At 42.9% G+C, this 122620-nt stretch overlaps 7 protein-coding genes across 16 annotated transcripts; 4 read left to right on the top strand and 3 right to left on the bottom strand.

Annotated features, from left to right (window-relative positions):
• The first annotated feature begins 11939 nt into the window (after nucleotides 1-11939).
• Nucleotides 11940-16360, top strand: VHL (von Hippel-Lindau tumor suppressor). The gene is made up of 3 exons (XM_081903401.1): nucleotides 11940-12344; nucleotides 13648-13770; nucleotides 14396-16360. Exons 1-3 carry the CDS (start codon nucleotides 12131-12133, stop codon nucleotides 14602-14604), a joined length of 546 nt encoding a protein of 181 aa, XP_081759527.1. The 5' UTR covers nucleotides 11940-12130; the 3' UTR covers nucleotides 14605-16360.
• Nucleotides 16361-20152: 3792 nt separating this feature from the next.
• On the top strand, nucleotides 20153-53673 carry IRAK2 (interleukin 1 receptor associated kinase 2). 8 transcript variants are annotated; one of them, XM_081901885.1, is made up of 14 exons: nucleotides 20227-20568; nucleotides 24288-24467; nucleotides 35609-35716; nucleotides 38366-38475; nucleotides 39015-39209; nucleotides 40752-40801; nucleotides 42250-42364; nucleotides 44473-44582; nucleotides 46209-46404; nucleotides 48063-48125; nucleotides 50311-50511; nucleotides 51879-52380; nucleotides 52487-52546; nucleotides 53505-53673. In XM_081901885.1, exons 1-13 carry the CDS (start codon nucleotides 20349-20351, stop codon nucleotides 52516-52518), a joined length of 2082 nt encoding a protein of 693 aa, XP_081758011.1. In that variant the 5' UTR covers nucleotides 20227-20348; the 3' UTR covers nucleotides 52519-52546; nucleotides 53505-53673. The 8 variants fall into 8 exon arrangements, with proteins under 8 accessions (XP_081758015.1, XP_081758011.1, XP_081758010.1 ...); XM_081901884.1 differs by having other exon boundaries at nucleotides 51879-52388; XM_081901883.1 differs by lacking the exon at nucleotides 52487-52546.
• A 2335-nt stretch (nucleotides 53674-56008) lies between these two features.
• TATDN2 (TatD DNase domain containing 2) lies at nucleotides 56009-66449 on the top strand. 3 transcript variants are annotated; one of them, XM_081901486.1, is made up of 7 exons: nucleotides 56009-56114; nucleotides 56841-57217; nucleotides 58347-59717; nucleotides 60663-61544; nucleotides 62701-62828; nucleotides 63755-63938; nucleotides 64800-66449. In XM_081901486.1, the coding sequence occupies exons 2-7, from the start codon at nucleotides 56855-56857 to the stop codon at nucleotides 64938-64940; spliced, it is 3069 nt and encodes a 1022-aa protein (XP_081757612.1). In that variant the 5' UTR covers nucleotides 56009-56114; nucleotides 56841-56854; the 3' UTR covers nucleotides 64941-66449. The 3 variants fall into 3 exon arrangements, with proteins under 3 accessions (XP_081757612.1, XP_081757614.1, XP_081757613.1); XM_081901487.1 differs by lacking the exon at nucleotides 56009-56114 and adding an exon at nucleotides 56216-56598; XM_081901488.1 differs by lacking the exons at nucleotides 58347-59717; nucleotides 60663-61544.
• Nucleotides 66450-67563: 1114 nt separating this feature from the next.
• Nucleotides 67564-73483, bottom strand: GHRL (ghrelin and obestatin prepropeptide; the record flags this gene model as incomplete). Its single annotated transcript, XM_081899305.1, has 5 exons — nucleotides 73389-73483; nucleotides 73029-73177; nucleotides 72805-72918; nucleotides 70803-70911; nucleotides 67564-67583 (listed from the first exon to the last, which is right to left on the bottom strand). Exons 2-5 carry the CDS (start codon nucleotides 73134-73136, stop codon nucleotides 67564-67566), a joined length of 351 nt encoding a protein of 116 aa, XP_081755431.1. The 5' UTR covers nucleotides 73137-73177; nucleotides 73389-73483.
• A 6824-nt stretch (nucleotides 73484-80307) lies between these two features.
• On the bottom strand, nucleotides 80308-91186 carry SEC13 (SEC13 homolog, nuclear pore and COPII coat complex component). Its single transcript, XM_081903172.1, has 9 exons — nucleotides 91041-91186; nucleotides 89376-89420; nucleotides 88151-88266; nucleotides 86798-86949; nucleotides 85758-85891; nucleotides 84933-85066; nucleotides 83740-83860; nucleotides 81712-81858; nucleotides 80308-81076 (listed from the first exon to the last, which is right to left on the bottom strand). Exons 1-9 carry the CDS (start codon nucleotides 91041-91043, stop codon nucleotides 80966-80968), a joined length of 963 nt encoding a protein of 320 aa, XP_081759298.1. The 5' UTR covers nucleotides 91044-91186; the 3' UTR covers nucleotides 80308-80965.
• Nucleotides 91187-93946: 2760 nt separating this feature from the next.
• Nucleotides 93947-115826, top strand: LOC309362700 (cullin-associated NEDD8-dissociated protein 1-like). Its single transcript, XM_081898420.1, has 15 exons — nucleotides 93947-94261; nucleotides 98325-98468; nucleotides 98970-99124; nucleotides 99699-99822; nucleotides 100176-100432; nucleotides 101199-101304; nucleotides 102506-102654; nucleotides 103493-103785; nucleotides 105324-105465; nucleotides 106121-107626; nucleotides 109769-109864; nucleotides 111965-112134; nucleotides 113005-113169; nucleotides 113764-113871; nucleotides 114697-115826. Exons 1-15 carry the CDS (start codon nucleotides 94194-94196, stop codon nucleotides 114922-114924), a joined length of 3711 nt encoding a protein of 1236 aa, XP_081754546.1. The 5' UTR covers nucleotides 93947-94193; the 3' UTR covers nucleotides 114925-115826.
• A 958-nt stretch (nucleotides 115827-116784) lies between these two features.
• On the bottom strand, nucleotides 116785-120840 carry RPL32 (ribosomal protein L32). Its single transcript, XM_081898419.1, has 4 exons — nucleotides 120699-120840; nucleotides 119095-119195; nucleotides 118756-118937; nucleotides 116785-116964 (listed from the first exon to the last, which is right to left on the bottom strand). Exons 2-4 carry the CDS (start codon nucleotides 119188-119190, stop codon nucleotides 116835-116837), a joined length of 408 nt encoding a protein of 135 aa, XP_081754545.1. The 5' UTR covers nucleotides 119191-119195; nucleotides 120699-120840; the 3' UTR covers nucleotides 116785-116834.
• Between the last annotated feature and the right edge of the window lie 1780 nt (nucleotides 120841-122620).

Raw genomic sequence — 122620 nt, 5'->3', positions numbered from 1 at the left:
CCCCCCCCGCCCCCCGCCTCGTCCCTCCAGTGGCAATGGGTAGACAATTGCCAATTTTTGATACTGGGTAGTAGATTGCAGCCTGGTTTATTGCTTTCATTTTATGGATCAATGGTCTCATTAGATAGTAAAATTCATGTTAAATTGCTGTTTTAGGGGTTGTTTTTAATTGGAACAGATTAATCCATTTTGCATTGCTTTCTATAGGAAAGCACACCTTGGTTTTGGAATGCTTTGGTTTTGGAACAGACTTCCAGAACAGATTAAGTTTGAGAACCAAGGTACCAGTGTGTGTATGTGTGTGTGTGTGTGTGTGTGTGAGAGAGAGAGAGAGAGAGAGAGAGAGAGAGAGAGAGAGAGAGAGACACCCCAGCAATTGCTCTGGAATGTCTCAGGGCAGCAGTATTTCCACACACAAATGACTTTAGCCATTGAGGTGCCCAGTCCAGGCACGTTTTCCTGGGGAGGAAATCCCATGGAACTGTTGGGATTTATTTCCAAGTGGAAGACAGCCTCCAGATCAGGATTAGAAACAACCATTTCCCCCGCAAATGGTGCCCAAATTGCTTCCTTTGTTTCTCATAGATTGCAGTGTATTTTATTGTTGTACACATTGAATTCCATAAAACGATGTTCATCTTAAGGCTGCACAATACCTCCTGCAGTCCTGCATCAATTTTGAGCTTTTCCATCATGCCCACTTTTCCTCCCCACTGCACTCCACCCTGTTACTGTGCTTTCCCTCCAGTTTACTCCAAGTAACATTTCTGGGTATTCCCAAATCTTTTCCTCCACACAGTGACATTGTAGGTGGTGCTGATAAAGATAAAGATATACCTGAATGGCAGCTTTATGATAAAGATATACTGGAATGGCAGCTTTATTTCTTTCCCACAAATGGACCAGGGCTCCTGCCCACCAATTACTGCATCCACACAGTTGCAAGGACGTCCAGGAATCAGCATCCCAGAAGCTGCCTGCTTCTTCTTGCAATGCTTCCCAATCAGCGTCCCTCTCTTTACACACAAGGTGTCTGCTGCAGTGGGCAAGGGCAGCCCTTCCCTGGGCATGCAGCAGCGAGCCATCTTAGCTGCGCTGCCAGGTGGGGAGAAGCTTTTCCCAGCCAGTAGGGGGAAAGCAGGGGAAAGTTGGACAAATTTGTTTTTAAGGTGCTGGAACGGAGGTTCAGAGAATTCTGGCTGAAGAAAAGACCCTGTAATCCTGTTAGAAGAAGCACTTCAGCTTCCAGTTCCTTGGAAATGTTCATGAGCAAGCTGCAGGTTCCTCATTCCTGTTCTAAAAAGCAGATGTCTTCCCCCGATGATCCTGGGAACTGCAGTTTGTTAGGGGCTCTGGGAATAGCTCCCATTAGCAGAGATCGAGTCCTAGGAACTAAGTCATGAGGAGGAACCAGGAAGGTTGGAGGAGCTCAGATTCCAGGTTCTTGAATTGGGGAGGGACCCCCTGCATTGGAAATGGAAAACAGTTGGGTGTTGAGTGTCCCAGGATTAGGGCTGGGAGAACACCCTACAAGTTGAGTGTCAACAGAGAACAGGAGAAGAACCTTCCTGCATGAGAGCAGAAAGGAGATGCTCTCGTCTTGAAGTGGGTGGGCCAAGCTTTCTTTGGGAGCAATGTCAGGGCAGGGGCATTGGGCATCCATTCCGCACGTCTGCTAGGAGGATACCAAGTCCTTCCTTCACAGGGCCATGCTTCAAGAGAATGTTCTCCGTCGCCAGCACCCAAGCTGTTGGACAAGAGCGAGACTCCATCATCCGTGGCATTCCAGTCTTCCCTTTCTGGATTGTAAAGCCCTTCCAAGTCGCTGAAGGAATCCATGCTGCTCAGTGCCTTGCATGTCTTCTGGGATGTCACACATGCTGTCTGAATGTGCCAGTCCCTGACGAGGAGAAGGGCATCACTGTCATATAAATAAAGAAATTGGAGAACTGGTTGCTTTTGATATGCCAAAGATTAAATAATATATTGTGATCAAGATTGTTAAAAAGAAAAATTAACAAGCAGTTTTCTTACCTTTTCTGCCTGATGCTGGGAGCTCTGCTTAAGAAGTCACTCCCCCTTCTCCCCCTTGAGGCTGCTGTTCAGCAGGTGAAGCTGATTCCTGCCCCATGACACTACCCCAAGGTGCACCTCCACCTGCCGGATGGGTGCCGCCTTTCAGGGAGCACGACGGTGGAAGTGTTGGACCAACCAACATGCAAGGCATCTTCCCATGAGGATTTTCCATTAAGTCCATGTCCATTAAAAAGGCCATAGCCCCCCAATTTCTATCATCATCTTTGGCAATCACACGTAGCCGAGTAAGATTGTCTTCCATGAACACGATCTTAGCAGTGAGTCCATAATGGACTGTGGAGGCCAATTCTGGTACCACACATCCTTCCACAGTGGGACATAGGTTTCCTGGCGGGAGTCGATCACAGTGAGGGTTTGCAGAACGTGCCTTCATCTTAGCATGTTTCTCCCTTTCATCCTGATTTTGAGCATCTTCAAAGTCCATGACACCTTTGGTAAAGGCTGTTCTCCAATTGGAGTGCTCACAGGCTAGCCTTTCCCGACTGTTTATACTACATTTCTTTTAGATTTGCCTTGAGAGAGTCTTTAAACCTATTTCGTTGACCACCAGCATTACATTTTTAAGTTGCTTGGGAATACAATAATCAGGTATAGCCCAGGTCTGTAAACCAGCTTTCCAAGTAATTGGAGGGGGTGGTGTGAGGCATCTGGGCCTCAGCAGTACAAGCCAAGCCCTAGCTCCATAGCCCTAGCTCCATAGCTCTCTTAAATTGAGGGTATTCTGTTCCCAAGCAGCTGTTCTCTTGTCAGGGAACAGCCACATGCCCTGGGCAATGACGACTGGACTACAGTGGTACCTCAGGTTACAGACGCTTCAGGTTATAGACACTTCAGGTTACAGACTCTGCTAACCCAGAAATAGTACTTCAGGTTAAGAACTTTGCTTCAGGATGAGAGCAGAAATCGTGCAGTGGCGGCAGCAGCAGCGGGAGGTCCCATTACCTAAAGTGGTGCTTCAGGTTAAGAACAGTTTCAGGTTAAGAATGGACCTCCAGAACGAATTAAGTTCTTAACCCGAGGTACCACTGTATTGATCCTAAGCTGAAGAGCTGACCTGCTCAGCTTCAGGTCCTCCACCAAGTACCTCCCTTCTAGAACCCACCGCTCTCAACTGCCCCCCCCCGCAACATTCAAACTCCTTTTCCAAGCCTCCCCCAATCTTCTCTCTCCACCAGAATTCCACTCTCTCCCCCCTCCCTCCCTGCTTGACTTTCCCTTTGGAATTCTAATATCACCTCAATTATCCTATTGCACAGTTTTTTAAAAATAGATTTAGGGGGTATCCCACTAAACCCTGGAAATTGAGAAATGGCACAGTTTGGGATTATTTGGGTTTTCAAGGGAGAAATACAAGCTGCAAGGGCCATTAAGAAACAATTGAAGGCCCCTGAGAGACTAGCTGGAAATGCAAGAGAAGGACTTCCGGGTCGGCGCCATCGCCGAATGGCGGGCTCCCTCCGAGCTCCGGAGGGAGCCTGCTCGGCAGGGGCTGGGTCCTACCGCACCGGCGATGCGGGGACCCTCAAAAACCACGGCCAGAGTGAGGCCGTGGACATGGAGACTCGGCTGGCACCGTTAGCGCCCTCCCGGCTCGTGAAGGAGCCTTTTTAAAGGCTACGGATCGGGCGCCGGGGAGAAGCGTGGTGCTTTGAGTTCTCTGCTATCCCTGCCGAGCGCAGCCGCATGCCATCCGGCGGAGAGCGCTGACTTCTTCTATTGAAAATCTGGACCTAAAAGAAGAACCCGTGAGTAATTGGATTATGGATTAAAAAAGAGGGATAAATTTTTTAAATCTGGAGCGAACGGGGGAGGTGGAAAAAAGGAAGTCAGCCTACCCCTTAATTGTAGAAGAGCCAAAACAAAGGACTTAACGACTAAGATCGAGCGTATCTTTATCTTCATGAATTAGCAACTTTGCAAGGGAAAATTATAAGACTGTGCTGGAGGAGAAAAGTGGAATTTGTATTAAACCCCCCCCCCCCCCGGAATCCCTGGAGTGATCCGCGAAACTACCTGGGGAAGAGCATCGGGAGTTTTGACAGCTGCCAAAGGCTGTCAAAACGGAAGAATAAAGCAGGGACTTTGCTTTGAGGACTTTGCCGGTTACATTTGTTTTAAATTGTATATAAATTGTTTCAAATAAGGATTTACAAACTATTTGGATTAATGGATTTGATCTGGAAGGGAACTTAGTTACTGCGATCCACCTAGAGGAGCTGAGTGACATTGCATGTGTTTTTCTCAGGAAACCTGAACAGTTGTAACTCTTAATCTCTTGGGAACTGCAGAAATGGAACATTGTTTTGTCTACAGAGGGCTACAAACTACAGGAAGCAATGGATTCTTTAGTTGGAAAACGAAAGGGACATGACATAATGTTTTGCTTCTGAACAACAAGCCTCTGCAGAAAATAAGAAGGTCATGGAAAAAGAACATTTTTGCGGGAAAACAGGGAAACAGAAGGAGGAGAGAGAATGACAAGAATATGGAAACATCATGAACTGGACAGAATTGGGAACATTTGGGACATCCAGATTTGACAAGCTTATGGAAATTAAATGGGAGTTTTTTACTCCTGGATATAAAAATCTGGATAGAAAAAATGGGCCCCTTTTTGAGACAGACTCCTTCCAAGATTGGACATTTGTAATTAAATATGACTGGCAAACTATTAGAGGGATATGGATTAAGCGGGTAGGAACTTCAGGAAGACATTAGGATGAAGGGATAGAAGGAACACAACAGAGAAAGGGGGGAGGGAAATTTGGAATCCAAAGGTTGTAAAATTATTTTTTATCTTCATATCTTTTTTTCTTTTTTTATAAAATTTTGAAAGGGGGAACTCGTGGAAGGGAAAAAATCGATCTTAGGGGATGGGAATTTGGAAAAATTGGGTTATTGATGTTAAGTGAGTCATGGGATAAAAACTTGTTGAATTTAATTGCTTATTCGGAAGATTTGGAACGCAATTGGGGGCGGGAAGGGGAAGTCCTGGCTTTGGTTTTGGAAGAAAGTGTATGAATTGGATCTAATTTGTTTTTAATTTGGAAAATCTTAATAAAAATTATATTAAAAAAAAAAAAGAAATGCAAGAGAAGTCCTTCTGCCTTGCCCTGCAGTGTGAACAGAGGCAAGGGATCTGGAAGGGGGCCAGGATAACTGGGTGTGAGGTGGCAGTAAAAGAGAGGCTGAGCAAGGGGTGCTGAGGAGGAGGAGGAGAGTCTGTTATCCAACTTGGGAAGGCTGGCTGCCCTGCTGTGGCGAACAAGTCCCTCTTGAAATGACCCTGCTGTACTCTTTCCTAAAGCTACAACAATCTCCGCCATGTCTCAGTTCTCCAAAGGTGAGAGCCTGGAACCCTTTGGGCTCTTGCTACCACTCAGCAGAGAAAGGGGAGGCACCCAACTTTTGGAGCGATACTTTCTACATCCTGCTCTGTCAAGTCATCCTATTAGATGCACATAAGCTTCCCGTTCCTGCTTCCTAGGAAATTGGGGGAAGTGAGCTGCAGGTTCTCCTCCCTGTTCTAAAAAGCAAGTGTCTTCCCCCAAATGATCTTGGGAATTGTAGTTTGTGAGGGGTTCTGGGAATCCTAGACGGCTCTGGTTGCCCTAACAGATGATCTTCGTAGACAGCTGGATTGAGGCGGGTCGGGGCTGCTGATTCTTCTAGATCTGTCAGCAGCTTTCAACATGGTTGATCACGAACTCCTGGACCACCGCCTTGCCGACGTGGGGATTCAGGGCACAGTCCTTCAATGGCTGCGCTCATTTCTCTCTGGTCGGGGACAGAGGGTGGCGCTTGGGGGGGAATTGTCATCGCGCCACTCCTTGGTGTGTGGAGTACCTCAGGGTGCGATACTCTCCCCAATGCTTTTCAACATCTTTATGCGCCCCCTCGCCCAGCTTGTCCGGAGTTTTGGGCTGGGTTGCCATCAGGTGGCCATCCTGACTCGGCCCCAGACACACTGACCAGATGTTTGGAAGCTGTGGCTGGATGGTTACGTGGGAGCCGGTTGAAGCTAAATCCTTCGAAGACAGAGGTCCTGTGGCTGGGATGGGACTATATGGGATCGGGGGGGCAACTACCATCTCTTGCGGGGGTGCAATTAGTGCCAGCACCATCCGTTAAGAGTTTGGGTGTAATGTTCGACACCTCCCTTTCCATGGAGGCGCAGATTGCAGCTATAACAAAGGCAGCATTTTTTCATCTCCGCCAAGCTAAGCAGTTGGCTCCTTACCTCTCTTGCCCTGACCTAGCCACTGTGATCCATGCGACGGTCACCTCCAGACTGGATTATTGTAACTCGCTCTACGTGGGGCTGCCCTTGAGACTGACCCAGAAACTCCAGCGGGTGCAGAATGCTGCAGCGAGACTCCTTACGGGGTCTTCGCTGCGAGACCACATTCACCCGGTGCTATACCAGCTGCACTGGCTCCCGGTGGAGTACAGGATCAGGTTTAAGGTGCTGGTTTTAACCTTTAAAGCCCTATACGGCCTAGGACCCTCGTACCTATGGGACCGCCTCTCCTGGTATGCCCCACAGAGAAACTTACGGTCTTCAAATAAAAACATCTTGAAGGTCCCAGGCCACAGAGAAGTTAGGCTGGCCTCAACTAGAGCCAGGGCTTTTTCGGCTGTGGCTCCGATCTGGTGGAACGCTCTGTCACTAGAGACTAGGGCCCTGCGGGACTTGACATCTTTCCGCAGGGCCTGCAAGACAGAGCTGTTCCGCCAGGCCTTTGGCCAGGGCACAGCCTGCCTCCCTCCCCTCGGCAATCTTCGTGGAGCTCTGGCACAATGGTTGAAAGTAACAGAAATGAAGTTCCTCAAACATTTCTACCTTTCCTGAACTATTTTTCAAGCAAGCAACTTCCTAAAGCTAATATATGCTCTGACAAATGGCATTTGCTGCAATGGCACTTTGGAGAGTGGTGAATTTTGGTAGTGAAGTAAGCAGGGGTATTCTGATTAACAACAGACAAATAGAGTTCAAGGAAAATCACCTTTATTTCATAAGTTATGGTCCCCAGTCCAGGCGGACTGAGGCAAAGTAAGCAGCTGAGTCCAGATTTTTATAGCCTGTAGTCACTCTCCCTCCTCGCTAACAGAGTAATCGTAGAAAACTCTTGTTGGTCAAAAGACAAGCCGTATATAATGTGGGAAGCCCCAATTGGTCAAAAATAAGCTGTCTGTGACATAAGAGCAATTAAAACAACCGTTCTGATATGATTTATGACACAAGAGGCACATGCTGCAAGTACACAGTGCCAGTTTTCTCACATGGCTTCCATCATTCCTTTTTAGATCCTTTGCCAAGATTCTCGCTTGTTCAAGTGGTCAGGTGGGCTTAGTTCACTCACAGTTCATTCCTCACATGTTTCTAGCCTGGGTCTGCATAACCTTTGCATGAACTTTTTACCTTAAAGTTTTACATCCCTTTTTTATAGGCTTTTTTTATAGATTTGCACTCAAATTGGTGGTTGAAAATAAATTCTGATCAACACCACCTACAGTAGGAAAATAGATCAGGGAAAGAGTCTACCAGTAATCTTTCCCCATATATTAAAATCTCAATCCAGATTACAATGATTTCTGCTGTTGTTATTTTTAAAGGAAAAACAAACCCAGGACAGATTATCATATGGTAAATGTTTCATATGTTCTGGATCTTTGTAAACCAGTCTTCTGTGTCATCCAACTCCCACCAAGTAGTGAATTTTTTTTCTGTTCAGGTTTTTGACTTGTGGCAAAATTCTTCTAATTTATCAGGGGCAATACTTACTGTTACGCCTATGTCATGGGATCAATTACCATTTGGTACCTAGTCATTTGTACTTGCCCCAAGTCCATGACTAAGTTAGGATAGATGGTCATCCTATGTTTTGACATTTAAAGTACAACCCTGTGCATATATAAGGTAAAGGTAAAGGGACCCCTGACCATTAGGTCCAGTCGTGGCTGACTCTGGGGTTGCGGTGCTCATCTCACTTTATTGGCCAAGGGAGCCGGCATTTGTCCGCAGACAGCTTCCGAGTCATGTGGCCAGCAAGACTAAGTTGCTTCTGGCGAACCAGAACAGTGCACGGAAACACTGTTTACCTTCCCTGCCAGAATGGTACCTATTTATCTACTTGCACTTTGATGTGCTTTCGAACTGCTAGGTTGGCAGGAGCAGGGACCGAGCAATGGGAGCTCACCCCATCATGGAGATTCAAACCGCCAACCTTCTGATTGGCAAGTCCTAGGCTCTGTGGTTTAACCCACAGCACCACCTGCGTACTCAGATGTAAATTCCTTTACCTCCCACATAAGCATACACAGAATTCCAGCCTGAATTCAGGGGATTTCCTTTGTTATGAATTCAGATCTCAGCACACTGTTTGCTTATGCAAGTTCCATTAATTTCAATAAATCTTGAAACTAAAGTCCTTTACGAATCAAACTCTGTTTTGAAGCCAAAACAAGTAAATAAAAACATGTTTTAGCAAAAAAAAACCCACTAACACAGTATGATGCTCTGTAAAACAAGCAAAGAATGACTGCATTTGGATGTCTTTTAAAATCTATGCAGAAGATTTGACTGAAATGAGAAAACGAATAGCATGCCACTTACAATTGGATATATATTAATTTCCAAAAGCACTGTGTACACAGATGCGGCAAACTGATTAATTTATACCAATTATACATATGAATCACCAACCAAACTTCAGTACTAAAAGCAGGTTTTAAAGTTGGCACCTCCCACCCACATACCTCATTGCTAATAGCATCCAGATAAATTCATTCTATTTCCATACAAACAGGATCCCTTCGTTTCTTCATTGCCAAGCTTACTGCTGTTAAAACAGACTTTGGAAGCTACTTCCTCATTTACTGCAGAACTGCCAGGCTATGTTCGCTTTTTACCCTGTAAAATTGTGCAGGCATCCGCATGACGTAGCCATCATAATGTCCTGGTCCAACATCTTCCCTAATCAGACTCAGGAAATACGTTTAATTTTTAATTTTTTAAAAAACACCCACAGCAACCCACAATAGCTGGTTTCTACAGGTGTAGATGACCCATCACATTTCTGAAATTCTGACTATACAGGCTGCTAGTTGCTAGTATGCTCTAGTCATTTCCTTCTGTGTATCTCCTTGCTCCCTCTAGGAATCAACTCTGTGCAATTAGCATTACTTTTCCAAATAACATTGCTTATAAAGATTTTTAGAACATGCGAATAGCCCTGCTGGATTAGGCCAGTGGCCCATCCACTCCAGCATCCTGTTCTCACAGTGGCCAACAAGATGCCAATGGAAAGTCTGTAAAGCACGGTCTGTAAGCAGGACCTGAGCACATCAGCACTCTCCCTATCTTGAAATTAGGGATGGGGGCATGATTGGGAATGGATAAAGGGGCAGCATGGTCCCAATGAAAATTCAACCCACCTCAGCATTTGAGCCTGTGGGAAATGGGGCAGATCACATGGATTTGGAAGAACAGCTGCTAGTCCACTTCTAGTTTAAAGAAGAACAATGACTGGGTGCTACTAAATCATCCACCTCTGGAAACACCGAGAGAGACCTCTGTAGCAGAACAAGGAAGTGCTATGTTACAACAGCAGGAAATTCTGCTAAATTTAGGCCTGAAGCTATGAAAATGTCATGTAAATTGAAGATTAACATCTTGGAATTACCCTACCTTTTGAGATATATTTGCCCCACTATCAATAAGGGAAGCTTTTAATGTTTAATAGGTTATTGTATTTCAGTGTTCTGTTGGAAGCCGCCCAGAGTGGCTGGGGAAACCCAGCCAGATGGGCGGGTATAAATAATAAATTATTATTATTATATTATTATAAAGAATTGCAGCCATATTTCACAGAGAATAATGCACACACACAAAAGACCTGCAGCAAGATTCTAAACTGTCTGGTCTTGGTGACATATAGGGTACTAAGACCCCATGATGCATAGGATTGCACTGTAAAAGAAATACTTTAACCCAACCCTCCTCCAAACAGCCTGCTTATACATTCTGATTTGTTTGCACAACAGATATATTCTGTTAATTGCACATCCATGCTGATCTGCTTGTGCAGAGATTATAGATCCTATGACTGTTACTTCCCACTTTATAGTGCATTTCTTACTGCAAAAAGCCCATTTTTTATTTCCAAAAAGCTTTATCAGAAAAGGGGACAATAAGCAAATGTCTGAAATAAATAGAACATCAATGTGTGGATGTACAAGGAAGAATAAACCTTTACTGTAGTGGATACAATAAAGGTTTCTGCAGTCCATCACCAGGCCAACAAGGACAACTAAGTCTCAGCTTCAGCTGATCTAGGAATCCTAAAAGGGGATTTACCGGTAGTCAAATTCAAGAAGGATAAGGTTATTAATGGCTGCTAATCATGACGACTGGGGACGTCGGTGGCACTGTGGGTTAAACCACAGAGCCTAGGACTTGCTGATCAGAAGGTCGGTGGTTCAAATCCCCACGACGGGGTGAGCTCCCATTGCTCGGTCCCTGCTCCTGCCTACCTAGCAGTTCGAAAGCACATCAAAGTGCAAGTAGATACCGTAAATAGGTACCGCTCTGGCGGGAAGGGAAACAGTGTTTCTGTGTGCTGCTCTAGTTCGCCAGAAGCGGCTTAGTCATGCTGGCCACATGACCTGGAAGCTGTTCGCCAGCTCCCTCGGCCAATAAAGCGAGATGAGCGCCGCAACCCCAGAGTCGGCCACGACTGGACTTAAATGGTCAGGGGTGCCTTTACCTTTACCTAATCATGACAACTATATGCCACTTCCAGGATTGGAGGCAGCATCCTGGTTGGGGCATGTTGTTGACTGCTGTGGTAAGTGGGATACTGGGCTATACTCACTGACCTGGGAGTAAGCACGATTTAATGGAGATTTATAGGGCAGCACTGTAAGGAAGCTGCCAATATCGTCATACAAATCTCCTTAGCTAAAAGGGAAACCATCACTATGTGCTCGAAAGCAATGGATTGTTGTACTTCTCGAAAAGAGGTCATACAATGCGTCTGCAGCCGTATTTGCATATCCACGTTCTGCTTTTGACACGCACACATATTCTATAGAGCTGAAGGAAAGCCTTGCTTCTGCACATGACTGTGGCCTGATGGGAAGTCTTGCTTCTAAGCTTCGCTTCTGCATATGATGCTGCGCAAACCGTTCTAAGCTGAAACATTCCTAGAATGTTCAGTTCACATTGAGTTCGTACCCTGACCTGTTCTTAATGCATAGTTGACCACATCTACGGATGAATGCTATATCAATCACTAGTAAAAGTTTAATAAGGAGGTTTTCACGCCCGTCCAATTCTGTGTTCCCTTTCCCACCCTTTAATCTATTGGTGATTAATGCCTATATGCAACCTTTGCTTTGTACTTGTGTTAACCAATTAGAAATAAGCACATACAATGCTGTAATATTCAATAAAAGAGACTCCTCGAGACTTGTTCGGGAGATGCCTCCCATATGACACCTGCTACTTGTCTGTCGTTATTTCAACCCAACATCTGGTGACCCCGACTCATTGAGGAAACTCTAATTTCCCCAGCCTACTCTCTGTTTCCTGAAGTTAACATCCCACTCCAATCCCTTCCCCTCCCTCATCGGTTTTAATGGAACTTTTACCCCACCCCAGCCCCCGCAAAAAAAGAAAGAAAAACCTCAATTTACCATTTCCAAAATGGCTAATTATGAAATGAACATATCATAAACTGGCTAGGCATGAAGCTAAGGGCGCAACAGAGACCCTTCCCCTAAACAAACGAAACGCCGAACTGCGCAGGCGCCCAGAGGAAGTGAGCGGCGGCGGCGCCTGTCTCTCTGGCTCCCCCACAAAACAATGGCCGCTGAGGGTGCGCATGCGTAGTGTTGCTCTGGTTCCCCCCTCCCTCAGCCTCTACAAAGCAATGGCTGCCTGCGCGCGTCTAGGCCCGGCGTGGTAGGCCTCCGCTTCACTTGGGCTGCGCGGCGGAGGTGCCGTTTCGTGTGGTTCCGAGTCGTCAGGATGCCGCAGAAACCCGGGGAGGAGGACGAGGAGAGAGGGGCAGGAGAGGCCTTGGGGCGCCTGCGCTCGGTGAACACTCGGGAACCTTGCCAGGTCATTTTCTGTAACCGGAGCCCCCGCCTGGTCAGCCCCTTCTGGCTGGACTTCGAGGGGAAGCCGCGCTCCTATCCGAGCCTGAAGCCCGGCACGGGCCGACGGATGCACAGCTACCTGGGTGGGTATTATGACGGGGAGAAGAAGGGCGACGGGGGCAGCTCAGGAAAGCATCGCCGCTGCTTCGGTGCCTGAAGGTTAGGCAGGCAGATATTCAACAGGTGGAGCTTCCTGGCGCGAACCTTCCAGCGAAACCTGCGCCTGCAGCCGGGCTTCTGCTCCCTCTTCCCTCAGACGTTAGAAGGGCCTCGGCCGTGCGAGGAGCCGGGAGCGGAAGGGCCCCGAGTAGGGTTAGAAAGTGGGGTGGCAGATGGAGGAATTGGGGGGGGGGGATACCAGAGTGGGGTGGTTTGGCCACGTTGCCTCTGTGGAGAAGGAGGAGGGCTGGACTGCCTCGAAGGCAGTGGTTTGGATGGCCGCTCCTGTGTGCAGAGGAGCGCAGCTGGGTGGATCTCTGAAGACCTCCTTTCGGTGGGAGCAGCTGTGATGTGAAGGGGATTCGGAAGCTTCCAACTGATCCAGAATTCGGCTGCCAGATTGGGGACTGCGAGCCTGCATTGGCTCCCAGTACTGTACATTTCCGAGCACAATTCAAAGTGTTGGTGTTGTTGACCTTTAAAGCCCTGAACAGCCTCGCCCCTGGATACCTAAAGGAGGGTCTTCAACCCCATATCCATCCCAGATGCCAAGGTCCAGCTCCAAGGGCCTTCTGGAGAAGTGAAGTTACAGAGAACCATGCAAAAGGCCTTTTCGGTAGTCACGGCTGCCCTGTGGAACCGATTCCCTGCATATGTCAAAGAGATAAACAATTATATGACTTTCCTTAGACATCTGAAGCTAGTCCTGTATGGGGAAGTTTTTAATGCTTGGTGTTTAGTTGTGCTTTTATATTAGGTTGGAAGCTGACCACAGTGACTTGGACAACCCAGTCATATGGGATATAAATAATAATAATATCATCATTATTAATAATAATAATAATTGGTAGGAATCCTGTATCCCTGTGCAGCTGCTCATTTGTTTTTCTGTAAACCCAGTACTGTATAGCCTTTTCTGCATTCTTTTTGCAACTTTCATTTACTGACATAAGTTTCAGTGAACCACATTTGACTCATCGGTAGTTGCATACCATTTGGAATCAGTCTGTAAACATTGCTGAGCTGTTGAGCTTAGATCCTGCTTATTTGTTTGTTTTTAAAATTTGTTTATTAAATTTCTATACTGCCCTTCATTTCTGGCTTCTCGTGGGCATCTGGTTGGCCACTGTGAGAACAGAATGCTGGACTGGATGGGCCTTTGGCCTGATCCAGCAGGGCTCTTTTTATGCTCTTATGCCCTAACTTTATTTGTGATTTGTTTTCTAGAACATCTTTGGCTGTTCAGAGATGCTGGGACAGATGATAGTCTTCTTGTCAACCAAGCAGAGCTGTTTGTGGCTACCCGCAATATGAATGGGCAGCCTGTATTTGCAAATATTACACTACCAGGTAAAAATCCAATTATAATACTAATGTCTTTACATTGTGAATAATGTTGTGCAATTATAGTCAGAGTACCATTTGACTAAATAATAATCAAGTAAAATGTCTGATTATGTTTATTTGTAGCAGTGTGACGCCCTCAAAACAGTCCTTCCCACCTACCCAAGGTTCATTTAAGATGCTCCCAATTCTGTCCGGTTACAAATCATTTAAAATCATTTTATCTTGACCATAAGAAAAGCCAGTAATGGGGCATTTCAGAAGTGATGTTTCTCAAACAGTGTATTCCAGTTGCTGCTTTTAAAGGTTACTTGTATAGTTTCTCATTCTGTGCCTTCATAATGCTTCATGTTTGTATGGTACAGGAGTAGGCCTTCCAGATGTTATTGGAGTACAGTTACCATTAGCCCCAGCTGGCATGGCCAGTGATCAGTGAGGATGGGAGTTGTAGTCCAATGACATCTGTAGGGCCACAGTTTCCCCATCTCTGGTCTATCAGATTAAGAAAAACATGAATTGTATTTCATTTTCTTACTGATTAGCAAAACATTATGGTATTCAGGTATTCGTGATCCATGCCTCAATATCTTCAGCATGGCATTTAAAATCTCACTTTACTATCTCTCTGCAGTGTACACTCTGAAGGAAAGATGTCTCCAAGTTGTCCGTGCTTTAGTAAAACCAGTGGACTACAGGAAATTAGACATTGTTCGGTCACTATATGAAGATTTAGAAGATCATCCAGATATTAGGAAGGATCTTCAGCGGCTTTCTCTGGAAACGAATGATAGGCTAAGGAATAGAGTTGGAGGGTCATCAGTGGAAAACTACTCTTACTAATAAATTGTTGGGTATAAGACCAACTGCTGTACGAACTGAAAAGACATTTACATTCCATAGTGTTTTAGGAAGCAGACATTGCTTTGGTTTAGAACTTGTAGCTTCATAACTTAGAGACAAAGCAATGGGACAATGAGGCAGAGTGGGAGAATGCTGCAGCTGAAAATACTCAACGAAATCCTGTCCTGGGGAAACCTATACAAATTGTATTTTACATTAGACCAAATACAAACACATGTCAGTTGATAGAAGATTAGATTGGCAAAAGCCGTTTCATGTTTTTCCACTTATTTAAAATATCATTTTATTATATATGTGTTTAGAAAACATCCTGTATGTGTGGTCTTTGGAATTTGGGCAACTTTAATTATCATACCAAATGATAAATTATCCTTAAACTGCAATTTGGTCTCCCGCCCCTCACCCAATAATTCAGATTGAATACTGTAAATTAGAACTCTCTGGATTTACTTTTTCTTGTGCCAGTGGTTTCCTACAGGTCATTATTTCCTATGGTGGACCAACATACTTCCAATGTGCAGGAACTGCACTGTGTCACACATTTGCCCTATGTTTGTCTATGCTGTTATGGGAATTTTGGTGTGATGGGAGCTACTACCATCCTACTTCAGCTGGAGAAAGAGCCTGGCAGCTCTGTGGTGCAGGCAAAGTTTTTTCTCAGATCACAATTTCACCCTTAGTCAAAGCTTGCTATCGCATTGAAGGTGAATTTTGTGAGTATAAAAAGAATATGCTGTCTCTTAGAGGTTCCAATAAATAATCCATCAAACTCATTCTTTGCTACTCTTCTTTTTTAGAACACTCCCCAAGCTATATATTGCCTTCTTAAAAATTATCTGCAAAATTTTGAGGCAACAGTTATGAAGCTGACTACTTTAGAACGTATTTTTGTTTTGAGCTACACAGATGATCAGTGGAACACTATTTTCCTATTTTCCAATATCCTGTGTTTGCAACTATTAAAATTTTTTGGTTTTGGGTGTCAACCCAACATTTTTACCAGTTGATCTTGTACAGTTATTTCCAAGTATCTTAATAGGACTACTGTGAAATGAATTTGTTGAAGACATTACAGTGTACTGAATGTGTTGTAAATTGTTACCTTTTGTAAAGTCACTGGTTTGTGATGTAGGTGTGTACTAATTTTTTTGTATACTTTGTACATTTCTTTCTAAAAAGTTAAAGCTTGAGAGATTTCTGTATATATGATAAATCTGTACTTTTGATGTTGCCAGACAAATATGTGCACACAACCAGAAATTTCCCTTAAGAGTTCTGCAAGAGGAGGGAAGAGACAAGGTTTACCCTTCACAAAGCTACAGTTCCCAGTATCCTTAACAGACCTACGGTTCCTGGGATTCTTTGGGGGATTCTGTATGTTCTTCCAGGTCTAAAGGAAGAATCAAAAATAGCAAAATGAAGAAGAAAGTCTGTGAATATGAATTCCATGCAAGATAGATTGCAGTAGCTAAGCTGTCAGTTTTGTATCTGAATTTTTGAACCTGCTGGGGCACATTTCGAACATTGTTAGATTTATATGGTTCTTTGTTTCTGATAAATACTTAGTGAGAAGATCAGCTGCCCAGACCAGATTATTAGAATTGCAATTTTGATATTTAAACATTGCTTTTAATATGTATTCAGCTATTGCTCAGCATTCCATACAATGCCATTTCATGTATTATTATTTTTTAACCTATGAGGCATTAAAGCATTCCCCCCCCCCTTAATTGCAGCACTATTATTTCCCCCATTCTTTACTTTGTCTTGTACTTTATTATATGTAAGCAATGGTGGCAGCCATTATGTTTCCTAATAAAATATACTAGGATGCATGCCCGTTCTTTTCTTAAAGTTCATGTATGACTCAGGTTCATTTCATATACAGTGGTACCTCTGGTTAAGAACTTAATTCGTTCTGGAGGTCTGTTCTTAACCTGAAGTACCACTTTAGCTAATGGGGCCGCCACTGCACGATTTCTGTTCTTATCCTGAAGCAAAGTTCTTAACCCAAGGTACTATTTCTGGGTTAGCAGAGTCTGTAACCTGAAGCATCTGTAACCCGAGGTACCACTGTATTTTGTTTCGTTGGTGGTAATGTGTTACTCCCTTTTCAATGTATTATTTAGCAATGATTTTTTCCCCTTAGAATCATAAAACTGTAGAGTTGGAAGGGACCATGAGGGTTATCTAGTGCAGTCCCCCTGAAGTGTAGGAATCTTTTGTCCAACATGGGGCCTGAGATTAAGCGTTTCATGGTCTGCCAACTGCCAGAAATGACCAAGAGGAAGAGCAGCTTCCAGTGTGGTGTAGTGGTTAAGAGCAGTGGACTCATAATCTGGTGAACCGGGTTCAATTCCCCGCTCCTCCACATGCAGCTGCTGGGTGACCTTGGGCCAGTCACACTTCTCTGAAGTCTCTCAGTCTCACTCACCTCACAGAGTGTTCTGGGGGAGGAAGGGAAAGGAGAATGTTAGCCGCTTTGAGACTTCTTCGGGTAGTGATAAAGCGGGATATCAAATCCAAACTCTTCTTCTTTTTCTTAACCAATGTTTCAATGTGGATTGCCTGTGGAACAGATGGAGGGATATTCAGATGCATTTTTAATGTAGGAGTCATTTCCCCCCATTTCTTTGCTATTTTCTTTTCTTAAAACAGCTCAGGCTTGAGAGTCTTAGACTTCAGGCTGGTGTGCTTGTTATCTTAAACATTACATGGGTATCTAAAATGGAATGGCTGCAAGGGCATCCTGATCAAATTTGCAGATGACACCAAACTGGGAGGGGTGGCTAACACCCCAGAGGACAGGATCACACTTCAAAACGACCTTGAGAGATTAGAGAACTGGGCCAAAACAAACAAGATGAATTTTAACAAGGAGAAATGTAAAGTATTGCACTTGGGCAAAAAAAATGAGAGGCACAAATACAAGATGGGTGACACCTGGCTTGAGAGCAGTACATGTGAAAAGGATCTAGGAGTCTTGGTTGACCACAAACTTGACATGAGCCAACAGTGTGACGCGGCAGCTAAAAAAGTCAATGCAATTCTGGGCTGCATCAATAGGAGTATAGCATCTAGAACAAGGGAAGTAACAGTGCCACTGTATTCTGCTCTGGTCAGACCTCACCTGGAGTACTGTGCCCAGTTCTGGGCACCACAGTTCAAGAAGGACACTGACAAACTGGAACGTGTCCAGAGGAGGGCAACCAAAATGGTCAAAAGCCTGGAAACGATGCCCTATGAGGAACAGCTAAGGGAGCTGGGCATGTTTAGCCTGGAGAAGAGAAGGTTAAGGGGTGATATGATAGCAATGTTCAAATATATAAAAGGATCTCACATAGAGGAGGGAGAAAGGTTGTTTTCTGCTGCTCCAGAGAAGCGGACACGGAGCAATGGATCCAAACTACAAGAAAGAAGATTCCACCTAAACATTAGGAAGAACTTCCTGACAGTAAGAGCTGTTCGACAGTGGAATTTGCTGCCAAGGAGTGTGGTGGAGTCTCCTTCTTTGGAGGTCTTTAAGCAGAGGCTTGACAACCATATGTCAGGAGTGCTCTGATGGTGTTTCCTGCTTGGCAGGGGGTTGGACTCAATGGCGCTTGTGGTCTCTTCCAACTCTATGATTCTATTCTATGATTCAATCCTTATCCCCAGAAGTAAGCCACATTGAATTCAATAGCACTTACTTCAGAGAAGGCATGGTTAGGATTGTGCTATCTTTGACCTCAATAAAGATTGATGGATGGATTGCTGTTAGTCTGGAATCGGTCTCCTTTTTAAAAAAGAAATCTCGGACGAAGATCCTGGTGTATAAGCAAGAATTAGGTTAAAATCAGCAATATTCACATTTACTGTTCACAGCCGAGCACTCCCAACATGTGGTTCTTGACGCCGGAGAAGGGAAAAATATGTAAGTGATTCAGTATTAGATTATGTACAATATTAGAATATTCTATTTGGAATATTTTTCATAGAATATTTTAATGGCACACAATTTATGTGTATACCTGAAGGAGCGTCTCCACCCCCATCATTCTGCCCGGACGCTGAGGTCCAGCGCCGAGGGCCTTCTGGTGATTCCCTCATTGCGAGAAGCAAAGCTACAGGGAACCAGGCAGAGGGCCTTCTCGGTGGTGGCGCCCGCCCTGTGGAACACCCTCCCATCAGATGTCAAAGAGCTAAACAACTACCTGACATTCAGAAGACATCTTAAGGCAGCCCTGTTCAGGGAAGTTTTTAATGTGTGACATCTTAGTGTATTTTTGGTCTTTGTGGAAGCCACCCAGCCACTGGGGAAACCCAGCCAGATGGGTGGGGTACAAATTATTATTATTATTATTATTATTATTATTATTATTATTATTATTATTATGTTTCTGTATTTTTGTAATCAGAAGTGTGAAAGTTTTACATGCAGAAGCAAATGGTGTATTATGATGGATTTACTAAATCAGGGCCAGTCCTACCATTAGACAGTGGGGTAGCTGCCTCAGGCAGCAGAAGCAGAGGAATGGCATGGAGGTGTTGGAGGGTAGAGCTATATGTACCACATGCATCCTAACCAAGCTAACCTGCTGTCCTCAGCTGTAGTGGAGGATAGTGGCCTGTCACTTGCGGTGAAGATTAAATTGCAAATCAGGTTGACTGGTACATCGAAAGGTTGTCATCTTGCCCTTCAGCCGAGTAAATACAATGTATTGGGACTAGTCCTGAATACACCAGAATGGATAGGTGAACAGCTTAGAACAAGACTATGCTTCATTCTAATACCATACCTTTTAATTTTTGTTCCTCTGTTTATATGCTTGTTTTGACCATTGCATCTAATGATGGGCTTCATATTGTTAAAAAAAAAAAAACAGGCTTGCTACAATAACAGTGCAATCCTATGCATGCCTACTCAGAAGTAAACCCCATTGGGTTGAATGAGGCCTGCTCTAGCAATGTAGAAAGGGCTGCAGTCTAAATTCCCCGTTTTATGTTTAAAAAAGAATAGATTGCACACTTCAGTTTAGTCGATGTCGATAATAATAATAATAATAATAATAATAATAATAATAATAATAATAATAATAATAATAATATAAGATACCCCACCCGTCTGGCTGGGTTTCCCCAGTCAAGTTAAAGATTCACCAATACTAGCTCCCGAGGCAGGACTCCTTCAACTCACAACCAGTTGATTGTTTCCGAGAGCTAAGTTTCTCCCCAGAATACTGTAATTTGCTCGTCTATTCACAATCGTGCACCTCCTTCTTTCCCCTATGTATTTTATTTATGAACTTTTCCTTTTTAAAAAGCACACATGCCCCGAAGTCAGGGAAGTCGAGGCTCCAGCGAGATCAGCCCGTCCCTTTGTTTTTTTACTGCTGCGCACCGATCGGCTGGGAAAAATCAGGTGCGAGCCGGTTCATAAGTAGTCCAGCCGCGGGAGCGAAAAGTGGGAGCAAGCGCGCAGCCCTCGAAGAAGGGAAGCGAGCCAGTCTCGCCCTGACGTCAGTGAGAGAACTCCCCGGCGTCGGGAAACGGGGCAGGACGGGGCAGGCGGAGTCTGAGAGTCAAAACTAAAGCCGCTGACAAGTTTTGAGAAGCGAGGAGTGGCTCCTTCAGACGGGGAGGAGGAGGAGGCGGGCGAGAAGACCAGGTTTCCTGGCTGGAGTCAGGGAGAAAAAAGAAACCCATTTCCTTCCTCCTTCAGGCCTTTGGGTGGACAGCCGTCCATGGCCAAAGGAGAAGAGAGGGGAATTCCCGCGGCTGTGACACAGCAGGAGAAAGACATGGCCCTGCAGCAGCGGCAGCCGCCGCAATATCCCTCGACGCCGCTTTCCTTGGGCAGTTCTGCTGCGCAGTCTCCTTACATCCACAGCATGCCCGCCTGGGTGCTGGAGGATTTTTGCCAGAAGATGGACTGCCTCAACGACTACGACTGGATGCGCTTTGGTGAGCCCAGGATCTCGTCGCCTGGCGGGTGGGGGAGCAGCAGCGCCGGGTTTGGGGGTCCCTGGGCAACTTTTTTGGCCCGTCGGATGTTGTGGGACTTCAGCTCCCATCGGCGGGAGCAAGTTCAGGGATGTGGCCCGGCAATGGGGAGGTCACACCCGGAGCCCCCGGTGGTGGAAGGAGTGCTGGTTTTAAGGAGATAGATAGATAGAAATATGACAAGCACAGGTGTCCCTATGTTTTAGCTGAACCCTGAATCAACTCTATCCCGGGGACCCTTCTCCTCCCAAAAGCACCGGTAGAGTTCACAAGCTGCTGGGTCTGATTCAAGGCTTGTGGACTCTACCGGTGCTATGAAACATGTTGCTTCTTGGATAAAAAAGGGTCCCAGGGATAGTTGATTCAGGGTTCAGCTAAAACATAGGGACACCTACACCAATAGGGAAACTTGTGGCAGCCCTGCATACTTCACTGAAGCACTTCTGCTGGCACTTAAGAACTACACACATCATACAGGCCCCAGATTTATAGATTAAACTATGCGCTGTCACATTAAACTCTGTAATCGAACGTTAGAATAGACATTGGTTGATTTAGCTTTCCAAAGTATCAGAGCAGATTACAAGGTGACTGATAAAACAATTTTTTTTCAAATAATAAAAGATAAAGGGACCCCTGACCATTAGGTCCAGTTGTGACCGACTCTGGGGTTGCAGCGCTCATCTCGCTTTAATGGCTGAGGGAGCCAGCATTTGTCCGCAGACAGCTTCTGGGTCATGTGGCCAGCAGGACTAAGCCGCTTCTGGCGAACCAGAGCAGTGCACGGAAACACCGTTTACCTTCCTGCTGGAGCGGTACCTATTTATCTACTTGCAATTTGACGTGCTTTCAAACTGCTAGGTTAAAATGTAACTTGAAAGCACTGTTAAAACATCTTCTGGCAATATAATTCATCTGAAGCATTTTTAAAGCTATAGTGCATTTATCCAGCTTGTCAAGTCCTTCCATGCTTTGTTCCTGCCTTCTATATGCAATTCTTACTGCTCTTGCCCTGCGCCTGAACATTACTGCTAAACAGCACCTATTGGTGGTCAGTGTCCTGTGTTTTAGTACTTCCCAATCCCTGGCATCTCCAGGTAGAGGTAGAGCTGGGAAAGGTTCTGTCTTGCCTGAAATCCTGGAGAGCTGTCAATCAGTATATACTGACAGGTGTGACAGATAGACGGCACTGGGCTAGATGGAGTGATGGGCTGACTTGGTGTGAAGCCACTTTTTCTTCCTGGTGGTGGAGGGATATTGGTGTGGAAAAGATGGATACAGAGACAGCTTCATAGAACTGTAGTGTTGGAAGGGACCATGAGGGTCATCTAGTCCAGCCCCCTGCAATGAAGGAATCTTTTGCCCAATGTGAGGCTTAAACCCACAACCCTGAGATTAAGAGTCTCATGCTCTATTGACTGAGCCACAGTTTCCTCATCCCACTCTCCTAAGACTAGGAACTCAGGGTCATCCAATGGAAATTATAGGCAGTAGATTCAGGACAGATGAGAGAAAATGCTACTTCTTTCCACAACACATATGTAAATATATGGATCTTCTGCCCCAAGACTATTACACCTTTAAAATATTAGACACACTGGTGTCCAGTACAGGTAGAATAAAATCTCTGTACGCCAGCTGCTGGGAAGTAACAATGTGAGAGCTGTGACCGTAAGTCCTTTTTATGGGCTTCTGGGAAGTGTCTGGCTGACCGTCAAAGGAAGTGTGATGCAGAACTCGAGAGACCCTTGACACTTGTGCAATATTGCGAAGGAGCACTGATGTAATCTAATGCTGACATTCTGCTCTGGCTAAACTATATTATTTATCACATGCCTAGCACCCTAAGGTCCTGGGGCGGGTTACAGTGATTAAAACACAGTGTTAAAACCCATTCAAAAAACTTATAATAACATAAATAAGTTGGGTCCTAAAAATATTGTTATTTGCCGCCCCAATCTCTGAGCAGTGTGAGATTCCAGGGGCACCAGGCACACTGGCTAGGGTCTGTGCTTTCTTTTTGGAAATTAGGCACAGCGGAGACTGTGGTGTCCTTATGATACATGGTTTATTTGCACCTATATACAACCTGAGTCTAGATGGAAGGAGCGCAGAGCATTCCCATTCCAAGAGGTTTGGGCTTCTTCCATAGCCACAGCAGCTTTAGTCACCAACCATTCCTCTGCCTTTGTCCCCCCCCCATCCCATTGGTCACTAACTCCATTGCATAACTCGGGTTTACTGTCTAAACCCTTTGCTAACCTAAGCTCTAGTTTTTTGTAATACAGGGAGAGGCCCCAACACCTTTGATGTGCTAGATGGCTCATTACCCCCAGGCTATTATCTCAAAGGAAATTAGCTTTTACACATGTTGTTTGCCTAGGATTAAATAGTTAAAAGATACACAGTTTAAGCAGTTTGCCTAAATTGCATTAGAAGGATTAGAAGTGTCTAGACTCTAGCACATATTTATTAATAAACACTAATGCACGCAGGTCCTATTTAGATTCTGGCACTTGGTAGTCTGACACACAGTTTTACATGGAAGCCTTAATTAAAATCTAGCACACCTTAATTAAATTCCAACACTAACTTGATCTGGAATTTAGGGTATCTTGAACCCACAGCTTCATAACATTATACATCCCAAATGTGAAAAGCCAGGGAGGTTAGATCTCATGTGGGTTTTTACATCAGTGCAGTATATTTTGTGGAAGAGGTTTAATACCTTTTTTTTGTAATCTTTCTCTTCCCCGCAGCTACTGTTAGCCATTTGGGAAGAAAAATGCAGATTCCTGTAAAAGCATACCTGGCAGTGTCATGGAGTACTTTCCTAATACACTGAATGATTAGCCCTTGCAAGCTACACTGCACAGAAAATCTTGTATTGTGATCCCATGCCAGGGGGAATCTAGCCTGGGACAACAAAACGGTGGCTGAATGTGATTGGTTGGTTGGTTGCCTAATTGCCTACCCTGCACCCTAAGGTCACTAAGTCTGGGTTACACCAATTAAAAATTCAATAGTCACTTAAAAAGTACCTCTGCAAAAACCTGCAATTCTACAACTGCTTGTCCCATACTGTTTATTCTGAAGCTTCAGGAGTAGTAAGTCATCCAAAGATTGCAGCCTTGAGGCATTGTCATAGAAACACTTAGGCTTGCTACTGTTTATAGTGCAGGACTCTTGCGTTAATTCTTTCTATCTCTGTCACCAGGTTTGCTGCCCTTTACAAAAATTTAAGGTAGTGGACTCCGGATTAGAATTAACCTAAGAATCCTTTAGCTGCCAACATTTTTGCCTGGGTTATCACATTTCTGTTCTTCCTTGGAAAGAATAAAGCAGGATGTGTTTGAGACTTTCCTTTTCATTCACTGTGCAATATGAGTCAAGAGGTGGGAGTTGCTGGACTACATTCCTTGAGGGATTAATGATGCGGAAGATAAATGCTTGGTTGGCACGTGTACAAATATCTCTCAAATTTAGGGTTGCCATATTTCAAACAGTGAAAATCCAGACAGAAAAATTGTTGGACATATGGCAACCCTGCCCTGATTACAGAAGAAAAGAAAAAAATGGGTGCCAAATTCATACAAAAAGGAATGTGTGTTTCTCCTTAAACTACGCTTGTGATGCCTTAGATTTTACTTCTGAACCAAATCTGCCTTGTTTTCTTTTAGCATCCCATGTGATAACTGACCAGACCGAGCTGAGGAAAATCAAGTGCATGGAGAAGGCAGGAATCAGTATAACGAGAGAGCTGATGTGGTGGTGGGGAGTGAGACTCGCAACCGTCCAGCAGTTGTTTGAACTTCTGCAGGAACTTCAGCTCTATCGGGCAGCACAAGTAATTGCAAACTGTGAGTAGCTGGACTTCTTTCTCCGGAACTACCTAGCAGTAGTTGCTTTTAACAATTTAGTGAAAAGCTTGTTCGTCAACTCCCGTTGCCATTGTCGTTCCTTCTAGAGCTGAACTCCGTTCCAGCAGGGGCTGCTGGTTTTGCAGCCAGAATTGGGTCACTAAGCAAAAAGGGAGCCTGCTTAGGTGAACCGTGAAAGCAAAGAACTAGGGGACTACAAACAGAAAACAGGAAATGTACATCTTGAGGCCATGCAAAGGAAAGGGGAGGGGGAAGGAGCAGGAAATGAGTGAAGCTGAATGTTGGAAGAATCGGGACAGATGAAAGTCAGTACTTATTCACGCAGCGTACAGTGGTACCTCGGGTTACATACGCTTCAGGTTACATACTCCGCTAATCCAGAAATATTACCTCAGGTTAAGAACTTTGCTTCAGGATGAGAACAGAAATCATGCTCCAGCGGCATGGCGGCGGCAGGAGGCCCCATTAGCTAAAGTGGTAAAAAATTTCAAATCGGGGAAATCTCCTGGGCCAGACGGTCTACCAATAGAATTATTTAAGACCTATATAGATTGGTGGGCAGAACCCTTAGCCCAACTGTTTACGCTTATAGATAAATATGGGATCATACCTGAGATATGGCTAAGATCAATAATTATTCCAATCTTTAAAAATGGCGACCCAAAAGAACCAAGGAATTATAGACCGATAAGCCTTCTATCAGTGATAGGGAAAATCTACGCTAAGCACCTCTTATCTAAACTCCTTACCTGGATGAAAAATCTAAATTTACCAGGGAAAGAACAAATAGGTTTCTCCAAAGGTTGCTCTACACTAGACCACTGTCTTATTCTTATGCATCTGGTTGAAAAATACAGATCCCAAAGGCAATCTAAGATATACGCTGCTTTTGTAGACTTTCGTGGTGCATTCGACTCAATTGACCGCCCAAAGTTGTGGAGGAAACTCGCAGAATTAAAAATTGATCAGCGCCTATTGATCCTAATCCAAAATCTACACTCTTCCAATACCTGTCAAGTCAAACTTAACATCAAAGGTCACCTTTCATCAGACATCCCAATCTCGAAAGGGGTAAAACAAGGGTGCATTCTTGCCCCCTTTCTATTTAATCTATTTTTATCAGACTTGCCAGATTACCTTCAGAAAATAGAATCACATGCCCCTAAACTTAATCAGAAACCAGTTCCTCTCTTACTATACGCAGACGATGCTGTCCTACTATCCTTAACGAGCTTGGGTCTAAAACGTCTTATATCTTCACTGATCCTCTATTGCGAATGTAACAAACTCTCTATAAACTATGAGAAGACAAAAATTTTGGTCTTCTCGAATGGTTGGAAATTAGAGAAATGGAAAATAAGAGGGCAAGAAATCCAACAAGTGAAAATCTATAGGTATCTGGGAATCTTATTCCAGAGCAATTTAGGGTGGGCAACCCATCGCACAAATGCCATAAAACAGGCAAAGTGCATCTCATCAGCAGTTGCCCGTTTTCATTATCAGAAAGGTAATCAATTTATTCCTGCGGCAAATCAGATATTTCAAACAAAAGTGCAATCCCAGATATTCTATGGAATCCCGCTATGGGTCCAAGCATATAACAATGATTTAAAAAAGATTCACTCTAGCTTTCTGAGACGTATTCTTGGACTCCCAGCTATGATCAAATATGAAACAATGTGTGCAGAAATAGGCATACACACAATGGAATATTGGGCATGGTCCACCTCAATAAAGTATTGGTTACGCTGCCACTTCCGCTGCCCTCCATCAAGTCTGCTCGCTGATTTGCTCAAAGACTCCTATAAATCAAGATGGTATCAGCACCTCGAAAAAAAGATTGAATCTTTAGGCGTCGAGCTGGAGTCCCTGTACAATTCTAATGAGCAATATATTTCCCATAATATCCTAACTAGACTAAAGGATGTCGAGAGACAAAATATTATGGCAGCTGTAAACAAAATTTGCTCCCCCATATTCTATGAATTAAATGTCTTAGATAGCAGAGCCAATTACGTCACTAAACTAATAATCCCAGCCCAATGTAGGGCTTTTATGCTGGCCCGCTTGAATGTTTTTCCCTCAGCATTTGTCAGGGGAAGATATCAAAACATTCCTAGAAACAAGAGACTCTGCAGATGCTCTATGAATGTCCCGGACACTGTAGAGCATATTCTCCTTCATTGCCCATTGTACAGTACGCTCCGTCAACGTGTGCTGTCCCCTCTTTTGGGTGGTCTGGAACCGCAGCAAGGTGAATGTGTGGGATTCTACCTATCCGACGTTGACCAAAGGGTAACGGCGGGGGTAGCCGAGTTTTTGGCAGCAGTCCTCCAAGGAGCAGGTTAACAAGGAAAACCACTGACTCTATATGTATATATATATATGTACTTAGCAAACTGCTGCCTTTTTTATATATATTTCAAGGCTTTTATATGTTATTTTCTCTTTTAAGGTTTTATTTCCATAATGCCTAATAAAGGTTTGATAAAGTAAGTAAGTAGCTAAAGTGGTGCTTCAGGTTAAGAACAGTTTCAGGTTAAGAACGGACCTCCGGAATAAATCAAGTACTTAACCCGAGGTACCACTGTATAGTTAAACTTTTGAACTTGTTCCCCTATGGCGCAGTGATGGCCACCCACCTAGATGGCTTTAGAAGATTAGAAAAATGAATGGAGGAGATGGCTGTCAAAGGCTACTAGCCTTGATGGTTGGAGACAGTAATGCTTCTGAATGCCAGTTGCTAGAAATAAAAATCCAAGCAATATTTTGTTAGGGGTTTCACTGCTTCTCTCTAATAGCAAACTTGGGAGGTTATGTGTCGAAGGTTTGAAGCTAAAACCAGGTGACTGAGAAACAAGTGGAAGATGTTTGTATGCTTATGTAAAGCTCATGATATGCCAAAGTATGAAACATTTTAAAAAAAACAACCCAAAACGGGGCATGCACTCCAAAAAAAACAAACCCCAGCCCTGTGAAGACTGAGTATGCTCAGTGGTCTGTGGAATGTTACGTTTTTGTTGGAAAAGCAAGATGGAAGGCTTGGAAGCGGAAAATGAGTTGGGCTGATTGTAGTTTGTATGGTATTCTTGAAGAATATGTAGCTGCCTCGAATCCTGAACAGTAACAGTTCTGTTGGGGGATTGAGGATACGCTGCAATGTTTTTTGCTGTATTGCATTTTGTTTATTATTTATACCTTCCTGGCATGGCCTTTTATAGCCCCTCTTACCTGATGACAAATATTGTTTTCTTTAGGCCGACCTTTGGTTTGTCAGGTTGATTGCTTTCCCCTGTTGTTGGTTGGCAGTTTTAGTTAAGTTGGTTGCTGTTCTTTATCTGTTCTTTTTTTCTGTTTGTTGATACATTTGTTTTCATTATATTGTGATTTGTTGTTTTACTGTTGGCTCCCCTGGGCTCTTTATAGTATGGAAAAGCAGGAAAAAATACCCAGGGTACAAGAACCATTGTTTCTAAATATGTCTGTATAGACACCAGGGTTGGGTTCAGATGTAACAGGAACTGTGGTTTTCCATTATGAGCATGAACCGCAAAAAGCTTCAGGCTGCCTCCCTCCCCACTCCTCTTTTCTACACCAGAGGAGAGTGTACACTTCCAAATGTGATTTTAAACTAACCACAGTTCCTGTGAAGCTAAGCCAGAGTCAGACTATGAGCCCTCTCTGTGGAAACCTGCTGAATACATTTTTTTTTGTACATAGAAATATGGTTTACTGATATACATCCCCCCTTCACTGCTTTCACACCTGCACATTGGTTAAGAAGGGGAAGTAGCCCTTCTTTGAAAGGGGAAAGAAGAGGGCTGCATTGCCATGCTAACCACAGAAAATAAAATAATATTTTAGACCAGCTTTTGCTTTAACTCATTTTCCGTTAACACCATTTTCATTTGGGCTCATCATAGGCTATATGAATTCCTCCGCACTGTCCTTTTTTGAATGAAAAATACAGTAATGTGAATGTGGCCATTGAAAGTGATGCAAATTGGGTACATCTGATTTGAATTTCCTGTAAACTTTTACACACACACACACACACACACACACACACACACACACAGTACTAGGAGAATATTGCGTTCATGTAGAAATGCCCATAGTGATAAATTTCAAAAATTAGACAGGAAACATGCTGGGATGTTTTCAGTCTTTTCATTAAAAAAATCTGTCATCTACTGGGTTCAAAATTGTTGCATAACATGATTAGACAATATGGCAGTGTGCCTTCAATGCTAGTGTGAGACACTAGCAGCTAGAGGAAGAATAGATGGTGGTGACTCATAACTTGCCTATTATGCTGCTGTTCTTCGTTGCAAAATCTAGAACCCCCCTATTAGTTTACTTGCAGCATGCCAGCAGAGCCTTGCTTTCTGGTGGTGAAAGAAGGAAAAAAGAGTGTCATCAGGCTGACAGAAAAATCTTATAGGGGGGAGGGCAGTTTCAGATTTCAGTGGCACCCTGTGTGATGCTGAAATCTGGCTCTCCCCCCCCCCCGCCTCTTACCTTCCATTGGACTTCACAGTTGCGGTGCCCCAGAAGCTCAGCACCCAGTGCGACCGAACCAGTCACACTCCCATAGATCCACCTTTGAGGGCAGGGAGATACATTGCTATTATACCAGTGGAATGGCTGCCCTACCTGTACTTGCTGAGACCAAGTGCAGAAAGGAAAAAAACCCAACAAGAAAATGCAAAATGGCTTAACAATGCTGGGTATGCCCTCCTCATCTCTAGATACACCGCCAAATTCCATCAGTCAGGGACAGGGTCGTCTATGACACCCACATGATGCCCACCCACAGTGGGAGCCAGTTAGCACAACAGACATGCACCCAGCACATACCCATTGAACAAAAACACACACACAGTATGCAATATGCTATTATGCCCCAGGACGTATTTGCTGTTTTGTTGTATGTGGTATTTTCTAGAACATTTGACCACACTGTTGGGATTGGATTCTGGGTTACATCCAGAATAACACTATAGACCTGTAAGCATTTCCCTGGGAGTGAGTTCAGTTGAACTTAGTTGGGCTTACCTCTGAGCAGGCACAAATAGGATTTGGGCTAGTTGTACTTAGTGTTCCATTGAGCCGGTTCTGGAATCCCCCACCCTTGGCTGCCTGTTTTGGTGGGTGAGTGGGGCTCATCTACCTATCAGCCACCTAATGTCATTAGGGTGTCAGGTGACCCACTCTAGCAAGCCATGCTAGGAAGGAGAATCCAAGTCCAGTCAAGTGGTGCTTGAAGTTACCACCGATCAGTTAATAGGCACTGACTTCAAGCTCCCCTTGCAGCTCTGCTGTTTTCTGGGATAGGCTGCATTTTGGAATTCCCCAAGGGGAATTCTGTAGCACAGCCTGTGCCAGGTGACAGCAAGTATCCCTTGGCAAAGCAGTCCGGAACTCATTGGATGTTGGGTGTGGAACAAGTATTGTGGTTTGATGAAAATGGCTTAGTGGGCCATACTGGGTTTCCCACTGCCAGTCTTGATCCACTGTTTTTGCGGAATCCACCTAGGAGTACAAAATAAGAAGCTTCATTAACAATAGCTTCATTGTTCATGCTAACTCTGAGGTGCCAGGGTGCAAATGAGACTGCATATTTAAATTGCAACTATTTTTAGTTTTAAACTGACGTTTTAAAAAATGGAAACTCGTTATTGCCCAGGCCTTAAACAGGCCAACCAGTATGACCATTGCAGTGATGTGACAGCCCACGCTGAAAATTTAATTGTTCCAGTTACTTTTCCAAATCAAATTGCTCTCTGTGCGCACTCGTCCCTGATGCACAGAAAAGAATTCCATTATGTGTTGCAATTCACGCTGATTCACTCCTAGAAAATGTGAACAGTGTTTCTGAGTAATCCTAGCATATAAAGCATGCCAGTTTACCTCTTTGAGAAAAATAACCTGCTTTTCCTGCTTTTTACGTGCATCTATATTTCTAAACATTTTTGGCATATAGTGGAGAGGATCTATTCAACGAGGTTTCATATTCCTTTAGCAGCATGGGACTTCTTTCTTCTCCAGATTTTTTAAAGTTCACTACAAGGAATGCAGCACTTCATTAAAGATGTCAATAGCTGCACAAGTGTTGTTGTGTTTGCTTGGGGCACACAAAGAAGGCCTTAGCAGAGGGACTAGCTGGCCTCTGCAAAAATATCGGAGACACTGGCCAAAGAATTATATTTGCTGTTCCTCTTTGCTTTCCTCAAGGGAAATTTATTTGGATCCAGCTGAAAGGACTGAATCAACTCAGTTCAGCTGAGTCCTTGTGCTCCTGATGTTTACCTTAATTAGGAAAATGTTGAAAGCAAACACAGGGTTGTACTGATCCTCATTATCTTTTATGATTGCAAGTGCCTCAGTAGTCTTAACCTCTGGCTTCAAGAGAGATACTGTTAAAGTCCAGTTTATTAAAATATTGTCCAGTTTTTTTAAAAAAGCATCAACAATAACGGCAAAGAGTGATGTACGCATTCTTGCTTATGTTGTAAAGTACATTGTCCATGGCAATTGAAGTGTAGGTGGTTTCATGCATGACCCAAGAGGTCTGCAATGTCATGCATACAATCTGGCTTTGGCCTACAATGCCTGGTGTCAGGAATGAGCCAGCTACTAGTGGAACTTTACAGCCGGCTGCAGAACAGAGAGGGTTAGAATTGATGCAGGCTGAACAGTGGTTAGCGCAGACTCTCGTGGACCTTGGAATGCCAGTTGCCAAGGCAACGACTGAGAGCAGGCTAGAACATAGCCAAGGCACTCAGGAAGCTCAAACGGGCGCAAACAGAGATGAATGCAGTCTGTCAGAACTGGAAGAGGTTGGAGCTGATCCAATCTCTCCTAAAAGTCGTTGAATGGGAGGGCTGCTCAACAGTGAGCAAAACAAGAGACGTAAGGGGCGACGGTTCAATATATTCTGTAGGAACCGGAAGGAGCCTTCAGAAGGGTCATCTTGAGTGAAAATGTCAGCGGTTTCGTCCAGAGCTATCCAGAGCTATCTGCTTGTTTTTGCAATAAATATTCATTTTTAATTACCTATGTTTACTGTGTTATCAAGCAAGGAACTGGACTCCTCACACCTACATATATAACAGCAATCATTATTTTTCATTATATGATGAGGAACGCCCTGTGTAATGCACTCCCATCAGATGCCAAGGCAATAAGCAACTATCTTACTTTTAAAAGACATCTGAAGGCAGCCCTGTTTAGGGAAGTTTTTAATGTTTAATGTTGCATTGTGTTTTTAATTTTAGGTTGGGAGCTGCCCAGAGTGGCTGGGGAAACCCAGCCAGATGGGTAGGGTATAAATAATAAATTATTATAAATTATTATTATATTAAAAATATTTTTAAATTGACTATAACAGGGCAGAATGGGGGCAAGTTGGGCTTATGCATTCTCCACTGATGCACGCAGGGGCCAGTAATGGAATTCCCATACAAAATCGTTCCTGGCTGTATGTAAAAGTATGTAAACTGGTTAAACATTCATTTTGATACCTTACAGCTAATTCATTATGCTCTGAACAAATAAGCGGTTCATGATACTCCCCTCAACTCCAAACCTCACAATTTGAGAGATTGCCATTCGTTCCTGGCGCTGAAATTTGGCAGCAGCAGGACCTAGTATAAAAAAAATTTAAGATGAATTTGTGAAGGTTCCCTAAACATAGCAGACACACATTGTGTTAACATAATAAAAAGGAGAAAAGCAGATAATCTTTCCTAACTATAAAACTGAGGCAAAACTCAAACCCTCCCTACCAGTGATAAACACGTATCAATATCACTCATAATAAAACCACAATCCTGCAAACAAAAGCTCGGCAGTGTTTATCCGAAATAACAAATTCTATATTAAAAGTAAATTCTAATGAGAATTGCAGTTTATGATCTTCATTTCACATTTCTCTTTCTTGATTGTTTTCCTGTCTTTTTGAGTCTTCAGTCAAAAAATCAATTGTGTAAGCAACCTTGGCCAAGTAAGGCTTTGCCAATGCCCTTGGTCTGTGTTTGATCCTGCCCCATTCCTATCTCTGTGAGACTTACAGTGCAACTCAACAGAGGCATAGCTGGGGGCGCACGCCCCTGTCCCGGGGGCCCAAGTGGCTAGCTACACCACTGACTCAACATAGGCACCTCCGCTATGGACCTCTGCAAACTTCTAGGGAGGAAAAGCAGAGCTCATGCGTGATTTTTTTGAAAGCGGCAAAACCAGCATACTATACTGTTACATGCCACCCCCAATCTCCATAGCAGTGTGGGATTCCAGGGAGTTTCAGGCGCTCTTTACCTACCAAGGTCTGAGTTTCCTTTTGGACAATGAGGCACAGCAGAGACTTACACATACAGTGGTACCTCGGGTTACATACGCTTCAGGTTACATATGCTTCAGGTTACAGACTCTGCTAACCCAGAAATAGTACCTCGGGTTAAGAACTTGGCTTCAGGATAAGAACAGAAATCGGGCTCCGGCGGCAGCAGGAGGCCCCATTAGCTAAAGTGGTGCTTCAAGTTAAGAACAGTTTCAGGTTAAGAACGGACCTCCGGAACGAATTAAGTACTTAACCTGAGGTACCACTGTATTTACAACCTGAGCCTACAATGGAGGGGTTCAAAGCATTGCATTCCAAGCAGGTTTGGTTTCTCCCATAGCTGCAGCCTTGGATTCAAACTGTCAACCTACATTGAGCTCTGAATCCTCCTTTCTCCAGCCTGCCACCGCTTGCAAACTGCAACTCCCCCCCCCCTTCAGTTTACATCATCCCCAAATGCAATCCTGAAACTCCCTCCTAGAAACTGGCATTGTGTTCTGCTCCACCTGTTTGCTGGCTGGCACATAGTCTTTGCTTTGCTAATGTGTTTCTTAATGGCTCATCACCCTTCTCTTTGTTAACGGCCATCTCGCTAGGCAATTACTTCATCAGTAAGGCAGCCTGGCTTATATTTGAACGTTTGCTGGGGAGTCAGGGGTTAAAAGGTCTGTCGCCCACATACTCATAACAATGCCTTCTTCCTCCTGTTAGCAGTTCTGTTGGAAAATCTTTATGACTAGGCCAACCAGTGTGATACTGATGGGAAGAAAGGCTGAATGAGTGAGATCTTCACTGCTTGGGCGGGGGGGGGGGGGGAGAGAGAGAGATTGCATAAACATTGCACAAGCAATACCTGTGTGTGTGTTCACCTTTATATCAGCCTCTCCAACCTGGTGTCCTCCAGATGTGCCAGCCAGCATGATTAGTGGTCAAGGATTATGGGAGTTATAGTCCAAAACATTTGGAGGGAACTAGGTTGTACAAGGCTATACAGTGATACCTTGGGTTAAGAACTTATTTCGTTCCGGAACACCACTTTAGCTAATGGGGCCTCCTGCTGCCGCCGCGCCGCCGGAGCACAATTTCTGTTCTCATCCTGAAGCAAAGTTCTTAACCCGAGGTACAATTTTTGGGTTAGCAGAGTCTGTAACATGAAGCGTCTGTAACCTGAAGCATATGTAACCCGAGGTACTGCTGTATGTGTGTGTAAGAATAAATAGTTATGCCCTTTCTCCTATTAGTGGTAATAAAATTACCAGTGTGGACCCTCAACATCAAAACGACCCCAACACCTATGTTAATTTGATCAAATATACATACATAAGCTTCTTACCTCAGGCCCTGACCACTACTGGAATGTAGCCCCTGCCAGGTTGTCCAGAAGGGAAAGCAGCCCTCAGCTTGGGAAAGGTTTCCTACCTCTGATGTATAGGATTACACTTAGTCATCCAAAGCAAACATTAACTAATTGGTACAGGCGTAAGATTTCAAGGTGCATTGGATCGTTGTCATATCATAGATAATTATGCTTGACTCTTTTTATTGCTTCCTTGCCTTGAGGATAGTGTCAGAAATCTCTACTGGATTTAAGTGAATTCAATATATGGTGATTTCCCCTCATTCCCTCTCTTTCTCTCATTCTCATTCTGTTGCTCATTCTCTCTCTTACTCTCTCCCTCTCTCCTGACATGCAGTATTTTTTTAAGTTGTTGATTTTATGATGTAATTCTGGATGAATGAATCTTCAAGCGAATGAATCTTCAAGCTGTTTCTCCCCTCAAAAAAAAAAAATCGATGTAAATTACTTCTTCTCTGCTTTTCTAAGAAACTTGCATTAAAAATAAAGCCCAGACAAATTGGAGAAACAATAACCTACAATACAAAGATAATTTAAAAGTTGGCAAAGAACAATAAAAGCATTAGACACAGCCATAAAACACCTTATGAGATGGTTTGTTGTGCAGTAAATGTGCTGCTGCTGCTGTTCATTGCAGGGAATCCAAATGTCTTTCCCAAAATAGCAGTTGTGCTTAAAAAGAATCTGCATTTAAATTACAGCATTTTGTTGCTGGAAAGATTACCCCCCCCCATCAAGGATGTACAGTGGTACCTTGGGTCAAGAACTTAATTTGTTCTGGAGGTCTGTTCTTAACCTGAAACTTAACCTGAAGCACCACTTTAGCTAATGGGGCCTCCCGCTGCCGCTGTGCTGCCAGAGCACGATTTCTGTTCTCATCCTGAAGCAAAGTTCTTAACCCGAGGTACTATTTCTGGGTTGAGTGGAGAACCCCACCTGAGGGTATGTTCACATTACCGCTTTAAACCTCAAGTTCTGTGTGTTCCCCTGCCGCCCCATGTGTAGGAACCACTTAGCAGGCTTCCTCAACCTCAGCCCTCCAGATGTTTTGGCCTACAATTCCCATGATCCCTAGCTAGCAGGACCAGTGGTCAGGGATGGTGGGAATTGTAGTCCCAAAACATCTGGAGGGCCGAGCTTGAGGAAGCCTGACTTAAGGACTCCAAGCTGGTTTGAGAAAAAACTCATTATACAGTAGTATTTTATAAAATAAAATGGAAGTACAGGATGCATATGCATTTTGGATGACTTTTGAACACGGATTAGAGACAGCACTGGAAATGTGCAAGTGCACAGGAACTGAAAACACAAACACAGCCTGAGTCACATTTCCATTTCTCTATGTAAGTCTGATCCATATCCTGCTACTTTAACTCTGTGTGGTATATTCACTCCGCGTGTGTTTTGATGCTGCTTTCACAGGGAACTCACTTTCGTCACCTACTGATTCTGCAAGGACTCCTTTAGAGACCCCTCAACAGGAAAATGCATCACTGCATCCACCTGGGAACAAAAATAAGGCCACAGCAGGTGAGACAGAAATGCCAGCACTGCCAAATTCAGGTACAATACAGGCAGGGGTGAAAACAAAACAAAAAAATGTTTTCAGACTTTGGTGAAGTTGTACAAGGAAGTGGTTCTCAACTGGTGTTAACCACATGCGTGCAATGACTTCATTCCCAAATGTGTCATGCCCTCAAGTTTCAAGAAAGTTCTGAGTATTCTCGGCAGCTGACTATTTACTTAACCTTTGATTCTGCTGGAAGAAGTGAGAAAGTTGTCTGTGCTGCAATAATTCTACAGATGCAGTACTGAGCCTGGTCATTTAATAGTTGTGTAAAAGAGAATTTCAGCAGATGGTGCAGAGTTGAGAAAGGCTCAAAAGTTCTTTTTTCTATGTGACTGTTGAAGGTACAAGATCCCTGAATATAATAGCACCTAACCTCTCCCTCCATCAAAAGAGGATCATTGCATCTTACACATAGTAAAAAGGTAAAGGTAAAGGTACCCCTGCCCGTACGGGCCAGTCTTGCCAGACTCTGGGGTTGTGCGCCCATCTCACTTAAGAGGCCAGGGGCCAGCGCTGTCCGAAGACACTTCCGGGTCACGTGGCCAGCGTGACATCGCTGCTCTGGCGAGCCAGAGCTGCACACGGAAACGCCGTTTACCTTCCCGCTAGAAAGCGGTCCCTATTTATCTACTTGCACCCGAGGGTGCTTTCGAACTGCTAGGTTGGCAGGCGCTGGGACCGAACAATGGGAGCGCACCCCGCCGCGGGGATTCGAACCGCCGACCTTTCGATCGGCAAGCCCTAGGCGCTGAGGCTTTAACCCACAGCGCCACCCGCGTCCACGTACTTACACATAGTACCTGAGTTTAAATGGCAAAATTATTGTATGATTCATCAAATAAATGACACGTGCATATTTAAAATTCCTGAAATAAATATTTGGGTGCTCGTTGGGAAAATAATAGGCCCTTACCTTTTCGTGAGTTATGGAGAGACTTAGCCATTTAAACCAGCGGTGGGGAGCAGGTGGCCCTCCAGATGTTATTGGACTCCATCTCTCATCAGCAGCATCAATGATTTGGGCTGACAGGACTTGTAGTCCGACAACATGTAGAGCATCACAAGTTTTCCCATCCCTGTGTTTAATTTACTTTTGCCTGGACAATGCTCTAAACAGTTTTGTGCCATTCGTAATTGACTATATCTTTTTTTGTAAACCGCTTTGTGGTTTTTTATAGCCAATCAGTATATAAATTTTATGAAATAATAATTAATAATTAATTGATTTATACCCCACTCATCTGGCCCGGTTTCCCCAGCCACTCTGGGTGGCTTCCAACTGAATATTAAAAACACAATACAGCATTAAACATTAAAAACTTCCCTAAACAAGGCTGCCTTCGGATGTCTTTTAAAAATACCGTATTTTTTGCACCATAACACTCACTTTTTTCCTCCTAAACAGTAAGGGGAAATGTCTGTGCGTGTTATGGAGGGAATGCCTACGGGTGGCATACCTACAGATTTTCCTCCTCTAAAAACTACGTGCGTGTTATGGTCGGGTCCGTGTTATAGAGCGAAAAATACGGTAAGTTGCTTATTTCCTTGACATCTGATGGGAGGGCGTTCCACAGGGCAGGCACCTCTATTGAGAAGCCCCTCTGCCTGGTTCCCTGTAACTTCCCTCATTTCTTACAAATGTCATACAATGGTGATCAGTGAGGGAACCTCCAGAAGGCCCTCGGCCCTGGACCTCAGTGTCTAGACTGAATGATGGGGGTGGAGATGCTCCTTCAGGTAAATAGGACCGAGGCTGTTTAGGGCTTTAAAGGTCAGCACCACACTTTGAATTGTGCTCAGAAATGTACTGGGAGCCAATGCAAGTCTCTCAGGAACAGTGTTATATGGCCTCGGTGGCCACTCCCAGTCATCAGTCTAGCTGCTGCATTCTGGATTAATTGTAGAAATAATAGTAATACAGTTGTCCTTTGGAAGTCAAAGAGCTTAGTTCCCAAATGTTTGGCCTCCCAAACGTTGCAAAGTGACTGTTACAAAGTTGCAAAGTGACTGTGAACTATTTTTGGAAGCCAAATTTCCAATGGGGCTTCTGTGGCTTCCGATTGGCTGCAGGAACTTCCTGCAGCCAATCAGAAGCCACACTTTGGTTTTCGAACGTTTTGGAAGTCAAACGGACTTCTGGAATGGATTTCTTTCGACTTCCAAGGTATGACTGTAGTGATCTTTGCCATCTTAATCTGAACACATTTTTTTAAAAAATAAAGTAAAAATAAACGCTACAGCTAAGCAACCATGAAGTGGTTTGTAATACTGTACTTCAAATTAGTGCCTTAAGGTTTCCCCGCTAACCAATATGTCTGAAAAGCTACAAAATGGTCAGATGATATGTAACCACATTGATAGCGGAGAATGTTCCATTTCACTCTGTGGACATTACTTCCAAGCAAACATGTAGAGGATCAGAGTGGCAGAGAACATGATAACGTGTTCTTTTGTTGGAACAACTGGTGTGAAATGCTGGAGGACTTCTAACCCTGTGATTTTTTTTCAGCAGACACAGATGTTCAGAACAAAATAAATCTATTTCTTGTGGGGCCCTCGGGGTTGCACAAATAGCCTGTTCTTAAAGTACCTATTTTTGTCACTTTCAGATCCTGTTCTAAAACCAGAGGCACATTTGTTTCCTCTATCCCCACCTCCAACTTCTATGGACCTTCCACATTCTTTGCGTTCAAATCCACCAGTATTGCCAAGTGTCAAGGTAAACGTTAGATTCATAGATTTAGAAATATCATCCAGCTGACCCCGCTGAAAGTTCTGCTATCAAAACAGCTTGCACCCAAGTTCTTCCTAATTTTCAGTCAAAAATCCTTGTTCTTGTTTGATTTTGAACTTGTTGGTTTGGGTGCAGATTTATACATATAAATAAATTGTTTTTTAAAAGATTGTGTCCAATATTTTACATGTTTTTGTAACTTGTCAGGAATAAGCAAGGACCAAACTACATGTTATATTATTCACTCCTTTTTAAAAGCATGACTAAACTAGCCACTGTTGCTTAAAAGAAAAGAATCCACATGGCCCCTTGATTCAATGTCCTCTTGAAGTGGATCAGAGCAGAGCAGTGATTTTCCATTGAAATTCACCCTCCCTCCCCAGGTGCTATTTGCCCATAAAAATGCTGTTTCATATACCTTCAGGGTCAGGTAGCAATGGATCTGTTGTTGGACGGGTGTGACATCCCCTTCGTGGTATTCAGTGGAGTAACCCTGCTATGTCTTCTCTCTCTGAAATCTCTAGCCTGGCAGTTCTCCCATCCCTCAAAAGGAAGCTATTCCTAATCTCCTCACTGCAAGCCTTTTGTGGGCTCCAGAAGAAGTGGAAGCTGTCACCAGTGGCTTCAGTGAGGAAAATCGAATTAGTGAAGGCATGTTTGCCATTGCCTACAAAGGTTGCCGGGACAACAATTTATACGTGGTTAAAAGACTAAAAGAGGTAGGTGACTTTCTTCATTTAAGCCATAAATTCAACAAAAATTAGAAAAGCTGGTTATAAGTAGGTTTGCCACTGAATTCTTAGAGTGGATTCTTGAAACTCCCCCTCTTAAGACCTCTGTTGATTTGGTGGAAGCCCCACAAGCACAGAATTGGAAAATCCTATGGAAAGAAAAGTAAGTACAGTGTAATTAAACCCAATGATAACCATACAGAGAGGATGGCTTAGTGTCCAGGCCTTAACCAGTCTGACAGGTTAGAAGTGCAAGCAAGTACATGTGAGGCTAAATGCATAGCTAAGTACATGCTAAGGTGACAATCCAGCAAGCGACACGCTCCCCTCCGCACACTATATTTTCGATACGTGGGGTGGGCACAACTGTTAGCAAGCAGCTGGAGTCCTGAGATATTGGGGCAGGGAACAGGACACACACCTGATTGGCAGAAGGAGGTGGCAAAGGCTCAGCAGAAGGCAGTGAACTGGGTGTATCTGGAGGGATGGGATGCTCCTTTGCTAACTGTCTGATCCTTCCCTGGGGTCTTCCTCTCCGTGCCCGAGGCCACTGGGTCCCCCTTTCCTCTGGATCAGACACCTATTGAGGTTTGGAAATAATGACCTGGGGCACATTGGGACATTCCCCGAGACTCTCCAGCACCAGCAAGTGTGGTGTAGTGGTTAAGAGCGACAGACTCGTAATCTGGGGAACCGGGTCCGCGTCTCCGCTCCTCCACATGCAGCTGCTGGGTGACCTTGGGCTAGTCACACTTCTCTGAAGTCTCTCAGCCCCACTCACCTCACAGAGTGTTTGTTGTGGGGGAGGAAGGGAAAGGAGATTGTTAGCCGCTTTGAGACTCCTTCGGGTAGTGATAAAGCGGGATATCAAATCCAAACTCTTCTTCTTCTTCTTCGAGTTCCTCCCACTCATCCTCCGGCTCTGATCACCCCCTCTATGACACCTTCATAGGGCTCATAGCACTTAGTTGGATATCCCCTGTATGGATTGTATGACATTTACAGGGCATGGGGGAAGCTACAGGGACCCAGGCAGAGGACCTTCTCGGTAGTGGTGCCTGCCCTGTGGAATATCCTCCCATCAGATGTCAAGGAAATAAGCAACTATCTGACTTTTAGAAGACATCTGAAGGCAGCCCTGTTTAGGGAAGTTTATAATGTTTGATGTTTTATCACTTTATTATTATTAATATTCTGTTGGGAGCTGCCCAGAGTGGCTGGGAGAACGCAGCCAGATGGGCGGGGTATAAATAAATTATTATTATTATGCACAAAGGAGGCGATTTCTAAGGGGTTGGTATACTGATTAAATTAAAAGATATCAAAGTTAAAATACCAACTGCATCACCTCCATTCTCAACTCAACATTTTAATATTAGACTCAGATTAGTGCTACTGAATCTTAATTATCTGCTTAAGATAGTGGACAGTGGATATATGGTTTATTAGAATATATACATATATTCATCATTTAAACTGAGTAGACTATTGGGGCAAGAAATAAATGTATTCTCTTTTTATGCTTCACAGCAAAATCAGACACAAAAACTATTCCGTACAGAGGTACAGATCTGCTTCCGGTATGTAGCTACACAAAACTTGATGGTGTCTGCTCTAATGGCTTCAATTTACTTTGTTTTTAAATTATGCAAATGAGCCTTCTTCTTTTTTTAAGAAGCTCTAGGAGGCATTGGATCTTTTAGCCCCTGCAGGATGTGTGTGTATGTGTGTGTGTGTGTGTGTGTGTGTGTGTGGAAAATTTACCATTACATGACAGAGAATGGTAAATAAGTGGAGGCTGTTTTGGTGTTTCTCTCCTTTGTAACTCAAAATGCACACATTCCAGGCTGTTACGCAGTCTTTGAATATTCATTGATGTGCCTTTGCTAGTTGTAAAATCTTTGAAAATAATTAATTGCGATTAAAAGCTAGACTTGTCTGTCAGAATCAAAGATTTCCCCCTTGATGTCCACTGCACTCAAGCTCTGGGCACTTTCCCAGTCTGCTTGGAAGGGGAACAGATGTGCATTTTTTGAACAGCCAATAGCTCAAGGAATCCCTGATCTAGCAAGATGCAGCTCGAAAGCATGAGACCCTTCTCCGACTCATCCAGATTGTCCCTATAATTCAGGGTACACGAACTGATGCACACCCCTAACAAATACACTGAGATGCAACTGTTTATTTGATTCCATTTATGAATTACTTCCCATGAAATACCTCCAAGTGATCTCACAGTAAAATGTTAACAATAAAGACAGTTTTTTTACTCCCATATCTGTCTGTCTGCCTCCTCATGCACACTTCATATGTAAAATAATTTCAGATTCAATACAGATACCAGCTCTTAGTAACTATAAGAAATAATTTTGTGGTTCTTCTGTAGCATGCAGTAGAAAAATGTTAAGTAGGTATGTGTGTTTGTATGCATAGTTTGATGGAGCTTCACTATGGCCTGTATGTAAAAATAAGTCCCTGTGCTGCCTAAAACACTTCAGTTCAGTTTTGACATAGCAGTGAAGTTGTAATGCAAATATAAGCATGTCAGAAGGGTTGTTGACATACACATATTTTTAGACTTCGAAAGTCATTTCAGTATTTGGAGCAGAAACCCTTGACCGGCTAGTTTACTTCACGTGCAGGAAGCAGTAGTGATGAATTGAGGTGGGGGGGTGCATAAGCCTGAGGCATATTTCCGTTCTAATCTCACATGGCAGCGTGTAGAGCGAGAGAAACATCTGAAACATCCAAGACTTAGTACTCTCTACTGACCGAAAGGATTGCATACCGAACTGTGAAGATCAGGGCTGGCACAACCCATTTTGCCGCCTGAGGCAGAACAGGAAATCTACCCCCATCACTTACCTCCACTGTTGCAGTATGCCTCTGAATGACAGTTGCTGAGCATCGCAGGTTCAGAGAGTGCTGTTTTGCTCAGGTCCAGCAGGGCTCTTCTTATGTTCTTAAGTAGGCATCTTAAATTCTGGTACATTACGTTTTCTCACATATCTGTTCAAATACCCTTTAGGAGTTGCCATCCTAACATTCTGCGGTTGTTAGGCTTTACTGTAGAAAGTGGATTTCACTGCCTGATATACCCTTACATGCCTAATGGATCGTTGATGGACAGACTACAGTGTCAGGTAAACAATCAGTTTGCATGCTGTGTCACAGTTCTACAAAAATACTGTGTTAAAAGCTGACATACTCTAATGTACTATACCAGGAATAGGCAACATGGTGCCCGCCAGATGTTGCTGGACAACAACTCCCATGATCCCCGGCAGCTGGTCTTGCCAACTGGGGCTGATAGGAGTTGCGGATTTCAGCAACTGGAGGGCACCATATGGCTATCCTGTATGATGCTAATGTTGCCCTGGCTGCACAGATGAGAGGAAAGGCACTTTGGCCACAGTCACTGGCCATTTATTCTGACTCTCACCATTTTACAAACAGCTGCTTCCCTGTTCCTTTTAGAAAGAAGACAGCTGCAGTGGCCAGTCAGTTTCCAATCACTGTAGCTATAGAGATGAAGGCAAGAACAAGAACACCATAGCCCCAGCTGCTAGCCCAAGGAGGCTGGATTGTCTCCTTTTCAGCAATAAAATAATTTATTTATTTATTATTTAGGTGTATACCCCGCCCATCTGGCTACATTTTCACAGCCACTCTAGGCAGCTCCCAACAGAATATTAAAAACACAATAAAACATCAAAAATTAAAAACTTCCCTAAAGAGGGCTGCCTTCAGATGTCTTCTAAAAGTCAGTTGTTTATTTCCTTGACATCTGATAGGAGGGCGTTCCACAGGGTGGGTGCCACTACCGAGAAGGCCCTCTACCTGGTTCCCTGTGACCTCACTTTTTGCAGGGAGGCCAGAAGGCCCTTGGCGCTAGACCTCAGTGTCTGGGCTGAACGATGGGGGTGGAGACGCTCCTTCAGGTATACTGGGCCGAGGCCGTTTAGGGCTTTAAAGGTCAGCACCAACACTTTGAATTGTGCTCAGAAACGTACTGGGAGCCAATGTAGGTCTTTATTTTTAGGACTTTAAATTAAGTTTCCTTTAAATGTAATTATATGCGTATATATATATATATATTGCTCAGAACTTTTGAGATGGAGTGGGACTATTGAATCAATGAATGATATTAAACTAAGTAGACATGCTGACCCACATTCTTTTTGGAACACATACATACCATACATTTAAAGCACATTTTTTCTCCCCCCCCCCACCAAAGCATCCTGGGAACTGTAGTTTGTTAAGGGTTCGAGGAATTATAATTTGGTGAGGGAGTAAACTGCAGTTCCCAGGATTCTTTTGTGTGTGTAGCTGTGTGCTTTCAGTGTCTGATTTGTAGGCATCTCTTGGCATTGGTCCATCTAGCTCAGTGTTGTCCACACGGACTGGCAGCAGCTGTCCAGGGTTTCAGGCAGGGGACATTCCCAGCCCCACCTAGAGATGTTGGGGATTGAACTTGGGGATTGAACTTGGGACCTTCGGCGTGTAAAGCAGACGCTCTGCTGCTAGACTATGGGCCTTTCCCAAAGGTCACTGAGTAATTGGTAGTGTAGGGGCAGAAACAAGTTCAAACATTTGCCTGCGTCAGGTATTGAAAAGGTTGCACATACTTTTCACGTAGGGAAAATTTTTACTGCCACAAGGTGAGTCAGGGCAGGATTTGTCTGTCAGCTTCTGCTTGTGGTTTAAGAAACTAAAGAAGTGTATGACTAGTTCTCTGGACTTGTGATTTGTGAAGAGTAGCAGCTCCCACCTGAGCCAACATTTTTTGAAAACTGGGGGTGGGTGAGGTTAAAAAAGCAGGAAGTAGCATGAAATCTACTGATTAAAGAGGGGGAAATACCATAAGGACTGGCCAATCCTAGGATGTGCTCAGCATAGTTCTCTTGATGCCCAGTTACGGAATCTGTGCAGTTTTGGAGTTTGAAATCTGTTCTGCTCAGATAATAAATCCAAAAGTAGCAGTAGTGTAATGACTTTTATTAGGTATTGTACTGCTGTTACCTTTAGACTTATTCCCCTAATGAACCAACAACCAGACAAGTCCATGTCTGTATTTTAAAAGAGAGAAACCATTCCCTCCAGTCCTGTGAATTGTTTGATTCCTGCGTTAAACTAGCATGAGATTTAATTGTCTACCTATCAGAAAATTTGGGCCAGCAGACAGCTTGGTTACTCCTACAGAGAAAGGTGCGTTGATGGTCACAAAATCTCTACCCTTCTGTTGCAGGGTGCTTCTGAACCATTAACATGGGAGAAACGCATCAAAATTTCTTTGGGACTTGTTCAAGCTGTTCGGCACTTGCATCACTTAGGAATTATTCATGGAAATGTGAAAAGGTGGGGAGCTGACTTTAAAACACTGTTCTCTTCTTTACGCCATCAAAACATATATTTCAATAAGCTGGTGAACATTTTCAGTTGGTTAAAGATTTTGTTGCAAGGCAAGAATAGAAATTGGTTCCATTTCAGTTCATTATTGGTTTCAGATAGATAAGCATATATAATTGCAGACTATTTGTGCAATGATGGACATGCCTACAGCGTCTCTTGCTTTGTACTACAATTTTAATTCAGCTGTATTGAAGAGCAATAAGCTTGAAATGTGTTTGTGATAGGATTAGATATATTTGTTCACTTACTGGAACTTTCTGTTTTCTAATTCTTTGAAATACTTCTTTCTTTTGCTAGGACTGGAAATCAGAATTAGAACAGATTTATCACCAAGTAGTATACTTATTGTAAATGAAAAGTACATGTTTCCCTCATTTGGCTGGCTGAGGGCGCGTTTTGCAAGGCAGAATCAGCAGGCAGCGAGGAAGTGGGAGGATTCCTTTGCCACTGGCTGATTAAACCCTTGCTGGTTTTAGCCCATTTCCATCCCAGTCAAAAGAAAGCCCCGCTCAGGGGGCAAGGACTATAGGACACTTATACAGGGAAGAATTAATGGTTGCCAGAAGAGTAACATTCATTTCTTCTGCCCACCAATTATTGCTACAAATGTTCAACTAGATTCACATTTTCTTAGGATCCAGGTTTTGCAAAAATCTTCTGTTTGGAGTGATATATTATTTGCCCTAGCGACGCGGGTGGCACTGTAGTCTAAACCACTGAGCCTCTTAGGCTTGCCGATCAGAAGGTTGGGGTGAGCTCCCGTTGTTTGGTCTCAGCTCCTGCCAACCTAGCAGTTCAAAAGCATACTAGTGCAAATAAATAAATAGGTACCGCTCCAGCAGGAAGGTAAATGACGTTTCCGTGTGCTGCTCTGGTTTTGGCGTTCCATTGCACCAGAAGCGGCTTAGTCATGCTGGCCACATGACCTGGAAAAACTGTCTGCGGACAAACGCCAGCTCCCTCGGCCTATAGAGCGAGATGAGTCGTCTGCGACTGGACTTAACTGTCAGGGGTCCTTTACCTTTACCTTTTTATTATTTGCCCTACAATTAATAGGAAAATAGGTGCAGTATTAGCACTTTGTCAGGACACTCTTATTAATTAAAAGGATACTTAAATTAGTTTGCATTATCCCAGGCTACGTTATCATGTTCAGATGTGGATGACTACTATTTCTTGTAGCTCAGTAGTCTTCAGAACTGAGACCCATGTTTGCTTGTTTATTAAGTTTCATTTATATGCTTTACTCAAGGCAAATATTGCAATACACTTCGATTTTATTTTATTTTATAAACTTTATTAAAACTTAAAAAAATAATTTCCAAACACAGTCTTCCAAGGCAAATATATGTATAGATGTTAAGTCTTGTGGATGCCATACCGGTGACCGCATGCAAGATGGAGACCCAAATTTAGTCCAAGCATTCTAGTGAGTGGGGGGCATTTCTTTATTGTCTTACTAGATATTTGTAGCGCTGTTTCTGTATCCCAACATAAGTATTGCTGTGGCACTAGTTGAAAACCAATGTTGTAACTGACGTTTTACTTGCACTTCTTATCTTGCTCGCACAGTTCCAATGTCTTATTGGATGAAAACTTTGCACCACAACTTGGACATTCTGGTCTCAGGTTGCAGCCTGCAGAGAAAAAATCTGAGCGCTCTGTGATGAAAACCAAAGTCTTGCAAGCTTCTCTCGCTTACTTCCCGGAGGATTTTGTCAGGCACGGGCAGCTAACGGAAAAAGTGGACATATTTGGTTGTGGAATAGTAAGTTGCCCACCTGTTGTGTGCAATGCTATATATGATCCTCACCTCAAGAGTTTGGCAAGTTTTCATGGAAGTGAATTTCTTATATTGCTTTCTCCAAATGAGTTAGCATAGTGTCAATTTATTTTAAAATCAGACTCTGGGTCTGGAAAATTATAGGTCATAGATCAGTGATAGGACACTCTTTGCAGGCAAAAAGCCAGATTCTATTCTAGACATCGCTAGTGAAAAATTTTTTGGCTGATGGCTCTCGCCCTGACCTAGACACTGTGATCCACGCGACTGTCACCTCCAGACTGGATTATTGTAACTCACTCTATGTGGGGCTGCCCTTGAGACTGACCCAGAAACTCCAGCGGGTGCAGAATGCCACGGTGAGACTCCTTACGGGGTCCTCGCTGCGAGGTGCTATGCCAGTTGCACTGGCTCCCGGTGGAGTACAGGATCAGGTTTAAGGTGCTGGTTTTAACCTTTAAAGCCCTATACAGGCCTAGGACCCTCGTACCTATGGGACCGCCTCTCCTGATATGCCCCACAGAGGAACTTACGGTCTTCAAACAAAAACATCTTGGAGGTCCCAGGCCACAGAGAGGTTAGGCTGGCCTCAACCAGAGCCAGTGTTTTTTTGGCTGTGGCTCCAAACTGGTGGAACACTCTGTCACAAGAGACTAGGACCCTGTGGGACTTGACATCTTTCCGCAGGGCCTGCAAGACAGAGCTGTTCCACCAGGCCTTTGGCCAGGGCACAGCCTGACTCCCTCCTTTGGCAATCTTCACAGAATTCTAGCCCAATGGTTGCCATTAATTTGATTTGAATTAATTTTATAATGAAATGATTTTAGAATGTTGTATTATTTTATTGTTGTTAGCTGCCCTGAGCCCGGCTTCGGCTGGGGAGTGCGGGATATAAATAAAAATTTATTATTAGTAAAGAGCTCTGCCTCAGAGGTAGGATGGAAGCTGTGAGTCAGAGTAGATAATGCTGAGCCAGACTAATTGGAATACTTACACTGAGTGGTGTAACCAACACCAGTGGTTTGCAACCTTTTTGGTATGGCAACCCACAAGTCCAAATTTAATTGATATAGTGACCCCTTGATTCATTATTGCATGAATTCTAGACCTTAGGTCTCAGCAGCCATCAGTCGCATGCATTTTAAATGCAAATTAACCAATTTTATAACTTAAGACATCCAATAGGAAAGTGTTCTTAGCTATGAGCACAAGCATTTTGGGCCTGAGTCATATGAACACCTTCAATTGGTGTGAAAACAGACTAAAAGTGCTGGAGGCAATGCTTGGTGAGGTCAGGAAAAGGGCTAAGTAAGACTTGCCAATGTTTCAGAGGTAGGATTTCAGTGTTCTTAGTGGCTCCGACTGTCAGAAGAATACATTAGGCAATATTAAACATCCACCTGAAAATTGGCATCCTTTATCCACAGATTTCAATTTCTCTGAACACTGAATTTATTTGTTTACTTCAGTTCAGAAGTTGTGCAATATACACATCCCTGAATATAGTAATTGCTTGTAATGACTGTTTGGTTAATGGACATCTCGTTTGAGCACAGAGAATGAATACTGATATTCCTTTGATCTTAAGGAATAATCCATTCTAAAAAGGGAAAGTATGTAATTATAAAAACAATGTTTTCAAGGTTTTAGGAGAGATACTGACTGGCATGAAGGCCATGGATGAAGGAAGGCATCCTTTTTACCTGGTAAGTTAAGTAAGTGTGTGTGTGTGTGTGCGTGTTGGTGCTTGAGGCAGGATCATTCCCGATAGAAGATCTTCAACCTGGTCCAAAGAATACAATCCTTATGCCGAAATATGTTTTCCCATGCAGATCAGTTCTGCAGTATATGCCATATCTTCTCTTTTTAAAATTATTTATTATTTATTTAACTTATATACCATCCTATACCCAGAGGTCTCAGGGCGGTTTCACAGAACAAAATCAAAATAGATAATCGAAATAAAAACAACAACCCAATACCCCACCACCACACACCTACTGCTAGCGATGGGACCACCACATCCAAAATCCTAGTACTGCCTTTACAACCCATAGACAGCTGAATGCCGAACTGGATCTGATTGAATATGTTTTTTCAAGTATACATATACTTAGCAAAGTAAACAAAAAAAAAATATTATTATTACATGCTGCATAAATACAGGGCCGTCTTAAGCATATCCACCGCTGTGTTGCAAAGATCCCTCCGCGCCCCCCCCCCCGTTTCCCAGAGTTGTCAACTTTTTTTAAGGGGGGACCCCAAAGTTGTAGGAAAGGTTCCCCAGAGTTGTTGACCTTTTTTTAAGGGAGGTGAAACCATGCCTACACATTATCTCTAACAAGCCCTTAGAACAAAATGAAATGAAAAAGCAGAAGAAAATCTAATGAAGTCCTCAATTCCAAAGCAAGACTCATTCAAAACTCAGCAGTTCTTCTAATTCATCCTCATGATTCAAATCACCACATATCAAAAAGTTAAAGCAATCACCAGTTTGTTGTTCTTTAAATAAATTGATAAAGACACAGAGAATGAAATTCCTGGCCAATTTGGGCTTAAGTACAAAGCTGATGTTTTCAGATATTGTGGGGGGTGGGTGTAAAACTGTGACATCCTGAACCTAAAAAGGACCCAAAACTTGGGTCACAAAGGCTGCAGCCCTAACTGCACTTACCTGAGACTAAGCCCTGCTGAATCTAAAGGACTTTTTGTTGGCGTTTGTTTGTTTCTAACCACTAACTGCATGGAGAGCATGCTCTTGAGTTCATCCTTACCTCTGAACTGAGTCCTAATGGTCGTGCGCCCCCCCCCAGCTTTCCCCTCCCACACCCTAAATCTGAATGAATCCCTCCTCCACCTTTTTCCTCAACGGAAGAGATGATGTTCTCGGTGCCCTTCTGCCTCCCTGTCCTCCTCGCCCCCTGCGCTAGGCAGCTCAAGGCTCGCTTGCCGGGCAGCCTTCTTCACCAGTACCGCTACTGTTGGGGGCAGACAGGAGGGAGACGGGCGCTATGTAGCTTTGTGTGCTGCCTCCGCTGCCTCCTCTCCCAGGCAGGAAGCGAGAGAGCATGGCTAGCCGTAGGAAGAGCCGACGTTACCCAGCAGTGGCGTAGCGTGGGGGTGCAGGGGGGGCCAGCCGCATCGGGCACAACATCTGGGGGGGGGGCGCTCGCACTCGCAGCTCTCTGCCCCTACCTGAAATCCACGGGTTAGGGGGCGCAAATTACTTGCCTTGCCCCGGGTGCTGACAACCCACGCTACGCCACTGCTACCCAGCATTCCCTCGCAGCCGTTCCCGGTCAGTCCCGGACTCCCGCTGCTGGGCGCCCCGATGGGCGGGCACCATGGTGCAGGGCGCCACTAACCCTAATGGGTAAGATGGCCTTGCATAAATATTTTAAGAGTTTGTTTCCCGCAATAACCAAAAGTACTTGAACTGGGGGGGAAATCAGTTTGGAACCCTCCCCCCAGTAAAACACACATAGGACTCATCCAAACTTCTGCTTGTTCTGCCACTTTCCCTGGGAAAACCTGATATTTACTTCTGAATCATAGCACACATTAATCAGCTTTTCTGCAGATTGATGTTTGCTCTGATTCAGTGCTAAAGAGTGGGTTTTCCCCAGGCAAGCAATGGGGCAAACAGAAAACTTCTTGGACCCATGCTTTCTAGGCACAGGACAAGCGAAAGTGTGGACAAACCCTTAGAGAGCAATCCTATGTCTCTGGAACTAATCTGTAGTAGTTTTTAAGTTCTGAAATATGAACGCTGTCCTCTGCTTCATAGTGTAATTTTGAGGCAGTCGTCTGAATGAGCCAGCCAGCTTAATATTGTTCTCATACAAAAGGAGCTAAGCACACTGCATTTCTCCTTCTCATTTTCTTCCATAGAAAGACGTCTTCCTTGATGAAATCCAGGTGGCAAAGGAACTATCCAGTTCTAAGGAGAAAACCTTTGAAAGACGTGCTGCCACAGAAATATGTCACAAATATCAAGACAAGCATGCATGTCACTTACCAGAAATGACTGCTGTTTGGTTGGCCACTGCTTCCTGTGTTTGCCTGCGGAAAAAAAATGCTAACATGGCAGAAGTAAGCGTACTTCTCTTTCCGCTTCCTGCTACAAGAGCAAAGCTTTGCCCTGCATTCTTATAGCTTTGCAGCCGAGTAGTGCAGGTCTGTGTCTCTGCTATTGTCCGGCATCTGGCTATTATTTGGGGTAGGGGAGCTAGTTTGTGCAAAATCAGCACAGAGAACAGATTCTTGATTTATTGGACGCCACGAGTACACACACTGGTCTTAGCTGCAAAGAGTGACAGGAAGATATCTATCCCCAGACTTGAGGGACATTTGTTTGTTTATACCCTGCTCCTTAATAAAAAGATTCATGGGATGGCTTATAGAATAATGAAAATATCTGTTGCGATAAAGCCAAGAAACACGGCAACAGATAAAACACTAAAGATTTATTTGATCAGAAGGGAAACCAGAGTCTGCAAACACAGACCTTTTCTTCACTTTTTATGCATTTACCACAGTAAGCACCATGGTGCTACGCAAACAGTGGCTTAGATCATTCTAGAAAAGGTGGATGTAAGATTGTCCCTGTTTTTTTTTTCCATATGGTGGGCAGACCTTACATTTATAAAGGATTGAGGCCAACAGATGTAGGGCAGTGGGCCACCACCCTCACAGCAGTAGATACAGGCTGCCTTGCTGGTGATGAGGTGACAGCATAACACTCCAAACTTGATGCTAGAATGCCAGTCCTCATAATATGTCTATACAGTGGTACCTCGGGTTAAGTACTTAATTCGTTCCGGAGGTCTGTTCTTAACCTGAAACTGTTCTAAACCTGAGGTACCACTTTAGCTAATGGGGCCTCCCGCTGCCGCCGCACGATTTCTGTTCTCATCTTGAAGCAAAGTTCTTAACCCAAGATACTATTTCTGGGTTAGTGGAGCGTATGTAACCTGAAGCGTATGTAACCTGAAGCGTATGTAACCTGAGGTACCACTGTAAACCATATCCCTCTTCATGAATGGGTGGGGGTGGGGATGAGGGATCACACATGGAGCGGGTTGAGATTTCAACCCCTTGGCCTCACTTCTGACCTTCTGCTCCTACGCCTCTGATCTTTGTGTTTGTCTGGACATCTGCAAAGGGTCACCTACACACATGCAATTGGAGGCATTTCACACAAATGGGGCTCCTGTGTGTTGGTGGGCATCCCTTACTATACGGTGGATGTACGCTGGCAATGAGGCCAGCAGGACAGGCAGTGTCATGGGTAGAGCCAGCAGGCAAAGTCCCACCCCTTTCATTTTCTTAGTACAGTACTTACTTCCCCTTCCTGTTTACTTAAGAGTGTGTGTCCCTAAGTGTTGACGGAAGCAGTTGCATTCTTTCAGTGAGGAAAATCTGAATGAGCTGTTTTAACGTTGCTGTTAAAAAAACAGGTGCATGAAATAATCGAAATGGCAGATCATCAAATACAGTGTCAGAAAATGCCCGAGTGGAGCAGATACCATGGACTCTCCATGAATACTCCAGAAGAAAACGATGAGTCAGCCAGCCCCCTTCATTTTGGTTTCTCAGATGAAGCGAATCCCGGGTCTTTGAACTGTGGAGATTTGTTGCCACCTTTGATGAGCGCCATGTCTCCTGAAACATACTCTGGGCAGATATTACGGGTCCCTTGTGAGTCAGATGAATCAAGTAACTTTTCGTGGGACCCTACAGATGCTGCTGCTGCCTGCCAGCCACCGAGCAACAACTCTCAATATCTAGAAAATGTTTCTCCCACAAAGCCTCTGGCAAATGATTCAGAATATAGCAGTGTCGTCTCAACAAAAAATATGGACTCTAATAAGGAGCCACTAGAAATAACTGGTTCTTTAAATAAAACGACTCCATCAAATACAAGTACGGAAAGCTCTGGTGCTGCCTGTTCTTCACAAGGTAACAAGGTAACTTTTAAATATTCTTTGAGGAAAATTAGGAACATTTATGAAGTATATAATAACAGTAATACAAATAATATTATTTCATCAGTTTGCATGGCAAGATGATCCCTGCCCTGAAACCCTCACAGTCTAAAATTGGCCACAGGGCAGACAAGAGAAAGGTGAGAGAAGTGGATGAAGGGTAAACAGGGAAGGAATATGCAGCTGTTTCAGATCCTTAGGCTTACAGTATTTCATTAAGGCTTGGGAACTAGATAGTTGTGTCAAAGGCTTTATGGAAAAAGTGGGTTTATAGGAAGGATTTGAAAGAGTAAGAGAAGTGGTATCATGCAAGGGTTGTATGATAGTTCCAAGCACATGAGGCAGCAAGTTCTATTAAAACAAAAATAGGCAACTTCAGAATTATACTGTGACCTGGACTGTTGGAGCTAAATTATGTGACATGTAATTAACACCATTTTGGTATCATGTCCGTGTGCTGCGCTGGTGCCGGTTCGCCAGAGCAGCTTCGTCACGCTGGCCACGTGACCCCGAAGTGCCCCCGGCCTCTAGAGTGAGATGGGCGCACAACCCTAGAGTCGGACACGACTGGCCCGTACGGGCAGGGGTACCTTTACCTTTACCTTTTAGGATGTGGTAGATGGGTTTCATGTTCTCATCATACTTCGCTTATTCCGCAATAGTTTCAATTTTGTAGTGGCCCTCAGATTTTTTTAAAAAATGAATCAACTCTTGGAGGGAAATGGATTCCTTAGCAGTAGTCTCTCCTGCTGTATAGCATAAAATCCCTGGGATAGATCATCCAGGGATTGGGCAATGGCGTCATGAGTATGCCAATGACATCCAGCTCTCTCTCCTTTACATTAGATCCAAGGGGTGAGGGTCTGAAAAAGTGCCTGGAATTAGTAATGGACAAGAGGCTGTAAACAACATCTGGAGGGCCACAGGTTAGCCCCTCCTAAGTATAAGCAACTTTTCAGCAATTCCTTCATGTTAACTTAAAGAAAAGCAACATTCTATAGTTTATTCAAAATAACTTTTACCCCAATAATTAGTGATTGTACACATTATTTGTAATGTTACTAAATTACATTGCTTGTTTGTACTTTCTTTCAGCAGGGGTGAAAGAAATAAAAATCAACGATAAAAAGAAAAAGATGATGGAACGATTTTTATTGTATGAAGAAAATAAGATAAATACTTGTGAACTCTTTGAAGATTTGATGTAACTAAATCATCATCCATGCAGTTTGCAGAAGATTAAACTTTATTGGCAGTAGAAACAAAAGCACAATGCATTTTTTGAAGTTACATTGGGTACCTATACAAGATATAGGATAGGATGGGGAGAGCATTAACTTGAGGTGATTAGTGTCAAGAAGATTATATTCACAGCTTTATGGCTGTGATTGCAATGTATTTTGGTAGACACAGCTCTTTTGAAACCAAAGGCTGCAGCCAAAGTGAAACACAGAACATTGTATAAACTGAATTTTATGGTACATTTATAGTGCTTGCCTGCACTACGAATAAAATGCTTTGGGGGGGGGGGGTCTTCTCTTGCTCATGGTTTTATCATTGTCTTTTTATTTTACACAAACCTCCTCTGACATGGCAAGAGAATTCTTCTTTACAACATGAAGACTATGCTATGGTCAGAATGCTATTTGTATTTAGATTTTATTTATTCATTTCTTACATGTATATCCAATTACTCAAGACAGCACACATGCTTCTTCCCCTATCTTTTATCATCACATCTCTGCAAGTTAGGTTACATTGAGGGATGATGACTGGCTCAAAGTCACCTCAGTGAACTTCATAGACAAGGAGGTTTGAACATAGGTTACCCTAGTGTGATGCAATATACAGAACTGATGTCGTGCTTTGCATCCAAGCAGACAAAACTGGTCAGAGTTCTGATTGCTCTAAATTTAAAATGCATCTATAGCAGCTAAAATAAGACACATTTTGCAGGACTGCCTAGTTTGTACATTTCTTAGAAATATAATTCAGAATACAGTAACTCACACTAACAATGCAGTCCTATGCATGCTTATTCAGAAGTAAGTTCCACTGAGTTCAATAGGACATATTACCAGGTAAACCAATAGGACATAATACCAGGTATTAATAGTGTAGCCCAGATTTGACAAAATCCTGTGAATGAGACATATTTCAATACTATAGAGATTTAAGCAGTCCTAAATCCAAGATTACTCTAGCTGATAGACTTGGTACTTCTGTTTCATGTAGCAACAACCGTTTGCTTCTTCAGCAAAACTGCATTTACCTCCTAATGGTAGGTGGTTCAAAGGGATGGGTGTATAGACAATATAAATGCTGTATTGGTGATTTGGGGGTTTAAGTTTGCTAGTAAGCTAATGGTATTATTATAAAACTATTTATTCACTGACAGTGTTTAGCTTTTGAAGCTATTAATGAATATATTGGAAATATTTTGTAGCATATTTTGTATTTTATGTATTTTCAGAACTTTGATTTTTTTTTTAACTAAGTTTTGAAGCTTATTTGCATCTATCGTGTTCTTTTTGGCATTAATAATTTTGCTTGCTGGAGTTTTGGGGGGAAGGGGCAAGTCTTGCAGTGCAATCTTAAGACTTGTGTACTGAAAAATAAGTGTCATTAAGTTCAGTGGGCCTTACATCTAAGTAAATTTGTATAAGCTTGTGGTCTGAAGCATCCAAAGAGATGACAGAAATAGATTATTATGCAGTTCCATGGCTTTATTGAATAGCTATATTTCCCCCCTTTAAGCTCCATAACTTATCATTGCAACATACTTTTCAGGTTCATTGCTCCAAATGCTTAAAACGAATTATACATTTGAAATAAATTATTGAAAAAGGCCGTTTTGTGAATGTGGTCCTTTTAATGGTCTATGGTGTTCTGTCTCCATATAAATTATTTCTCTAGTTATATGTGCCACTGTTTATGGTACTGAACAGAAATTTGTTTTGTTTATAATAGCCTGCTCTACATCTATCGGGACCCCTAGCCGGTTGCAGCACACAATCCCATAAAGTACAATACAGTACACAGTAAAACTCAACAATAACATTTCAAAAACCATCTTCACAACATTTCAAGCGATTAAAAAGGTCAGAATTCCGCAATGCTGGTAAATCAAGTGTGGGCCATATATAGCTATCACTGAAGTGCCTTACATTTTCATACTCCACACTGGAGGGCCCTAGCAAGACGGTTCAATTATCTGAGTGTCTCTGCAGATGGGGTTGCTTGGATCCCAATTGTTTGCTCTCAGCACGTGCCTAGGGCCCCAGTGGTCATCTCCAGTTGCATAGAAATTTCTGAATACCACAACCGGCCACAATTCCCCACGGAATTGGGCGTTTTGGAGAGGACGGCCTCTCTCTGCGGGGTCTTCGCCAGCCGCCGACAAGAACGGAGCCTGCGTCCGCCGCGGCCCCCTTCACGCCCAACCTTAACCAACTGCCGAACAGGTTGCGCAAGCGCGCTTCTTCCCCTCCGCCAAGCTCGCTTCCTCTTCCCGTTCTGCTGCCCTTCGCTTCTGTCACGCGGACCCCTGCTCCCGGCCACGCGCCCGCCCCCTGACCCTCCTCTCACCCAATCAGAAGGCGAGCCTGTCCAACAGCTTTCCCCCCTCCCCGCTTCTCCCGGCGTTCGGTTGCCGCCCCTAAGCTTTGTGAAGAACAGGGCGGCTGCGAGCCAGAGGAGGCGCGCGCGGTACTGTACTGAGCGACGAGAGTGGGGCCCTGGGCGGAGGCGGGGGGGGGGAGAGGGAGACGCCGCGCGGCCTTGTAACTGCCAACCGCCCTAGTTTGAAAAGTGGAAGCCGCGCGTGGGGCAATGTTCCCCCAAGGGGGGGGGGGTGGGCTGACGCGGGGAGGAAAAGAAGGCGGCTTCGTCTCCGAAGGGGCGGGCCCCCCCGGTGAAGGCAGCCAATGGCTGTCGGCGCTTGGCAAGGAGGGAGGCCGCTTGCAGCCCCTGAGGAAATCTCTTCCTGGCCTCTCTTCTCCTTCCAGGAGTTAGGCGGGCTGTGGCTCCGCGGTCAACTGCTCCGCCCGCCCCGCATTCCTGCTTCCCACTCAAGGCAGGCTGGGAGCTCCGGCCTCTTCCTCCTTTATGGGTGTTGAAGGAGGGAGGATAGAAAGAGGCGCCCTGGCGAGTTGCTGGTGACATGGGTGGATCAGGGCCTTGATAAGCACAGGTACCTGAGTTCTGTGGGCACTAGCCTGGGTGCACTTGAGAAACTCTGTGGTGGAAGTCGGGGAGCATAGCTGTCTGTTCTCCAGTCTTTGCATACACATGCATAAGTTTATACTTTAAATGGACATGTTTCTAATGCCTTGCTGTTCTCACACGTTACAGAAATGTGCAGTCTCTCTGCGGCGCAAGCTTGGGCAGCGTGTATGTGTTAAAACTCTGGCTTTTCTCTCTTTTCGTGCTCAGGTAATCCAGCCTCAATGCAGCCAAACAGGAGGCGTAAAATAGAGTGGGACAGCTTGTCTGTTGGATCGCCCGCCAAATATAGCAGACTCGCCAAAGAAGCGCCATCACAGCCTTCCCCTAGCAGTAGGTCTGCTATATCCATTGAGACGGCTACATTCAGGAAAGCTCCAGAGTCTTATAAAGCATTCTCGAGAACTTCGTTCGCCGCAGCAGATTCTTCCTCTGATGAGACTGAAACGAATGATGGAATTGACAGCATTCTTGGAGAGAGCCCAGACCGCTCTCTTTCCAATAAACTGTTCCTTGTGAAACGTCCCGCCTGTGACATGTCGGAGGAAAATGTGACATCTTCGCCTCGAGAATCCTTGAAACAAAAGGTAGATAAGTGATGACAAATATTGGAACATCAGGCGGGGTCGAGGGGAATTGCATTTGTTTATAATGTACTTGTGTGTGTTTGTTTTTATAGTTTTTATCATGGATAAAATCCTACCTTGGGAGTTTTTGTTGAAGGGTAGCATAGAAATTGTATGAATATTTATGAATATTTAAATAAACTGCCAACCTAGCAGTTCGAAAGCACCCTTGGGTGCAAGTAGATAAATAGGGACCGCTTTCTAGTGGGAAGGTAAACGGCGTTTCCGTGTGCAGCTCTGGCTCACCAGAGCAGCGATGTCACGCTGGCCACGTGACCCGGAAGTGTCTTCGGACAGCGCTGGCCCCTGGCCTCTTAAGTGAGATGGGTGCACAACCCCAGAGTCTGGCAAGACTGGCCCGTACGGGCAGGGGTACCTTTACCTTTACCTTTTAGCATAGAAATTGTATGAATATTTATGAATATTTAAATAAAATGTATTCAGGTTGCAATTCTTTGTCCCTTGGGAAGTGTCTTAGAGGGAGCCGTATATACCAGAGCTTCTCCAGTGCTAGAACTTATGTCTGATTCCAGTGCCACAGAAGCCTCTATAACTCTGGCCCTATTGTAGTTGTTGGGCCAAATGGGACATGTTTAAGCTGTTTGTGGGCATGTTAGGGGAGGACTGTGAAATACTTTGAGTCTTTGGATTTACAGTCTTCTCAGCAGCTTTGAGGTGCCTCCAAACTGGAGAGAGAGATATTCCCACATGGGGCCTGGTGTAAGTCTGTCCTGTACTGTTTCCAATGAGAAATCTAGCCAATGCGAATCAGTAGCAGTGTGGATCTAGCAGTGCTTTAAATATGATGGTTAAAACACATTTTTCTCTCTCTGCCCCTTAGGATTGCAGCCTTAGTGGAGCATCCTTGGTAGCTTTTCATACTTTTTGAGGATAGTCAGGTTTTCAGAAATTTGTTAATTTATGTCCAATTGCTTAGGACTAATTTGCCCTAACCAAAATCCCCCTTTTTTTTTGCAAACTATTGTATGATTCTTTTAGGCTGGCCTTTTTAACCTACAATATGAAGATATTTCTATGAAATGGATACTAGGTATGTTGTATGAAGTTTACACTGTTATTTACTGTTTAGATTAAACAAGATGGCTGCAGTGAGACAGGGCCAAGCCTCACACCAAGCACAGAAAGAAAAGGTGCTTCAAAGGAAGCAGGTGCTGAATGTGGCAGGAGGAGGATGAAAGACCAGGACCAAGGATCTCGACTAATATACCGCAAAGCTCTGCTTGCTATACTTGGGGGACCACTGCGACCTAGAAGGGAGGTGGCACCTCCAAATGGAACCTTGGAAGAAAGCGTTCCTAAAAAAGTGGCATCTGAATCAGCTGGCCACCTGAGACGTCCCTCAACAGCATCAAAACTTGGAGAGCAGCAACCTGGAAAAGAGTCAAACTGTCTGAAAACCATAGAAAAAGAGCACATTAATATTTCTATCAGGCAGGATAGAAAAGAGTCTCATGGGTCAGATGGCAGCTCAAGACGTGTATCTGTAGTTTCAAGTTCAGAAAGAGAAAAAGACTTTAAACAGGAGTCCACCTTTCAGAAAGCTGCTGCAGAAGATGAACATAATATCTCTAGGCATTGTGGAAAAGAGGCTTCCAGGTCAAAGAGTAGCTTGAGGCATATTCGTGCATTATCAAGATCTGAAGATGAACCAGAAGTTGAACAGGACTCTGTCTTCCAGAAAGCTGCTGCAAAAGAAGAAAAGAAAACCTCTAGGCATAGTGGGAAAGTGGCTTCCAAACCAGGTGGCAGCTCAAGGCACATTCATCCATTAACAAGATTTGAAGATGAACCGGAAGTTAAGCAGGAGTCGACCTTTCAGAAAGTTGCTGCAAAAGAAGAAAACAGTATTTCTAGGCATAGTGGAAAAGAGGCTTCTAGACCAGCGGGCAGCTCAAGGTATACATTATCAAGGTCTGCATTATCAAGATCTGAAGATGAACCAGAACTGGAAAAGGAGCCAAAAGACACCAACATTTCTGTTGGACGGAGTAAAAAAAAGGATTGCAGAGAGCATTGCAGATCAGATGGTAAATTTAAAAGCACATCTCACCTTTTACTGGTTGAAGGAGAACAAAAATATAAGCAAGAGTCCGCCAAACAGCAGAGTCAAACTGATGATGAAAATGCCTGTGCCAGTCCATCTAAAAAGGAGTATGGGAGACCAGGAAACCAGCTGAGAAGTGTGTCTGAAGTGTCCAGGTATGAAGGTGAAGAACTGTTCAAGCAAGGTTGCAGCAGTGAGAAAACTACGACAAAATACAACACTACCTTCACAAAGCAGAAAACTGTGCCAAAAGAAAAATATGTTTGCCCCAGTTCATCTGATGCACATTGTGTTACTGCTGCAAAGGAGTTTGTGAATTTCCAGAGGACAGTTATTGTGGAATCTTCTCCAAAACCTGTGTTTGTGGATGACCACAGTTCAGAAGTAAATGAGAAGGTGAGGCATTTTGTTGTGGAATAAGGTTTTCAAAATGAAACCGTAGCTAAATGTTCCTGAAATGTAATTGATTTCACACAAATGAAGAGCCAGCACTGAAAAGTAAACACATTCCCAAAAGTTTGAGAAATCCTTAAGATAGCTTCAAGGATTCACCCTTGAGCTAGTAGGAAAAGAATGTAGTTTAAGGAAACTTAAACTAAACTTAAATTTAAATTACTAAAAGGTGCTATTTAAACACAGAATCCTTCCAAATGGTTGTAGAAATGTTTAGTAGCGGTTTTCAGAGGTGCAGGATGTAAGACAAAATAGTAGTTACAAATACAACCTTTGTTGTTTGTATGATTCAGGATTAAGAGATAGTTTTCTGAATTCCATTAACTTAGAAGTTGCCATGTAGCAATGTACAAAACTGATTTCATCCTTTTTATGATGTCATGTGGCCTTTTCTGGATGACACTCATAATGATAAATTGTGTCCCATATAGCATTGCTGATCAATACAGAAGTCTTCAGTGATCCTAAAATTTTACTTACCTTTTGTGGTCGACTACCAAATATCCGAAATAAAGTGGTGTTTGCTCTCTGTGAATAACAAACTGCAAGACTAACATGCTTTTATTTCAATGTGCATTTTCAACCATTTGTCTGAATGGCATGTTACAATTCTTAAGCATTTTTCACATATTGTTGCCTTAAATTATATTTATAAATCCCTCATATCTTCCTTTACTTTTGTTATAAACCAGTATAGGCATGGCAGGCCTAACAGATTAGCTGGAGAGCCATGTCTATTTTTCTTATAAAAACAAAATCTGCATACCTCTTGTATTTTTGTCGTCTTCCCCTGTGACCTGGTCATCTTCCCTTGGATATAATTTAAACTAATCAGATGCAAGATAACCAAGCCGAATTGATTTTCTCATTTTATTTCATGACTTGCAGTTAATGGGGAAAGAAAGAGAGTCCTCAGCTGAAAGTGATTGGTCTGACATGGAGGATGCAGAACCACCTAGTACTTTCTCCCAGGAGGATTCTATCCCAAACCACAGTACGCCAAAAACAGTGGAGACTTCACAGTTGGCAACAGAGTTGGTGATGTATCCTCCTCATTTGTACAATCGCAGAATGAGTGACTATACAAAGTATTGGACAAGCTGCAGCAAGCCAGCGGATTGTTCTTCTTTTTCATGTTCTTCTGAAGATACCTCATATGCCACCCATCTTTGTGATGTTTCATTAGATACCTCATATGATAGCCCATCAACTACACCAAGGGATAAGGAACCTTGTATGCGTGTTAGGCCCCGGTCACTGGGTTCTCCACTGGTCAATGAAGAGAAAAGCAGACGACGGAGTAAAGAAGTAGCATCAAGTGTTCCTATTTTCTCCACATCTCGCAAGTCAGAGTCTTTTGTCAATCAATGTGTAAACCAGGATTTGCCTGATGACCTGCCTAAATATTTAAAAGAAGGGTTTATTGATACCCACTGCCATTTGGATATGTTATATACAAAGACAGCTTTCAGGGGCACTTTTTCTAAGTTTCGAAAGACTTACAGTAGCAGCTTTCCTGAAGAATTTCAGGGATGTATAGCTGACTTTTGTGATCCTCGTACATTGAACAGCTACTTATGGGAAGATTTATTGAAGGAAGACATGGTTTGGGGGGCATTTGGCTGTCATCCTCACTTTGCACGTTATTACACAGACCTTCATGAAAGAAGTATCTTACAGGCAATGAGGCACCCCAAAGCTATTGCCTTTGGAGAAATGGGGCTGGATTACTCTTACAAATGTAGCACTGAGGTCCCAACGCAACATAAGGTAAAGGAGAGTGCTGTTACTTTTTGTGCTCAGTGTCTCTTAAGATTTGTGAAGAAACAAGTCATTCACTTTGTAAGATGTCATTGGTCTGTAAAGTTGTGAAGCAGTTGTTCAAAAAACCCACTAAGTTGAGATGGTAGTAGCTTTCTTTTGGAAAAAAAAACCTTTCCAGTCCATTGCTTGGAGTATGTTGCAATCCACAGAATAACAGGATTGGTTGCTAAATCATTTTTGTAGTGCTGGTTAAATGTATTAATGTGCAGTGTTGACCTAGAACACAGGGGTGATACGTAGCTCAAATATTTCTAAGCATCTCTGTTATCTAATCACTCGTAATAGGCTTTGGTTTGAATACATTAGCAAAAGAGACATATCCCATATTTTGGAATTTCAGCAGCATGTGATTTCTACATCCAAAAGTAGTATTGCAGTGGTGCATGGTAGCAAACAACCTACTAGCAGAAATGTTTGGTCAAAAGCTCAGGTAAGTGGTCAGAGCAGGAAGAATGAAAGAAAAATGCATCATCGTGTGTAATATTAGTTGGCTGCAAAAGAACAATTCTCAGCAAAATGTGTTCGTAAAACTTGCTATAGCACAGAACTATACATTGGATGGCTTGGATCCAGAGTTACTGGTTTCCCCCCCTTGCAACCTCCTAGGGCTCTTTTGAAGAGTCCCTAAGTTCTCTTGAGCAGCTGCTCAGTGTCTAGGGAGCTGCAGGAAGGAAGAGGAACTGGTAAAAATTACCTTCATTTCCTACAACAGCTGTTGCATGAGTGGAAATCTATTGAACATGTCAGTATCTACAATTTGATCTGTTTATCCAATGTTAAATTATTCATATTACTTTCAGTTTTGTATGTGGTGTTTCCTAATTGCAACAGCATCATGTACAATACTGAAACTGAAGCTCAGCCAGTCTACTCCTTTAATGCCTTTTAAAATGAAATAAATGAAAATGTGCTCCTGGACAGTTTTCTCTCTCTTATGTCCCCCCCCCCTCCCTAACAAAATTGACTGTGTGGTAAAAGTAGTAAGATTATAAATGGTAGTGGTGGAGTGAGGTACTAGATTGTTTTCTGCACATCTTACATTTTTGTTCTCGGGGCAGTTCTAATAGCATTTGAAGATATACTCCTTTCTTGCTTGCTTCAGGTATTTGAAAGGCAACTGAATCTTGCTGTTTCCTTAAGGAAACCATTGGTAATTCACTGCAGAGATGCTGATGATGACTTGTTGGAAATCATGAAAAAATGTGTACCCAAAGACTACAAGATACACAGGTAATTGTATTAAATAATTTTAAGTCTACCCATTCTTGACTTTAAAAAGAAGCTGAAGGCCAGAGGTCCTAAAATTCTGTGTGGCTGTGATTCCCTGGTTATGACTTACAAAGACCTATAGGGCTTAGGTACAAGCTATCTGAAAGAATGTACGTATTCCCTCGCAGGAGCCCGCCTGGGTTCTGAGATCCTTGGGGGAGGCCCTTCTCCTGGTCCTGCCACCCTCAGGCATGCTTAGTGGGGATGCAGGAGAGGCCTTCTCAGTGGCTGCTCCCAGACTTTGGAACTTCCACCCTAAAGAAGTTAGGCTGGCTCCCTCATTGTCTTTTCTACTGGCAAGTGAATACTTTCTTGTTTGAACATGCTTTGGGGAACTGGCTGCTTTTAATTTGGGGGCTGGTGCCATGCAGTTTGTGTTGTGATTGTATGTTTTTAATAGACATCTCAAAAAGATATGTGTTGTGTGTTTAATGGTTTTTAATTATTGTTCCCACCCACCCCAGCATTTTTAGCTGTTCTTATTTTATCTGTAAGCTGCCATGATTTCCTGTCAGGGAAAAAGGCGGTGTATACATAAACAAAATCTCCCTTTCTATTTAAAAAAGTTACCATTTAATTTTTCAGACCAGCATTCTAAAATCATAAGTGAAAATTAAGACATAACTTGAATGCTTCGAAGGTCTCTATTTCATTGAAATTAGATTCTGTAATTCCTTGAATATAGTATTAAAATTATAATCTGCAGCTTCCACAACCAATTTTAGCTGAAGTGTGGCTTTTATTCCAAGAATAAATTAACAACATAGCAGCCACCATTCTGTGTCCAGCTTGCTGTGTGGTCTTTAGCATGGCCAGCATTACTGTTTGCCTGTTGCTGGTTGGCCATCATATGTTGCAGAATGACCATTGTTTTCTCTCTATCTTAGGCATTGCTTTACTGGCAGATACAGTGCCATAGAACCATTGTTGGACTACTTTCCAAATCTTACTGTTGGATTCACAGCATTGCTGACATATCCATCTGCTACAGAGGCTAGAGAGTCAGTTCAGAAAATCCCTTTAAGTAGAATAGTTGTAGAAACAGATGCGCCATATTTCCTTCCTAGGCAGGTAAGGTATTTTGTTTTATTTGGGGTTGTTTGCAATCCTCTGTCCCTTTATTGTGTGCTGATTGATACTTCATTAAAATAATGTCCTTTCTTGTTTTAGGGTGTAGTATGAAAGAAAAGGTTAATGGTTTAGGGTGAAGCAGGCCCTTCATATGGTGCAATGCAGTGGGGGGTTTTATCACTCCTTCCTGTTGAAAGTCATGGCCCAGGAAGAGAAGGGAAAATATCAAAAGTCAATCACTGCCCACACAGGTGGGGTCATCAGGAAAGGTTTGGGGTCTTGGACCATGGTCTCCACTTCCTCAAGGAAGCAAGAGATAGGCTGCACCTCACAATGGTTGGCAAGAATGTGTTTGCTAAGAATCTCACAAACCTGATCAGAAGAGCTTAAAGTAAATCCTGAGGGGGAGGGAGATACTATTACAGATGACGGAAACACCTGGTACTGGGGATAGTAGCTTCATAGATGTGCAGGAAACTGAGGTGGGCAGGAAACTACAAGAAAGAAGCAGCTGCAGGAGGTCTGACGTGCCATCTGGACTTTAAGAAGGCTGATTTCAAAAGGCTAAAGGAGCTACTGAGGGATAGCTCAGTTGGTAGACCATGAGACTCTTAATCTCAGGATCATGGATTTGAGCCCCACGTTGGGCAAAATATTCCTGCACAGCAGGGAGTTGAACTGGATGATCCTTGTGGTCTCAATTTTACCATTCTATTATTCTGTTGGGTGAGATCCCATAGTCAGAAATACTCAAAGATAAGGGAGTTGAAGATGGATGGGAGTTTGTTAAATGTGAAATATTGAAGGCACAAGTGCAGGCAATAACCTTATCTCCTAAAACTCTGCTTCTGCTTTTTCCAGGTTCCCAAAACTGTATGCCAGTATTCACATCCAGGAGTAGCTCTTCACACCGTTAAAGAGATTGCTCGGCTCAAAGAAGTGTCATTGCCTGCCATGTTAGGCATTCTAAGACAAAACACAAAAAGAATATATGACTTGTAGGGAAGCACAAGGGAGTGTAGAAAAGAGTTGATGAGGAAATACTTTTTATGTAAATATAAATTTGGAACTTGCACATTAATGTTGACCAGCTTGGATATTGTGACTTCTAGAAACAAGGAAAATATTATAATAAGTGCTTAATTGAACCACAGTCCTTTAAAGTTCACACCTTTTCCTGCTGCTTCCCCTCCCCTCTGCTATTTGTTCCCTTCCTTTTAAGGTGCCTTAGTGTTGATTTTATTCATAAGAGTGGCTTTCTTTTTTAATTTTAAATTATCTTGAGCAGACAAAAAATTGTCAGCATATTGATTTTTTAAATTTTTATTTGCTTTTTTTTAATGTATCTGAAGGAGATTATAACTGAGCATTTTTAGAAGGCCAGTCTCCAATAGAAAGGAGAAAGCCAGGTATGCCTTAGTACAGGGTAGTCAATATGGTGCTCTCCAAACGTTGGACTCCAGCTTTCATTAACTCCAGCCCCACCATGGCCAGTGACCAGGAATGATGGGCAGTGGACCCTGATGGCTACCTCTGGTAAGGCGAGGCTTAGCCTTAATAAAGAAAGTGCTCCTAAATTGTCTTTGCCTTGTCTGATTATTTCTCTTAAAGTAGCAGTCCATGTAACTGCAATACTATATATTCTTAGTTAAAAACCTTCTATTTGGTATAGCATGAATATACTCAAAGAAGTAATGACATACATTACCAGTATATGATAGTAATCCCTCCATATGCATTGGCACAAAGGATCATCTCTAAGGATGTCTATAAACTATATGGCAAGAGCTGAATTTGCATAAAACTCAGAAATACTGAAAGGGCTGTGAAATAATCTCTAGATCTAATTTCTAATCTGGTGTCATCTGCATGTTGTTGGACCACCACTCCCATGCTGGCTGGGACTGATGGGAGCTGGAGTCCCAACAGCATCGGGAGAGCCTTAGGGTGAGGAAGGCTACTCTAGATACACTGTGTTCTCCAGAAACCGAAGCACACACAAAGTAATTAAACAAAGCAAGGGAGTGAAATAGGCTTCCAATATTATTTTGTGGGAAACCATTATTTGTTTTTGTTTTAATTAGGCAGTTTTAACCTCTGCAGTGGGTTCTTTTTTAATAAAGAAAAATGATTCCATGTTTCTATATTCTATTATGTATTATTTGGACTTTAAAAAGATTACTTGTAAATAAACATATTTTTATATAAATATTCATACATGTTGTATACATGACTCTTGGGCAAGAAATTAAAGTATTGCAACCAATAACATGGAAAGCAAACATTGTTGTTCTCTGCCCTTCCTTTGCCTTCAGTTCAGCAGTGTCTTCATGTTATATGGAAAGGTCCTTCTGTATATACTTCTATTTGTTTTATTAAAAGTGTTTCCTAATACTTGTGAAAATAGCATTCTAAGTAACTTTTTCCTTCTGCACACGTGTGTGAGGTGTATGTATGTATGTTTATATGCAGGAATAACAATAAAACCATGGTCTCCCTTTCCAGTCATAAGACAGCTCTCACTTTTCTATCTTTAAAACACCATCACCAGCTGTTTGACATCTTGAAACTCTCAACTCCCAATTTGGCTTACTATAAACACATGAATGATTTGGCTCTCTGGTTGGAGGCACTAAGCTTCTGAAAATCAGTTGTTGGAGACCACAGGAGAAGAGAGTATTCTTGTGATAGGGCTCTGCTTGTGGGTTTTCCACAGGCATCTGGTTGGCTACTGTGAGAACAGGATGCTGGACTACATGGGCCACTGGCCTGACCCAGCATGCTCTTATGTCCTGGCAAAGAGGAACTTGACCCACTTTGCTCCTCCCCAGGCTTTTTAGGGCAGTGCAGAATGCTAGCAGTGTGGTGTTCTAACCCAGAAAGATAGTTAAGGTCTCTCCTCAATCACTGCCGTGCAGTACTGACCTAAAAAGCCATGGCTGCAATCTTCTTAGGAGCTAGCATGTCGGCATGGGACATAGTATAGTTTAGCATGATATGCTACTGTGGCTCAGTTGCCTTGAAGTAGAATTTAGGAGTCCCTTGACCTGCTTTTTTTAAATGCATGCAACATAGCAAAAAAATGTCATTCTTTGCAGAGTTATGCCTGCGATCCAGATCATAGCTAATAAAGAGGAAGCCTCATCCTTTTTTGTGGTAGCAACTGTATTCCCTAGTGTCAACACAGTTCTTCCTTTGATGAAAGAATGTGTTACTTGCTTCGCTGTTATATAGTTCCTTAAATTTAATTCCACACTGTTTTAGAAACTGATAAATAAGCACAAGCTCAGATATTCTTTTCTCCTGCAACAAATGCATGAGGTAACCAGTAGTATCCAGCTAAATTCATTCTAGTCTCCTAGCTCTTTCCCCTGATTACAATCTTTCCGCTAACCCTCTTATTGGCATATTTTATTTTATTTCTTTACAAAGCTCTGTAGCTTTGCCAACACAGAATATTCCAATAAGTTGCCAGATACGCTTTTAACATTCTGTAATAAAGGCATTTATTAGGTATATCAGATAGCATAAAGTAAGATTTGAAGCAGTTTAATTCAAAGCATGAAACTCGTTTTAATGTAAAGTTGTTATGTTAACTCCAGCATCTTGATTTTCAGCTGTTTTTTCACTGTGTTTCTTGGTTCTCTGAAAGGTCAACAGGGCAGTAGTTAATATAAAAAGCTGTTAATGTAAAATGATTTTCAAGGCTCTACCTGTTAAAAGAGCAAATAATATATGAATGAAGGTAGACATGAGAAGCTATATATATATATATATATATATATATGCTTTCGTAGATTTTCACGGGTACAGGAATGCAGGTTTTGGTGTCCTCGGGTGTCTTCCCGTGTAAAAGTTGGGGTGTCTAGGCGACGTTTCGACGAGGTCTCACTCGTCATCTTCAGGCTGGTGCTTTCGGCTTCTTGTTACTGGAACAGAGCAGGATCTCAGTGTTTGAGTTCCTATAAATACTGTTGAGGGGGTGTGGTGTATAGCCTCCAATGTTCTGGGCAGAGAGGAAGTTCCCAGGCTAGTGTGCCTTTTCTTCTTTTGTTCCTTAATTACTTGAGGGATATCTTGAGTGATTTCTTGAGTGATATCCTGAGTACCACTTAGGTGGGTCATTAGGTGTGGATTAGTTGCTAAAGTCTTTGTGTCTTGACCTCTTGAACTTTGTGAAGAGTTTTTCTGAGAAGATGGCTGTACTGCACTTAGTTGTGCTCTGGCTTGGCTTCGTGTATAGGGGCGAGCTGTGGTTTTGTGGCCTGTGTCAGCCAGATCTGTGTAGGGATTGCAGGGGGGTGCAGCATCCGGAGGTGCCACCATGGTTTGGCTACTGGATGGTGTCTGTAATTTATCTGTGGAGAGGGTCTGGGTTTGGGTCTGGTGTGGTTGATTGGTGATGGCGTTCTGTGTGCCTCTGGATCTGGTGTCAGTTTTTGTGGGGAGGGCTAATTTCCAGATGTCTGGCAAGCGGGATGTGTCGTCACGCTTGTTCATGTTGTGAGGGTGTTTCTCTATCTCGATGGCTTCCATGATTATTCTCTTGTAATTAAGTAATTAAGTAATTAAGGAACAAAAGAAGACACCCGAGGACACCAAAACCTGCATTCCTGTACCCGTGAAAATCTACGAAAGCATATATATATATATATATATATATATATATATATATATATATATATATATATGCAGGTTTTGGTGTCCTCGGGTGTCTTCCCGTGTAAAAGTTGGGGTGTCTAGGCGACGTTTCGACGAGGTCTCACTCGTCATCTTCAGGCTGGTGCTTTCGGCTTCTTGTTACTGGAACAGAGCAGGATCTCAGTGTTTGAGTTCCTATAAATACTGTTGAGGGGGTGTGGTGTATAGCCTCCAATGTTCTGGGCAGAGAGGAAGTTCCCAGGCTAGTGTGCCTTTTCTTCTTTTGTTCCTTAATTACTTGAGGGATATCTTGAGTGATTTCTTGAGTGATATCCTGAGTACCACTTAGGTGGGTCATTAGGTGTGGATTAGTTGCTAAAGTCTTTGTGTCTTGACCTCTTGAACTTTGTGAAGAGTTTTTCTGAGAAGATGGCTGTACTGCACTTAGTTGTGCTCTGGCTTGGCTTCGTGTATAGGGGCGAGCTGTGGTTTTGTGGCCTGTGTCAGCCAGATCTGTGTAGGGATTGCAGGGGGGTGCAGCATCCGGAGGTGCCACCATGGTTTGGCTACTGGATGGTGTCTGTAATTTATCTGTGGAGAGGGTCTGGGTTTGGGTCTGGTGTGGTTGATTGGTGATGGCGTTCTGTGTGCCTCTGGATCTGGTGTCAGTTTTTGTGGGGAGGGCTAATTTCCAGATGTCTGGCAAGCGGGATGTGTCGTCACGCTTGTTCATGTTGTGAGGGTGTTTCTCTATCTCGATGGCTTCCATGATTATTCTCTTGTAATTAAGTAATTAAGTAATTAAGGAACAAAAGAAGACACCCGAGGACACCAAAACCTGCATTCCTGTACCCGTGAAAATCTACGAAAGCATATATATATATATATATATATATATATATATATATATATATATGCAGGTTTTGGTGTCCTCAGGTGTCTTCCCGTGTAAAAGTTGGGGTGTCTAGGCGACGTTTCGACGAGGTCTCACTCGTCATCTTCAGGCTGGTGCTTTCGGCTTCTTGTTACTGGAACAGAGTAACTCTGTTCCAGTAACAAGAAGCCGAAAGCACCAGCCTGAAGATGACGAGTGAGACCTCGTCGAAACGTCGCCTAGACACCCCAACTTTTACACGGGAAGACACCCGAGGACACCAAAACCTGCATTCCTGTACCTGTGAAAATCTACGAAAGCATATATATATATATATATATATATATATATATATATATATATATATATTGTCCCCGTACATAAAGTGTTAACTCCATGGGATCAATAGCAGTAAAGCGGGTAGAGAACACTTCAGCAAAAAAATATATATATATTCTGAAATCTGTTCTTAGTTATGGGGGTTTCCCCAACCCACTGGGGCAGATATAGACAAGCACATAGGAAGTCTTGTTGCATCAGGAGAAGTTCTTGCATTAATGGGTGACTTCATTGATAGAACACTTTGTCTTTTAGCAGGAGTGATACCCTACAGGGATGCCAACAAGATTTCCTGAGCCTTATGCTTTGTTTAGATTGGGTCCCCTACACCACCACCACTTCCAATCTGGAACATAAAAATAGGTTTGTTTTCCATTGTGATGGATAACAGCTGGAGTTAATTTTGCCACAAAGATTACAAATCCCATACATTCAAAATATGATTAAATCATGACATGGGTTTGAAAATGCACAAGATTTACAAATTAAAAACATGGTGCCCTTCTCGTTATTCTGAATGCATAATCCTAAAATATTCGTGCATACAGCCCTATCTAAGCATACTTACTTGGAAGCACTTGTTTAAGAGGAATATTCTCTAGTAACTATTTAGGATTGTTGGTGTGCAACCAGATCCTAAGCATAATTTACTCAAGCAAGTTCTGTTTGTTCCCATGTAGATGTGCATTTGTGTGCAGCCTTAATTTCTGATGACTTGGGCTAGAAACAGCTGAGGTGTTTATCAAGTAGATTGAAAGGAACCTACAGCTTGTACAAAAGCAGGGAATGCATTGAGTTGCCTTTGTAGCTGATGTCATTGTTTTATCACTGCATGGACTGATGTAGTTAGGGGAGAATATTGAAAATGTGCAATACAGGGTATATTTATTATTTATTTATTTATTTATTTATTTATTTATTTATTTATTTATTTATTTATGTTGATCTCCAAATACCTTGTGGATTGAATTTGGGTAAAAACCCTGGTTCCTTGAATGAGGAAATTTTACCTTTATTGCCTTCAACAAGTATGTCTTCCAGAAGCTTCTCCAGTATTGGGCCATAGTCTTGGTACTGATCTTCTGAGATTTTCATGCCAATTTCAAAGGGAACAGTGAACTAAGGAAAGTTGCAGGACATTAAGGTTAGACTTTATTACTACTATTTATTATTACCCATATACCCACACAACTCAGGGCAGTTCACAACATAAAAACACAATATAAAACCATCCCAGACTATTACACTTTGTAGGCAATATTTATAGAACTAAATACTTGTTTTCTATATCCGCTATTAAAACCTAAAATTGCCAAAGAACTAGTTGGCCTCCGAAAAACCAGGCAAGAGCATTCATATCCAAATTACAAAGTGCTCACCAGGTAGCTTGGTCATTAACCATTTTTCAGAATCTGTGTGTACAAATGATTTCCGTGAAGGACTGGCCCAAAACATTTTGCTGCCTGAGGCAAGGGACAAGATGAAAAGATGACTGGACTGACAACTGAATCTTATTTCAACACTAATGAAGGGATAACATCCTCTACTGAACCTCTGTCTTTCAACAGAAAGGGTTCAGGGGTTATGAAGAACAGCCATGGGAGTGCTGCTGTGCCCCGCCAGCACCTGCTGCCTGTGGCAGTTGCCTCACTTTGCCTAATGGGAGGACTGGACCTACTTCCAGAAGAAAGGGCCTAGTTTCCATTCTTTATAATTTGTTACATTTGGAGCTTTGTGGTCAATATGGAAGGGTTAAGAACTGTGTGGGAAGTTGCCACATAAGAGCTTCCATTTCAGAAACCAGTCTGAAACAACCTCATCTGCAGTGCACAAGTCATTTCTGCAGACATAGCGCCTTACTCCTGCATGACTTCATTGTGTTTCTGGTGCAAGAGAGACTGGAAATCCCTATTTTACCTGTGGTGGCCCTGCGATACTGTCACAACGTTCTGGGAACAGGCATTTGACACTATCCTGGACATTGTATGACAAGACTGTATAGACAGACCAGACCCTGCTCTATTTCGTCAGTATATACAGAGAGCCACAGAAATAGTTTATCCATGCCACAAGGACATTATTTTGTTTCAGACGCAGCAAGAATGCAAAGCAGCCAGTTATCAGCAAAGCTTATCCAATTCTTCTGCTTGTACCTTCTTCTCTCAAGGTTATTGAAAAACCTAAAGACCAAATTAGGTGGTAAAGAATGTCCCGTTTTCATACACAGAGAGTAGTTTCTGGGTCCTGTCCTTCATTATCTCATTCTTGTTGCAAATAAGAATCCTGTTCAGTGGCTAGATACTAAATACTAAAAAGACTTCAGTTACAACCCCTAGCTGCCTTTTAAGCAAATGAAAAATACAAGTTTTAAAAGTGAGTAGAAAGAGGCAAGAGATCCGAGACCCAATATAGAAGATTCAAGGTTCGGGCCCTTTGGATTACCCATACTGTAATCATATCCCTGTGCATGGGGTTATCTGTATATGCACTGATCTCTGGCTGGAGTATGATTTTGGGCAGTGGCTATTTGTACATGAAAATGCTAAATGCTATATCTTAAATTATGGGGTTTCCCCCCCCCTTTTGTTAAGATACTATGTACATCAGTAAAATGTTTTGGGAGGAGGGGAAATATTTTACTCTTAATTTGTGTGGTACAAGTTGATTTGGGGCAGCAGGGGTGGGGAGTAGCAGACCCTCTGTGTCCCTATTTTCCAGGGACCATCCCAGTATCTGTTTTGACCCCACTTTTCCTTAAGATATCCCTATTTTCAATGGAAAAATGTTGGAGGGTATGGAGTTATCTGACCCCCCAAGCTGTCTGAGGGCAATCCTGTACAGGGACGGTTTTTTATGTTTAATGTTTTATTATGTTTTTATATATGTTGGAAGCTGCTCAGAGTGGCTGGGGCAACCCAGTAAGATGTGTGGAGGATAAATAGTAAAATTACCATTATGAATAGGACGTCCCTATTTTTATTGGAGAAATGTTGGAGGGTATGGAGTATTTACCTTTATTTCTATTTCATTGCTGTCTCTCTCAGTCTCACTTCCATGAACATCCAAAAATGTTTCTGCATCTCGGCGATGGAACTTTGTTGTTGGTTTTGGGGAGACTTTTCGCTGCTAAAAACAAATCACATGCAAACCCAATAGGCAAATGATTAACTGTCCAGGATGAAACACCTTTTGATCAAGTATCAGTGTGGGGACGTAGCGATGTGTTCAGCATATACCTGAGTTTTTGGTTGTTCGGGACTTAAAAAACTAGAACCGGCTGTGGTGGTCTCTGTCCAGAGAGAGCAGATAAGAAGTATTCCTACCACCATGTTTCTGATAAACATGGTTGTCTTTAAAAGATGCCTGCGATTCAAGCTGTATCGACCTGCAACACAAAGAAAACTGGTGCATTCTAAAATAAACTATTTGTTTTAAACTCAATAGGTGAATCACATGAACTGCTAAAGTTTTAATTAGCCCATCATTTAATAAAATTTGGCACATAGAGCCAGGATCCCCATACATTAATGAACACGGTATATAATGTTTTTAAGAATGTAAAACAATGCTAAGCAAGAGGTAGAAAAATGTCTTACCCAATACTTCCTGCACGTATGAATTAATGGAGAGCAGTGCTGAAAGCCTTTAAATAGTCATCAGTGATGTTTGCTTTGCGTACATAATACCTTTCAGTCCAAGTAGTATTAGGCATTCCTTGGAAACACATTTCAATTACGTTAAACAGTAAACGTAAGGAAATGCGTATGATGCATTAGCTTCAAGAAACTAATGTTTTTTTTGGGGGAAATCTGTTTGATTTGTCTAAGAATTTTTATATTGCAAGGGTAAAATAATAAGATACAGCTGGCACAAATACACATGCACACGCACGCACACACATACACAAACACACAGTGTTTTTTTCTGGGGGGATGCATACCCCTAAACATTTTGTGAATCCCAATTTGAACTATAAAATCACTATAGTGATTTTCTTGAGTCAAAATGAGAGTACCGTGGTACCTCAGGTTAAGAACTTAATTTGTTCCAGAGGTCCGTTCTTAACCTGAAACTGTTCTTAACCGGAAGCACCACTTTAGCTAATGGGGCTTCCTGCTGCCACCACACGATTTCTGTTCTCATCCTGAAGCAAAGTTCTTAACCCGAGGTACTATTTCTGGGTTAGCGGAGTCTGTAACCTGAAGCGTCTGTAACCCGAGGTACCACTGTACCCCTAAACAATTTTAAAGAAAAAAAAGCAGTGTGTGTGTGAGAGAGACACAGAGAGGGGGGGATTCCTGGATGGCAAGATCCAAGTTTGAGACAAGTACTATTCTTTGGTGACAGAACTCCAGTGCAGATTTTAAAGCCACAAAACAAAACGTGGAAATATAGGCAGTTAGACCTTTAAAATATGCCCCTCTGAGTTCCAAAATGTCCCCTTAAAAAGAAGTCTCCCTCTTACCCCAGCATAGGGAAAAGACCACACATTTGGCAAGTTAAAAAATGGTTTATTTACAAACTATCCAAAGATCAGATTCAGAAAAGTTGCACAGGCAATAAAACTTGCTTGGTTGCAAAGTGGTAAAAGTTCCTAAATAATTGATATAGGAACACCAGAATGGCTGGTAAGAGCCATGCAGTTGAGCTGCAGCAACCTGCTCAAACCTCTTCACATGCTGAGCTTCTCAGGTAGACTGGGGAGAAACAATAGGCTTGATTACCTATTTCCTCCCAAGGTAAGGGAAGTGATATAGCTAAGCCTGGCATGGCATCTTACTCTGGTATTAACATTTAAATGTATTGATTAGATTTTAGCAGGTTAGTTATATGAGACTTGTTACCCCACAGATATCCTCATAAATGGAAAGTTCCACACACAAACATGATGCAAATTAATTCCCTGGACAAAATACAAAGACTTATTAGAGAACAAAACACCGAGGTGGCTGTCACCCTTGGAGGCTAAGGCCCGAAAAAGACCTAATATGGAGGCCAAATGGCCAAAATATTGGGAAATATTAGAAAGAGACGGAGACAATTGGAAATTGCAGAGTTTAGAGAAAATGAAAGATAAAGTACGAGACTGGTTACACTATGCTCAGATTAAAGAAGTGTTTAAGAATGATAAAAAGTTAGGATTCCAAGTGGAGAAATCGAAATTGGAAACAGAATTGCTAGAACCTAAGACCAAGGTACTTTCAAAAATGTATAACTTGCTGCTGAAATGGAACACACAAGACGAAATGGTTAAATCGGCTATGATAAAGTGGGCTCAGGATATTGGGCATAACATTATGTTTGAGGACTGGGAAAGGTTGTGGACCACTGGGCTGAACTTCACCGCATGTAATGCTCTGAAGGAAAATGTAATGAAAATGATATATAGATGGTACATGACCCCAGTGAAATTGGCTAAAATATACCATTCGTCTGATAATAAATGTTGGAAATGTAAGGAAAATGAAGGAACATTCTTTCACCTCTGGTGGACCTGTCCTAGAGTGAAGGCCTTCTGGGAAATGATATATAATGAGTTAAAAAAGGTGTTTAAGTATACCTTCACCAAGAAACCAGAGGCCTTCCTTCTGGGCATGGTCGGCCAGAATGTGTTAAAGAAGGACAGAACATTTTTTATGTATGCTACAACGGCGGCAAGGATACTCATTGCTAAGAACTGGAAAACTCAAGATCTACCCACACTGGAAGAATGGCAGATGCAGCTGATGGACTATATGCAACTAGCCGAGATGACGGGCAGAATCCGTGACCTGGGAGAGGAAAGGGTTGAAGAAGACTGGAAGAAATTCAAGATTTATTTACAAAAGTACTGTAATTTGGCTGAATGCTAACAAGGATGTCAGAGTAGAAACAACTGTCTACCATCAAATTATATTCTATATTTGAGTTTAACCTAAATTATTGGATTTAAGATTATAAACAAAATGATAATTTGCTTGGAAAAATTTTCTTTTTAATGATGCAAGTGGAAGCAGGAGGCGTGAGGGAGTCCATAGTAGAATGAAAAGATGTTATAAAATTTATTTTGTTTGTTAAATATGTATTTGTATGAAAAAACCTTAATAAAAAATTATATATAAAAAAAAATGATGCAAATTAATTCCTCACTCTTTGCTCCCAATGCCCTTCTTCCTGAACTTGCAGCACTGGTTGATGGCTTCTGAAAATCCAGTTTTGGGGAAATATGCCAGAGATCCTCTGAGATCATTATCTGTTGAGCCAGAGCAAACCTTAGTCTGGTTCCTTCTCATTTCTCCCTGCCTCCCCTCCTGCTGCTCCTTTTGTGCATTGCTCTTCAACAGGTGGACCAGGACCCACTTCACAATGTGATCCAAGGTTGTTCACAACAGTCAGCAGCACTAACACTATACAAATATATGGTCTGATTAAGAATTGGGTTCCCAAATGCAACGTTTGGGTTGAAGGTGGATCCCAAGTCTGGAAAAGTTGGAGACTACTTCACTAGAGTGGTGGGTGGGATGGGAAGGGGCTGTGCCATATTGATCTAGTGGCAATCAAGATAATTATCATTATCATGGTGTGCAGGAGTGTAGTGTACCCTTTCTACCTCCCAAATCTTAAATGGTATGAGGCCAGGATATTTGAAAGCACCACCTCTTCCCACAGAATCCTGCCTGTCCATTAGGGCCTTGCTCTGCATCCAATCTCAGCTACAGCTGCATGCGCCATGAGACTGGATTCACATCCACACCATGCATCTAAAGCAGTGTTTTTCAACCTTTTTTGGGCAAAGGCACACTTGTTTCATGAAAAAAATCACGAGGCACACCACCATTAGAAAATGTTAAAAAATTTAACTCTGTGCCTATATTGACTATATATAAAGTAATTCTCTTGAATAGGAATCAAATTTTTCCCACGGCACACCAGGCAACATCTCGCGGCACACTAGTGTGCCACAGAACAGTGGTTGAAAAACACTGATCTAAAGTACAGTACTCTTTATACCACTTTAAGACACAACTTGCCTCAAAGAATCCTGGGAACTGTAGTTTGTTAACAAAGGCCATAACAAACTAGAGTGCCCAGGGTTGTTTTGGAGAAGCCGTGACTTTTCTGTTGCCACAACCAATTCTCACCCTAGAGAAGTTCATTTGGGCCTTACGCTTTTAAGCCTTTGACATGCTGTTACGACTTTCAAAAAAATCACCTAGCTTTTAGTTTTAAGATTTCCCCCCTCCTTGCAAATGATGCTGGTTTTATTTTGTTGCCATTTTTTAGTTGCAGTGTTTTTGTGAACTGCTTTGAAAGGAGGACTATCTACAACATATTTAGCTATATGACAAAAATATTAAAAAAAAACTTAGCTAGAGAACATGTTTTTTTTGGTTCTGTGGGAAACTAAAAATTCTACATATTCCTCTTTCGTTTCCCTGTTTGTGTGATAGTTTCAATATGGTTCAATTGATCCAAACTACTCAAAAAGCAGTTATTGGCTTTTCCCAGTTACTTCTTATAGTTTGGCTGTGATCCTAAGCTTACTTGTTGGAAGTAAATTCTTTTGAACTGAAGGATTGCAAATCATGCTATCAACAGAAGGCAATAAATAATTTTCCATGCAGCAAAACGCTCTAGTAAAGACCCTTAATGTACCCAATATATTACCTAGCAAAGTGCCTAATATGTTCCACAGCACCATAGGTGGGGTTTTTTAATTGAATATGAGGGTACAACCACAACACTGGCAAATATGCCTCCCTCTTTAGGGAGGGAAGTTTGTACTTTTTCCAACATGGTAGATTTCTCCATTCCATTTTTCACACCTTTAAAAAAAAACAGAGCCATATGGCTTGGGTGATGAGATTCTGAGCTAGTGATGGAAACTGTAGACAGAAAGGTAACAAGTAAACCTGACCTTTTGTGAAGGTTTTGCTATGAAAACAAAGCATTCGCTTTGGGCTGGGTTTCAGGGGCAAGAGGGCAACATTTATCAGCTGAAAGCATCTCTCTTTGCTATGGCACTGACATAATAGCTTGATCTATAAGTGTTCTCGGAAATACTGGCCTTATATTTATCCCCCCAGTGAAACAGAATGTTACAGTTGTTAAGTGTTTAAGCCAACATCTATAAAGGGAGAAAACTACTCAAATCTGATATACGTACAAATAATGCTTATAGCAAATTTAGCAGCGGCTTTGACATTCCCTTTTCGGAGGCCCCCACTGAGCCAGCTCTTTGGTGATCTTGCACTAGCCAGTGAAGGTCATCTGAATTTAGACAGGCCAGTCTGCCAGGGTGGTTTATTTTGCTGTTGCTGATCTTATATGCTCTTGCTTTTATCGTTGGCTTTGTGGCTTGATTTGCTTTTATATTGTTTTAATATAATTGTAGCCAGCTTGGGTACGTAGGGCATTATGAGGGATGTAAAGTGGTCAAAACACATCACATACATTATAGCAAAATCCTCACAGGAGCCTGTTCAGCCTAACACTGCAGTTGCTCATGTCTGCAATCCTTTGCTCACTTTCTTGGAAGCCCCACTGAACATAAGGGGTCTGACCTTTGTGTGCACAAGAATAGGATTGCATGTGTGTTCACAGCAGAGGAGAGATTTGAATAAGGCACTTCTCTGCTCACAACTCAAGCAATTTATATACTGCTCAATTACTATCTTCTCTAGGTGGTATACAGATAACACACAATAAAGATAAAAATCAGTGAAAACTATTAACATCAGAATTCAGTTAAAGTGCCTGCTGGAATAAAAGGCTTCAGTAGGCATTAGATGTTCAAAAAGGGAAGGGGCCTATTTGTCGCAGCTGGAATGGAGTTCCATAAAAGTAGACCCACATGAATGCACAGCTGCTGGTGGATATAAGCCAGGCTTCCTCAACCTCAGCCCTCCAGATGTTTTTGGCCTACAACTCCCATAATCCCTAGCTAGCAGGACCAGTGGTGTAGTCTCAAAATGGGAATTGTAGTCTCAAAACATCTGGAGGGCCGAGGTTGAGGAAGCCTGATATAAGCCATGGGTAGGCAGACTAAGGCCCGGCAGGCCAGATCCGGCCCAATTGCCTTCTAATCCAGCCCGTGGACGGTCCAGGAATCAGCGTGTTTTTACATGAGTAAAATGTGTGTTTTTCTTTAAAATGCATCTCTGGATTATTTGTGGGGCATAGGAATTCGTTCTTTTTTCCCCTTCTTCAAAATATAGTCCGGCCCCCCACAAGGTCTGAGGGACAGTGGACTGGCCCCCTACCGAAAAAGTTTGCTGACCCCTGATATAAGCCATGCGTCCTTGCCATGGGGGACCACTAACAGCGACTCCCCCGAAGTGATCAGACAGGGCTATAATGAATCAGACAGTCCTTGAGGTATCCTGCACCCAAGTTGTCAAGGGCCTTGTAAATTAACACAAGAGCCCTGAACCTGGCCTGGCATGCAGCCAGTGCAAGCTTTTGAGTGCCTCAGTTATGCGCTGGTGATATTGCCTGGTAGAGCCTCCATACTACCGTACTTTTCCATCTATAAGACACCCCCATATATAAGACGCCCCCTATTTTGGGGGACTCAAATTTAAGAAAATGGGGGGAGATGGCACACAGTTGTTGAGCCTTTTTGGGGGGGGGATTGCTAAAAATCGCTCACCCGCACACATATCAAAATCCACCTTCTGTCCGTCCCATCACCAGTAGAAGCTGTCAATCACCCGCCCAACTGCTGGAGCGTTGGCCAATCAACACCACCCATTGATGCACCAACCAATAACACACACAATAGTTGCTGACAGCCGCGGCAGCAACCAAGCAAACGTCCCTATGCACTACTCATGTATAAGATGACCCCCACTTTTTAGAATGATTTTTTAAAGGGGGGAAAAACAGTCTTATACACAGGAAGTTCAATCCTGTGCTGACACAGGAAATTCACCCCTACAACTGACAGGCAGAAAGTCACCCCGTGTTTAAATTTGTTGCTTCAGGTCCTACCCTCTGGAGCATCAGAAAAAAATGGCTCCAACATCTTTATGATAGATTGTCATCATATCACATCTGAATAATCTCTTCTATGGTGAAAAGTTGAAGGAGTTGGAGAAGTTGCTCTCCAGACTCCTCACCTTCATTTGGCTTCCTTCTCTGTACACATTCCAGATTGTTGATACCCTTCTAAAACTCCAGACACATTACTGCACATGGTATCTGACCGAAGCGGAATAGGAGACTGAAAAGAACTAGCCTGCTTGAAAGACAATAGACCTAAGAAATGATCGCTGTCCTCAAATCTGGCTCTTAAGACTTTTGACTCAGTTAGTGTTTACTGCCGCCCCATCTTCTTCCCTGTTACACTGGCAGATTTTTCTCTTCTTAAGCTCTTGCTGTTTTCACTCTACTTGTTTATGAAGTAACCCTTTGGACAAAAGGAAAAGCAAGCTTTGGACCAATAACTTGTTGATACATATATACGCGGGGAGAAAATATATAAAATATATAAAATAACCTCTGTAAAAAAGTAGCCTTTCTAAACAGTTGAGATTGTTTTGATCAGACTTTATTTTTTCTTTTAAACAAAAAGAGGTACACAAAGTGGCTTAGAGTTTATTAGCTTGATAATATTTTGGAGGTCAATTTCACAAGTACTTGCAACCAATAGAAGGGCAAACTGTAGAACAAAAGCAACTTTGAATTTCTGGTAATCCTTCTCCATGTTTAAATGGCAGTCTCCATCTCTCTTGCTTAAGTTCAAATTCTGTATTAGGTATCTGATGCAGAGTTTCTTTCTTTTTGTTGAAAGAGAAAACATTACCAGGCTTTTAAATGATAAGAAGACTATAGTAAGTATAACAAGTCATTCTGAAAGAGAGATCCATAGAAACTTTTCCTCTCCTCCTAATGGAGAGGAGTTAATGGAAGGCTTATCAAGAGTTTCCCAGCAAATTAATGAAGAAAATGAAGTGATGCTTAAAAGAAAAAGAAAAAAATCTCACTGCAACTGAGCAATACCTTTTGATGTACAGTTTGCCTTGAATTTTACAAAGTGTCAATTAAGGCAAAATGCTATGGTATGTATAGCTTTCCTGAAACGTTAGCTTTGCTTGTGCCAGATCAAATAAATTTGGTTTAATAAGAAAAGTAGTAAAAATCATGTCTATTTCCTTGCATTGATAATTTGGGATTGATGTTAACCCATTTGTCACTGTTCATTCTGTTGCCCTTCTGTAATAGCAGATACTGCTCCTTGGCCCTTATTAACATCGCTGATGCACGCCCACTGTCCATCTACAGATTCTTTCCATAAAGTTACCTGTAAAAGATCAGAATAAGAGTGTTTAGTTCTTGCCCAGGTTTTAGAATCCACTGCACTTGGCAACGTGAGTTTATTCTGAAAATTTCCCCTTGCCAATAGTTGCCAGTCATTCCATATTTGAGGCAGCACAGTATTCCCACTCCAAACAGATTCAATTAAATTCACACAAGACAAGCTAACGTTTAAATTCATGTTCTTCCAACATTGCTAAAGTCAATACAACTTAGTGAAAATATGGTTAACTGATGTCTGTTTTTAACTTTTAAAAAAGTTATTAAACTTCTAGAAAAAGTAGATCCCACCCCCACCCCCCACTGCTAGAACCTAGGAAGATATAGGCCTGGTTTAGATATGATGATCTTGGTATAATAAGCCTTATCTTAATAAATCAAGAACAAACCTTGGGTTTGTGCACTCTCCTCCTCTATTTCTCACACTGAAATGCAAGACTTGCAGCCTTTTGTTAATTTAGTTTCCCTATATATCCAAATTGGGAAGCTGGTTTATTCTCTGACTACAAATAAGGATAAAAACTGAAAAATTTGGATCTCATGAGCATAAGAACTAGTTAGATTGATACCTGCATATGGCCATGTGACTGAAAGTATAAGAATAAAATGCTTTACACTCACTTTATTATCTCCTCCAGACACTGCAAGAATATTTGCAGTAATGGACCAGCTAACGTGCCAGACTACGTCATTGAACTTGTGTAGCAATTTTGGTGACCATGAATTTCCAGAGGGATCATCACACATCCAGATAAAAACTCTGCCATCCTAGAAAAACAACAAGCAAAGCTGTAAGGACAAGGGCAAGCTCACATTCAGCACTAAATACAGCAAGGCCTCCTTATCAAGGGCATCTTATTTTCAGAACCACTCAGGCAGCATCCCAAAGGCATGTGGCTGCACCATTTAGAAGCCCGTAATTGTTGGCCCATAAAAATACTGTATACATTTCCAACAAGCAAGTTTACAGACATAGCATATTGACACAGGTCAGAGGTGAGAAACTTGTGGTATAATAATATATTGAGGGTACACTTCCCATCATTCCTGACCATTGGCCCTACTGGCAGGGGTTGGTGGGAGTTGGTGTCAAACAACATCTGGAGGGCAAAGTTCCCCATCCCTGGATAGGTTTTACATGGATTATATTGCTTCAAACTTTAAGTGTGCCATTGTACAAGTGAACATGGCAGGCTTACTTTTACTATTTTTACTATTACAGTGGATGCTTGGGTTGCAAATGTGATCCGTGCGGGAGGCACGTTCGCAACCCACAGTGCCGCGTCTGTGCACACATGGGTTGCTATTTGGCACTTCTGCACATGCGCAACTGCCGAAACCCAGAAGTAACCCATTCCGGTACTTCTGGGTTTCGGCACATCCATAACCTGAAAAAACGTAACCTGAAGCATCTGTAACTCGAGGTATGACTGTATTAAATAAATAAGTATCAATGTTAACATGCCAGCTTTCCGTATGCAGGGAGATAAGACAGACAGACAGACAGACAGACAGATAGATACAGATAGATATATTTACATGGCACATCAAATATGCATCCCCAAATCTGAAGACTATGTGGTACAGCCCAGAAAGGACTGCGCCACAATGAATTCCTGCAAGCTTGAATCAGTTACCTATTGCGGAGCTACCCAAACTAGCCTGTTGGATGTATATGCCTTGTCAGTAGTGTACAGTGGTACCTCGGGTTAAGTACTTAATTTGTTCCGGAGGTCCGTTCTTAACCTGAAACTGTTTTTAACCTGAAGCACCACTTTAGCTAATGGGGCCTCCTGCTGCTGCTGCGCCGCCGAAGCACGATTTCTGTTCTCATCCTGAAGCAACGTTCTTAATCCGAGGTACTATTTCTGGGTTAGCGGAGTCTGTAACCTGAAGCATATGTAACCTGAAGCGTATGTAACCCGAGGTACCACTGTACTGATAAATCAACAAATGCACTTTTAGATTATGAATTTTATAGATCAGTGATACATCTTTTGCTAGATGAAATAAAGTGAAACTAAAATATATGATTTTTTTAAAAAGTCAGTCAGATCCAGACTCTTTCCACTTGGTGTAGGGCCTGAGATCTAGTGGAGACTCCTGGAGGAGGAAGGATTGGTGAAGTGATTTTTGCTGATCTCCCCTTCTTCCTGAAACCCTCTGCACCACTTTCCACACTACAGTGGTACTTCGGGTTAAGAACTTAATTCGTTTTGGAGGTCTGCTCTTAAGCTGAAACTGTTCTTAACCTGAGGTACCACTTTAGCTAATGGGGCTTCCCGCTGCTGCTGCGCCGCTGCCACACGATTTCTGTTTTCATCCTGAGGTAAAGTTCTTAACCTGAGGTACTATTTCTGGGTTAGCGGAGTCTGTAACCCGAAGCATCTGTAACCCGAGGTACCACTGTACTCTGATTTGGGGGAGATACAGGGGAAGGGAAGAATTGGTGAAAACCACCTCTCTCTCTCTCTCCCCCAACCCTATCTTCCAAATAACTTTCTATTAGTCGAATTTCACTTATGGAAATTTTGGATCCAACCACAGCTTCTAAGCAGAGGGTGGTGGTCTCAGGAGCTTTCTTTGCCTATAGTGGCTAAATGTTATGTGAAAAGTAACTGTATATAATTTACTCCATTCAATCTCTACCTGTGAGCAGCTGGCAATAGTACTTGTTGGCAAGCCTATGGAGGGGGCCCAGGCTACATCTCTGACCCAGTCACTGTGAGCTTCAAGTTTTTGTTCTTCTTTCCACTGGCCATCTTCTTCTCTGGCAGGATTCGAGGGAGAAAGGTGCAAATTTAGAAAGAGCAAAACAAAACATCTTCTCGTCCTATTTCCCATGCAGAAGCTTATTATAGTGTTGCGATACTGGCTGCTAGTTATCTGGGCCCAATTTAAAGTGTTGATTTTAACCTATAATGCCTTAAATGGCTCTGGACCACAGTAACTCAAGGACTGCCTCTCTCCATATGAACCTGCTCAGACCCTGAGATCACCCCCCTGAGCCCTTTTTCATGTGCTTCCTTCCATGAGAGGTCTCGAGGGTGGCAATATGAGAACAAGCCCTTTCTACAGTGGCTCCCTGTTTGTGGAATGCTCTCCCCAGGTTTGTGCATTCATTATACACCTTTAGGCACCAGGTAAAAACGTTTTTCTTCAAGCAGGCCTTTGGCTGATTGACATCCCGTATCCTTTTAAATGTATCATGGGATTGGGGGGGGGGTTCTTGGTTTGTTTATATTTAATTACGTATTTTGTGCTCTTTATATCGTAATTTTATGTTGTGAAATGCCCTGAGATCTACAGATGACTATATAAATTTAAATAATAACAGTAATAACAATAAAAAATGCTAACCTTCCACAAAACAAGAGCAAAAACCTAAAGTTGGGACAGCCATTCTGTCAAAGCAACACTACAAATAACAGGCTGATCCTATACCCAAGATACATAAAGGAGAAGAATTTCATAAAGCCTTGTTCTGACAACCCACTTCAATGATAACGTAAGGGTTTTGCAGAACTTTCTGTTTTAAACAGCAGCTTCCCATGCCCTATTTGAAGCTGCTTGTGAATATGAAGGTAATTTTTTGTAAGTCTCTTCAGAAGACAGCTGCTGTTTGAAACTCCAGATAAAGCCATTTGGCCTCCAAGACGTGGATGTGCATGCACAGATGCACACATTGGAATGAAAGTGAGCGAGGTTAGTCAGAAATAAAGCCTTTTAAGCAATTTTAATACCTTGGAAGGAGTGTGGGTGGGGGGAGGTTGAAAAGAGGAAATACAAAGAAAGGTCCGTCATATTGGAAGACTTTAGGTAAATTTGTCAGTACAACTTACTTCCAAATCTTGATAAGGTTATCACAGCCGCCTGATGCAAAACGCTTAATGTAGTTTGGTTTTTGGCTTGATGGCGGTTCTATAAGGCTTCCTGGTACAACTGCAGGGGCCCAGCTAACAGCATTGCAGCCAATCTATGCAAGAACACAAATTTATGCAGTTTCTTTCTATTTGTAGCCAAAGCAAGCATCCAAATATTTCTTAACACAACATAATGACAGGATACTTACTGAAGTAGCATACTAAACATACCCTTTATCATGCTATTCTGAATACATTCACGTTAAACAGAGCAGTACAATTATGTCAAGAAATGAAGGTCCTGAGTCAATGTCAACTTTTTCATATTATTTGTTTGGACTTATGAAACTGCCTTTCACTGCCAGACGATCTAGACAGCTACTGCCTATTGTACTAGCACCAGCTCTCTGCTTTTTATTTTATTTTAAGGCAGACATATTTTCCAGTCCTGTTACCAGGAGTTTCTTAAATGGAAACACCAGCAACTGAACTTTGGACTGTCTTCTTCCACATATGCACTCTAACCACTGGGGTATGGGCCTTCCCATATGTAAACATATTAGCTATGTTTTTGGACATCTGACATTCCATCAAAGTGGCTTTTCGTTTTATCTTCAGTTCAGTACTACAGAGTAGCAAAACTTTCTGCAACAAACTTGTGATTATTATATATTGATTTACATGCAACTTAATGTCTAAACAGGTTTCTATGCAGTTTACAAAGAATAAAATTGTTGCACAGACATTAAAATAAACATCCATATCTGAAATACACAATAAAAGAATCCCATTAAAATTACTCACTGTATGTGCATTGCCGATTTTTTTCACGTCCCATGTTCCATCACCACTGCAGCTTAGCAGAGAGATGGCCCCATCAGAGCTGCCGCAAGCCAGGATCAATCCAAAGTCTTGTGGTGCCCAACATACGGAATTCACTGCCAGAAAACACAAAAAATGGTTGAATTATTTATAAAGGCTACTTAAAAGTTGAGGGGAATTCATGTGTACCTTGACCTGAATAGATCTGTCAGCAATGACTGAGGCAATCAGAGCAGAAGCCTAGGCTTGTTAAGTGGATTAAAAGTCTGTCACATTATGCTTAAAGCTTTTGTTTTTAGATAGCAATTAAGTTTTAGGAATTTTAGATGGTACCAAGGTAGATTTCTCTGTGACTGCACTTAAGGCAGTACATAGTTTATTGATACTAGTAATGCTTTACCAAAATTAGTATAATGTAACATCTGGAAATGGGGTTGATAGCAGACAGTTGCATTGTAATAACAGAAAAACACCACAGATGATTTTTTTAGGCTGCATTCCAGGACTAAGAGCCTTTCAAACTGGCTCACAATCAGAATGATAACAAAGTGCAATAAAATGCCATTACCATTCCAGTCGGTATGATTTTGTTTCCTAAATAAATTCTTTTACTTTCACTGTCTGTGAAGTTCGGTCTTTAACAGAGCATTACACAGAAAAGGACAACGGACATGCAACAGAAGCTCAGTAGGTTCAATTAAGGAAGACCAAACAAAGATCTAGGACCAGCATGATTGCATGAAGTCTCTAATCAATGCATGAAAATTATAACTGAAGCAACTAAGTATTGTCGTACCTTGGAAGTCGAACGGAATCTGTTCTGGAAGTCTGTTTGACTTCCAAAACATTCGAAAACCAAAGCACGGCTTCTGATTGGCTGCAGGAAGCTTCCAAAAGAATGTTTGGAAACCGGAACAGTCACTTCCGGGTTTTGATCAGGAGCCAAAACATTCAAGAACTAGGCTGTTCGACTTCCAACGTACGACTGTACTCAGCTAGCTAGCAGGAAGAACAGCCAGTACCTGAAGAATCATGCCCTGTGTATTCATGTGCCTTTTCCCAGGTACCGTTCTCCTCCTTCCAGATAATAACCTTCCTATCATAGGAACAGGAAGCCAGGATGTTTCCATACATGGGATGAGCCCAGGCGACCTGCCAAACAGGGCCTTCGTGTCTACAAAAAGCAGAAGGAATTGGGGTGGGGGGATATTAGTGCACCAAAACTTTATTATCAAGAGCATTTACAAGCCATTCATTGTCATGGAAATATTTTCAGTTATGAATACATATTACCACTAAAATATCAAAGTGATATTTTGTAGCCAGAAATTCAGTATCTTTCCATATGTTTTTATTTTTAAAATTTCAGAGTATGTACCTATTAGTACACCTTTTTAAAGGGAAATATATGGAATTTTCAGTTACAAAAATAGTCACTGTCTGGGAAACAGGGGCAAGGGATTTGCTGGAAAAATCACCCAAATTAACAACAAATTCCACAGAATTTTCTTCCTCTTTTAAAACCCCTTTCACCTAAATTCTTCTAAAATAAATATTTCAGCTCTCTAGTTCCTCAACCAAGGATAGTACTCATTATGCCCAATGCCTTTTACTACAGCTCTTGTGCTGTTCATTCTTTCACTCTTTCCTCTGCCCCACCACTATCCTGATGATTGTATGCTGAAATTTCTCTCCCCTTCCTAGAAAATTAGGAATGGGGAACATGAAGCCTGACAGTTGTGTGTAGTCCTTAGATTAATTTTGTACAGTCCTTGGTCTAATTTCATGGGGGCAGATTGAGGGGGAGATTAAAGAGACAGATCAATGGAGGGGGAGGAGAGAACCCTCTTGCATTTGAGCTGACAAGGAGTTCTGGCAAGGAGAGGAAAAATAGGGGGGGGGGGAGGCTGAAATTGGTAGAGTGATGGAAGGAGGGAGAGAAAGCCCCCTGTGGGAGTGATCTGTCCCTCCCTCTAAGCAGTGTGCTGGGCACAGTAGAACAGAGAAGGAGAGGAAAGGGGTGTCAGAAAAGGAGTTTGTGCTGGCATGCAGTCCCAATAGATACCCCCAAAGAAATGCGACCCTTGAAAGAAAAAAGGTTTTCCCTCCCTCAGACTGTGGTAACTGAAAATTGCAAAATATGTGTAAGTAATTCTGAGGCTTATTTTAGCCAATCATAACAGATACACTTTCGAAGAAGTGTTTTGTTAAACAGCTTTGAAGGAAGACATTATCAAGCAAACTGAAAATTGCGCATGTAAACAAAGCACATTAAGTTTCTACCACTCTGCCCCCAAAGCCATTAATTGTCCCCCTAAACAGAAGCTGAAAATGGGGAATTTGTCATAGGATTATGTTGTCTTTAATTGACTCACCCTCTCAAGTCAGCTATGAGAATTTGCCCTCCATTCCTTACATCAAATATTTTCACTGATCTGTCTGAGGAACAAGTTGCCAACCGCATGCCATAATAATCCATCTGAGCATCATGCTGAGAAGTAATAAAGAAGTTTTCATGATCATCTATAAATTCTGGATTGATTGATTGATTGATTAATTAATTAATACAACCGGTTTTAAAATCTCAAAAGCAACAAATCCAAATGTGTAAAATGCTGAATATCACAGTGCAGTACGATGAAAAAGTGTGATCACACAGCATTTTCCTGGAAAACCCAAATGCAGCCAATATCGTACCAGACTGAGATAGTGATAACTATCAGGCAAAACGGGGCTAGAGTCTCAAGAAGGCAGAAATTGCCCTGACCACCTCTGCTTCTACTGGGAATAAGTAAAATTTAAGGATAGAGAGTATAAAGCAGTTTAGAATTATTAGGAAGGTCATGTTAACTATATGCCACAATATTATCTGCTCTTTTGATACAACACGGCTAAGCTGCAATAATATAGAAAAGAACCTGCACCAAATAGTCAACTAAATTAATGGTAGGAGCAGGATTGGAAAGCTACTTACTACTCACTCAGAAAGTTTCCATTATTTACCCTGGATAAAGCTTGTAGCAAGATTGCCATTAACCGCTTTTCACACCAGATGTACACAACACTAAGTCCTCACTGACACAAATGGGAATTATGACAGAGCACAGTTCTGGAAGAAATTGCAATGCAGATAATGCCGATGGGTTGTGCCTTCCTTCGTTGCATTTTACCCACTCAGCCATATAGCTCCTACTGCTATAATTTTTTTATTAAAAAAAAAAGCATTTTCTGCTCATTGTCACAGTTTCCAAAAACCATAACGCATTGTATCACCCTCCTCTATATACAACAAAATGCTGGTTCTATTAAAAAGGTCACTAAGCAAGACTTTTCCTAAACATAAAATCTAAAGGGAACTTAGCCAGAGCATGCTCAATTCACGCCTCTCTCCCTGGATTCAAGCTTGCTATTTCACTTTGCCCCTACCATTCCCACCACTGCTTCCAAGCTCATCTCACAACTGAAATAGGTGGTCCCTTTAAGACAGTTGCTTAGGACAAATGTTCTGTCATTTACTTCATTCTTTTAAAATAAAGTTAATCATTACGATTTCTTTCTTTTTGGAGGGGGGATTTTTTTTTAAAAAAAGGAAATACTTACGATCATGTCCTCATGAGAAGTGTCCACTGTATTAATTACAGACACCTAGTAGGAAAATACACAGCAAGACATTTTAAAATAAATAATAGAGTCTGACCCTAGAGTTTCACTCAATGATTAAAACATGCCATCATCTTTTGCTTCACATTTTTATGTAAGGTTTGACTGCATTGTTTTAATGGGTGTCCAAAAAGTTGGAATTGATTTAACCCTCAGATGACTTTGCAGAATCCCCATGTGTACAATCACTTTCTGAACTCAACAACCTGTGGAACTTCATTGACATCATACCGAGATCAGTAGAGGGAGAATGTGACATATTAAGTTAAAACTTGCACTTCTGAAAGCTTCCTGCTGCACTGTAAATATATATACATATACATATACATATATAACAACATAAGATGAACCCTGCTAGATCAGTCTAAAGGCCTAGCTGATCCAGCTTTCAGTTCTTACAGTGGCCCGTGAGACACCTATGCTGTAATATTCCCACAAGGAGGACATGAGCACAATTGAACTTCCACCAAGATTCTCTGCAACCAATTCAGAGACAAATTGTCTCCGATACTAGAGATTAAATAACTGCCATGACTAATAAACCCTAATAGCTTTATCCACCACATATTTATAGCACTGGGCTCCATTCACCCAGCACTACCAACTTTATTTTTTCTTCTTTTTGCAGCCAGGGGTGGGGGGCAGAAAATTGGAGGGGAGGGCTGGATCAGGCCCCACACTTGTGGTAAGTCTCCTGACTTAGATTATTTAAAGGGGAACCAGGCAAAAGCATGGACAATAGATCCTTTAGCAGCTATTGAATATGGCAGTTAAATGGAACTTCCAACAAATACGTCTGTTAATGTGGGAGCAGCGGGGTGCACTAAGCACTACTGCCTTCATGTCCTGGCTGTGGGCTTCCTGTTAGAGACAAGATACCAGACCCTTTGGAGCTGACCCAGACCTTGGGTAGGCTTTGTTCTTAACAGGCACCTTATGTTTTTAAAGCGGCACAGCTACTGCGAAAGTAAACACACGCAAACAAGAAAAGCCAATCCTTCATCAACGTAAAACAGTGTTTGTGTGCGTGTATGTGTCATGCTCACTGACCCCCCTCCTATGGGAAAACAGGGGTGTAACAAGTACATGAGGGTGTCCCTGTTGGGTAATATGTGGCTTGCTCGGGAGATGGGGCTCAGCCCGGGAGTGGGCGACGGCTCTTTCCCCCGAGCCAGCCCCCCCCAATCAATAATAATAATAATAATAATAATAATAATAATAATAATAATAATAATTTATTTATACCTTGCCCATCTGGCTGGGTTTCCCCAGCCACTCTGGGCGGCTTCCAGCAAAAATATCAAAATACAATAATTCATCAAATATTAAAAGCTTCCCTGAAACCCATGTGTGGTGGGTAGCGGTGATGAGGACCCTTTGCAGGCTTGGCATCCCTTGGGAAAAGGCATACGAGGATGCCCCGTTACTAGGGGCAACCCCACGTCCAGCACCAGGGAAGCGCGTCCTCCCCACCCCCGCCCAGGGCACCCCCACCCCCTGGGCAAGCCGCGCCGGGGGCTAGGAAGGCCGGGCCCGAAGGGCTCAGCGCGGGAAGCGGGGAATGGGCGACGGCCCCTCTTTATCCCTCTCGGAGCGCCCCCTCACCATGGTGACGGCCGGGGCGGAGGGGAGTCTCCAGCTGCACCAGTCGCTCTCAGCCGCTCACAGACGTGGCAAACCGCCGCCGAGACGCGCGTCCCACGATGAAGGCCTCCCGGCCGGGGAAAAAACGATCTTCCTGCTGAGCGCGCAAAGGTTCCGCTTGCCGCTCGTTCCGCCCTCCTTTCCCATCGGCTCCTCAAGGACGGAGGCCGCTCTCTTGCCAGTCTGTTAATTCAACCACTGGCACATGCGGGCGCTGTGCTCATGGCGGGTCTTTGGAGAGCCCCGAGTTCAAATTCCACCTCAGCCCCCCCCCCATGCTGCTTCAGGTTGTTCTCGCTCAGCTCTCGTTCCAACTTTTGTAAAATTAATAATTGTTTCCTCGTGCTCTCAGGCAGCCCTTTCCCCCCACAAAGGAAATTATACTGGCATTGTCCCTCTCTCCCGCCCAACTCCCTGCGATTTCCCTACGAGGTAGGGCAAGGGTGACTTACTCGAAGTGAGCACAGTGGCTGAAAACAACATTTGAGCCTCCCCCCTATAAATACACTTCCCTGGCTCCCAAGGGCAAGCGTGACTTGCCTCATAACTGCTGCTAAGAAGCTAAAAATGGGCTATGCATTTGTATACTAGAGTGAATGTATGCAAGAGAAGCTGAAATGGCTTTCGTCTTCACAGTAGAAGATGTAGGATACAACCTCTGGGCCTGAATGAACTTATTCAAGAATGAGAAACTGAGGCAAATAGCACTGCAAGAATTCTAGGACTTTTTGGCAATAGAAAAGCTCTCAAATCTCTGGGTCTGGATGGCATCCACTGGAGATTGCTGATCTTTTTGCCAGAAAATACAGTGGTACCTCGGGTTAAGTACTTAATTCGTTCCAGAGGTCCGTTCTTAACCTGAAACTGTTCTTAACATGAAGCACCACTTTAGCTAATGGGGCCTCCTGCTGCTGCGCCGCCAGAGCCTGATTTCTGTTCTTATCCTGAAGCAAAGTTCTTAACCTGAAGCACTATTTCTGGGTTAGTTCTTAACCTGAAACTGTTCTTAACATGAAGCACCACTTTAGCTAATGGGGCCTCCTGCGGCTGCGCCGCCAGAGCCTGATTTCTGTTCTTATCCTGAAGCAAAGTTCTTAACCTGAAGCACTATTTCTGGGTTAGTGGAGTGTGTAACCTGAAGCGTATGTAACCTGAAGCGTATGTAACCTGAGGTACCACTGTATATATAAAATTTATCAGCCCCACATGTGCAGACTGGAAAGCAGAGGAATCTGAGAGATTACCAGCCAATTAGTTTAATATATGTTGTGAGAAAATTGGTGGACAGTATCGTTAAAGATGTAACTACCAAGCATAGAAGAACAAGTGCTGCAGAAGTAGAATCCGCATGGGTTCTGCAAGGGTAAGTCCTGCCTCACAAAACTTTCAGAAAGTTGTTTGACAGTGTCAACAAGCATATACATAGAGATGATCCTATCAACATTGTGTACTTAGACTTTCAAAAAGCTTTTGATAAAGTACCTCACCAAAGACTCTTCAGAATAAGAGAATTTGTGTTCAGGTGACCGTCTGTAAACAGTCTTTTCATATTTTTTCCAGATTCATATTATATATTGCTTCCCATAGAAATGTAAATCTATTCCTACAAAATACTAAACTTCTACTGAACAGTTTTGTGTACTGTAAGCTGTATCGTATGCGGAAAGTTGAGCCCACAAATCAGCAAACAAGTAGCAGTTACTTAATGTTCATTTCAAAGAGTAGAGTGGTTTATTTGTTTGCAATCATTAAATATTTTCAGTATGTTACCTGCAATGAGAAAGTTTTGAAAGCGCTGGAAAAGCATGTTCTTTGGGCAGGGGTATGTACAGTACCTGACACCAGGTAAGTAGATTCTAGATACAAGTTAAAACAGTCACAGAGCTAGTGTAAGTTGCCACTAGAAAATCGGTTTGTGGCTATTGGTCTTACATGCACTTACTCATCTGTACAACAGAAATAAAAATGGCTTACCAAGAAAGGTTATGTGGGAGGGCAAGAGGACCCAGCAATACTTTCCCATTGAAATCCCTGTTGGCAATCTGGTCCTATGCAGAGTTCTGCTACAAAAGTCAGTTTGTTTCAGTAGGTTTAGCTATGCCAAATTTTTCAGGGGATTGGTTTGTAAGTAATTTATAAATAAACCGCTTCCATAGGAACATAGGAAGCTGCCATACACCGAGTCAGGCTATTAGTTCATCTGGATTAGTATTGTTGACACTGCCTGGCAGCGACTCTTCAGGGTTTCAGGTAGGAAACATACCCAGCCCTATCTGGAGATGCTGAGGACTGTACTTGGGACCTCCTGCATGCCAAAGCAGATGCCCTAACATGAAGCTGCAACCCTTCTCCTTTTCCATACTATTTCACTTAAAGAATTTTATATTTATTCCTCCAGAGATCTCAGCTTGCATGTAGCTGGGTTTTTTAAAACAATATTGCATATTATTTCTTCTTCAATTTAGAAAGCGCTGTGCAGACAATGAGTAGTTGTGCCTGTTCTTCCATTTGGGGGAACAGTTGATTAATTTCTAGAGAGAAGTTGATATTCAAGACAAGCCCCCCCCCATGTCAGCTATTAATTTCAGCTGACCCCACCACGCACCCAGCACGGAGGGGGTGATTTATCGCTGGTGCTTCTTTCATTGCAAGAAGATGCAGGATGTTAGCAAACACCTGCAGTCCCACTGCAGCACTATAGCAGAGCATCCTCTGGAATGGGGTGAAAAGACGCGCAGCAGCTGCTGCCTTCTCTTCCCCCCTCTCCTGTAACTTGAGAGGCTGCGGATATCTGCCAGTAGGTGGCGCCCTCGGCCCAGCCGTAGCCCCGACTATAGGCTATATATATCCTATGATAACAGTGCAGGGGCTCAGCTTTTCCAGCGACTTCTAACCAGGGGAGGGGGTAGGAGAGGGAGGGAAAAGAGAGAGAGAGGAAAAACACTACCCCCGTCTCACGGTGTCCCTCCTGTCGCCATATTCTCCATGCAGATCTCCAGCAGAAGGAACCCCTTCTTAGGGCAGCAAGAAACTTCAACTCCTTCCTGAACACCTATATAATATTTTAAAACAGGCTGCACAGAAGAGATCGTCTTCCAAGGCCAGCTGTCCAAGATGACTAACATATCCTATCACATCTCCAACCTTTTGGAGAAGATGACATCCACCGACAAAGATTTTAGGTAGGACCCGAGGTTTGGTAGCGTTTGGTGCAGATAATATCATGCGTGGGTGCATGTTGTAAAGTCATGTTCTGAGGTTTCGTATGTTGTTGGCTTTTTGGATTGCACACACGTGTGTGTGTTTGCTTGCAAACCTTTTAGAGGGAGGGGGTTGTGGAAGAGGGGGAGGTTTTTAAAAAATACCTACGCCTGAAAAAGGACACCCTTCTAAAGGGGATGATGTGAACTAAGGAGGCTCACTGGCTGTAGTCCGTGCAATATCGCCCCTCCCCCCTATACTATGGGGCCTGTAGTGTGTGCTGTATCTATAGACAGGGCTAATAAGACGGATATGAAACGTACTGCAGGCTTCCAGGGTTGAGAAGGAGAATACTGCCGTCCTAAAATTTCTCACTGGGTAGCTGATGTTATGATAACCTTTTATGTTCCTCTTCCTAGACCGAGGTAGAGATGCACTGCTGCTAGACAGCTGCAGTGGGCCATGGTGGGAGTGGGTGGGGAATCTTCCTAATCAGCTGTTACCATTTGGGAGACGATTGGTCGCCTTCAGTGCATTTTTAAAGAAAAACAAATCTGATCTCTGCAAAGCTGGGGAATAATAGCCAACCAAGCACTGGTGTTTGGAGGAAACCAAACTGAAGTTCAGTTGTAACTGGAAGAAGATGCATTCAAACAGCAGCTGAAAACAGGCTGTAGGTTACGGCTGCATATTTGAAGGAATCAGTATACAGTATGACTAAATAAGAGGAGTGGGTGGGAAATCAGCCACCAAATGTGTAAAAGGATTTGTAGCTCTACCCTCCAGAGTATGGTGCTAATAGAGTTGAACATTCCCCAGAGGGAAGGAAGGAATGAAATCCCTTTGATTTCCATGGAATGTATGGCCTAAATTGGTCTAAATCCAAGCACTAGGATTCTCGTTAGGGTTACCTGTATCTGAGGGATGCAAAAAAATATGTTCTATGCTCAAAATTGTGAGGAGGAATCAGGGTATTGTGTGCTTGATGTGCCAACGGTATTGGGCCTGGTATGGTGTCTCATCACCTTCTAATACCAGCGTGATTTATACTTGAATACTGTACTCATGAATAGAATTTGATTATATTTGGGGGAATGATATTGAAATATGTTTACATTTCAGTGTGGTGATGGCCTGGTGAATAAACATAATTGTTTATACAGTACACTTATTATTTTACTGTGTGTATAATATGTGTTGGAAATAAAGTATTTCTGTAAACACTTACATGGGAGTAAGCTCTATTGAATCCACTGGGGCTGACTTCTGAGACAGCATGCCTCCAGTGGCACTGTGAATTTATTAAAGGCCCTGAACCAGTTTTATTCATTTTTCACAGTGTCTCAATTATATATCTGAGTTGTGTATTTTGAAAGCTTACTATTTTAACCTTATTTCTGGTGGTTACTTATAACTGAGAGTTCAGCTCTTTTGAGATTCCAGTTTTAAGCAGAAGTCCTTTTTTGAAAAAAAAGTCTTCAGAAGGAATACTGTAGTTATTAAATATTTTAGATAAAACCTTAATGGGATAACCAACTCCAAACAAGTTTTTTTTTTAAAGTTGTTATATTCTGATCTTAAATGAATATATTCTGAACAAAGCCCAACTGATTTCAGTGGAACTTGCTTCCGAGTAGGTATGTCTAGGTGGCAGCTTTAAGGCATAAACTTGTGAGGTTCTGTGATTAGTCCATGTGTGATGAGAATGAAGAGTAATGACTTCTACTCTGATGGAACATCCCACTCTGAGGCGTTAGGAGCAGGCCAAGGGCATCACATTGGCACAGCAGTAAGTGTTGTGATCTCATTAATGCCACATGTGGAGTCACTATACTCAGGTGAGATGTGGGCCTAGGTATACCTATAAGGTTTGCAGCAACCACAAAAAACAGGTATATTGATGCTGACCTACAGCACAATCCTATCTATGTCTATTCAGAAGTAAATTCTATTGAATTCAGTGGAACGTACTCCCTGGTAAGAGTATATAAGATTTCAGCCTTATATACCTAATTTTTGAAGATCCTACCTGTGTGGCTTGCAGCTAACACAGTGGATAATATCGTGGTTGGTGACTAGTTTCATGATGGTGGTGGTGAGGCAGCTGCAGGACTAATGTTAGAGCAATAGGCCAAATGTATTTATGTTTCCGGGACGCAGGTGGCGCTGTGGGTTAAAGCCTCAGCGCCTAGGACTTGCCGATCGAAAGGTCGGCGGTTCGAGTCCCTGCGGCGGGGTGCGCTCCCGCTGCTCGGTCCCAGCGCCTGCCAACCTAGCAGTTCGAAAGCACCTCCGGGTGCAAGTAGATAAATAGGGACCGTTTACCAGCGGGAAGGTAAACGGCGTTTCCGTGTGCAGCTCTGGCTCGCCAGAGCAGCGATGTCACGCTGGCCACGTGACCCGGAAGTGTCTCCGGACAGCGCTGGCCCCTGGCCTCTTAAGTGAGATGGGCGCACAACCCCAGAGTCTGTCAAGACTGGCCCGTACGGGTAGGGGTACCTTTACCTTTTTTTATTTATGTTTCCACATACTGCATACTTCTTTGGCTCTGTCTGCCCTTTCCAGGAACTATGTGTAGGAAGAGCTCCTCTTATTTTCTCTTCTCTTTCCCCACTTCCCTGTTCATGTTTTTGCAACAGCAACAAAGGGGGAAAGAGCTAGGTAGGAGAGGTTGGTTGGGGCTTTGTATATTTTCATATACAGTACAGTACATTTCAAATAACTCTAGGTTCATAAGGAACCCTTTCATTTCCATTTATTCCACCTCTTCTCCCCAAAGTGGATTTAGACAGTTCTACTTTTCTAGAAAATGAGGTGCTGGAACTGAGCTCCTGTGAGCTCTGGCTGGGGGAAAAAGCCCTGGATATAGATATGGAAGAGAGTAAAAAATGCAGAGAAGGCAATAGAGAGAAGTTTAGATTGTGGCGCAGTCCAGCTGTGAGGAATTCACAAGCCAGGCTTGGCCTATGAATGGTGATAACACCTTACCTGTAACACCACAGGTTTTTACTAACACCTTGTGGGTGCCATTGAAATGGTCAGCTCTTTGGTGTGCCTGGGTCTGCTCCCTGTACGCTACTTGTTCACTTTTATATATGGAGTGTTTGCAAATAATGCCTTTCTGTGAGTTTTCACCCTATCCCCAAATATGTAGAAAATCCTGTCCCAATTCTCAAGGCTAATCCCTCACTGAAAGCTTCGAAGTCCTTCGCATCTGATTTTGCCAAATATTAACAGCTTCACTTGCCCTGTCCAAATTATGTGCTAATGATTCTCAAGCAAAGATAAATGGTCCATTAAGAATGGCTGTTTAGGGCTGGAGATTATGCATCATTGGGAGCTGCACATTGTACATGATCCCGGAGAAATGATGTTTTGCAATAGGTAGTAGTATCTCTAGGGAAGTGCCAATATTAAACACTGAGGTGTGGACCAAGTTTTGTTTATGCGTAGCACTGCCTCTTCCAGCACCCATTGATAAAGTGCTGGCTTTGTGTCTGGCATAGCACTTTGGTATAAGCTAGCACCCGTAGCATTCTGTTAATGAAGAAGAATACGTAACATTCTCTAATTGTAAACCATGTACTTGAGAATAGATGGGAAGATAAATATAACTATTTCAGCTAGTGAAGGCTCTCAGAGCTTCTTCACACTTTTGTGCAACAGATGAAGTATGCCATTGTCCCATTGGTGTTTTGCTGCTGTAAATACTTAAATCATGCACATCTTTCCAGTCATGCAGTATGCGCAGAATTAAGTGTGGTTGAGTTGGAAAGATTGAGGTTTTTTTAAAATAAAAAATGGTTTAAGCTAAGTAAATCCTTTGCTTCCATATGCCTGGTTATCTTTAGTTAAGGGGATTCTGTATATTGATTTAACTAGTAGGCAAGCTATGGATTAGTTACTGTTGGTAAAAGTTTGTTCTTCCTTGCACTCCAGCTCTATGGATTTTAATCTTCCATTCTGCTGTCAACCCTTTTAAAATGGAACTGCTTGCGCCAATCAATACAACGTGTTGCTGATATGTGTGTGTGTGTGTCCCAGGTTTATGGCTACCAATGACCTGATGATGGAACTGCAGAAAGATTCCATAAAGCTGGACGAAGACAGTGAGAAGAAAGTTGTGAAAATGCTTCTAAAATTACTTGAAGACAAAAATGGGGAGGTGCAAAACCTGGCCGTCAAATGGTAAGACCCCTCTACATCAGCTACAGCAGTACTTGGGTTTTTAATGTAAAACTGCTAAGTAATCCATAGGAGGCGTGGACAGGTTTTGCGTAGGCTATGTCGTCTTGTATTTTGCTTTTCACCCTGTATGAAAACTTGCTATTTCACACAATGTAGGTTCAGTTGTGGCTTTGCCTGCTGATCCTGTCCACAGACACAACCCTTCAGGGGATTATGGGTGATCCTACAGCATATGTGTGTGCATATTTGCTTGCAACAGAAAGCTGTACTTTTGTTTGTTTGTTTGTTTGTTTGACTTGCCATCTCCCAGTGTTGCCTTGTGAAAGATGCCCCTGGTATAAGTCAAGGTCCTATGTTTGCTCCCATGAGTACAGTATTTCCTTTATAGCTGTCATCTTCCAAGCCTTGTCTGCAGAAGATTTCTATTGGGAACAACTTCATTTCATGTGTGATACCTCTTATCTCTTTCTTCCTTGCCACCCCCTCACCCTGGCATTGCAGTTTGGGCCCTTTGGTGAGCAAAGTGAAAGAATATCAGGTGGAAACAATTGTTGATACACTGTGTACAAACATGTTATCGGATAAGGAACAACTCCGGGACATCTCCAGTATTGGGCTGAAGACGGTCATTTCTGAGTTGCCTCCTCCATCTACAGGTAAAACGGACAAAACCCAAACCCAAACCCGCCTATTTGAAGTTTTGTAAAATTCTTTTTCCAAATGCTAGAAGCTATTAAACAGAAATGCAATCATGTCCTGAGTGGAAAGGGTTTATTTTACTTTTAAAGCTAGAAATGAAATGGTTGAAAATTACACTGGGACTTAATGCAAATCTCACCACTCTGACTAAAAATTGTCGTAGTCGAAGGGAGATAATCTACATTTGAAGCATTGCCAGATATATTTCCTTGTTCTTTTTCAAACCCCTTAACTCCCCTCTTTTGTTGACCATTCCGGGTCGCCCAACCACTGCCACAGTGTCGTTTCTCCTGGCAGATCAAGAGGAGCAGATGACTGCAAAGGTTGCCAGGTTTCTAGCTGGGGCAATCAGAATAAGGCCCACTATTTGACTGCTGATTCAGGAACCTAAACTGTGTTTTATAGAATTTACTTTTTATTTTGTTCTGTGTATATCACATTGTTTTTTGTTGCTATGGCCGATGGTTGATGCAAATAAACTTTCATTCATTCACTCACCCCTTAATTCTGGTTTTCTCCCCACCCTAATAGGTTCCACTATGACAGCCAACGTATGCAAAAAAATCACAGCCCAGCTTACTGGAGCCATTGGAAAGCAAGAAGATGTCTCTGTGCAGCTTGAAGCTCTTGACATCTTGTCAGATATTTTGAGCAGGTATAAATAAAACATTTCAAACAGTTGTGTAGTAGGTTGCATCTGCAGCAGCTTTCTAGAGATGAAGAGCACAGAAGCATTATGATGCTTTGCAAAGTGTGTTATTTCCCTGGCACCAAGCGAATGACACATTAGAGAAAAATCAATTCAGGCAGTATTCATAACTTGGTTTTAATGAACGTGTTCTTAAAAACTGTGTTGATAGGAAAATATGTGAATTCTGTTCCTCATTTTGTTGTAGAAAGGTGTAGAGAAGTGCCAGCAAGTTGTTTCTTCGTGGCGTTTATGTGGCCGCTATTTGGCGAGGAGTTATGCTGACATGAGTCTCCTGTGTCTCTTGCCCATGGCTGCAGGTTAGGGGGGACTCTGTATTCCTTCCACTCCTCAATCCTGAACTGCCTCCTTCCTCAGCTGACAAGTCCCAGGTTGGCCGTGCGCAAAAGGGCCATCATTGCCCTTGGCCACTTGGTTTTGACTTGCAATGGGAACATCTTTGCAGAGCTTATGGAGCACCTCTTAGCAGAGCTGAAGAGAAACAACTCCACGTCTACCACCAGAACATACATCCAGTGTATTGCTGGAATCAGCAGGCAGGCTGGGCACCGCATAGGTAAGTCTTGTTTTGCGAAGGCTTTGCCACTTGTGGCTGTTGTTACCCAAGTGGATTTCTATGCCTGTATTTCCCCCCTAGCTCTTGGTTTCATTCTTCCAGTGAGGTGGGATTTTTACCTGGGCCTATCTTGAACTCCTGAATTAGTATCTTGGGAATCCAGTTGTACTACCGTAAACATCTTTTCTGGCTGTAGCAACTTTGAGTATGTTACGGTGTAAGCAGGAGCCAAAGGCAGTTTTTATTGCTTGGGTAAGCTAAGAACCTTTTATACTAGGATCAATGGGGCTGGAAGAAGCCCAGGTGTATGGGAGCCCAGCTTTCTGGCCTAAGATTCTAGCAGGCCACTAGCAAAGAATAGGAGTGAATAAAGTGTCAAAGATATATACACAGAACAGATCAATTCAGATGGCTCCAGCAAATGAGCTGGGAAAATGCTCCATATGGATAATTGTAAGCCAAAAAAAAAAAAAACTTTAGCAGGTGATTTAAATTGAGGATGAAGGAGATATTCTCACTGCGGCTGCTACTATTTTCTTGGATTTATGTGGTCCCAGATCTATTGATTTCTAACATGTAAACTGCCATTGTACTGCTGTCACTGGATACGGGCTCCCTTTCATGTTGTAGAGATAGTTATGCATTATGATATGTCTGAAAAACAGATATTTTGGATTTTACATCCAGCACTATCAGGAGCCCTCTGACTACTCTCTAGGCCTGGGAAAATTTATGTTTAATGGTTCACTCCTTCGCTGTCTTCTAGGAGACTATCTGGAAAAGATGATCCCCTTAATCGTTCAGTACTGCAACGTTGAGGATGATGAGCTGAGGGAATATTGCTTCCAGGCCTTTGAGTCTTTTGTGAGAAGGTTTGTGTATGTTTATCATGATCTGGTTTTCTGTGACATGCAAAGTTCAGCATGCAATGTTGCTTTGTGTATTTTTTTTTGGGGGGGGGTGGTGTGGTTGTGAAGGGTCTGCTTTTCAATAAGCTGCTTCCAGAAATATGTGCTGTCTGATCTGATTTTATTCCGGTTAAGGGAAATGTGTCTCAGGAGCCCTCCAGTGATGTTTTCTAGATGGTTGGCTGGCCCCTTTGCATGCCTATGTAATGATTTCCTTATGTTACATAACCACACCTGCTGGAAAGGGACTTACCACTGAATGGAGACCTGTCAAGTGGGACACATCTGGTGGATCTGGAAATTTTGCAGTGAAGAGTCGCAGTTCTAAAATAATTGAAACTTGAGTCATGTTTCTGCAGCTGAAATCCCCAATAGTTTGTTTTCAGGGAAGATTATAACTTCCTTTTCTTCATTGTTCTAAAGGTTAAATAAAATGAAGAAAAGGGCTTACGTCATTTAAAAAAGGCAGGAATAGAGTGAGATTGAATCAGGCATTATGAAACGAGATCTTGTCCTTTGTATAACTGTTAAGGGAAATTTTGACACACTGAACCTCTCCTGTGATCCTGCATAGAGTGGTCCAGTTGTGAAATTGTATCTGGTCCAGATAATGATTTTATGCAAATATCAGTTTCCAGATTGATTTTAGTAGAACCCCGATTGCATACATACTCCTTTGTGCATGTGGATCTGGCCTTTTTGTTGAAATGAATAGGCAACGCTTGAGAGGGTCATGTGTGCATTTGAGACTCATAGTTGCAATCAATCACAATTAATTAAGAAGTATGGTGAAGTTTTTGAAACTGATGTAAGGTGTTTCAAACCTTGGGGGTGCCAGAGACTGTTATTAATTGGTTGTATGGAGAATACTATTTATTGAAAAAAACAAAAAAAATCCTTCCAGTAGCACCTTAAAGACCAACTAAGTTAGTTCTTGGTATGAGCTTTCGTGTGCATGCACACTTCTTCAGATACCAAGAAGTGTGCATGCACACGAAAGCTCATACCAAGAACTAACTTAGTTGGTCTTTAAGGTGCTACTGGAAGGAATTTTTTTGTTTTGACTATGGCAGACCAACACGGCTACCTATCTGTAACTGGAACTATTTATTGAATTAGGTATTTTGTTCCATTTTCATTTGACCTTTTCTTGCTGTTTTCAAAGGTGTCCAAAAGAAATTGGCCCTCACCTTCCTAGTGTGACAGCATTGTGCCTCAAATATATCACTTATGACCCAAACTATAATTATGACAATGAGGAGGAAGATGAAGAAGAAATGATGGAAACTGAAAATGGGGAGGATGAGGAACAAGGTACGGCATGCTTAGAAATCTGATGGTGATATATTCAGAGAAGCCTGGGCTGCCCCATCAGTATCCTGAAGAGTCCTTTCAAACCTCTCTGTCTCTTTCCTGAGCCAACCAGCCCAGAGGCTGGCATGGAGAGACTCATCTTTCCATGGTCAGCAGAACATGAAAACAACGTGTTCATCGCTTTAGAAGTAACTGTAAATTAACTCTCCAAAAACATGTCCAAGTTGAATTTTGGAGCATCTGCAAGATGGGTTTAAATGGATCAACTGAACTGAATTATTTTCATTTTTAAGCAGGAGAGGCAGTGAGGCCTGGCTTAGCTATAAGCAACAGCCACTTGGCTCCTGTTTCTCAGAAAAGTTCTCCAATGCCTACTTTTCCCTGCAGTTGTTTGAATGAGAGGGAGAGATAGCAAGCTTCTTTCCATTGTGTTGACTGAAACTGGTTATTTCTCAACTCTGTTCCTCCATAGCAGGATCCACTGAGAGGCCAGTCTACCCAGCAGCTAGCAGAAGGAAAGAGAGTGATTCCCCTTCTCTTGTTCTTGCTGGGACATGCAACCAACTTGACCTTTTCCCTTTTACATTTCTTTTCTGTACTGAAGTTTGTCCCTCTGTCCTTTTTCCTTGTAATTCTAACTGGACAGAAAACTATATCAAAATCCTATTGTACTGCAGTGTTATGGGAAGATTTGAAGTGATGGTTTATTGTCCCATTGTCCGTCTTGGGTTTCTTTGTTTGAAAAAGAGAAATGGGATGTAGACCCGTTACACCCTAAAGTAGTCAATACCTGCTTTTCCACTTTCCTAATGCTTGGTTTTCCCCTTTTTCTCCTTAGAAAGTGATGATGAGTACAGTGACGATGATGACATTAGCTGGAAAGTTCGCAGGTCTGCGGCGAAGTGCCTTGAGGCTATTGTCAGCACCAGGCATGACCTCCTGCAGGATTTCTACAAAACACTCTCACCGGCTTTAATAAGCAGGTTCAAGGAAAGGGAGGAGAATGTTAAAGCTGACATCTTCTGTGCTTATATATCTTTGTTGAAGCAAACGCTGCCCATTCAGAGTTGGTTGCATGCTGCAGATGAGGCAAGCAAGGAGGATATACCTCTCACCATGCTCCAGAACCAGGTGAGTGAGGGAGCCAGGGGCCTGAAGAGATGACCCTGCCTCACACAGAGTTGGGGAACCTGCGACCCTCCAGATTTTGCTGAACTTTTACTCCCATCATTTCTGACCATTGACCATGCTGGCTGGGGCTGATGGGAGCTGGAAGGCCAAAGATTCCTAATCCTTGGCTTAACAAGGTGTTTTCAAAATGATGAACTTACGTTAGACTCACTGGCTTGGTTCAAATGGAGCTCTGTTGGTTCAAATGGAGATCTATTGCCCTTAAGACAACTGCTCTGATATGATGATCTGGTTCCATAAGTAGATAGACAGCAGCAACAACAGGAAGATGCAGCCTACTATTTTGTGGAGGAGCCCTTCCTCTCTGCAGACGCCTTGGAGCACTGGTTTAGCATGGCGGGGAGGTCATGGCAGCCATAGTCCAGGTGCAGTTTTTATGGGGGGGAGTGACCAGGCACCTCCACAGCAGGCACCTTCATTGGAGCTTGGCTCTGTGTGCTAAGAAGCTGTGTCCTGGCCACAGCTTTGGTCCGGGGTCAGGTCTCACCCGGGAGTGGGGGAGAGCAGGAAAGTTGGTGGCAAGGCTCCAGCCCACCCTCCTTGGCTGTGGCATGCCTTGAGCCTGGCTGAAGCAGCTCCGCTCCTGGGTCAGGTGTGATCCAGGGGTGGAGAGCAGGAAGAGAGTCAGTGGCAGTTTCGCCACCCCTCTCCTCTCCTGAACTGTGATACATGGGCTCTGCCCCCCACCTCCCTTGGGGGTGTACCCCATGCGCCCACCCCAGGCGGTGTGGGCATATGCTCTGCCACTTGAAAGGTAATCCGCAGCTTGATTAATAGTGTGCCAAAACATTCACGTAATTGGGTCTTCTGTCAGCTTATGAAAATGTGGTGTGCTGTGAAAATGAAATAAGAAAATAACTTGTCAGCACCCACTGCATTGTTTTCAAAACAATATGATTTCTCTAGCAGCTGTAGCAATGCGGCTACTATTCTGAAGTGAGCAAAATGTTAGCTGCCATATAAAAGTTGTGTTTCACTTTCTGAATCCATATCTCATCTTGATAGCAATGGGGTCTGGGGCTATTGAGTGCCTGCAGAGATAGGGCATGCACTGATTTGAAATGTACTTGATTGGAATGATCCTACTTTGTGGATCTTGGGGGAACATTCTGGTGGATCTGAAGTTTTAAAAATGGCTCCTGTCCAAAAGTTTGGACACACAGTACACTTGCTGTTGTTGTTTAAAAAACATACCTTTGGAAGAATAGTTCATGTGAAAAACTTTTTATCTGCAAAGAATTGGATCCCCTATGTGTTTGCTTCCTGCCCCCCTCTGAGAAGCTCACCCATGTCCACATAGATGAATATTATGAGGAAACAATCCACGACTATAACCTTTCCTGCATAACAGAAACCATTTGCAAATTGGCTCCCCTTCCCATTCCATACTAAATGATTAATGCCCAGTCTTAGACTTGGATCACTTGCTTCTTTAGCTTCGTGTTGGGTTACTAATGAGTTTCTTTCTAACCTTACAGGTTCCAAACATCGTCAAGGCCTTGCACAAGCAGCTCAAAGAGAAGAGTGTCAAGTCAAGACAGGGGTGCTTCACTCTCCTGACAGAACTGGCTAATGTTCTTCCTGGTTGCCTTGCAGATCACATACCTGCACTAGTACCTGGTAAAACTTGTCAGGAGGGAGGGGACATAGCAGGGCAAAAGGTTTTCAGTATAGAATACTTTTCATTTTCAAATGTGATGCACCTAAACCATATGACAGTGGCTTCTTTTACATGCATAGCTAACCTTCTGCTCCTTCAGAACAAGTCGGTGGATATTTTACTATTGGCTTTGCAGAAGCCAAGAGCTGGTACTATCTAGTCCTTTAAAAATCCATTTGAACTTCATGGATTGGGGGTAGATTACCTTTCTTATCTAAAATTGTCATACACAGTGGAGGCACACATCACTTCAAGCCAAAGTGTTTGCTCAGAGCTGTCACTGGCATAGGCATGGCAGGTGACCAGTTCTGAGGTGAGCTTGTTCCAGCACACCTTTGCTTTAGATAGAATTGGAGTGTGGCGAGAGAGCAGAGTTACCTGCCCTCCAAGGAGCTATATAGTAGGGGAATGACTTCTGTAAGCTGTTATAAGGCACTCAAAGGGATTTGTACATGAAACAAATTGTGCAGAAGGTGCAAATTATTAAAGAATGCAAATTTATCTGTGACTAAATCCCCACCCTGCCAGTTCTCTTTTGTATGAGTTTAATTCTGTCTGAAGCGAACTTTGTATTCTAAAAATAGAACCAAGCTGACTAATACTTTCTCCAAACAGGCATTGTCTTCTCCCTGACTGATAAATCCAGCTCCTCCAACATGAAGATTGATACGCTGTCTTTTCTTCACGTCGTCCTTTGCAACCACTCCCGGGATGTGTTCCACCCACATGTTAAGGCCCTGTTGCCCCCCGTTGTGATTTGCATAGGGGATCCCTTTTACAAGATAACTTCAGAAGCTCTGCTGGTTACGCAGCAGCTGGTGAAAATCATCCGGCCCCTGGATGTGCCTTGTACGTTTGATGCCAAGCCCTATGTGAGAGACCTCTTCTCTGCTACTCTGAAGAGGTTGAAAGCTGCTGACATTGACCAGGAAGTGAAAGAACGGGCCATCTCTTGCATGGGGCAGATTGTTTGCAACCTTGGAGATTACCTAAGCAGTGATCTCCAGCCAACTTTGAAGATTTTCCTGGAGAGGCTGAAAAACGAAATAACCCGACTGACCACAGTCAAAGCACTAACTTTAATTGCTAGCTCCCCACTCAGAATAGACTTGAGGCCCATTCTTGCAGAAGGATTCCCCATTTTGGCTTCCTTCTTGCGAAAGAATCAGCGTGCCTTGAAACTGAGTACCTTGACGGCTCTCGACATCTTGATCAAGAACTACAGCGACAGCCTCAAGCCGGCCATGATTGAATGTGTTCTAGTAGAGCTCCCTGATTTAATCAGTGAGAACGATATGCACATTTCTCAGGTGGCTATCGTGTTCCTTACAACCTTAGCTAAGGTTTATCCCTCGTCCCTGTCCAAGATCAGTGGTACAGTTCTCTCGGGACTCTTTCAGCTTGTTTACTCGCCTCTGATGCAAGGCGGGGCCCTGAAAGCCATTGTGGACTTCTTCCAAGCGTTGGTTGTAACTAAGACAGTCAACATGAGTTATGCAGAACTGATGAAGCAGCTGACTAGCCCTATCTACACTTCGAGCCCTGGCGGGGCATCTGCAAATTTACATAAGCAGGCCTATCACTCTGTTGCAAAGTGCGTGGCAGCCCTTTCTTCCGTGTGCCCCAAAGAAGCACCCGGGGTGGTCAACCAGTTCATTCAGGATGTGAAGAATCCCAAGTCCAGCGCTGCTGTCAAAATGTTGGCCTTCCTTTCACTGGCCGAAATAGGACGCACCACGAACCTCAGCGCTCAGAAAGAGCTCAAAGCCGTGATACTGGATGCGTTCGCTTCGCCCAGTGAAGAGGTAAAATCGGCAGCTTCCTACGCTCTGGGCAACATCAGTGCAGGCAGCCTGAAAGAGTACCTTCCCTTCATGCTCAAAGAGATTGGAGGCCAGCCTAAACGGCAGTACCTGCTGCTCCACTCCTTGAAGGAAGTCATCAGCTCCTCTCCGGGAGAGAGCCTGAAACCCTATGTGGAGGACATTTGGGCCCTGCTCTTCAAGCACTGCGAATGCACCGAGGAAGGGACCCGCAACGTAGTTGCCGAGTGCCTGGGGAAACTGACCGTGGTGAATCCTTCTCAGCTGCTGCCCAGGTTGAAAAAACAGCTGTCATCAGGTAACAACGAGGCCAAGCCCGACTGTAGCACTATTGAGATGCTGTCGGCACTAAGGCCCCCTGTGCCTTTCATGACTTCTGTCATTGAGCCAGTATTGTGGAAGCAAGGGCAGCCCACTTGAGTGAAGCAACCGCCTCAGGTGGTAGAAGCCCCTGAGGTGGTGTCTCCATGGGCAGGCCTTAAAGCTGGAACTAGTGGCAGGGCCTCCCTCTCCAGTAGATAAAAGTGATTTTGGTTGGCGTATTTTAGTTAGAGGGATTTATAGATGGCTTAATCAAAGAGCTCTCTGTGCATAATAACCTTGGACATAAAAACTCAGCTAAAACTCACAAAACTTACTAAAAACTATGCATTTGCATTCATTTTTATACTACTAGTGGATGGCCGCTAGATGCTGCAGCAAATTATAATAATTTGTTGGTTGGCTCTTCTGTATATTGATGCGTGTGTAGCTTCAGAGGAGAAAAAGCAAGAGAGATATTCCAGCTAGGAGAACAAAATGGGAAAAAATGGGTGGGGGAGACTATTCTGGTATTTAGATGACTCTATGAAGAAAAAAAGGGACGCGGGTGGCGCTGTGGGTAAAAGCCTCAGCGCCTAGGGCTTGCCGATCAAAAGGTTGGCGGTTCGAATCCCCGCGGCGGGGTGCGCTCCCATTGTTCGGTCCCAGCGCCTGCCAACCTAGCAGTTCGAAAGCACCCCCGGGTGCAAGTAGATAAATAGGGACCGCTTACTAGCGGGAAGGTAAACGGCGTTTCCGTGTGCGGCTCTGGCTCGCCAGAGCAGCGATGTCACGCTGGCCACGTGACCCAGAAGTGTCTTCGGACAGCGCTGGCCCCTGGCCTCTTGAGTGAGATGGGCGCACAACCCCAGAGTCTGTCAAGACTGGCCCGTACGGGCAGGGGTACCTTTACTTTACCTTTATGAAGAAAAAACTACAGTATTTGTTTTTATTTAAGAGGGGGAAAACCTAAGGTTTTTATTTAAAAGGGCAAACACTTGTTCCCTTCTACATATGTACGTTCCTAATGAAACTATATTCTGTAGGGTATTAACAAAGTAGGTTTTCTTCAGATGTCTTAACATTTGCCTAACAGAGGGGTGTCAAATATAATGGGCAGTTCTGGATTAACCACTAGGCCAAGTCACCTTAAAAATTATCTGTAATTTGGTTTACAAACTTCACAAAACCAGAAGTAGTGTTCTGGTTTGCGAACTTTACCTCAGTCTTTGAATGGGAGTCGAACGGTGGAAAGGCACCGGTGACGGGAAGCCTCATTAGGGAAAGCATGCCTTGGTTTAAGAATGTATTTGGTTTAAGAACAGACTTTAGGAATGGATTAAGTTCGTAAACCGAGGTACCACTGTATATAAAATAAGCATACTGTGGAAGAGGGTTCCAATTTCATTTGGGCTTGCTATTGTTGCAGAATTGTCTGAGTGCAGCTCTGTGGATGACTATCTTTATATAATGGGGGAGCAATGGCTATATTCTCCATTTCAAGGGGCTTCATCTAGGAGGGAAATTTCTGCATTGCAGAAAATGGGTGTAGGCTCTTATCGCCGTGACTAATGCAGAGGGAGAAATTAAGGAGTCATCACAGAGGTGTGGGCTTCCAGAATGAAATTAAACGGAGATTTTCTTTTCTTTAAACCAGTGTTGATGTTTGGGAATAAAGCACTGGAAAGGTTTTTTAAATCCCATTTTAGACAATACAGTATTACTTTGCCATGCTAAATGTTCCCAGTAAAATTCTGCTCATACTGTTAAGCATATTTGTTTGTCACTTTACCCTACCCTTCGTCTGACAGTTTATTTCATTAGACAATTAGATGACCACCCTGCTTAAACTGCAGCTGTCTGCCAAGTGGCTTAAGCAGGGAGATGAATGTAAAGTTAGTTATAGTTTTAGTCCTCCAGCTGGTTCACTTGAGTACCAAAAAAGAGCACTAAAAAAGGTATGTCATGCACACTTAATATTCCTGTTTGCTAGCTTATGTTGGATTTCTCTCTCTCTGAGTCTGTGTGTGTCTGTGTGTCTTTTGGAGTGGCAGAATCTGAATAGCAATCTTAATAAAATGTTGTTATCTGATCTCTATGCTCCTTCTTAAGACGATTCTTTCCTCTGTTTTGATTGCAGGTTCACCATATGCTCGAAGCACAGTAGTAACTGCAATCAAATTCACCATTTCAGATCATCCACAGCCCATTGATCCCCTTCTTAAAGGATGCATAGGTAAATGTTTGTTTCATACAGAAACCTCCCTGGGCGATCAGAATACCAGCTAGGGGAGTTGTTCTTTAACCACAATCAGTAGAACTGCAAGGCTGAATGCATGTTGTAGAAGGCCCCCTCAATATATTAGCCATTATGCTTTAGAGCAGAGAAAGGCATACTGGGATTGAGCTTAAGCCTGGTTCCTCCTTGCCTCCTCCCAGGTTTAATGGGGGACTTGAAGAGCACTGATTATATTGTGGGTAGCACACACATGGTGCCAGAGCACAACTCAAAACAACCCTGATGATAGTAGTGCCCCCCGTCCTTTGGTGCTGGTTATGTCATGGAAATGCTCCCTGTGCAGGAACATGTTTGTTTCTATACATGGCTTGGTTATTTCTACAGAAATCTATCCACAGATAGATTTGGATGGGTGAATTTAGTAGTTTTTTGGAGCCACCTCATAGGTGGAGAATTAAGAGAGAAATTTTTAAAAATCATGGATGGACTCAAAGGTTGTACAAGACGACTTTTGCTCATACAACAGGACCTTGGCTTTCTCTGCACAGCCCTAAAATCTGCTCTGGAGAGTCCCTTAACTCCTGCAGATCAGACTTTTGAGGGCCCACGAGAAGAGAAAGGCAAAGTCCAGTGGTCTAAGCGGAAGCAAGTTCCAGCCATGCACAGATGTTGCTTTGGACAAAACTTCTCATCTGCAGTTCAGTTTATGTGGCGGCTGCTAATTTCAATACTGAATGATCAGGTTTGTCAAAAAGAAATTGCTTGCTGCTATATATTCTGACATTTCTAATACATTTGAGTTCTGTTTCCAGTTTTAATTTTCAGAGAATGAAGGGAAAAGGGAATGGTGTTAATAATAGATGCAGCTAGTCTAGTCACTGCAGGCCTTCTCAACCTTGTGCCCTCCCAATGTTTTTGGATTAGCTGCATGTTGGCTAGGGCTAGTTGTAGTCCAAAATTGTAGTACAAAACATCTGGAGGGCATCAGGGTTAGAAATATAGAAAAGAGGGTTTAAGGTGGCTTGTTTCTACAATGCCGACACCTTGTTTTCACAGTTTCTGTAGGTGTGACTCAGTTGATGGGGTATCCTGACAAGACAGAAGTACTGTTCTTGGGGGACAGGGGGCGGGCTGGTGTGGAGGACTCCCTGATCCTGAATGGGGTAACTGTGCCCTTGAAGGACCAGGTGCACAGCCTGGGAGTCATTTTGGATTCACAGCTGTCCGTGGAGGTGCAGGTCAATTCTGTGTCCAGGCCAGGGCAGCTGTTTACCAGCACCATCTGGTACACAGGCTGAGACCCTACCTGCCCACAGACTGTATTGCCAGAGTGGTGCATGCTCTAGTTATCTTCCGCTTGGACTACTGCAATGTGCTCTACGTGGGGCTACCTTTGAAGGTGACTCGGAAACTGCAATTAATCCAGAATGCGGCGGCTAGACTGGTGACTGGGAGTGGCCGCCGAGACCATATAACACTGGTCCTGAAAGATCTTCATTGGCTCCCAGTACGTTTCCGAGCACAATTCAAAGTGTTGGTGCTGACTTTAAAGCCCTAAACGGCCTGGGTCCTGTATACCTGAAGGAGCGTTTCCACACCCATCATCCAGCCCGGACACTGAGGTCCAGCACCGAAGGCCTTCTGGCGGTTCCCTCGCTGCGAGAAGCCAAGTTACAGGGAACCAGGCAGAGGGCCTTCTCGGTAGTGGTGCCTGCCCTGTGGAATGCCCTCCCAGCAGATGTCAAGGCAATAAACAACTATTTTACTTTTCAAAGACAACTGAAGACGCCCTGTTTAAGGAAGTTTTTACTGTCTGACGCTGTATTGTTGTTAATATTCGGTTGGAAGCCGCCCAGAGAGGCTGGGGAAACCCAGCCAGATGGGCACGGTATAAATAACAAATAATAATTATTATTACTGAGTCTGTCTTTTATGGGGTGAGACTGTTTATTTCATAGTGACGTTCCCATGCTGATCAAAGGTGAACATGCTGGATCTTGTGAGAATATTTTCTTCCACATCTGCAACAAAGTGACCACTTGCTGTTTCCCAGCTTGTTTTGAAGTAAAAGCTGTTTTTTGTACTATTACTATGCAGGTGACTTCTTAAAAACACTTCAGGATCCCGACTTGAATGTTCGACGTGTTGCTTTGGCTATGTTTAATTCTGCTGCTCACAACAAACCTACTCTGATCAGAGACCAGCTCAGCACAGTACTGCCCCACCTGTATAATGAAACCAAGATTAGAAGGGAACTGATACGGGAGGTATGGACCCATGTAGATAATATTATCCATTTCAGTTTCATATTGTGATTTGGCTTTTTCCTATAATTTGTGGATTTATCTGGTTTAACTCCATAGATTCTGTTTGCCTAAAGTCTGCATATATTGCATAAACAGAATAGATAGATTGACATTTGGTTTAGCAATTTCACTGTAAAAAAAGAGGAAAATGTGGCTTGGCTTCTAGTTTCATGGACCCTATAGCATTTTAATGCCCTTACGAGTAGCATGAAGTAGCATATGTTTTTCTGACAACTGAAACAGTTCAAACCCCAGCTTACACACACATTAAAAAATGCTTTGCTGATAATGTCTTTGCTTTAATGTCAAAAGTAATTACCAACATAAATAGGCAATAATCAGGATAAGGATAAATGGGCTTTAAAATTTTGTATAGCAGGGGAGTGCAGACATTTGTGATTATTACTGGTCGGGTGGAAAAGTCTAATAGCACATGTAAACTTTAGCAGACGTTAGATCTGTTCATTTCATCATATATAAATTTTGGCATCCCTTCTAATGATTTATAAAATTCAAGAAATTATGTTCTCCCCATGTAGTACAACTTGTGTTAAGCTTTACAGTGCAATCCTAGGCACTTAAGTTTCAGTGTTAAACTGAACTTTCTTCCTGGTGTTTTTAGGATTGTAGCCTCAGGGCAACTATGTGGTATAGTTCACTGTTCAGGATAGGGACTGTGTCTTTCCTGGGGAATATTTGAGGCAGCAGCAGATATAGAAGAGAGGATTTAAATGTTGTCGACGCTGGTGTCACACAGATATTGCCTACTGGAAAGCTCTTCTCTCTTTGAATGACCAGGTATAATAGCATTTCCCCTTTTTCTTTTTTTAGGTTGAAATGGGGCCATTCAAACACACAGTAGATGATGGCCTTGATGTAAGGAAAGCTGCTTTTGAGTGCATGTACACACTTTTGGAAAGCTGCCTTGACCGACTAGACATTTACGAGTACTTGAATCACGTGGAGGATGGCTTGAAAGATCATTATGACATCAGGGTAACTACCTCCTTTTCATAAGCAGCACAGCTTATTCCATCTGTTACTACTTCACTAAGGGCTGTTTGGAAGTTACTCACCTCCCATGCCATGTAGAGAACAAGGCTGTTTTCTTCCTCCCTGTGCACAAGTGAATGCCTAAACTTGGGTGTTGTTTGAACATGAGCTCTTCTATATATTCCTAAATACTGAAACCCTTTTTAGTGGTTTTGAAATAAGAGATCAGTGTTTGGACATCACTTCTACATAGGAAAGGGAGAGTAGGGAGGAAGTGTTGCCGGCCTGCAACTCACTGCCATTCTTGCGAAGTTTTTAGGAGTAGGGAAACAGCCAAACAATGGAGTTTTGTCATTTGCTTCCCTGGTTTATCATAGAAAAATCCATCATTTTAAAATACAATGGGAACTGAAAAATCCATCATTTTAGAATACAATGGGAACTTTGGTGCAGTGATTCACTTGAGGCTGATGATGGTTGCTTGAACCTGTTGTGTGAAAGTGATCGTAAGTTACTGGAAATTGTAGCACTGAAAATCTTCAGGGGGGAAATAGTTCATGTAGCCTTTTCCTTTTTCTCCCCCATTTTTTTTTTTAGATGCTGACTTTCATTATGCTGGCTCGCCTTTCAACACTCTGTCCTAATGCAGTCCTACAAAGATTAGAACGACTAGTTGAACCCCTGCGAGCAACTTGCTCTACAAAGGTAATACACTAGGAAAGCTCAAGTATTTCATTTCCTTGAGCAGTTTGCTTCCAGGTCTGTTTGATCCCCTGCCCTCCATTCTCAGGCTAGACAAAATACCTACCTTTCATTGCTGTAAGCTAGAGATAGCTAACCTTTGGCCCTCCTGAATACAATTCCTGTATTCCCTGACCTCTAGACCTGCTGGGATTTGGGAGTCCAACATCTGGAGGGTAACCCTGTATGTAAGCCAGTTGTTTTAAACCAGTGTGCTGTGGCACCCTGGGGTCCCTTGAATGATGATCTGGGTGCCACGGGCAACACTGGCCTCTGTCCCCCTTTCCTTCCCTCCCTCAGATGCCCTATCGCATGTCTGCCTTCCAAGGGCTTGCACAGCTGTTTGTTGCAGCAGCCCTGGCTATAAGCTCCGCAGGCAAATGGTGCCTCTGGGAGGCACCTCTTTGGAGTGGGGTGGTGAATTCAGAGACCAGGTGTGACAGTAGCAGCTGCCCAGAAGACACCCTAGGAGTGTTTGAAAAAGGGTGAGGCTGCTAGCTCTGCAAGCAAGTGGTGATGTACGGTAATTGGGCTCCTGGGCCCCACAGTGGTGCTGCAGAAAGAATGCAGTTGGCCAAGGGAGTTGTGGACTCAAAAAGGTTGAAAATCTCTGCTATAAGACATTGTAAGATCTTTGTGTTTTATTCAGTGCTGCTGTTCCTCTCACACAAAGACTTCTGCTTGCTCAATGCAATTTCTCCAGTTACAGGATTGCTAGTCAGTTAGATTTTTATTAGCGTATTTTTGTTCTGCCTGAAGGTCATTTTTAAAATGTCTTATTTTTCTTAGGTAAAAGCTGGCTCTGTAAAACAGGAATTTGAGAAGCAAGATGAACTGAAACGCTCCGCAATGAGGGCAGTAGCTGCCTTATTGACCATCCCTGATGTAGATAAAAGCCCTGTGATGGCAGAATTTTACTCTCAAATCAGAGCAAATCCTGAAATGTCTTCACTTTTTGAAAGCATTCAAAAGGATTCTACTTCATTGTCTGCTGCAGAATTAATGGACTTGAGCTAGAACTCCCAATTTTCTCCTCCTCCTTACACTCCACTATGCTGAGGGTGGACAATCATATTCTAGAGCTGATTTTAGATGCAGATGTCATTTTAAAAATGGCAACTTTCTATATAAACAGGCATGATTTTAGAAACATAAAAATGACAGTAAGGCCTGTTAATATCAATAGGGTAATACCACTTTTAAGGTCACTTATTCTTTAGCTCAAATACACAATCATGTTTTTTTGCCAAAAGTTGTGCATTGACAATTCTATCTCCAATCACTGATGTGGTGGCACTATCATGGAATTTTATAAAACAGTGATGATAAAGGAAGTTATGCTATGCTCAAGCATTAGTCAATGGCTACAAAGATCTCATAATTGCCTCAGTTAGTGACTTTTATGTGTGCTAATTTTACACTGACTTGAGTGACTTTCATAGTAGCAGGTGAACTGAAGTGCTAAACTATGAAAGTAACCCAACTGTCTTCCATGATGGAATGCCTTATGCTTAATATTTGTCTGTTACCACATACCTCTTAAATGCAGCAGCTGGGTATTTACTATCCCCCCCCCATGAGAGCTTGATACCAAAGCATTTATTTTAAAATACAAAAAGTTAGCATGTCACTCCCAAGAACCATTGATCTCTCTGGTATGAAGTATTTAATAATGAAACAGCACCATCTGGTTATAAAAATGCTAATACCAACATACTGCTGTTTAAATCTCACAGTACAGCAGAGAAAATGTTAATTTCGTGCAACCATGGATTATTAAGCTTCACTTATAGGATTTTTTTCCCCCATTTGAGTCAGTCTGAATCACTTAAGTGCTCTATTTATAAAACAGGGTGTCACCTTTTTTTGTTCTACATGAAACACATCCGATGAAAATAAAGATCATAAATGCATCAGCAGTATTAATTCAGTTGCAGCTTTCTTTTTTTGCAAGTTGATTTTTGTTAGGAGAGAACTTTCTGGTTCAAGTTAGTTGCTACAAAAATACTGCTTGTTACTAGTCATACCTCGGGTTAAATATGCTTCAGGTTGCGTTCCGCGGTGACCCAGAAGTAATGGAATGGGTTACTTCCGGGATTCGCCGCTCAAAATGACGTCACACGCATGCGCAGAAGTGGCGACCCGCACACACGTGGGTTGCGTTCTGCTCAGGATGCGAACGGACCTCCCGTTTGAATCCAGAGGTACCACTGTATGCAGATATGGAAGTTCCAAGACACCCAATATTCTACCCATCCAGCAATGACTAAGCTTTGTGCTCTCTACTTCGATAAAACAGAATGTAGGGTTGTACAGGGTTTGAGGTTATATTCTACATTTTAAGCAGCATCTACTTTCTTCAAGTGAGGAAGGAGGAAAGATCACAACACATAAAGAATAAACAGGTATGCTGCCTTGTAGCAAGGCATTTGGTCCATCTAGTTCATATTGTCCACCCTGCCAGGTAGCAGGCAGATTCCCTCCCCTACCGACAGATGCCAAGGATTGAACCTGGCATCTTCTGCATGCTAGCTTCCCCAACTGCTCAGAGTGGAACACCTTAGTAATTACCATTTCACACACTATACATATGCAAATGAGTTTGCACTGCAGCTGGTTCCAAAGGAGGTATACCTGTTTGGCACACTCTTTTTAAGATGTATGTTTTAAAGCCAGCTGTGAAGTTACCTTGGGAAGATACAGCCTAGTGAGTTAAGAAATCCTACTTTTTTCTCACTGCTAATGTACACCTCTTCCATGATAGTAGATTGTAATTGGGTAGGTTTGCAAATACAGTACCTGTTAACTGAGCTTCATATGAAGTTACAAAAATTGCTTTTATATACCCTCACAGCAGGAACATCAGTTTTCCGACACTTTTTTTTTGTTTTACTTTTTATTAAATACAGTTGTACAATAACAACTATTTATTCATTTTCCTCACTGCGCAGTCTGGCATTTGGATTGGTGACTTTGATAGCAAGCTGAGCTGCTCTTTCCACAATTACCTTCCGATTCTTGGATGAAACATTGTGAGCAATCTCTGCACAATAGGACCTGATAAAAGATAATGGCATTGTGTCATGAACAGTTCATTACCATGTTAAATCTAATTCTAGGAAAGGCTGAGTGAGAATCTAAAATGCTGGAGGTCTGTGAGGTAGTCAAGTATGTATTGAGCAAAGTAGGGGGGTAATTAAATATTAAGGAAAATTGCACAACAGTCCTAATGTGATTGTTCCACCTGCAAGGGGACATTATGTTCAAATATTATTGTACTATTAGGTCAAAAACAACATGCCTTTGTTAAAGTCTATGCACAGGAGAAATGGCCTTTGCATTCAAATGTCACTTTCCACAGGCAGGATGCTTTTGACATAGGGGTTGGAGGCATTTACATATGTGGAAGCAGTATGCTTCCAAAAGGACTGCCTAGTTTTTTCTGTTCTAAATGCAACTTGAAGACTCCAGAAAGAATAAGGGATTCATTTGCTACAGGCTTAAACACACAGGCTTAAACAAATTGGAAGACTGAAGGAAATAATGTGTAAGGAGCTTCCAGATCAGATCAGGTGCTGCTCAGGTTTCCATAGCATCCATGCAACGTCATCAAAATCCCAGCATACAATTTTAGATTTAATCTTATTTTGTCTTGCCACAAAATTCATTATGTGAAAACAACACATTATACAACTGCAGTCATCACTGCTGTGCAAGTTTCGAAGTACTTTTTTTTGGTGGCCAGTTTGTAGTGGGTGTGGTTTCTGTGGGTGGTCTTTATTGCTACACCCAAGTTCTTTTCAATGGTCCAAACAATGTGAGTGTGCCTATTTCCACTGCTTGCTGAAGGCACACTGAAATTCCAACCCAGGTCAGAGGAACTATGTTCTCAAGATTGCAGACCTTGGAGACTAACTGCAGTAGATGTACCTGGATTTTAACAGTTTTAATAGAGGATTTGCACAAGAACTATACAAAAAAATTAATAGCCTTAATAGAAATGGATGCTGTCCCTCTTCCCCAAGAGCACAAGCCTTGATTGGGCCCACAGGTACAGAAATACCCACTCGTATACTCTGACTGGGGAAAGATAGTCAAAGGCAGGGGAGTAATTTGAAGGGAAGGGGCCACAACACCAAAGACTACCCATTGGTGTGAATGGAAAACAACAATATAGTTATGCACATTTTGACTGGGTCCAGTAAGAAAACCTGCCCGAGCTGTGCCGTTCCCCATTTGTCTGAACTGAATAGATACTGGAGAATCAATAGGACATTATAACCTTCCTGAAAGAGCTCTGTGTGGCATTTTAGCCTACTAACACTGTGTTAAGAGTTTACAGAGAACCTGTCCCAGGCTGCCTAACAGGAATTTGAACCAGGATTTCCCTACATCAAATTTCAACAGTCTCTAAACCTCTACAGAATTATCTTTGAGGCAGATACCTAAACGGTACCAACAAATACTCTGCTGTACTTTGAACACTTTAAAGAATGCAATGACTTTCCCAAGTGCGAAGACAATCTTTCTCCCCTCAGCATTATGACATTAAAGAAATATTAATATTGTAATATACAAGGAGATTTTCTAGTGGTAAACCTTCCAGCAGTGACAGATGGAGTTCTAATCCTAGACAGGAAAAGTTTAAGATTCAAAAGGAAAAATGAAAGAAACGGATGGGGAAGAGATGGCTTGTAGCAGTATCCCATCAATGAAAAGAAAAACAGGTTTGTGAGAGATGAGCTAGATCCCACAACTCCCAAAATCTTTTTGCATTCAGTGACTACCACTCCAAGCCAGAAATCTTCAAACACAACATAGCATCCCTGAATCCCTTTTCCAACTCACTTGTTGCTCATCATCAGAACCTCCAGCTCTTTGACGTTGTGGACAAGGAACTTTCTGAATCCTGAAGGCAACATGTGCTTTGTCTTCTTACTGCTACCATACCCAATGTTGGGCATCAAGATTTGGCCCTTGAACCTTCTGCGGACTCTGTTGTCAATACCTCTGGGCTTCCGCCAGTTACGCTATAGAAATCCAGGGAGAAAGAATATAAAAACCTCAACATCTGCACCATCTTTTCAGAGATCTAATATATTACCATGTCAGTGCTGCAAAACCAAAACACAAGCTGGCACTCTTGAGTATTTTAATATCTGGTGATTTATCAAAAGGACACCTTACCTTAATTTTGACATAGCGATCAGATTGATGGCGGATGAACTTCTTGGTCCTCTTCTTGACGATCTTAGGCTTGATGAGGGGTCTGAGGGCCGGCATTGTGTCTAACAAAAACAGATTACACTTAAGGAATCAACACACTATAGGAAGTAATTACCCTAAAAAACAAAACAAAAACCTCCCTGTAGCAGCGCATCTTTTCTCCCTACCGTGTCCAAAGCTGAAGAGTATGAAAAGCTCTCCAGATGCAGTCCTGGGAGATAATCAAATTAAGAGCTGAACCTCTGAATTATTTTCTCCCACATCTATTTAGTGCAGAGAAACCTTTAAAAAATGCCAGTAATGTCCTAGGCCTAAAATACTTATTATTAATGGGCTTTGTGTAACATATGCTGTAAGTAAACCCACTACTAGTAAAATGATGTGCAAGATTTCACAGAAATTATCCTCTTGCTATTATCTTTCCATGGCCAAGCTCCCCAACTGCCTACAATTGTACAGTCGTACCTCAGGTTACAAACACTTCAGGTTGCGTGTTTTCGGGTTGCACACCGCGCCAAACCTGGAAGTACCGAATGAGTTACTTCTGGGTTTCGGCACTTGTGCATGTGCAGAAGCGCAAAATCACACTTTGCGCATGTACAGAAGCGTCGAATTGCAACCTGCGCGTGCGCAGACGCTGCGGGTTGTGAACGTGCCCTCCACATGAATCATGTTTGCAACCTGAGCATCCACTGTATCCTAGTAGAATCCTCACACCTTCCACCAAATATATGGTTGTGGGAGGGACAGTAACTTAAATCCCACTTCACACGCTGATTGAAGGTGGATGGTACACAAGACAAATGTTTGCACCTATGAAATATTTGTGGGTTGCATCCAACCAAATTGTACTCAGCAGGGCCCCCGAAATGAATGAACCCAAGTTACTCGTGCCTATTAACAAACATACACCTTGATCTGCTACACCTTTATGAATTTTCCCGATAAAACTGACTTCCGAATAAGTACCACTGCTAAAGATTATGCCAAAGCAGCTGCATTTTGCATGTGCGCGCGCACTCACAAAAATCCAGCCGAGGTAAATCAGGACCTTGTGCACACTTAAGCTTCAGGAGAAGGCGATGGGGTTTACTTCGGGCTAAATGAACATTTTGACTGTGCTAAGCGCTGTGTTGCAAAGGTTGATTTAGAAAGCTGAATTAACCGGGGCGAAAAACCTCAGTGAGCAGCTTCTTTATTTGAAGCCAAGCCTTCCACCTTCGATAAAGATTTACTGGTCGCAAAATCTCAAACCCCGTTAGGAGTTCTGTCCAGTTTCTCCTCCACGGACCTATGGTGCTGCTCTGGCGAGCGAGGGCTAAGCCTTCAGGCCCTTGTGCTTGTCTGCTTTGCCCTCGCCTCCCGCCCTTCCCATGCCAGGTTAGCTTCAGCAAAGGGAAACCGAGCTTCGCCCCAAGAGCGCCCCCAAACTCCCCGCCTCCCCCAGCGCGCCTGGAAATAGCGACCGGCCCCGACAGAGGAGGCCTCCAAGCTGCCCCTGGAAGCGGCAAAGCACTCCCAGGAGCCTCTCCCGGCAAGGATGACAACGGATCTCCCGGACTTACCTGCTGGAGAATGGCGGCACCCGCGCAGGGAGCGAGCACGGAGAGAAAGAGCGAAGGCGGAAGCCGCAAGGGTTGATGGGACACTGCTGTAGGGTCCTGGCAGGTCGGGTGAGAGCCACACCGAGGGCACGGAAGGACATAAAGGCGGAAACACTCACGCCTCCGGTCCTCCTAAACAGGACTCTAACGTGTATTTTATCATCGAAAAACGTCCTGGCTGAATATTTCAGACTTTAATTGTTATATTAGCTTTTGTGAGGTTAACTAGGGATATAAAGGACCTGGGAACGTCACTTCCGGCAAGCTTTGGCATAGGGGCAGGAGCTCAGAGATAAGAAAGTAGTAGAGAAACATGGGCGGGTAAATTTCGGGTTCGCATGAAAGCTTTTTTTAAATGCTTCCCGCCTCAACAAAAGGGTGCACATAGACAGCAACGAAGAGATTGAAGATTTTGGCACGGATTGGACTGCTTCATGTTGAGCCATGAATAAAAAGTAGAAGCAGAAGTTATGGCGTGGAGGTGGTGCGGCTTAGCGAATCGGAAGTGAAATCCCATGTATCACTCTCCTCATAAAGTCTAGGAGCTGAGTGGTGGGGAGCTTGGAGGCGCTTGAGCGGGTGCTGCTGCCACAGGGACACCTGGTGGTCATACATGGGTAGCGCAGGTACAATCTCCATGCCGAGGCTGCTGCGGTTGGTTCTGGCCGCCTCGTGGAGTTGCTCGCAAGTTTCGCCCGCTCTCGCGTTAAAAAATAACCCCGTTTCTTCTACGGCAGTTTTCTGCTAAATAAAACGCTCGTCTTCCAAAGGGACCACTTTTATAAGTTTAAAAACAGACTATTACACAGACCATTGTACATCTGCAGTGTGCAATCCTGGATAAGTCTCCTCAGAAGCAAATCCCATCAAGGTCAATGGGATTTGCTGTCAGGTTCATACAGGGAACAGGTTCTTAGTTATGATCATCATCTCTTAAAGACATGCTTGTTGATGATTCAGAATTTCCTGCTTATCCCTGTGTCTGGGTTTCATATTAAAAGAGATGTGCTTAAAACTTTGCAGCACGGGGGTTTGGCAAGGCAGGTTCTCATGAAGTTCACATAGATAGTCTACATGAAATTACCGTAATTGGCATTCATTAGTTCCCACAGTACTATGTGGAGGGCAAGCAAATTGCCTTGAAAACCCTCTAGGGAAATGGTGCAGTTTTAGATAATAGATGCAAAATGTGCCTTTGAAAATATAAGGAGCTTCGTGGATGCTGGAATTTCCCACCCCAAATACATACCAAAGCATTTTTTATGCATAGCCACTGGCAACCTTATTTGGAATTTTATTTGCAAATAATTAATCCAACCTTCAGTATTAGAAGTCATCAAGTATATATTTTTCAAACTGATATTTCACATACCCTTGCATTCTACACACCTTGAAGCACTCTGAAGGTGCTGGGATATTGGCAGTTGTTTACTGTATTTTTTGGTGTATAACACACACACACCCCACCCCATGTATAACATGACCCCTATTTTTTGGGACTCCAAATAAAGAAATCCCCCATATGCACTATCCGTGTATAAGACAATCCCCCAATTTTAAAGTTGAAAAAATAGGGAAAAATATAGTCTTATACACTGAAAAATATGGTAATTGCTTATTGTACGATGTAGCAGTAAAGAGCAACCACTTCTTACAGCCCTTCTAGACGATCAGGGTTTGAATACAATTTATTAACTCAGTAAATAGACCAATTGTTTTAAGGGGTGCCAAGCATTTTATTGGGGGATACTGTATTTCGCTAACACTGCAGTAAAAATTTGCGGGGGGGGGGGGGAATGCATTTCTTTATGCAGGACGAGTTGCCATTGCTACTGGAACATCCAGAAAATGAATACCTATTGGACAGTGTCTGGCACCGCGAT

Source organism: Podarcis melisellensis (genome assembly GCF_964234715.1).
Source record: "Podarcis melisellensis genome assembly, chromosome: 2".
Classification (NCBI taxonomy): domain Eukaryota; kingdom Metazoa; phylum Chordata; class Lepidosauria; order Squamata; family Lacertidae; genus Podarcis; species Podarcis melisellensis.
The sequence above is the reverse complement of the archived record's forward strand: the minus strand, read 5'-3'. Positions and strand labels throughout refer to the sequence as shown.

Coding starts and splice junctions, on each gene's coding strand:
- VHL (XM_081903401.1), top strand. CDS start 12,131: ATGCCGCAGAAACCCGGGGAGGAGGACGAGGAGAGAGGGGCAGGAGAG. Junction 12,345..13,647: donor ACGGATGCACAGCTACCTGG/GTGGGTATTATG, acceptor TTTGTTTTCTAG/AACATCTTTGGCTGTTCAGA. Junction 13,771..14,395: donor TGCAAATATTACACTACCAG/GTAAAAATCCAA, acceptor ATCTCTCTGCAG/TGTACACTCTGAAGGAAAGA.
- IRAK2 (XM_081901882.1), top strand. CDS start 20,349: ATGGCCAAAGGAGAAGAGAGGGGAATTCCCGCGGCTGTGACACAGCAG. Junction 24,468..35,608: donor AGCACAAGTAATTGCAAACT/GTGAGTAGCTGG, acceptor CTGCTTTCACAG/GGAACTCACTTTCGTCACCT. Junction 39,210..40,751: donor TGGTTAAAAGACTAAAAGAG/GTAGGTGACTTT, acceptor TATGCTTCACAG/CAAAATCAGACACAAAAACT.
- TATDN2 (XM_081901486.1), top strand. CDS start 56,855: ATGCAGCCAAACAGGAGGCGTAAAATAGAGTGGGACAGCTTGTCTGTT. Junction 59,718..60,662: donor GTTCAGAAGTAAATGAGAAG/GTGAGGCATTTT, acceptor CATGACTTGCAG/TTAATGGGGAAAGAAAGAGA. Junction 61,545..62,700: donor AGGTCCCAACGCAACATAAG/GTAAAGGAGAGT, acceptor TGCTTGCTTCAG/GTATTTGAAAGGCAACTGAA.
- SEC13 (XM_081903172.1), bottom strand. Junction 83,861..84,932: donor AACCTTATCAAGATTTGGAA/GTAAGTTGTACT, acceptor GAATCCTGCCAG/AGAAGAAGATGGCCAGTGGA. Junction 81,077..81,711: donor TGTCTGGAGGAGATAATAAA/GTGAGTGTAAAG, acceptor GATCTTTTACAG/GTAACTTTATGGAAAGAATC.
- LOC309362700 (XM_081898420.1), top strand. CDS start 94,194: ATGACTAACATATCCTATCACATCTCCAACCTTTTGGAGAAGATGACA. Junction 98,469..98,969: donor CAAAACCTGGCCGTCAAATG/GTAAGACCCCTC, acceptor CTGGCATTGCAG/TTTGGGCCCTTTGGTGAGCA. Junction 112,135..113,004: donor GAAGGGAACTGATACGGGAG/GTATGGACCCAT, acceptor TTCTTTTTTTAG/GTTGAAATGGGGCCATTCAA.
- RPL32 (XM_081898419.1), bottom strand. CDS start 119,190: ATGCCGGCCCTCAGACCCCTCATCAAGCCTAAGATCGTCAAGAAGAGG. Junction 118,938..119,094: donor ATCGCTATGTCAAAATTAAG/GTAAGGTGTCCT, acceptor GGATTTCTATAG/CGTAACTGGCGGAAGCCCAG. Junction 116,965..118,755: donor GTTCTGATGATGAGCAACAA/GTGAGTTGGAAA, acceptor ATCTTTTATCAG/GTCCTATTGTGCAGAGATTG.